Below are 144,179 nucleotides of genomic sequence, written 5' to 3'. Positions count from 1 at the left end.
AGAGATCTGTACCCTTTATTTACAATCCCATTTATGTGATTACCCCAATGAAGATCTTTCCTTACATTAACACCTAGATACTTACAATGATCCCCAAAAGGAACTTTCACCCCATCAACGCAGTAATTAAAACTGAGAGGACTTTTCCTATTTGTGAAACTCACAACCTGACTTTTAACCCCGTTTATCAACATACCATTGCCTGCTGTCCATCTCACAACATTTTCGAGGTCACGTTGCAGTTGCTCACAATCTTGTAACTTATTTATCACTCTATAGAGAATAACATCATCCACAAAAAGCCTTACCTCCGATTCCACTCCTTTACTCATATCATTTATATATATAAGAAAACATAAAGGTCCAATAATACTGCCTTGAGGAATTCCCCTCTTAATTATTTCAGGGTCAGATAAAGCTTCAACTACTCTAATTCTCCGAGATCTATTTTCTAGAAATATAGCAACCCATTCAGTCACTCTTTTGTCTAGTCCAATTGCACTCATTTTTGCCAGTATTCTCCCATGATCCATCCTGTCAAATGCTTTAGACAGGTCAATCGCGATACAGTCCATTTGACCTCCAGAATCCAAGATATCTGCTATATCGTGCTGGAATCCTACAAGTTGAGCTTCAGTGGAATAACCCTGCTTACTTTCCACGGTTCCGATCTTCTCACTAATAATATCCATGTACTTTGTCCAATTTCCTAGACCTGGAGTGTTTCTACCTTTATTGGTTTGCAGACAGAGTTCACTTTCTCTATCCTAGACCTAGATATACTTAATTCACTACAGATCAGATAGTGGTCGGTATCATCGAAAAATCTCCGAAAAACCCGTTCATTTCTAACAGATTTCCTGAAATCGAAGTCGGTTAAGATACAGTCCATTATGGATCTTGTACCCCTACCCTCCCATGTGTAGCAGTGGATAGCATTATGGTTGAAGAATAGATTCGTAACTGCTAAACCCATACTAGCACAGAGGTCCAGAAAAACGCTTCCAAGTCCCATTAGCTTCTATATCTTCCCCACATTTACCAATCACCCATTTGTATCTTTCAGTTCTACACTAGTGTCCAAATGTTAAGCATAATCGTTAAACGAGGCCATACCGCCTGATAGGAATGTCAGACGGATTGCTGAACAAACGGAAGTTGACTCACACACCATATGTCACACATCTTGTCCATAAACAGTGTCAGAATGGTTCTGTTAGCTAAGGTACACCTTTGACAATAACTAACAAAATTTGGCATGTCTTCCACAACACAATATGCTGTTAATAGGGTGTATGGTCACCCCTAACGGCCACACATGCTTTGCAGCGACGTGGCATGCTCTCTATCAGATGGTCGAAGAGTTCTTGTGGCAGTCGATCCCATTCCTCCGAAAGCGCAATGCAAAGGTCTTGGAGGGTCCTTGGTGGAGGGTGACGGGATGCAATTCGCCTCCCCAATGCATCCCAGGCATGTTCTATAGGATTCAGATCCACAGACCTCGCTGGCCAGTCTATGCTATGAATGTCTTCCCCAGCCATAAGTTCATCCACCAGAGCAGCGCAGTGCGGTTTGGCAGTATCGTCCGTTAAGAGGAAGTCTGGGCCAACCGCAGCTCTGAAGAGTCTAACATGTTGTTTCAGTACCTCATCCCTGTATCTCCGAGCGTTAAGAGTGTTCCTTGGACCACCCATGAAGATGTGCATGTCCATACGGCCATTCAATATTATGCCGCTGTACATCATGACGCCACCACCACTATACTGGTCCCGTTCTACGATGTTCCTATGGTTGTATCGGCTACCCGGTTCTCTCCAGATTAATGAGCGACGGGAATCGTTCTGAAAACTGAAGCAGGATTCATCTGTGAAGAGCACATCCCTCCACTCATTCATGGTCCAGTTTCGATGTAAACGGGCCCGTCTCTCTGCTGGAGTGAGCGGAACGCACACCGCTGGACGTCGGACCTGCTCTGAGCCTCCGGTACACAGTTTGCCGGGAAACGGCAACCCCTGAGACGGCAGCAAGCTCCACCGACAACTGTCTTGAAGGTGCACTCCGATTTCGTCGGGCAGTTAAGGCCAAATATCAGTCCTGCTGTTGGGTGGTTACCCTTGGTCCACCTCTTACTGGCGTACGACTAACATCTCCTGCGTCTATAAATCGTCCCCAAAGTCTGGAAATGACACTTTGTGGCACATTCAAGGATACGGCGACTTCGGTCTGTGTCTGGCCTGCTTCCAGGCGGCCGAGTATTCTACCCTGGAAAACGGGGTCCAAATGGCGTCGTTATGTCATTATGTTGTCACGTTCTCCACAAGGCTACACCCGCACAGTATAACAGGGCAAACACGGCTGAGGGAATGTGGGGGCGCAGGCACATGCTGTGTTTACCTTGTGGTTACGCCGCTAGACAATGCAGGGAGCACTTCTTTCCTATACGGAGTGAACAAGTAAGGTTGGTAGGTGCATATGTCGTGCGATTTGCGGTCTATTTCCTGTTGCCCTGCATACTCGTAACTTATCCTTAACTTTTGGACATTAGTGTTTTTCCAACTCTCACATTGAAATCGTCCATTACCACTATCCTATCCTTGCTCCATAAAATGTGTCAACTTCATCCTCGTCTGCACCGTACATGGTGAATACACTGAGACAATTCTGGTCCTAATTCCTCCAACTGCCCAATCTAGCCACGTCATTCGCTCATTTACGTGCCTAACAGAAACTATGTTGCGTGCAATAGTATTCCAAATGAACAGCCCTGCCCTTCCCTTTTTAGCACCCTTGAAGTACACTTTATAATCTTCTATCTCTCCCCCGTCATCTCCCCTTACCCGAATATCACTTATTCTAGCACAGTCAGATTCATCCTCTTTACTGGGTCAGCCAGTTCTACATTCTTTCTTCCTTCCATAAGCCTCATTAATATTGATAGCTCCTCATCGAATTCCATTTCGTTCACCAATTTGTTTACAAGAAATCCCTTGCCTGTCAAATGGAAGTAGGACTCCGTTACTCTAATAGGTCCAAGGGTTGCTTAAAATGTTCTGAGCTCGGTAGATTCGTTAAGTAGGATGTTCCCCTACTTACACACAGCCCAAGTGAGGATCTCTCCTCCAACGGGTTAGGGACCACTGGTGGATTGTATAGTCCTAGTCGTCTGTTCAAATGTAGGACCATGACTCAGAATATATCCGACGTGCCCACTCCCGTTCCGTACCAACTGGTTTCCCGTCTCTCAGGACCACTTACTAGGCCACTCAGCCGTTCCACACGGTTCACGAACTACTGTAGGACGTGACTACAGTAACCCACACCACGAACCACTGAGCGAACTGAATATATGAGATACCTTTCGAATTCATCACCCTTTCTTCTTCGAAATACACTGACGTGCCTCCATATACACTTCTTCAGGAGCATCACTTTGTTCAATATGTATCTAGCGAATGCAAATTATGAATCAACTCCAATTTTCCGATATCAGAGCGATTATCTCCCTGAGTTTCAATACTCAAACGGGAGGACAGGTTTACTATAACTCGAAAGCTGTATAATATCTAACCAACATGAATTATGAAGCCAGTTGTATAATATCTTTATGACTGAATGACTTCAATCGATCATTTAATTTCTTAACGAAAACAAAATAACTTTTAGAGTAATTTTGCTTTTAATAATAACATTTGCAGAAAGAATTACGTATAATTCAACTCACCTTTTAATCTACTCATGTCTGGCTCCATGGCTAAATGATTACCGTGCTGGCCTTTGGTCCAGGGGTTCCCGGGTTTGATTCCCGGAAGGGTCAGGTATTTTAACCATCATTGTTAATTTCCCTGGCACGGGGGCTGGGAGTATGTGTTTTCTTCATCATCATTTCATCCTCATCACGACGCGCAGGTCGCCTACGGGTGTCAAATCAAAGGACCTGCACCTGGCAAGCCGAACCCGTCCTGGGATCTCCCGGCACTAGAAGCCATACGCCATTTCATTTCATCTCATCACATGAGTCTTGAAAAGGCAATTTTAATATATTACTCGTTAGATCTTTTTGAATATTCTGAACTACTAAACTTCAAGCTTCCAGCACGTTTTTCGACTGGTCAAAATGCTCACAACATTTCCACCCAACTGAATCCTTCTTTACCGTAATGAGCGAGTTGGTCGTGCGGTTTGGGACACGCAGCTGTGAGGTTGCGTTCGGGAGATAGTGGGTTCGAACCGCACTGTCGCAACGCTGAAGATAGTTTTCTGTCGTTTCCCATTTTCATACCAGGCAAATGCTGAGGCTGTGTTCTAATTAAGGCCACGGCCATTTCCTTCCCACTTCTAGTCCTTTCCTACCTTATCGTCGCCATAGACCTATCTGTGTCTTTGCGATGTGAAGCAGATTGTAAAAAAATAGAATTCATCTTTGCCTTTTTTATTCTTACAACTTCGAATTAAATAATACAATCATGAAAATAATGAACAATAAGGGTGAAATATTTCAGTCTTGTCCATCCCCTGTTAGTACTTTGAACCAAGAACTAATATTCCCATAAATTCACACTGTGGCCTGATTGTCAATGTAAATGTCTTTGATTATTTACCCACCCGTGATCCTATATTCCTCGGCGTATCTACGTGTAACATCCTCACTCTTGATACTGTGCCATACGCCACCTTTCTGCCTGCGAGACATAAACATAACTGTCTACAGTATTCTCTGCGTAGAATTTACGCCGCGAGATGGAAATCTGGTCCTGACAGCCGCTCTGTGGTCTGAATGCGCACTGGTTCTCATTCAACTTACCCTCACACAATTGATCATACACTTTATTTTAAAATGCCTGCTATCATCCTGCCTGGCATATCGATCAATAAAATAACTCAGCACTTGTAGCAATCCTTCTTGTATCTTACCTGTAAATTGGTGCTAGTACTGGTTTCAAAAGTCATTTAAAGATCTCTTAATTAACAGGTGCTTGTATTCCATAAATGAACTATAAATCGAAATGCGTATTTTTCATGGGTATATAAATTAGGCATATAGGTTGACTTTGTCTGACAACTGTAAAGTTCTATAGACAATAAATAAAAACTGAAATTAAATTTAAAAAATTCGTCAAGTCTAAAGATGGCTCACTCATACCCCACGTTAATGCTGATAATCCATGAAGTTATTTAATCACTGCCTCCTCAATATATTTCACCATTTGAGGTCAAATCTATAGGCCTATAAAGTAACATGTCCTGATGGACTGACTGACCGACTGACCCATCATCGTCGAGCCAACTGCTGGACATTAAGAAATGAAACTTTTGGATACATTTATATAACGATCTAAGTGCTCATTAAGGGAGGATTTTTGGATATTCCGTTGCTAAGGGGGTGAAAAGGGGGTGAAAGTTTAAAATGAATGTAGTTATATCTCAAAATTTAACAGTTTAAAGGTGTGAAAATTTTGTATTTGGAATCTCTTTTACACATAAAGAAACACGTAGGCTATATTTTGGATTCGGAAAATCTCCTTAAGAGGGTGACAAAAGGTGAAAAATGGGATGAATACCTTTTATGAGGATACTTATATCTCAAAAACCGAAGATGTCACAGTCATGAAAACGGGTATTTGGAATCTCCTTTAAAAATAAAAAACACGTATTATTTTGCTTCTGGAAAATCTATTTAACGGAGATGAACAGAAGTGAAAAAGGAGCAAATTTCTAAAATGAGCATTTCTTCACTATATCTCATAAACTGAACATGTTACAGACGTGATAATAGGTATTTTGAATCTCTTCTAGAAATAAAGTAACATGTATTTCCTTGTTTTCAGAAAATCCAATTAAGGAGAGATAAATGAATTGAAAAATGAGTTGAATTCCCTGTATGAGAATACTTATGTCTTAAAAACGAAGGATGTTACGGACGTGAAAATTGGTATTTGGACTCTCCTTAACAATTAAAGAAACACATATTTTGCGGGGGGAGGGGGTTGCTCGACTTAAGGGGAGTGTAAAAGGAGTTGAATTCTTTTTATGAGGATACAGATAAGAAGTGGACTTAAAACAATACACCTCTACGGGGTTTTGACTGGGGAGTGAGTAGTGATGACAAAAATATGCATTTATATGAAACTGTTTGAATCACGAAGTTAAAATTCCAAATGTTATCCTAGGTGATAAATAACAGAAGGTTTGAAACAAATTTAACCACTCAGACAGTTAAATTGGGTTAGGATCCAAAACAAATATATACATTCCTACCCCCCAAATGGCTAAAAGTACGAAGGCTACATTCCAAATAGCGGTATATATTTTAAATCCTGGGTGTGAAGGAGGAAATATATTTTAACGTTCCACCCTAAAGTGTTAAATGGGGAGAGCTCCATAAACAAATTATTCATCCCGCCAAAACTGTTTGACGTACAAAGTTGTAATTTTACGAGAAGTTGTAATTTTACAAAATATTTCTCTCCTAAACGGTTTAGATGGTGGTTAACCCTCAAAAACACAATATCTATTCTTCCGAGACCGTTTCAGGCACGAACTTATTTTTTATGAAGGGTAATTTTCTATATCCTAGATGAAAATACATTTTAAAGAACATTCACTCCTCAAAAAGCACTTATTCCTCTATTTGTTCGACGTGCAAAATAAACAATTCACAAGCTCGTCGCTTTTACGTCCTAGAAGTTAAATAAGATAGGGTTTAAAACATTCAAATTTTCCCGTATGGGGTTCAGATGAGTGTTAGATCAGAGAGTGAATAATTATTTTCCCTAAACCATTTGACCTACGAACTGAGGGCGTATTTTACAGGCTCAGCTGACAATGGACTCTCCAAAATGTAAAACTTTCAGTTTAAAAGCATGGCGAACCACCTCTACCTTTCTAGTCTATATATATATATAGGGGTTATCTCCTCAAACGACATTATTCATCCATCCAAAACTGTTCGACGTACAAGTTTGTAATTTTACGAGAAGGTTCTTCATTTATATCCCAGATGTAAAATATCATATGCTTCATAATATTACTCCCCTAAGGGTTTTAAATGGTGGTTGACTCTCAGAAAACACAGTATCCATTCGTCCAAAACCATTTCAGGCATGATCTTAAAATTTTACATGAAGGGTGGTCTTCCATGTCCCAGATGTTAAAAAAATATTTTTAAAACATTCACCGCCTAAAACCATTCATTCCTCCATTACTGTTCGAAGTACAACATCTAAATTTCACAGGTTGATCGCTCTTACATCCTAGATGTTAAATAATATAGGGTTTAAAACATTCCAATTCTTCTGTACAGGGTTCCAATGCGTGTTAGATAAGAAAATTCATAATAATTCTCCCAAAACCGTTTGACGGACGAACTGAGGGTGTATCTTACAGGCTCAGTCGACAGTACACACTCCAAAATTTAAAGTTTTTGAAAAATAAATTTCAATTTAAAACCGTAGAGAAACACGGGTATCTTGCTAGTTTAATATAATCCCACTACCCTGTGACACTGTGCTTTATCTACCATCCTCTCTACTTTCCAGAGCATCATTTCACTGCCATCATTGTTATCTTTCCAATGAATCCTGTTGTCCGTAGCTTCAAAATCTCGACATTCTCATTGTATAGGCACAATTCAATTTCTATGATCTATACAGGCCGGTCGGAAACTACGTGAACCGAGTATATGAGGTTTGGTAGTATTGATAAGTAATTTTTAAAAAAATCATCGATATGTCGCGCCGTCGTCATTTTATCAGCTGCTGAAGTTAGCCAATCAGATCCCTTTGTGGGTAAATTCAAATGGGCTTTATGAGGCGGTGTGCTAAATCTACCAGTGGCTTAGTCGGGCGTGAGAGCCATGCCGAGGAATGAGCATCAAACACTAACACACCGTGGGTTTCAGCCAATACCGCCATAGCGTGCTTGCTATGAGGCCGAGCCTATCATCAGGGAGATCCTTGTTCAAGTTCCTCCCCAAGAGAGGTTTATCTCTCTTTTTTCGCCCTCTCAAGACGTTCATAAGCCACTAGCAGATTTAGCAACACTGCCCTTAAAGCCCATCTGAAGTCGCCCGCGAAGCGATCTGATTGGCTAACTTCAGCAGCTGATAAAAGGACAATGGCTCGAGATATCTCATTACTTTTTTGCAAATTATTTATCAGCATGACCAACACTGTAACGTACATATACCCGGTTCGCGTCGTTTTCGACCACCCTGTACAGTCAGATCGTAAAAATGGCTTTTCTAAACACAATAATGGTAAAACATAAAGAGTTAGTTGCTGAGGACAGCTGTACAGAGAGCGATTGAAAGCGATTTAACGAGGAAATTCGTTTAGTGTACTTCTGTAAGACAGCAGTGAATTAGGTTTAGTTTTGTAAACTTGCTATCATTACTAGGAACTGTCTGGTCGAGGTGGTAAAGCGTGTTTGGTCCACGAGGAAAGACGTGGGTTCGCTTCCCCGCCAAGAAGTCGAGTTTTTTTTCTAGTTGCTTTACATCGCACCGACACAGATAGGTCTTATGGCGACGATGGGATAGGAAAGAGCTAGGAGTGGGAAGGAAGCGGCAGTGGCCTTAACTAAGGTACAGCCCCAGCATTTGCCTGGTGTGAAAATGGAAAACTACGTTGATAAATTTAAGGAACGGTATTTCCTCTTCCTGAGGTGCACATGGTCTTGAGGTTCACTCAGCCTACACCATAAATGAATACTTGGTTAATTCCTGGTGGCAAAGGCGGCCGGACGCAGAGCTAACCACTCTACCCCATCCAGCGCCGAGGCAGGAGCGCAACGTTACGGCCTGGCAGGACGGCCCGGGCCTTTAAAGGTGCCACGCTGACTCCTCCATTAAAAGTATATATAAATATAATAATGTCACTCTGCACGGAAATTATCGGGGCGGTTTTGTAGAATCAGTCGGAAGAGGGGTGGTTTTCTTCCTCATGGTTTGAATGTAGAGTAGTTGCCACTTGGTTGCATCTAGGAGCAGTTTATTGTGTTGAGTGTAACACGCCACAGCTGTAAATAATGCTTGTCCTCGTCGTCATTAGCAACATTGCGACACGCTCCTTACAAACGATCTGCACCAAATTATTTCAAAATAGTTACAGCAATGAAAATTTATACCAAAGTATCATATTTTAGTTAGAAAATGAAACTATCTTGAAGTGTAATGCACCTGAGTAGCTTGACTATAATTTCCTTCTATTAAACTGTGGTGTGCTCAGGTGACGGTTACCCCCGAGGCAAGGAGAATGGTGGTATTAAGAAGGGGGATTTGGAGAGGATTAAAGGGTTGGATACCTAAAGGTAGTCAAAGTCTCCCCAATTCAATGCTAGGTGAAAGACTTCTGTGGAAAAAAGCCCAGAAGAAAGAGATAAAATATTACTTCAGAAATAATAAATAAAATTACACCTCATCGCAATCCTTTTCTTACTGTAGAAATTTTTCAGATCATTTAACTTTTGTCACACATGTATTCTAGAACAGTGTATAATGCCAAAGGAAAGAAAAGCAATTAAAGTAAAGTACGACAATCTAATTGGTGCACGGTTGGCAGCTCAGCTGCTTAACAGTTAAACACGGAGGGAGTCAAATAAAACCTATTTATAATCTTACAACGACGAATAATACCTTTGTTCATTTAACTCGAGAATACGTCTACCTGCTGTAATTAAATAAATTATTCATAGGTTTAACATTTTGTTTGAGGGGGCCCGAATTTGGCATGTTGGCCAATAAGTATAACATTCGTTACGGCCCTGCGCCGAGGTTACGGATAGTGGAAGCCTTCCATCCATCCCAAGGTCCCCATGGAGTGTATGGAGACGACTTCGCTTTGGTTTTGATATCATTACTACGTAAGGGACGCGAACTGTGAAGAATAACTAACTAAATACCTTCATTTGGTTATTTGAAATTTTCTAGATATTTCACACCATTATATAATGCCAGTCACATTTGTATTCTTGTTTCACGCCCAGCAGCAATATCAGTTTTCGCTCTTGTCTCCCTCATGCGAAAGTCATTGAGTTGTTGAAAGGAGAAAATGGCTGCTAGAACGAGATTTCCATGCTTCCGTCGTGTCTGCGGTTAGGTTCTGTTTCCATCATTGGCACAAAGAGTGGAATGTGGATCGCGCAAGTAGTCTGGCAACTCGCCTGAAAAGAACTTTTTCTCTCCTTTAATGGAGTTTATAGGACGCTTGTCCTAAAATCGTGAGAGTATACCCATTCCAATAATGTCTTCAAGAAAATATTACGTTTTATGATCGATATATTCTGCCAATGTGCATTGTGTATTTATGCCGAAGCAATGATCAGTTATAAAATCGTATCTATTAAGAGGAAATTTTCAAGCCGATGTACTGAAAACGATTGTGACTATAAGTTTCTTGTATGTAGATTTACAGCCACCAAGTATCTACTTCACATTTTCCTTAATCAGATTATTATTATTATCATTATGCTTATCATTATTATTATTATTATTATTATTATTATTATTATTATTATTATTATTATTATTAAATACAACGCCGTTGGGAAATATCTCGGTGGAAATGATCAGTAGTGTGATAATAATATAAAGTTAAAACATAATTACCCAACAACAACAACAATAATAGTACAACAAGCCATTCTATGGGAAGAAAATATTATAAAAATACTACTAGTGTAACGTTCTGTCCGGCCCCGCGGTGTAGGGGGCAACGCGTCTGCCTGTCACCCGGCGGCACCAGGTTCGATTCCCGGCCGGGTGAGGGGTTTTAATTGTAAATTATCAATATCCCTGGCCTGGGGACTGGGTGTTTGTGTCGTCCTTAACGTTCCTTTCCTCACATTCAACACTTTAAACTTCCGCCATTTACAAAAAAATATATATGTGCTGCACAGCCTATGCAGTATATGTGTGTATATTGTTCCTCTACTGTTTTCCACGCTGCACGCATACTTCGCGCTTTGTTTGTGACCACTAATACAAAACTCTCCGCACCTATTTCACTAATAAGAAGAAATATACTGCGCAGTTTCCCTTTCCTCGCCAGCTCTTACACTTTTATGGAATATGGCTGCGGTGTTGTCACGATTAAGTTCACGACATTATTCCCTGTTACATCGATCCGAAATCAGTGCAAGAGGAGTTGAACAATCCAACTTCTATGTGACAAATGCCTTCACATGATTATATTCGGCAGACAGCAAAGATGTGCTAAGCAGGTGGTGACTAGGAGGCCCCTACCCAGGCTGTATTTTCTGAAATGCTTCCCGTCAATATTTCGAATTCAGCATAGCAGCTGAAGCCCCAGCTTCGTCAATTTCACTATCAGTTGTTTAATGGATATCCTTATACCCGGATGAAGAGGGTTGTGGTGAATCTGTCGTATGTTGCTCACAGAGAGATGAACCAGAAAGTACGGGTGATAGAGCAGACGAAGACGCTGTCTTTGATACTTCAATATTCTGCAGCCCATTATTTTCTGATATATTTGTATTTATTCCTTTTGCTTGCGATGCATCATCCGAAGCTACCCGTTTGAAAGACTGACAGCAAAGATCACATCTGATAAGTTGTTCTTTTAATCGGTCTCTGTCTAGCCGTCAACTGTCTGAAATCGAATAGATGCCACACCTTTGTTGGAGGACTCATTCCACTGACTGCACTATTCGGTTTGGTTGCGTAAGATAGCTCAGTCTCGGTGTAACGTAAAGTGAGGCGTGTCAGCACTGTCTGGCTTTATATAGACTTGTGACCTTGTTTCTAGATGTTTCTGGATTCATTCCGTTCATTCCATTATGACAGCCCCTGATGCTTATGCAATACATGCAGTGGTAGAGTAGGTTGCGTGACAACAGGGATGAAAAGAACCATTCCTACAATTCTTACAGGGTTTTGAACGGTTTAAAACAACACGTTTATCAATTCGACAGTATTAAACCGTATTTTTGAATATCTGGAAACGGGATGTCTATTTCCACACAGGCACATGACCTACTTCGGAAATGAGTACCAGGTTAAATCGTGAGGGCAAAGATGGTCGGTATAGACTTTGTTTTCGTTTCGCTAGTGTTTCTTTTATATTTATTATCACCAATATTGCTTTTAAATTTGATTAATGATGCAATGTACTGTCAGGGGAAGGAGGATAGGACAAGCCCCTGCTTAAATAACAAAGAAATTCCTGGCCAAGTTTCCGCAGACGACACCCTTCTGCTCTCACAAACAACGATCGGTATGCTAAACAGTCTTAAAAACTGCCGAATATTGCAAAAAAATGGAATTTGAAAATAAATATGAAGAAAAAAGTAATGGTTTGTAAAAGAGGAGATAAGTGAATGAGAAACGAATGGCGCTGGTGGTTAGAAGGTGTGGAATTAGAAGTTGCTAATACATTAGAATATTTAGGAATTATAATAACATCGAATGGGATGTGGGAGGAACAAATGAGACATGCCAAAATGAAAGGATTGACCGCCTTATCAAGCACAAGAAAGATGCCAAATGTTGAATATAAGTTACACAAAAATATTCTAAATAACACTGTATGAAGCAGAAATATGGGGTATCGAAGTAGACAAAAAAGAATTAGTTATAATAAGTTATACATTCTGTAAAATAATATTGGGTCTACCAGAATACACAGCAAATAGTGAAACTAGAAGACTATGCGAAGATATTAGCATCCAAGCAGATATAATCAGAAAAGTAGTAAAATATTTAAGATTAAGAAGGGGAGGTGGGAGGGAAATATTGAACCTAGCATACCAACACCACATGAAACACCTAGATGATGATTATTGGGTGACGAAAGTGATGAGTATACTAGACAGAATAGGAATGGGAGCATATTGCGATAAAGAGATGCACAGTAAAGAGAAGAAGTTAATCAAAAAAGTAACGATCAGAGTGATGGACATAGAGAAACAGATGATTAGGGCAGAATGTGAGACTAAAAGAACATTATCAGAATTTTGTGACATTATTCAAAATATGTCAATAAGGGAAGGAAGACTTCCAAATTGAGAACTAAGAGGTGTGGTGGCTAACGGGTATGTATGTTGGGTATTCAGCCCGAAGGCTGGTTGGATTCTCAACAGGTTCACCATTAGCTGTCATAGATGGCCTAGGTGTCACTGAAGAGGCGTATTAGGGAAATGAGGAGTGAGGTAATTTCCCGTTGCTTTCCTCACTGAGCCAGAAGTTGCTCTTGCACATCAGTCTGCGAAGCCCACTGTATTGCATGCACCAACCGATCCTATGAGCAACATTTTCACACCATTCATAGCAGGGACTGGCTGCATAAGAAATGGCATTACTAGTGTCACTCATACCTCAGCCACTTTCATATTGTCAAAGCCAAGTATAAGACTGAGACAGGTCAATGAAAGTGACAATTTTATTCTAGCCCATGCCAGAAGACATAGTGCACTGTAAACACTACATCTTGCCAGCAAAAGCCCGGCTAACGGGTATATATATAAATAAGGGGCTGAGAGAAAAACATAATGAAAATCATTATTTACTGTGTGGAGAAATGATGGAAGAGGCCCATCTATTGAGAGTATGTAGGGAAACTTATGAACTTAGAATTAAATATTTTGGTGGTGAATAAAAATTAAAAAAAAGAAAGAGAGGGAATTCTATGCAATAACTAAATTCTTAAAAAGGGAATGGCTCACACCAGAACGAATAGCAAAGGTTTCTTTTTGAATTTTAAGAAGTGTGTGGGAGATGGAAATTAAAAGGGATTAGCACTAACTAAAAGTACAAACACTACTCGCGCCATTTAATAATAAAGGTAAGATACATGTTGTCTTAGACAATAAAACACTGTTAATACCTAGGACAAAAATAAATAGCTTTCATTTCTTTAAAATACAATTTAGAAATTAGGTGAAAATAGTAATTCGTCGTAAGTGTAATGTTTAAGGTAGTAGTAGATACATTTAAATATAATAAGCATGCATCAGAATAATGAATTGCGATAAATTATTACTCTCTCCGCAGTTCCAGGAGACACGGAACTAGGGGATGGGAGTATTCTGTTCTATTACTTTTACGATATGTCTTACGTAGCACCGACACAGGTGGGTCTTATGGCGACGAAGGGATAGGAAAGGGTTGGAAGTGGGAAGGAAGCGACCGTAGCCTTAATTGAGGAACAGACCCACCATTTTCCTGGTTTTAAAATGGAAACCACGGAAAACCATCTTCATGGCTGTCAACGGTGAGGTTCGAAAAGAACCCACTATCTCCCGAATGCAAGCTGATAGCTACGTGACTTAGAACCACGCGGCCACATGCTTGGTGGCCAGTGTTTTAATATCGCACTAACTCGGGTAGGTTTTCGACTAGGACAGGATAATAAAGGTCTGGGAATGTCTGGGGATTTTATCTGAATTAATGTGTAGGCTCAGCATATGATTGGTTTGAAAATGATAAACCACGACAAACCGCATTCAGGGTTAGCAATGATAGGGTTTGAACTCTCATCCACTGAATGCAAGCTTACAGTGCACCTTTCACCCTTCCTTCATGTCCTACACGTGGGAGTACATCTGCCTGGATTTGTACATATTCGCTACTACAGCAGAGTACCTCGAAATGTTTCTCATGACTCTCCCTCCGCAATGGCAATAGACATCTGATGGCCTTGGCGTACCAAACGACCGATCCTCAGCCGGAAAGCCTGCAGATTACGAGATGACGCATGGGCAGTGTGACGAATTTTCTCGACCGTTATTCCAGACCGAAGTCACCACATTTCCGTTACACAGCTTCTCAGTTGTAATCACGTACGCTGACAAGGGGAGTGTCTGACATGTGCCTCACCACAATTTTGATAACATTTTGCAGGGATGATCTATACTAAGAATAAAAAGGCATCTATTTCGGAGTTTTGCTAAACACTCTCTAATATTTAAAAAAATCGATGTCAAAATTGATGACGGAAAATCGTATTTTCAATCCTATACATCGAAAGATCGTCTATAACACGTTTTATGTATGGGGTCCAAAGTTAATAATATTACAGTGATTAACGTTTTTGTGTTTTCATGCCGTAGCAGAGCAAGTTCGGTTTATAGACCTACCAAACTGCTGGTTGTTTCTTTTCTTTCTTTGCATTCAAAAAATATTCCGTGTATCTGATAATATTCCGGTAATTAAAATAGTTTTATTTGCCTTTCTTCTAAGTAAAACATCGGGAGGTGTGATTAACAATCTTTATGTAATGTATGCCTCTTGTGGAACCCTTCATGAGGTGATTTTATCGAAACTATACAATCCATGTCTAGTGGATATTGATACATCAGAGGTACCGTATACCTGTATTCCATGAGGTTGAAGGTACTAAAACATATTTTTAGACGATCATTCGATGTATATCATTGAAAATATGATTTTCCTCAAATAATTCAAAAACTAGGGAGTGGCTATCAAAACGACGAAACATGTGTCTTTTTATTTTCAATATAGAACGCCCCAGCAAAGTTTTATAAAAATCTTTGAGGCACATGTCAGACCTTTCCCTAGTGAGTAGACATCGAACAAACCATCAGGTCCAGGTAAAAATCCCTGTCCTGGCCGGAAATCGAACACGGGGCCTCCGCGTTAAAGGAAGACCGCGGGGCCGGCTTGTAACTCCACAGTACGCTTCGTTTAAGTGCAACTCCTCTGACGTCTACTGGATTAGTAGGAGCACCGTCACTGAACGTCGTTCATGCTGTTCCATGGTCTCTGCACAATTCATGCTATCAACAAGAGGACGCACAACTCTAGGGAAGTAAGATTCACCAAGTTCCCTTCAACAAGATAAAATTAGGCTTTACCCTCCGTGAAAGGAAAAAACAGAACAAGCCTTTCGTAACATGTTCGGAGCAAATGGCGCTAGAAATGAATTCACAATATTCCACTCAAAGAATGGACTCTGCGCACGTGACCTATTCTTTTGATTCGTGACGCGCTTACTAACAAATAACTTGGCTTTATTTGTCACGAAGTGGCCGTTTTTTACATCGGGCCATATTTAATGGTGTGTACTGAACTTCATATCATGAGCTGCATAAAGTGTTACAGTTCATTACGGTGCCGCGATAACCAAGATACCAGCCTCTACTCCTGCATTTTTTTTACAAGCCGCAGAGAGAGAGGTCCTATGGCGACGATGGTACAGGAAGAGGCTAGAAGTGGAAATGAAGCGCCCTTGGCCTAAATAAAGTTACAGCCCCAGAATTTGCCTGGTGTGAAAATGGGGAAGCACGGAAAACCATTTCCAGTTCTGCCGACAGTCTGGTTTCAAACCCACTATCTCCAAAACCTGGATAGTAGTCGCACTTAAGCAACTGCAGCTATCGAGCTTGGTCCTACTTTTGCTCCATTATATGTAAGTGTCAGTTCAAACTACAGCGTATTCTTAACATGAAATGCGCTGCATTGCGTATGGTCAAAGGAGAATATAGGGGCCGATAACCTTCGATGTTAGGCCCCTTAAAACAACAAGCATCATCATCATCATCATCAAAGGAGAATATACTTGCTTGCTAAACATTCAGTTATACAGTTATTATTTAATTTCTGCTTTAAAGTTTGGAAAAGCATGCGTTAACTTCTGCCTTTCAGATTAACACACTAGGTGCCGCTAGTGTAGCAATAATTAACATGCCTTTGCTTCAAGTCTTTTCAAGCTAATTACGTGGTGTGAAGTGTACACCATAAATACACCTTAAACAGTGAAGGTAAAATAGGAACTAAAATGTGTTCATCTCAGAGCATTCATGAGCATGGAAATGCCCTAAAGCGTAAATGGAATAGTAACCTCGCAGGTAACTAAGCTCAGATTTGCGTGTATGCAAAACATTTAAAACTAACAATATTTTCACCTTCAGTTGATATCCTTATACAATATTTTCTCATGATTATGCATTATTTTTTATTGAAATTGTGCCGGGCGGTACACCTCCACGCCGCTAATTTAAAATTTGCGCCAGTTGAAACTCCTCTGCTGGAGGAAGTCTGAACTTTATATACGCTATTAATTCGCTACCTTCTCAGAAGATGTCACCACGTGGAAAATTTTGAGTTTTTGAACTGTGTCATTTTTGATGTGGTTTTGTTTTGCTTGAAGTAAGAAGTGTGAACTTTCTCTTCTAGAGGACACTACTGAAGATCAACAATAGTGCACCCTAGTGCGGAGTCAAAGAACTATTTTGTTGGAGAAATTTTTATTTCAAATGTTCGTTCTTTGCTAAATTTCTTTCAGTCATTGGTTAAGTTGGCAATATTAACCCCTTCTTTCCCCTTGTTTTAAATCTAGCCTATCCCGAATTTCTTAAATTAATTTTCCACCAATTATGTGTTTCTTCTTAGTATTGTGTAGGGGGTTTATGGATGAACCAATAAAATCCTCGTGGGAGGGTGTTCTCATTCCCCTAACGCCTAGAAACTTCCGCGAGAGTATATAAACTGCTGATTTTAGGGTCTCCGGGCCACTTCTGTTCCATCTTTCAGTGTATAAAGTACATAGCAGGAGGCGGGAAGCGCCTCTTTCCTCGGCAGCGGTCAACAACAAGGTAATGGCCGATTAATAACTTCTTTCTTTGCTAGATCAGCAGTTTAACTCTCGGGGCGGGTTCGAAGCATTCCACCATGTAACCTTTTCCTAAATGTAACTACTCTTTTCATATATTCTCTTTTAAAGCTACATACTGGGATAGAGAGTGCTAACCCTCTCGAGCTCCCACTCATATTGTTTTGAGGTGAACTTATTTTTCTCAACCTATTCTTCGTTAATGTAAAACAAATTATTCTCTTCTTAAGTCACCTCTTTACTATGGGATTAGCCCTTGTATTAACGGCCTAGTGCCAAGTAGGTCTTAATCAAAGTGTATTAGGAGTGCAAGTTCGCCTCCTCTCATTGTTATTTTAGAGGTCATTTAATTAACCTCCCTTTCATTTAATAGACCTCAGTAGATTGGGTATTTTACCCCTGTGTTTACGTCCGTTGAGGACAGCTTGAAGGTGGAGTTTGGTGTGGCCTGGGAGAGGCTTAAATTTGAGAGCGAGTGGCTCTTTTGAAAATTGAGTATTGTATGCCTCGTAGAGGCTTTTCAGTGTAATTTGGAGCAAGGGCTCCTAGGCATGAATGGGGTTTTCTGCCCCTCTGTTGAAACTTGTGTATGTGGGGTAAAACTGAGCAGATTGCCCTAGCATTGTGCAGTCAGGGCGCGAAGCCCAAATCCTGTAAATATTGTAACTACCCTTTGAACTTGCTACTTTGTACCTGCCATGCTTGTTATTTCTTTGTTTTGAAAAGAAAATATAACCTTGTTAAATTTTAAATTAATTTTACTCTTAGTAGCTTGAGACCTGTTCACCACCCCGCACCTTCTTTCACGCATAACTACCACAAAAACTCGGTAACAAGTGGTAGCAGAGCGTGGTTGAATGGGTCTCAATTTAGCCCCTTTTGACGGCTAAGCATTGTTTGTTCCGAACCCTAACCATTTTTTCAGTTGCTGGAAATTTTGAGTTTTTCAAAATTGTTCTGTCATCATGCCCGGCCCTCGCGATGTTCTCCATCTTAACTATTTGCGCAAGGAGGAGTTGATTTACGAATTGACTATTAGAAATGTGCAATCTGGAGGCACGGTTGCAGTAGACACAAATAAGCTTAGAGAGTCCCTTGATTTGCCCATTTCCATCCCCACACTGGGAGAGAAAGAAGTTGACGACTCTCTTTCCACGATCGTCGAGAATATTACTGGGCTAGCATCTGTAGTTAGTTTTTTTGATGAAAATGATCCTTCTCCTAATCAAATTAAGCGTGTGCAAGCCAGGCTATATCACTTTTCAAATAGAGTTAACGATCTGTTGTCTCTAAAACTGAATGACGTTCAGAGGAAGGAAGCTAGTACGCTCCTGGAAAATATTTCTGAATTATCTAGCAAAGTCACTCAATTGTTAACTGGGGAAGTTCCTCCCAAATCTGATCAACCCACCATAGTGAATGTAGGTAGTGAGGAAGAACCTCCTAAGGGAGAAGTAAATAGGAAAACCATAGCTGCCCAAACTATCTCTGCCCCATTGGACAACGAGTCTGAACGCCGTGCATCGTTGAGTAACATCCGTTCTGAATTAACTACCTTGCCATTGAAACCTTTACCTACTATGTCACCCGGGTTTAGCAGCTTGCCTCATCCATTGGCAATGTTGCTCAGAGGCATCTCTAAGTTTTCGGTTAATACCACCAGTGAAGTAATTTCATTTTTAAGATTTCTTGTTGAATTTCAAGATCATGCCCTTGTGTTTTCTCTTTCTCCATGTCAAATTTTGCAAATCATCTATCCTTATGCAATTGGTATTCTTTCTGACAAAATAGTAAGAGCCATAGCCGAACAGTCATCTATTGAAGATTTTCATGCACACTTGCTTGCAAATTTTATTCCCGCCCGCGCGAGGTCTTCTCTGATTCAGAAGTACTATTATCGTGTACAGCGATTGGATGAGAACTTGGCTGATTTCATACAAGACATTAAGTTTTATACTAGGGTGTTTGCCCTTCATTTTCCTGAAGATCAGATTGTACAGGCTATTGTAGAAGGCATTTCACCATCTTATAGGTCATACTTGTGTTTCGCGGCGTGCCCGCAAACTTTCTCTGAACTTGAAGCGTTGGCCGTCTCAGCGGAAGGAGTTAGGTACGCCGATTCTTTGCGTGTGGCAAAAGAACCCCCTCCTTCGTTTAGCAATACTCGGCCTCCACCTCGCCGACCAGTCACACCCCGTAAATGTTATGCTTGCGGGTCGCCTGACCATCTTCGCAATAAATGTCCATTGGTCAAAACTAGTAGGGCAAATAATGGAGCTGGTTCAGCACAAGGCTGTTTTAAATGTGGGGCCTTCTCACATATCGCCAAGAATTGCCCAAACTCGAATAGCACCCCCTCCTGCTCAACTTCTGGTGCAAATTCTACCTATGCCAATAATAAAAAGTGACTAGTGGCTTCGGCTGAGTCGACTAATCCATCTTCCCGAGACTCAGCCCCTGGTAAACAGGTTGTAAATTCAGGGAACGAGCAATTTTCAAATTTATCTTTTGAAGGTCCCAAAGAGTGTCTTAGGATTGCGGCGGATTTCCCCGCACCTGTTCCTTTTCTTAAGATTGAGTTAAATAACTAGCCTATAACAGCTCTCTTAGATTCAGGCAGTGTTTGTTCGATTATTTCGGCTGAATGGTATTCTAAATTGAAATCTGTTTGTAAACTACCTGACAATGTCTCATCTCTTGTTCAATATGTTTCGGCTAATTCATCCCCATTAGAAATTCTAGGTTCCTTATTGGTCAAAATTCGTATTTTTAAATTCACATGGAAAGTTAAATTGTTTGTGGCCAAGCTCTTGTCTTGCCCCATTATATTGGGAGCGGACTTTATTTCTCACACTGGTCTTGTGCTCGATCTTCAGAGTAGGTCTTGCACGTTCAAATTTGCCTCTAATTGTAATATTCCTCTATTAAAGTGTAATTCTGCATCATGTTCTTCTATTTCGCCTACCCAGGATGAGATGTTGTTAGACCTTAGACATCTACCTGAGGAGCAGGCTGATAGTATTCGTAAGCTGTGTCAGTCCTTCCCAGAGGTGTTCTCTGATACTCTTGGTGTTACTGACCTTATTGAATACAAAATTGAGGTCACTGATTCGATTCCTGTCCGTTTTCCACCGTATAGGCTATCTCCACCTAAAATGAAGGCTCTGAAAGAAATTATCGATCAGATGTTGAAGGATGGTATTATTAGGCCCTCTAAGTCGGCGTATTCTTCGCCTATTTTTCTAGTTCCGAAACCCCAAGGAGGCTTCAGGCCTGTCATTGATTATAGGGCTCTCAATCGGAAGGTGGTGTTACAATCTGTGCCCCTTCCCGACCTTCATTCTTGTTTTTCATGGTTTCGTAAGGCCAAGTTCTTTACTATCTTGGACTTGAATCAGGCCTACAATCAAATTCCACTTGCCGAAGAGTCTAAACACCTTACAGCGTTTGCCACGGACTGGAATTTATATGAATACAACCGCGTGCCTTTCGGGCTCCCCACGGGAGCCGCTGTACTCACTAGGCTGCTAGATAGGGTCTTCTCCGACATCAAATTTGAATACTTGTACCACTACTTGGATGATGTCGTCGTATTTTCAGAGACTTTTGAAGAGCATCTAGATCATCTGCGAGAAGTTCTCGATCGCCTTCGTAAGGCTGGGTTAACTGTTAAGTTGTCCAAGGTTGCCTTCGCTAAGCCCTCTATGTCTTTCCTAGGGCATATTGTGTCACCTGATGGTGTAGCCGTCGATCATTCTAGACCACAGGCCATCCGTGATTTTAAACCTCCCAAGGACATTAAAGGTATCGCCAGGTTCATTGGTATGGTGAATTTCTTCAGGAAGTTTATTCCTAACTTCGCTAATAGAGCGGCGCCCTTAAACCTTCTTCGTAGGAAAGGCATCAAATTTCAGTGGGGACCTTCTCAACAAGCCGCTTTCGAAGACCTTAAATTAGCTCTTTGTAATGCCCCTGTACTTGCTATGCCTGATTTCTCGAAGAAATTCATCGTCCAAACCGACGCGTCGTCGTCAGCAGTAGCGGCAGTCCTTCTTCAAGAGACTGAACTAGGGAGGCGACCCATCGCCTATGCATCTAGGACATTGTCGGCTCAAGAAGCCAAGTATTCCATATATGAGCTCGAAGGTTTGGCAGTCTTATTCGCCTTAGAGAAGTTCCGTCTCTATCTGGAACATGTTAAATTCGACCTGGAGACAGATAATCAAGCCTTAAGCTGGGTCTTAGGTAGGCCGCGTCGTACTGGTCGTATAGCCCGTTGGGCCATCCGTATTTCTGCCTTCCAATTCGATGTCAGGCATATCAGAGGTACCGAAAATGTTGTTGCTGATGGACTCAGTCGTATGTTTTCAAACGACGTTGAGAACCATGAACCGGTCGACCGTTCATCACCTCCCGAGTCCACACTATTTGATGTTAATGCCATCTTAACTGATGCCCCCATGCTCTTTAGGGATATCGAGAAATACCAACATGAAGATCCGACGCTGGCTCCGATAATGGAAACCCTTTCTTCTGGGGGACATGTTGTCCCTTATGTTCTGAGGAATGGTGTTTTATGTTGCCCTTCGAGGCATGACAAGATGATGAAGGTTGTCGTTCCAGCTGTTCTTGTGCCTATGATCTTCAAGTACTATCATGAGACCCCATTGGGGGGGCATCTTGGAATCTTTAAAACCCGTGAAAAGATTCGTGAAATGTTCATCTGGAAAGGTATGGACGGTGAAATCCGTGAACTAGTAAAGGCTTGTAAATCCTGTTTGATTAGTAAACCAACCATGTCCACCAAGGTAGGCCTTTTGTCTTGCCATCAAGCGTCGCGCCCCATGGAACGCCTGTACATTGATTATGTAGGACCCTTCCCCCAGTCAAAGGGTAATGCTAACAAGTTCATCTTTTTATGCGTAGATGGTTTTACCAGATTTTCTTGGTTATTCCGACTAAGCTGGCAACCGCTCAGTCCACAATTACTTGCCTAAATTCTATTTTTGCTTCTTTTGGTCCGTGCCAATATGTTGTGTCCGATAATGCTAAGGCGTTTACATCGAATCTTTTTCGTAAATTCTGTTTTGACTTATCCATCTCTCATGTAACTACTTCTGCTTATTACCCTCAACCATCTCTGGCTGAACGGGTTAATCGTAATCTCAGGTCCGCACTTATTGCCTATCATCTTAAAGATCATTCCAGGTGGGACACGTCCCTGCATTGGTTAGCTTTTGCTTTGAATTCGGCAGTTCATGAATCACATAAATTTACTCCAGCTTCTTTGATGTTCAAGTTCGTTCCCAACTCGCCGCTCTCTAACCTCTGGTCTCTGAGTGACATTCTACCCGAGACAATAGATCCGGATAATATTAAAGATCTTTGGAAGAAGGCTAAAGCCAATCTTAAGGTATCTCATGAAAAGGTTAGGGAAAGGTATGATCGTGGACGGAGACCCACCACTTTGAATGTAGGTGACCAGGTGATGGTCAAGAACTTTGTTCCCGCGGGCAAGCTTGCCCCCAGATTTCATGGGCCTTGTATCATTCTCGATTTTCTTACGCCAGTTACGTTGTTATTAAGCAATCCAGCCACCGAGAGGATATTTAGGGTTCACCTGTCACAGGTGAAACCGGTGTAATTTCTGTGTTAACTTGCTTCATATTATTGTGAAAGGGGATATGAAGGTTATATTTTTTTTGAGTTTTCAATTTCTAGGCATTCTGCCCCTTCTATAATATTTTGTTTTATATGTAAGCATTTGTGTGAAACCTCCCCCGATTTGTTAAACTGCCATCCTGTCCTTGCCTCGGCCATTACCACGCTCCCGTCTCCTGCTCCAATACACACTGTGGCTGGATTATATTAAATGCCATGGACATCTGCACGCCGCTGACCCCTCAACCTCTTCACCAAGATTGTGCCCTCAAAAAGATGATGGTCCAACACAATTCTGCCGCCTAGCTTTAATGTTTCAGTGCCTCCGCAGCTGCGCGGCGCCGTGTAGCAACTGGGGCAGAGGACGGGCCCCCTCTTCTCCAGCGAGTACGTCAGGTGCACGGCGAGCCGGAGCTGTCCTCCCGGCCGAGGCTGATGCGCGGCGCACGACCTGCTACTTGCCCGCAGCCTGTATATGTTCACCGCGCGCGCGGCGTGTTTCAACACCTCTGCTCCCCTCATAGTGCGGACGAGCGGTATCTCAGGGTACTTGAGGGGTCCGAGCGGCCTCCCTTTGGACGCAAGCTGCAACGGCCGGTCTGGCCATTCAACTTAATCAACATCAACTACATGGACAGTTACGATAAGCAATGACTACACTTAAGAATTCAACAGCAATATTTGGTGGCAATTGCAAAATTTTTCTTCACCTCTAAGTATTAAACGTTTATCTTCAGAAATTCAACTTCTACAAATATAAAGACTTTACTTCACCTGCAACAACAAAATTTTGAAACTGAATCAAACCAAATTAAGAAATCTTATAAATGCTTCTGCAATCAATCTTCATATCCACAGCATAACTTGGACCTTGTTTCAAACAGATTTCATGTGTCACCCCTGGAGGTACTTTTGGGGGGGGGGAGGTCTGTACCGGGCGGTACACCTCCACGCCGCTAATTTAAAATTTGCGCCAGTTGAAACTCCTCTGCTGGAGGAAGTCTGAACTTTATATACGCTATTAATTCGCTACCTTCTCAGAAGATGTCACCACGTGGAAAATTTTGAGTTTTTGAACTGTGTCATTTTTGATGTGGTTTTGTTTTGCTTGAGGTAAGAAGTGTGAACTTTCTCTTCTAGAGGACACTACTGAAGATCAACAATAGTGCACCCTAGTGCGGAGTCAAAGAACTATTTTGTTGGAGAAATTTTTATTTCAAATGTTCGTTCTTTGCTAAATTTCTTTCAGTCATTGGTTAAGTTGGCAATATTAACCCCTTCTTTCCCCTTGTTTTAAATCTAGCCTATCCCGAATTTCTTAAATTAATTTTCCACCAATTATGTGTTTCTTCTTAGTATTGTGTAGGGGGTTTATGGATGAACCAATAAAATCCTCGTGGGAGGGTGTTCTCATTCCCCTAACGCCTAGAAACTTCCGCGAGAGTATATAATCTGCTGATTTTAGGGTCTCCGGGCCACTTCTGTTCCATCTTTCAGTGTATAAAGTACATAGCAGGAGGCGGGAAGCGCCTCTTTCCTCGGCAGCGGTCAACAACAAGGTAATGGCCGATTAATAACTTCTTTCTTTGCTAGATCAGCAGTTTAACTCTCGGGGCGGGTTCGAAGCATTCCACCATGTAACCTTTTCCTAAATGTAACTACTCTTTTCATATATTCTCTTTTAAAGCTACATACTGGGATAGAGAGTGCTAACCCTCTCGGGCTCCCACTCATATTGTTTTGAGGTGAACTTATTTTTCTCAACCTATTCTTCGTTAATATAAAACAAATTATTCTCTTCTTAAGTCACCTCTTTACTATGGGATTAGCCCTTGTATTAACGGCCTAGTGCCAAGTAGGTCTTAATCAAAGTGTATTAGGAGTGCAAGTTCGCCTCCTCTCAAATTGTTATTTTAGAGGTTATTTAATTAACCTCACTTTCATTTAATAGACCTCAGTAGATTGGGTATTTTACCCCTGTGTTTACGTCCGTTGAGGACAGCTTGAAGGTGGAGTTTGGTGTGGCCTGGGAGAGGCTTACATTTGAGAGCGAGTGGCTCTTTTGAAAATTGAGTATTGTATGCCTCGTAGAGGCTTTTCAGTGTAATTTGGAGCAAGGGCTCCTAGGCATGAATGGGGTTTTCTGCCCCTCTGTTGAAACTTGTGTGTGTGGGGTAAAACTGAGCAGATTGCCCTAGCATTGTGCAGTCAGGGCGCGAAGCCCAAATCCTGTAAATATTGTAACTACCCTTTGAACTTGCTACTTTGTACCTGCCATGCTTGTTATTTCTTTGTTTTGAAAAGAAAATATAACCTTGTTAAATTTTAAATTAATTTTACTCTTAGTAGCTTGAGACCTGTTCACCACCCCGCACCTTCTTTCACGCATAACTACCACAAAAACTCGGTAACAGAAATAATGAAAATGAAAAACCACAGCCTGTTTCCAGTCATTCGACCGGGTCAGTAATAGATTGAATGAAGCACCATCTAGCGGCGAAGATAGGAATTGTGCCGGTTGCTGAAGCCTGTTGCACTCCTCTGGGGCAATTATTAATGAATGATAGATGAAATGAAATGATATTGGAGAGTGTTGCTGGAATAAAATATGACAGGGAAAACCGGAGTACTCGGAGGAAAACCTGCCCCGCCTCCGCTTTATCCAGCACAAATCTCACATGGAGTGACCGGGATTTGAACCACGGAACATAGCGGTGAGAGGCCGACATGCTGCCGCCTGAGCCACCAGAGGCTCTATTACGGAACTAATAATTGAATGGTTAATAAAATCACCTTGGGAGTGGCGACCCCATTGTAATAACAGCCTATATATATTTCATTCATCACATCCCTGACCCGGTCAATGACTGGAAAACAGGTTGTAGGTTTTCGTTTTTCAATAATTGAATGGGTGCTCGCAAAAAAGGGCTAACCAACAAATTTGGAAAAAATGAGTTATGTGCTGCCATCAATTGCGGAAGGTTCAAAGTATCTTCTGTGAGTTGGGCTAACATGAGGCAATCCTGTTTGATGAGATACAACGCTTTGAATTTTATGCCATTTAGGCCAGTTTTGTTATTGCAAAATCGGGTTAACAGACGTTTACGGAGGAGGCCGTAAAGATGGCGTTGCTGTATATGTAGGTTAGCAAACCTTATCCCCGTGTATACTAGAGGCTGTGGGTGTTTCTTGTGTTTTTGTGCCAGATGAATGAAAGGATTTAGTAAAAATAGCTAGAGTAAGAAAGCCATTTCAAGTAGTAAAAATGACAAGTGATAAGTTTGCCGTGCCCTTGGAAGGGCTCTGGCCTGCCCAGCGACCGCTACTCAGCCCGAAGGCCTGCAGATTACGACGGGTCGTGTGGTCAGCACGACGCATCCTCTCGGCCGTTATTCTGGGTTTTTGAGACCGGGGCCGCCATCTCACCGTCAGATAGCTCCTCAATGTTAATCACGTAGGCCGAGTGGACCTCGAATCAGCCCTCAGGTCGAGAGAAAAATCCCTGACCTGGCCGGAAATCGAACTCGGGGCCTCCGGGCGAGAGGCAGGCACGCTACCCCTACACCACGGGGGCCGGCATCTTTATGTCTAGTTTACTGTATAAAACACCTTTTTTGTATTGTATGATCATAAAATAAAGTTTGGTTACGAATCTAAGGTAAACTATTAACTATAGCTAGGTCAATGCAGAAATCAATTTTCTTCCATTTTTATATTCCTATTTTTCCAAGCACTTTTCATTTTAATACATTTCCAATATATGGTATTGATAATTTAAAGGTACTACATCAAGATAAAATAATGAAACAAATATTATTTTTATGGTATAATTTTTGTTTTTTGACATTTGCAAAAGTTGATTCATCTCTGTTCTGACAAAATGTTGGTTAGCCCGTTTTTGCGAGCACCCATTCAGTTTGTTCTTGTAAGAGTTAAACTATTTTTAGACATCTCATATATATCCCACCACAATTAGGCTGGAATTCTCCATTATATTCTGCCGACGTGAAGTTGAAATCAGTAGCATCTGTTGGTGTTCAAATGTAGCAGTTCCATATCGTTGTCCCAACCAATTTAATGAACTACTCTGGCATCAAATGCCGACACCCCAGCTGCTCTCAGTGTTGATTCTCCTATTAATTCGCTTTAGAGAGAAAATTTGCAGGATCTATTAAATACGATTCCCATGTTGAATGAGAACACCTTCGCTGCTATTGATCAAAATCCTATGAAAATTATTTACGTGAACTTCCTTCCCTACAAGAGGTTTAGGTATCCTTCGACAGACTGGTATTGCGCATTTCGGCAACTGGTCCGTGGTGTGAATAACTGTAGTCACGTCCTGGTTCGTGAACTATGGGCAACGGCTGAGTGCCCTAGTAAGAGGTACTGAAAGTCGGAATACCAGGTGCTATGGAATAGGAGTGGGCATCTTGGTCATATTCAGAGTCATGGCCCTCTTTGTGCTCAACTGGCAGGGACTATACACTCGACCGGTGGGCTCTGAAACATTAGAGGCTAGATTATCACTGGAACTACGTGTAGCATTCCGCCTTACAGAAGTTCACCTAGTATCCTCGGAATGTTTCAAGCAAGCCTCGGACCTATGGGAACAATGGAGTCCCACTTCCATTTGACAGGCGAGGGACTCCTTGGAAACAACTCGACGAACAAAATGGAATTTCATGGGGAGCAATCAATATTAATGGGGGTTATTGAAGAAAGAAAGTAGAACTGGCTGAGTAGGCAAATGAGATGCGTCGCGATGTGTTAGCAGTTAATAATATTCGGGTAAGGAAGCATAAATATGAACGATATTAAAAAGTGTCCTTAACAGGATTTAAAAAGGGTAGGGCAGAGTGTGAGTTGGGATTGTTAATTAGGAATACTATTGCATGGAATGCATTTCCTGTCAACGAATAAAATGTAAACTCCTGTCCTCATTCCGAGGTGGTGCAGCCCTCTTCAGGCACACTCCGAATGGAGGTGAGCCGAAAGAACTATTTTCATCTCATACCACCGCTCCTGCCATTATTAAATCTCTTGCAGTAACGGAAATCGAACGCGATCCTCCGAGGACGGCAGCTAATAACCCTAACCGTTACGCTACGAAGTTACACAATAAGCCAGTGATGTGGGTAGTTGTACAATTTGGAGGAATTAGAACTACAATTGTCTCAGTGCATTCACCATCTGAGGGTGCGGATGAGAGGAACTTTTAAGAAGCACCGACTGAAATCGTAGGCAGTGTCAACAGCAAGGATAAGATAGTTCTAATGGGCGATCCAATGCGATAGTTGTAAACAGACAAGGTGGGGGGGGGGGGGGGAGTAATGTGAGGAAGATATGGAAGCTAATAGGAATTGGAAGCATTTACTGGACTTCTGTGCTGGTATGCGTTTATCAGGAACATATACATTCTACATGCATAAGGCTGTTTACGGCTATAAATGGGAAGGCAGGATCAGCAGATCCATAAGAGACTATATTATAACCGACCTTGTATTCAGAAAATATGTTAGAAATGTGCTTGTATTTCTAGGATTCTTCGATGATATAAACCACTATCAGATCGGTACTGAACTAGGTATCTCTAGACCTAGGATAAAGAAAGTGAAACCTGTCTGCAGAAAAATAACCTTAGACAATTTCAAGGACGAAGAAATTAGACAGAAGTACATGGATATAATTAGTGAAAATTTCCAGTCAGTGGACAGTATGCAGGTTCAAGATATAGAAATGGAATAGTTTGTTTACAGGGATGTTGTAGTATAATCAGCAAAGGGTTCCCTTGGAACAACTGTGTTAAAAGATGGGGAAAAAGCGGACATCTTGATGGAATGATGAAGCAAGGTCAGCTTGTAAACGTAGAAAGAAAACGATTCAGGAATACCTCCAAACAAGGACTGATGCAAACAGGAAATAGACATAGATGAAAGAAATATAGCGAAACAAATAATTGTTGAATCTAAGAATAAATCAGGCAAGATTTCGCTAAAAACCTGGAAAGACTAGGTCAAACATCAGTGAAACTTTTCGGGACAATAATAAAGATAAACGAGGGGCAAAAATAAATGAATAGTGTTTTGGGTGAATCAAGTTAACTCGTAGTAGACCCTAGGGAATCACCGTACAGGTAGATGAAATACTTTCAAAATCATCTCACTTACCAGCCAAGTTGTCCACTGCCATCTTGAAAGGGAGGGTGTGATCAGAGAAAGTTGAATGAAAAATAGTGTGATTTCAGACCAAATAGGGGCTGTCAGGATCAGATTTTTAGCATGCGCCAGGTAATTGGAAAAATGCTACGAGAGGAAAAGACAGTTACATTAATATATCGTAGATCTGGAGAAGGCATATGGCAGGATACCGTGGGAAAAGATGTTCTCCGTAGTGCGGGACTATGGGATTAAGGTTAGATTATTAAAATCAGTCAAAGGCATTTATGTTGACAACTCGGCTGCAATGAGAATTGATGGTATGAAGATTTCTTTGTTCAAGGTAATTACAGGATATAATCTGTCACCTCTATTGTTCATAGTTTACATGGATCATCTGCTGAAAGGTTTTAAGTGGCAGGGAGGGATTCAGATATTTGAAAATGTTGTAAGCAGTCTGGCCTATGCTGACGACTTGGTCTTAATGACAGACTGTGCAGTAAGCCTGCAGCCTAATTCCCTGGACGTTAAAAATATGTGTAGTGAGTATGATATGGAAATTGGCCTTTCCTAAACCAAATTGATATCAGTAGGTAAGAAATCCAAGCGAATTGAATGTCGGATTAGGGATAGAAAGCTGGAAGAGGTAGATGATTTCAGGTATTTAGGATGTGTGTTCTCCCAGGATGGTAGTATAGTAAGTGAGACTGAATAAAGGTGCAGCAAAGGTAATGCAGTGAGGTCGCAGTTGCGATCAAAGTATTCAGTAAGAAGTAAGTCAGCTCATGGACGAAACTATCTCCACACCGATCTGTTTTCAGACCAACTTTGCTTTATGGGGATAAAAGCTCGGGGGGTTTAGGATATCTTATTCATAAGCTAGAATTTTTTTTTTTTTTACAATTGGCTCTAAGTCGCACCGACATAGATGGGTCTTATGGTGATGATGGGACCGGAAAGGGCTAGGAGTGGATAGGGAAGCGGTCGCACCGACACCGTCTTATGGCGACGATGGGACCGGAAAAGGCTAGGAGTGGGAAGGAAGCGGCCGTGGCCTTAATTAAAGTACAGCTCCCACTATCTCCCGGATGCAAGCTCACAGCTCCACGCCCCAAACCGTACGGCCAACTCACCCAGTAAGCTAGAAGGTACAGACATGAAAATAGCGAGAATGATTAGTGGTACAAACAGGAGGAAACAATGAGTGGAAGGTACTTGGAATGCGGAGATAAAGTCTAGGATAGGAATGAACTCGATAGACGAAACTGTAAGCATAAACCTGCTAATATGGCGGGGTCATGTGTGTAGGAGGAGAGTTTGGCAAGGAGAATAATGTTATGGAGGGTGAAACGAGTAGAGGGAGACCAAGACGACGATGGTTAGACTCAGTTTCTAACGATTTAAAGATAAGATATATAGATCCAAACGAGACCACAGAACTACGTAGTTACAAACAGAAAGTTCTGGCGGCGATTATTAAATTAACAGCTGGTTGCAGACTGAACGCTAAAAGTTATAACAGTCTATAATGAAGATGTATGTATGTTGAAATAAAATACTTATGTTGACGTCGTGAACAACCGATCTCGCGTTGAGGAAGACAAGTGAGGCATTTTCATGGGAATGGTAGTAAGTCATAAAATGCGAATTTTACAGGAGAAGAAAAATATTTTTCCAACATTCTGAAGCAGGTGTTACTGAAAATAAATAACGTAAAATCAAGGAGTAATCATTTTATCGCCGGCCCCGTGATGTAGGGGTAGCGTGTCTGCCTCTCGCCCGGAGGCCCCGGGTTTGATTCCCGGCCAGGTCAGGGGTGTTTCTCTCGACCTGAGGGCTGGTTTGAGTCCATTCAGCCTACGTGATTAGAATTGAGGAGCTATTTGACGGTAAGATGGCAGCCCCAGTCACGAAAGCCCAGAACATTCTTTTTTTGCTAGGGGCTTTACGTCGCACCGACACAGATAGGTCTTATGGCGACGATGGGATAGGAAAGGCCTAGGAGTTGGAAGGAAGGGGCCGTGGCCTTAATTAAGGTACAGCCCCAGCATTTGCCTGGTGTGAAAATGGGACACCACGGAAAACCATCTTCAGGGCTGCCGATAGTGGGATTCGAACCTACTATCTCCCGGATGCAAGCTCACAGCCTCTACGCGCACGGCCAACTCGCCCGGTGAAAGCCCAGAATAACGGCCGAGAGAAAGCGTCGTGCTGACCACACGACCCCTCGTAATCTGCAGGCCTTTGGGCTGAGCAGCGGTCACTGGGCAGACCAAGGCCCTTTCAAGGGCGTTAAGTGCCTTGGGGTTTGGTTTTTTAAATTATGTTATCAGTTTAACACACAAATGTATGCTAATTATGATTCAGACACAAATTGTGCGATAAAAATATGTTGTGAAAAATCACTATGTAATCAGTTTGTCAGCTGACGTGTACGTTTCAAGCGGAATTTTCACGATAAAACAAATGATATTTTACATCCAAGAAATCCAGCATAACCTATAAATCTTTTTTTCCGGTTCGCTGATTGTTGATGTCTTTCCAAGTAGTTGTAGGGTCTGCATGTTGTTGACCGTGTGATAGGACCGTCCTCTTTTGAGGTTATTGTTCCACGGCTCTAACTCGTTGAATGATTGCCTTTTCTTGACTAAGGGAAGTTCGATTCTTGAATCCTTATCCAGCTCGCAGTGCTAATATTAAGGCGTCGAGTATTTAAATCTCTCTTGCTTTCCATGGCGAAGTCACAAACATCTCCAAGCATCATCATGGTTACATGACCCTGATTATTTCCGCAACTTGTTCTGGAACTATTGTTGGCCAAACGTAACAAAGAACTTGTATGAAGGTAATATCAAGATGCTGGCAATAAAGACTTACTATTTTGAATGGAATAGATTTCGGAGGCATTCTGGTAACAGAAGTATCACTATGACGAACGATAGTAGCTATAAACAAGGTTTACACGCAGTTGACTTTCAACAAAAGGCAAAGGTTGTACCTAATTCCACCAGAGACACGGGCTGACTTACTACATTCTCCATGCCAGACCTCATGGACTTAACACCAGGTTCCGTCTTGCGCCAATCGTAGAAACTAATATACTGCACCAGTTGGCTTGCTACGTTTTCCATGCCATTGGCATGAGTGTTTACTACGATCTGCATGAAAAAACTAAATTTTGATTTTTCTTTTCTTATTACCTCTCACATGCCAATGCCTCCATTGTGGTAGTGAAATTACGTTTTAGGAATTGGAAAAGTTGGTAAATAAACTCTATTGTCATGAAGCTACCGGAATATATTAAATTAGGCCTTAAACCTTGAAATATTTTGTGGCTTCACAGAATAATGAGAGCAGAATGGAATGTTGCTAAGGTATTTTCTGATTGGACGAAATGAGTCAGTGTACCTTTCTATGAGCAAGGTGGCAGGAAGGACTGCTACAGCTATGGAGGTATTTCATTGATTAATATATGTACAATGCAAGGTGTTCACTGATATTTCGGAAGGGTGGGTGCGATCAGTGCTTGACAGTAAGTTGGATGAAAACTAGTGTAGTTTCAGACCACAGAGCGGCTGTCAGGAGCAGATTTTCAGTATGCGCCAGGTAACTGAAAATTTCTACGAGAGGAATAGACATTTATATTTATGATTCGTGGATCTATAGAAGACATATGTCAGCATCCGGAGGGAAAGATTTAGTCGTTTTGTGGCACTATGAAATTAAGGGTAGATTATTAAAAGCAATCAAAGGCATTTTTGTTGACAATTGGACTACAGTGAGAACTGATGGCAGAATGAATTCTACTTACAAGGTTAGATAATGCTGTAAGATTTCACCTTTCTTCTTCATAACTTACAAGGATAATAATCTGCTGAAATGTATAAAGTTACAGGGAGGGATTCAGTTAGGTAGAAATGTAATAATCAGCTTGGCCTATGCCTACGACGTAGTCTTAGTGGCAGTGTGGGCTGAATGACTGCAGTCTAATATTTTGGAACTTGAAAATAGGTACAATGAGTATGATATGAAGGTGGGTTCCAAGACTACATAATTGATGTAAATATGTAAGAAAGCTAATAGAACTGAAAGTTAGGGCGGAAATATACAACTGTAACATGTAGATTATTTCAAATATTTAGGATGCGTATTCTTCCAGGATGGTAGTATATTAAATGAGATTGAAACCAGGTGCAGCAAAGCCCATACAGGGAGTTCACAGTTGCGATTAAGAGTTTCGAAAAGAACTGCCATTCAATCAATTCAGGTTTAATTTGGTAAGTTGTTAATCATCCATCCTTTTTACTGAGTGCAGGAATACTTCCAAGTTAACCTGTTTATTATACAGTGAAATCACATATTATTTTGTGTTTGTACACTTCCCGTCACAGTAAATGAGCCTCTCCATGAAGTTATGGTTGCCCGTAATAAGTACAAGTTGTAGGATAGGACATGTAACATGACCTTTCCAAGTCACGTTCTACTTCATTGTCCTTATAGGTCCACAAGACACGGCTTGTTATGTCTCTCCACCTGGGACATAATATATCCGTCCTGTGGCCACATTAGTCGTAATGTAGTAACGTATACATTATACTTTTGTTTAGAGTTCATGTTAAAGTTTTGTGAAGTGTCTACGAACTTACACGCTCTGCCAGCGAAAGCGTTAATATACGTGCTAAATCGTGAGTTATACTTCTTGCCTCTGATGTCAAGAGTTCTAGTCTTGGTAGGGTAAAATATTTTATATATACTATACTGACTTATATGTTGAGTTAGGTAACACTTCGTTTTATCCTGCCATTATTAATAGTGAGTATGCTTATTTGTGGCTCTGGAAAGGGCCGTTGCGTGGTCCTCTGAGTGAGAGCACCTCGCATTGCCGTTGTGCACGACTTCTTCCCTGTATATGGCCATGTAATTCATTGGGGCAGAAGCATACATATTGTAGTCACTTGTCACCTCGTCCCTGGCCGACAACTTTCCAGACAGTGCGGTACATGCGATCGGGCCATGTCTCCACTATTACTCTCTCCATCTCAGCCCACACGTTCTCGAGGGGTTTATGTCTACCCCACAAAGAGGCCTGTCAAAAATCTCGACCTGACCTAGCCTTGCGAACAATTCCTGAACTAAGAGGGATGTGTGGATCGCAGACAGGTCCTGATAGAATTGTATAACATCGGTGGAATGAAGCCCCCGCACGGAAGGAACCATACTTTTCTCTCAAATGTACATAATTACATTGCTCGGCGGTGAGACGTTACTCGATTCTGTGCAACTTTCCTATCCCACGAAAACTCATCATACCCGAAAACGTAACAGATACACGGCCGATGCTCCGCCAAGTATTATGGATTGCGTCGAGTGCCTAGAGGGCGAAACACTCGTACCGAACTAGAAACTACAACATCATGGTTACTTATGACAATGCTCGCCACAGAACAGTCAGACCTAGGATTTCACAAGGCACTCTATTTTCCTGTCTAGAAGTGTACATTAATGGTTTTATTTTAATAGCAATGTTAATAATAATAATAATAATAATAATAATAATAATAATAATAATAATAATAATAATAATAATAATAATAATAATAATAATGAAAATGCACAGCCTGTTTCCAGTCATTCGACCGGGTCAGGAATGGAATGAATGAAGCCCCATCTAGGGTTGAGGATAGAAATTGTGCCGGCTGCCGAAGCCTGTTGCACTCCTCTGGGGGAATGGTTAATGACTGACGGATAAAATGATATTGGAGAGTGTTGCTGAAATGAAATATGACAGGTAAAACCGGAGTACACGGAGAAAAACCTGTTCCGCCTCCGATTGGTCCAGCACAAATCTCACAAGGAGTGACCGGGATTTGAACCACGGAACCCAGCGGTGAGAGGCCGGCGTGCTGCCGCCTGAGCCACGGAGGCTCCTCGTTGTTAATAATATTATTATTATTGTTATTACTTTTACCTGCCACTAACTACTTTCTGAAGGTTTTCGGGGACGTTGTGGTGCCGGAATTATTCCCGCAGCAGTTCTTTTACGTGCCAGTAAATCTGCCGACACGACGCTGACGTATTTCAGCACTTTTAAATACTACCGGACTGAGCCCGTATCGAACCTGCCAAGCTGGGGTCGGCTCTTCCGTCAGTACCACTCAACTCGGCACTAGCAACGTCTATTGTGGGGCGAAACTGGGATAAATACACTAAATTAAGGTAAAATTAGAAGCATGACGCATTTTGAGAATGATTATCAAAATAATATTTATTCACTTGAACAACTCTCATTTATTCTATATTTATGTAGTACTTAAATAATTATTATAATTTACTTTCCAATTAATTCACTTAATTGTAATTGCAATACTTCGGATAAATCCGTAGCAGCGCGAATTATTCCACAGCATGGTATGGCTAGTTCCGCAGTAGCCCGCGAATGTATTCAATACTACATGAGACTAGAAATAAATAACTTACGTGTACTTACATTGGAGAAACCTGTCTTCCGAACACAATAAACAGGACTGGTACTGAAATTACTGATACTATCACTAAATATCCTCTGCACAATTGACAGCCTTTATAATCAGAGTATAAGATAATGAGCAAATCAGACCTTCTCTTCAACCTGGGGTCAAGCCACACAGTAGAGATAAACTGAGGAGTTAGATGCAATAGCCGCGTACGTTATTGTACGAATACCGTTTCCGAATTTCCTGTTCATACTAACATAACCCACTCCAGGTCTCAGTTCGCTAGGATGCCGCTGCAGATCAGGGGCTCACTAAAACCGGCACCATCCGCTACGCTGTTACTGCAGAAGACATGCTTCACAAGCGGCGAGTTAAGTTGCCACCAGTTCCTTGGTTGGAGCGAGTGGAAGGGAGGAATTTGTGAACAGTAGCATTCATCTACAACCATTCAGTGCAGCAATGGCATCACAGTCTGCAAAAGACCGGGTATCAGCACTTCGACCTCTGTTTCTAAGAATGCCGTCGCCTCCTAAAGAAATTTGTGCGGCTTTATTACCATAATAATTATGTTTTGTCAGGGTCACAGTCCTACACTTCTAACTACACTTACGATCATAAAAACAAGAACATCTTGAAGGAATGGATATAGGAAGTTCATATTCACAGGACAAGTTCATTAACTTAGTATGTTTTGAAGAAATGATTAACATTTGAACTATATCGGCCCTCAGGTTCAAGTCCACATCTATATTTCGGCGCACCACCACAGACTGGTAAAATGTGCCTGCGGCTCTCGTTGTCGCTATAAACCGAAGGTAATGGATCAGTGTGACTTGACCAGACGTGCAGGACGCCTCGCAGACATGTGCAGAAACAGTACCGTCAAACAATGAGTTTGGCATGCGAGAACGTGATGCATCCCTCTCGGAAATTGCTGGGACGAAGTGTGTCGGCAGTGCAATGGCTGTGTACAGAATGGTTCACAGAAGGCCGCAGAACACGAGAGAGATGGGTCTGGTCGCACCGCCCAGACCACCCCCGAGAAGATCGACACCTCACCCGAATGGCATTGCAGAACAGATCTGCGTCCTCCTCGGCTCTGGCGCAACAGTGGAACAGTGTAACACATGGTACACTATCAGGAGTGACAGTCCGTCGCCGTTTATTACGGTCTATGTTACCGGCGCGTCGTCCACTTCTCCGCCTATCTTTGACTAATGTGCATAAACATGCTAGACTGCAGTGGTGTATGGAACGACGTCACTGGGGACGGGAAATGTAGCAGATAATGTTTTCGGACGAATCCAGATTCTGTTGGTTTGAAAATGATGGCCGCATTTTGGTTCGGAGCAATACTGGTATGTAAAAAAATCCAATAACCGGGCTTCATGCACTAACAGCGTGAAAAATAATAGTGTCTCTCTTATTAGCTAAGTGGTGAATTAATGTTTTTGAGAAATAAATTCCTGACCCCTTTAAATGTCTTAAAAAGATTCAGTTTGATTCCGAATGATACTGTTAATTTGGAACGTATATAAACTTCATGCCTCTGTTTCTCAAAATGACGTAAATCTACTTACGCTGCTATTGCATCCAACTCGTCAATTCCAGTCACTATAGAATTAGCCGTATTGCAGATTTATCTGATCCTCCACCGTGTAACATATTAATTGAGTGAATAAATTATGTTCTATTTTATTCTAGTTACTGGTTTAAACAGCGCTTCTTTGTATATGACTATGATTTTGTTTATTTCACACGTCCCTTCCCTGCAGAGTAACCATTTCCCTCCCGCAATGGGACGAGATTCCCATGAGGATTGGGCATCTCCAACTCCCTCTTTACTCTGATCTACTTTCTTTCTATATTAAAGTCTGTTGCAAGTTTGACTTGGGCGTTTTGATTACTATGCCGTTCCCCAGCTAACGAAATGTTCTTTATTTGTTCTCTTGTCTGCAATGGGATTTCCCCTCTCTCGTCTCCCGGACTCCAAGCGCTTTCAGTGAAGAATCACAGTCACACTGCTTTGCGTACCGAATTTCTTTTCGGAACTGATTTTCCAGTTGAACACTCACAATTACTTCAATCCTTTAATTTCATGCTTCCCTCTGTTCTCCGTCATTATTACTCATTTTGCTTGTTCCCCTAAATTAATACAATCATTTCCTGGAGGGAGCTCAGAATTGATCAATGGGGGTATGTAGTACATTGAGATATACCGTTAAATAGTTAAGAATATGAATTTTACATCTGAACCTAGTACACTAACTTTCTTTTTGAAACATATATTTAAAATATCAACTTATTTTCGGATCAATTATATTCCATTTTCTGAATAAACGAAACCTCTGACTCTACCTCTCTTAATTATGAGGTGTATTTACGTCGATTATAATAACAAATTACTCATTACTCAGTTTAGTTAAACTCTCAACGTTATGGCGCACTTAGCAAGAGTGTGAAACCTGTGTTTATTTAGCCAAAATATAGTCTAGATTCACTGATTTGAAGAATATCCCGATTACAACACTTTGATGACACATAGTGCATCGAAGTGTATTATAAGTAAACTTGTGTTCTCGTATTCCTCATGCTGGTGCAGCTTTGTTCACGAACACCTTCAAGGGAGGTGATATGCATACATCAACCCTTCCGCCAATCTTGAACATTCGGCAGTATCAGGAATCGAATGCCGGCAGAAACAGGTTCCAAGAAAGACATTCCAGGAATCATTATTGAATAAGGGGAGAGTGTATGTGAGGATGTTCAACAGGCAGAAGTATTCAGTCAGCAGTATGTAATGATTGTTGGTTACAAGAATAATGTGCAGATAGAGGAGGTGACTAATGCTATTAAAATTTACATCTGATAAAAATGACATTTACAATAAGATACTAAAATTGAAAACTAGAAAAGCGGCTGGAATTGATAAGATTTCTGGGGATACAATAAAGACAGTGTGTTGGGATACAGTACCATATCTGAAGTACTTATTTGATTATTGTTTGCATGAAGAAGCTATACCAAATGAATGGAGAATTACTATAGTAGCCCCCGTGTATAAAGGAAAGGGTGATAGACATCAAGATGAAAATAATAAATATTTCGTGTGGCTATTTCCAGGCGGGTGCAACCGTTATAAGGCAGACCCTCCGATGATGGTGGGCGGCATCTGCCATGTGTAGGTAACTGCGTGTTATCGTTGTGGAGGGTAGTGTTATGTGTTGTGTGTGAGTTGCAGGGATGTTGGGGACAGCACAAATACCCAGACCCCGAGCCAAAGCAATTAACCATTTAAGGTTAAAATATCGGACCCGGCCAGGAATCGAACTCGGGACCCTCTGGACCAAAGACCAGCAAGCTAACCATTTATCCATGGAGCCGGAAAACTGAAAATTATAGGCCAGTAAGTTTGACATGCATTGCATGTAAGATATGGGAAGGCATTCTTTCTGATTATATTAGACATGTTTGCGAAATTAATGACTGGCTCAATAGAAGGCAGTTCGGGTTTTGGAAATGTTATTCCACTGAAACTCTACTTGTAGGATTCCAGCAAGATATAGCAGACATCTTGGAATCAGGAGGTAAAATGGACTGTATCGCAATTGACCTGTCTAAAGCAATTGATAGGATGGATCATGGGAGACCACTGGCAAAAATGAGTGCATTGGACTAGACAAAAGAGTGACTGAATGGGTTGCTATATTTCTAGAAAATAGATCTCAGAAAATTAGAGTAGGCGAAGCTTTATCTGACCCTGTAATAATTAAGTGGGGAATTACACAGTGCAATAGTATAGGACCTTTATGTTTTTTATATATATAAATGATACTACGTATGAGTAAAGAAGTGGAATCAGAGCTTTTTGCAGATGATGTTATTCTGTATAGAGTAATAAATAAACTACAAGATTGTGATCAACTGCAAAATGACATCGATAATGTTGTGAGATGTACAGCAGGCAATGGTATGATGATAAAGAGGTTTAAAAGTCAGGTTGTGAGTTTCACAAATAGGAAAAGTCCTCTCACTTTTAACTTTTGCGTTGATGGGGTGTTAATATTAGGAAAGATCTTCATTGGGGTAATCGCATAAATGGGACTGTAAATAAAGGGTACAGATCTCTGCACATGGTTATGAGGATATTTAGGTGCTGTAGTAAGGATGTAAAGGTGAGGGCGTATGAGTCTCTGGTAAGACCCCAACTAGAGTATGGTTCCAGTGTATGGGACCCTCACCAGGATTACTTGATTCAAGAACTAGAATAAGTTCAAAGAAAAGCAACTCGATTTGTTCAGGGTGATTTCCGACAAAAGAGTAGCGTTACAAAAATGTTGCAAAGTTTGGGCTGGGAAGACTTGGGAGAAAAAAGACGAGCTGCTCGACTAAGTGGTATGTTCCGAGCTGTGAACGGAGAGATGTCGTGGAATGACATTATTAGACGAATAAGTTTGATTGATGTCTTTAAATGTGGGAAAGATCACAATATGAAGATTATTTTGGAATTCAAGAGGATAAATTGGAGCAAATATTAGTTTATAGGAAGGGGAGGTAGTGATTGGCATAACTTACCAAGGGATATGTTCAATAAATGTCCAATTTCTTTGAAATCATTTAAGAAAAGGCTAGGAAAACAACAGATAGGGAATCTGCCACCTGGGCGACTGTCCTAAAAGCCAGATCAGTAGTGTTTGATTTATTTCGGTTTCTTCTGCACGCACAGTACAAATCTATTGCACATCAATCCGTACAGGTTTACATGGCCCCATTGTCTAAAGCCTGCTGATCCAGCCACAAGAGTAAGATAATGTGAGTGGTATCTTGCATCATTGATAGATCGTTTATTCGATCCGCAGCTTGTATTATTTTCGGATGAGGCCTTGTTTCACCTTAATGGTCGTGTGAACAGTCATAATTCTCGCTGTTGGTGGGCAGAATATCGTAATGAATTTTCTGGAGTCCCTCATTATGATAGGAAGATTGGGGTTTGGTGTGCTGTTAGTGCAAGACGAATAATTGGGTCTATTTGTTTCGAGACGACAACAAATGACGAGAGATACCAAGATGAAACTTTGAAGCCACTCTTCCATCAGTTAACGGAAGAAGAAGAATCGTGTGGGCAACAAGAATCAGTCCCTGTTCATACAGCAGAATATTCCCTTCTTACAATCTCGGAAGTGTTTACAGACAGAGTGATCAGTGCTGGCCTATTTCCCCCTCGTTCTACAGATCTAACAGCGTGTGATTTTTACTTGTGGGGTAAACTGAATGAAAGAGTGTATCAAGCAAATCCTCACACAATGGAGAAACGGAAGGAAAACATAACGAATAAAATCAGAAACACTACAGTGGCAGAACTCACTCGCGTCAGTCAGAATGTGGTTACCAGATACAATCCCTGTATAACCCAGGAAGGACGACACTCCCAGCAACTTCTATAAGGTAAGATATCATATAAGATTGTGTACACGCGTGAAGCAGAGCGGCCGCGCGCGACGTATGTTGGCCCTCAGTTTATGTGAGAGACCCTGTATATGCATTGAATAGGACATGAACATCTGATTTATATCAGTATGACCACTTACGGAAAGGAAAACACTTTAGAGTGACTCCTTAGCTGAGGAAGTGTTTGTCTTACGAGGGAACACATACATGTGTTACACTCGAATTCGGTTGAAATTTGGTAGGGATATTCGTGGGAGGCAGTAGAATGCTAAGGTGAAAACTGCATGTGCCTAGCGCAAGTTTAAACGCCAAAATTGAACAAATAAATAGTCGTAAAATTAGAAGTGCCGCGGGAGTATCGGGGTTTGGCGGGGAGGTAGGGAGGAGCGAAGCAGCGGACGTCAACCAACCGGGCTGTGTCGAGCTGCGCCAGCAGCCAGGCAGCGTATAGCTAGCGTGTTCCCCTTAACTTCCCGATCAGATGTGCAAAACATAAATATGAAAACAGCACATTAAACATTTTTACAAAGGACGACATTTGAACACTTGTTTCATGTGCTGTTTTCATACTTACGTTTTGCACATCTGATCGGGAAGTTACGGGAAACGCGCTAACTATATGCTGCCTGCCTGCTAGCACAGCTCGTTACAGCCTGCTTGGTTCACGCCCGCTGCTTCGCTCCTCCCCACCTCTCTGCAACACCCCGATACTCCCGCGGCACTTCTAATTTCACGACTATTTATTTGTTCAATTTTGGCGTTTAAACGTGCGCTGGGCACTTGCAGATTTCACCTTAGCATTCTACTGCCTCTCACGAATATTCCTACCAAATTTCAACCGAATCCGAGTGTAACACATGTATGTGTTCCCTCGTTAGCTGTGACGAGGTAGGCTTGATTGCCTGCCTGGACTTTAAGAAATGTACACTTCTACCTGTGAGGTCACTTAGTAGATTCCCAGAAACGAAGGCCATCCTGCATAGAGCTAACCACTATGTCTCATTTGGTGCCGATATTTCGAATAATGGAAGCCCCGTATTTTTTACTTCTCCAGGGGTGTGTATTACCTGTAATCAATGTAGCGTTGTTTGGCTTTGCTAATGAGGGACTGATAGCGGTGTACAGTCCAAGATGACGGGGTTTCATTTATATGAATGAGGCTTTTGCTACAGCAGTCGTTAAAACATTCCATGTATCCTTCTTGTGGGCGTCACAGGACACTGGATTTGTACTAACATCGTAGAAATTTCACAAAGATCAACTTTTATCTGATTTAATTCCATCTACTGCACATTTATGTGCTGATGTACATTTCTACAACGAGCTAGAAAATCACTCGATGGCCCGTGTTGAAATTTTGGGATTAACCGACATCGCCCTCAGCAAAATGCATTGACGGTTTGCTTCGTTTCGTTCCGATCGTTATAAATTTCAGGTGCCAGAGTTCAAGGTTTGTTCAATGTACTGACAAAACTTTTTTTTTGCTAGGGGCTTTACGTCGCACCGACACAGATAGGTCTTATGGCGACGATGGGATAGGAAAGGCCTAGGAGTTGGAAGGAAGCGTCCGTGGCCTTAATTAAGGTACAGCCCCAGCATTTGCCTGGTGTGAAAATGGGAAACCACGGAAAACCATTTTCAGGGCTGCCGATAGTGGGATTCGAACCTACTATCTCCCGGATGCAAGCTCACAGCCGCGAGCCTCTACGCGCACGGCCAACTCGCCCGGTACAAAACATTTTTTTTATTTCGTGTGGCTATTTCTAGCCGAGTGCAGCCCTTGTAAGGCAGACCCTCCGATGAGGGTGGGCGGCATCTGCCATTTGTAGGTAACTGCGTGTTATTGTGGTGGAGGATAGTGTTATGTGTGGTGTGTGAGTTGCAGGGATGTTGGGGACAGCACAAACACCCAGCCCCCTGGCCATTGGAATTAACCAATTAAGGTTAAAATCCCCGACCCGACCGGGAATCGAACCCGGGACCCTCTGAACCGAAGGCCAGTACTCTGACCATTCAGCCAACGAGTCGGACTACAAAACATTTACTCCCTGGTATTGTGCTGGTGTCTTGGTCTCTAACATGGAGACCGTGGGCACATCATTGGCACATATAAGTATTTTAATACTGATCTGAATGATGAAGTATAGTTTGTAGTATCTCTTTTGAGTTTCGGCTCATTTAACTTAGAGGTTCTTATTTAATTAAATTTAATTGTTTTAATTAAGTTGTTTCGTTTTTTTTCAGTTCTGTCTTGAAACTACAAATGAGAAACTAATATTGGTTTTAAAGTTATTAGTTTCACGTCCAGCTAACTATCTTCATCGATTTCGAGGACACAAAAGTGTCGAAAATGTTCCATCAAAAGAGTTCTTCACGTTCCAGTAAATGTATCGAGATCTGTGTCGAGTATTAAGACCGAAGATTGGCGTGATTCTCAACAGCTCTCATAGATGGCATAGGCGTCATTTAAGAGATATACTAGGGAAATTAGTGAAATAATTTCCCTTTGTTTTCCTTCCCGTGCCAGAAATTGTTATTACATTTCAGTTTGCCAAACCCACTGCAATGCACGCACCAGCCGACCCTACGAGCAACAAGTGCACACTGCTGTGGCGGGCTGCATAAGGTATGTTATTACCAGCAAGGCTCAGACCTCAGTCACTTTCGTATTTTCAAAGCCAAGGATAAGACTGAGACAGGTCCTGAAAGAAACAAATTTTATCTAGCCTATACCTGCTTCACACGCCCAGTTTCCAAATTTTTGTTACTCTCCTTTTGAAAACGGTAACTTTCGTTTCGGAAATAGTTCATTAACTGTAGCAGAGAAATCACGTCAGGAATTTTATCCATCTTCTTCTTCTTCTTAATCTGTTTACCGTCCACGGTCGGTTTTTCCCTCGGACTCAGCGAGGGATCCTACCTCTACCGCCTCATGGGCAGTGTTCTGGAGCTTCAGACTTTGGGTTGGGGGATACAACTGGGGAAGATGACCAGTACCTCGCCCGGGCGGCCACACCTGCTATGCTGAACAGGGGCCTTGTGGGGGGATGGGAAGATTGGATGGGACAGGCAAGGAAGAGGGAAGGAAGCGGCCGTGGCCTTAAGTTAGGTACCATCCCAGCATTTGCCTGGAGGAGAAGTGGTAAACCACGGAAAACCACTTCTAGGATGGCTGAGGTGGGAATCGAACCCACCTCTACTCATTTGATCTCCCGAGGCTGAGTGGACCCGTTCCAGCCCTCGTACCACTTTTCAAATTTCGTGGCAGAGCCGGGAATCGAACCCGAACCTATGGGGGTGGCATCTAATCACACTAACCACTACACCACAGAGGCGGACAATTTTATCCATACCAAGTGAATTTTAGAGAATTTGAATAGATTTTATCAGTCCCTCCGTTATTGCATGAATTGCTGACACAAGCAGAGTCTGGAAACGCCAAGTTGTTATTCAATTTGCACATCATCATAGCCGAAGCCCTTTGTCGCGGCTTGTTCATTGCAGAAATTTATAGTGTTTGCATAAACAGTAAGTAGGATTGCGTGTCATCAGGGGCAATTTAGAAGTATAAATTCATGATTGTAACATCCCTAAACATGAATAATGTAACTTATTATTCTATTTGAAATGGCTTGCATAACCAGCGTCATTAATAAACAGACACCCCCTGAAATGAATATAGGCTGCTCACATAGGTCACATCTGCACGCCGTGAGCTTATACCGGGTAGTACACCCGCCCCATACAATATAGTTTTATGCAACCCGTCGCGTTTATTACATTTCTGAAATACATCGGTCCCTCTCCCTAAACCGGGTAATATAACGAAATATGCGGTTACGAATAAGAAGATAACAGGAGTCATGAGGGCCACAATTAAGTCATGAACCCGTAAAACGAGTACAGATAAGAGAAGCATGTGTGTGCACACACATACTAGGAAGAGGTATTGTAAAAGCTGGGAATTGCCCGCTACAAATCACGCCTCGCAATAGCTCGCTTGGTAAGGGCGCGGTCGGAGATGTGATAATGGACGTTCGCATCACACGCAAGCAACCGAAATTTTACCGCCAATTACCGAAGACTCGTTTATTTTACCCTGTAAAGGGCCGTTGTTATAGTGTCATAGTCCGACTCGTTGGTTGAACGGTGAGCGTCCTGGCCTACGGTTCAGAGGGTCCCGGGTTCGATTCCCGGCCGGGTCGGGGATTTAAAAATTAATTGGTTAATTCGAATGGCACGGGGGCTGGGTGTATGTGTTGTCTTCATCATCGTTTTCATCCTCATCATCACGCGCAGGTCACCTACTGGTGTCAAATAGAAAGACCTGCACCTGGCGAGCCGAACCCGTCCTGGAATACCCCGGCACTAAAAGCCATACGACATTTCATTTCATCGTGGCATAGGGCATGGATCTGAGACTGACGAGGATGAGGAGGTTATAGTGTGTGGCTAGGACACGAGGAATCAGTTAGCTACGTCAATCAATCACTCACTACTGATCTGCATTTAGGGCAGTCGCCCAGGTGGCAGATTCCCTATCTATTATTTTCCTAGCCTTTTCTTAAATGAAAGCAAAGAAATTGGAAATTTATTGAACATCTCCCTTGGTGAGTTATTCCAATCCCTAACTCCCCTACATATAAAAGAATATTTGCCCCAATTTTTTCCTCTTGAATTTCAGCTTTATCTTCATATTGTTTTATCTTCATACGTCGTAAGTATTTCAAGTTTCTTAGGACACAGGCAGGGCAAAGTGTGTCCATTAGATCGATAACAACGTGCAATTGCATGTAGGAGTGTAGCTTCGTGAACTCCCCTCTTTCGAGGCAAGTCACAGTACAACAAAAAGCTTATTGACTACCTCATGACATATTCCAAGACGAGTATGTGGAAGTGTTATTCATCAATGGAAAAGCTAGACAGAATGCAGGCATGACATTTCGGAGTGTGGAAAGACGTCTGCGAGCTACTGCGTCCCTGAGAAGGATATGGACTGCTCGAGACCATCCCGGGCTTCTACTCACGATCAACAGGTTGTCTTGGACAATATCCGGCATAAGCCTCACTGTAGCTCACGGGCCATTGCATAGGAGACGAACATTATACGTGCGTCTATTACGCGAAATTTGCATACCGAGCGGTTTCACCCGTACCATCTGCACTTACACCAGGAGCTCCGTGATCATGACTTCGAAGCCCGGGTGGTGTTGTGTCTATGGACCCTACGGCATACGGGCACTAGTCCTGCCTTTTATGCGAGAACCGCTTGCGACAGTAATTTAATTGATGTCATTACGGTTTGCTTTGTTTCGTTCCTATCAGTATAAATTTCAGGTGCCAGATTTCAAGGTTTGTACAGAATACTGACAAAAATTTACTCCACGGTATTGTGCTGGTGCGTTGGACTCTTACATGGAGACCGTAGGCACATCATTGACACATGTAAGTATTTTCATCCTGATCTAAATAATGGAATATAGTTTGTGATATCTGAAGCCATATCTTTTCAGTTCCGACTCATTCAATTTAGAGATACTTAATTCAACTTAATTGTTTTAATTAAGTTGTTTCATTTTCTGCTACCATATGTTTTCTTTCCCAGGTAGTTTATAAATTTATTTATTCAAAATTACTTTTATCAGACTGAAGAACTTAATAGTTATAAATGGTGGAATATGGTTCATTCGGTCTTGAAACTACAAATGAGAAACTAATATTGGTTTTAAAGTTATTAGTTTCACGTCCAGCTAACTATCTTCATCGATTTCGAGGACACAAAAGTGTCGAAAATGTTCCATCAAAAGAGTTCCTTACGTTCCTGTAAATGTATCTAGATCTGTGTCGAGTATTAAGACCGAAGGTTGGCGTGATTCTCAACAGCTCTCATAGATGGCCTAGGCGTCACTTAAGAGATATACTAGGGAAATTAGTGAAATAATTTCCCTTTGCTTTCCTCCCCGTGCCAGAAAGATCTCGGAGGTCCTATGAGCAAATGTGCTCCGAAACTGGATTTTAATTAATTTGTTTATTTTGTTTCCTTGGTTTCATAGTTCATTCTTTCTTAATCTGCTTATCCTCCATGGTTGGTTTTTCCTTCGGCTCAGTGAGGGATCCTACCTCTACTACCGCAAGGGCAGTGTCCTGGAGCATGAGACATTGGGTCGGGGAATACAACTGGGGAGGATGACCTGCACCTCGCCCAAGCGGCCTCACCTGCTGTGCTGTGCCTTGGTGGGGGATGGGAAGATTGAAAGGGATAGACAAGGAAGAGGAAAGGAATCGGCCGTGGCCTTATGTTTGGTACAATCCCGCCATTTGCCTGGAGGAGAAGTGGGAAACCACGGAAAAACACTTCCAGGATGGCTGAGGTGGGAATCGAACCCACCTCTACTCAGTTGACCTCCCGAGGCTGAGTGGACGCCATTCCAGCCCTCGTACCACATTTCAAATTTCGTGGCAGAGCCGAGAATCGAACCCGGGCCTCTGCTGGTGGCAGCTAATCACGCTAACCACTACACCACAGAGGCGGACTGTTTCATAATTACCATTACAAAAAATAGTTTAAAATCAGGGGCGTGACGTTAGGGCCTGCAGGGCTTGTAATGCAGGCGGGCCCGGGCCCTTAAGGGGCCCCACAGACTCCTCGCGACAAATAAAATTAATATACGGTGTGATTCAACAGCCCCTACCAATACAATATCGTTTGCTGCAGCCTAACTAACGTGCACATTGTTATAGGGGTGCTATTCCCCTGCAGAGGTACTGTATGGTACTAATGTTCAGTGAGCACATTTTGCACACGATTCTGAACCCTTGCTAAATGTTATATCATCCGTTCCTTGAAATCATGTAGCAACGTCCTTTTACCATATAACTAAGTTAATGTGTCGTGCCTCGTGACCGGGTGTAACGAAGAGGGGAATCAGTGCATAAAAGTAGGTAACAGTGCAGCAGATGGCGTATGTACTCTGCTCTCGTCGTACTACCCGCATGTTTGCAGCAGTGTAGCGTAGCGGATGGGGTTAAACCTTCACCTAGCAATCGATGCACTGTGCCAGCGACGGTTCGAATCCTGCATCGTTCAGGTAATTTTGCATCGGTATGATAGTTTTAAAACGTAAGCAAAGGCCCACGTTTGCCAATTCAAACAGTTGAATGACGCTGTTATTCATCTTGTGCCCTGCGCATACTCCGCTGGTTAAGGCCTGAATGTACTGTAATCTCTGCTGTCATTCGGCATGTTTTCCACAGAGGAATACGTTGACATGCTCCTCATTTATGGGGAAGCAAGATAAAACGCGTGCGAGGCACTACGTCTGTACCAGGAATGGTATCCCGACAGGCGACACCCGTCTCCTAGGACATTCCGCCGTGTTGAAAGACGCCTAAGGACAACAGGCGTGATTTCCAACCAGCCACCAGTCCGCGATAGGTCCGTTACATCGGGTGAAACAGAAGGGGCCGTTCCTAAGGCAGCTCTTAATAATCCACACATCAGTACAAGGGCGATTGCACGACAGGTGAACACCAGCCAGCCGTCCGTCTGGCGAATATTGCATGAACATAAACTTCACCCATACCATCTTGAGCTACACCAAGAGCTACATGGGTGGCATTTCAAAGCTCGAATGGATTTCTGTCGGTGGCTATTAGGCAGGCTGGACAATGATGCAGCATTCATATCGCATATCTTGTTCTCGGACGAATCGCGCTTCCAACAATAATGGGAACGTCAGTCGCCAGAACGTGCACTATTTGAGTCCGGTCAATCCTCACTAGGTGCGACAGGCGGCCCATCATGTACGATAGAGAGTGAACGTTTGGTGTGCAATCTTGGGGGATCGTCTGATTGGACCTTATTGCTTTGAGGGCCATTGGACGGTCCCACGCTACCTCCACATTCTGCGTCAGGAACTCCCACTGCTGCTGGAGATGTGCCCTTGCACGATCGTTTGACGATGTGGTTGCAATAGGATGGAGCTCCACCACATTCGACTTTGCCCCTTTGTAACCCTCCTTACGAGGTACTGCCAGGGAAATGGATAGGACGAGGAAGCCCTGTTTCTTGGCCCGCCAGGTCACTGGATTTGACGTCGTTAGACTTCTTCTTGTGGGGACATTTGAAGAACGTCGTTTACACTTAAGAGCCGGAAAACCGCGACCAGCTCCGGCAACTCATCACAGACGACTGCTGAGCAATTAAAACTGGAATGCTTCAGCGCGGAAGACGATCTATTGGACACCGTGTCCGAATGTGCATAAACCAAAACGGTCAACACATCGAGCATTTGCTGCGATAAAAAATCGTCAGGGCAGTTGTGCACCTATATTTTCCGGTCTGTATGTACCCGGTCTGCTAACTAACCGGCTCTCTTAGGGCCACAAACACATTCATTCACACACAATTTATATGAAAGCGGGTATTGAACTTACATTGCGTGCGGTATGGAATAAACAAGTATTTTAAAACTCTGTAATCTTCGCCCCGGACTCGAACCTCCCACCTAGCACACAAGCCCGCTCCGCCACGCCTTTACCAACTACACTACGGCCCCGTACCGCACACTGCCCAGCGTATAGCAAGTATTAGGTTTACTGCGGTCACGATATCAATTTAGTGTTTCGCCGGCGTGTCAGGTTCGTATGATCTAGAATGCACACGCATATCTTTCGACACACATTGGTTAGACAACAGTCTCTCTCATTCTCCTCAACCTGATGGTTGGTGGGTAGCATGACTGTCCTCGTCCAACGACCTTCTATCCTGAGCCAGGTGCTTGATTAGTTTATATGGACGTCGCCCTTCAATGCCATCGAGGAACCCTGCTCTTGGTCGTCCTCTTCTAGTCTTTCCTTCCAGTTTCCCTTCAAGCAGTGTGGTGCACCACGATGAATGCCGGAGTAAATGACCTATCCAACTACATCTTCTTTTCGCGATCATTTTCTCTAGACTGATGGTTTCTTCAGCTCTCTTGAGAACTTCTTCATTTGGTAGCCTGTGAGTGCAGGGAATTCGTAACATTCGACGCCAGCACCACATTTCAAATGCATTTATTCTTTTCTTATCAGCCTTTAATAGAGTCCAGGTTTCAGAGCCATAGGTCGCAATGCTCCAAATGAAGCTCTTAATGAAATGCTTTCTCACTGGTAGGGATATTGACTTGGAGGTCAATAGGCTTCCTTTTTTATTGAAAGCTTCTTTAGCCTGGGCTATTCGAGAACGGACGTCCTTTTCACACCTCCCATCAGATGTAATGATGCTTCCCAAATAACTGAACTGATTTACTTGAGTCAACTTTTCTCCTTCCAACCAAACATTAACAACCTGTTTGCCATCCGGAGTACATTTTATAATCTTGGTTTTTGTTTTGTTAACCTTCATATTACATTTTAGTTTTAGTAGATCATTCAGTTTCTTTAGTGAGGTCTCTATCTCTTTCTCAGTTTCAGCTATGAGGGCAATATCAACCGCGAAACGTATTGTTTGGTATAGTTGGCCATTTATTTTTATTCCATGGGTAGAGGTGGCTGAAAACTCTTTCATTACTTCTTCTAAATACACATTGAATAATAGAGGCGACAGACCACACCCTTGCCTTACTCCTTTTCTTATTTTCGCGTTCATTTGTTCCTTTCCTATAAGCGCTGTCTGGTTCATGTACAGCTGATAGATGATTTTCCGATCTCTGTAGTCCACTTTCAGACTTCTAAGGGCTTTAAACATAATATTCCAGTTTAGCAAACGCTTTCTCTATATCAATGAAAGCAATTAGGATGTTTTTTATTGATTCTTAGGGTTTGTTCAATAATTGTTCTAAGGCTCAGAATTGCTTCTCTTGTTCCTCTGTTTCTTCTTGCATGATTACTTTTTGGGATAGTTATCAATATAGTTTCTTCTAAACCCGAATTGATCTTCTGAGAGATTTTCTTCTATTATTTTCTCCATGCGATGGTAGACAATTCTTGTAATAATTTTGGAGGCATGTGTTACCAGACTTAACGTTCTATAATCTTGACATCGCTTTGCCTCCGGACTTCTGTAAAAGCTTTTTCGGTGTTACCTTTGGTTATATTTTCATCTATCTGTTTACATTGTGCTTCGATCCATTCTTCCTTTGCCTTTTTAGTTTCTCTAGGGATTTTATTTCGTATTTTCTTGTATTCATGATTTCCTTTCCTTTTGGCCATCTGGCGCGTGTTCATTAGTTCCAAAATGTAGGGTGTAACCCATGGCTTGTAGGTTTTCCTCTCTTCTTTTCCAAAACTATCTTCTGCTGCATAATTATTTGTTTCTTGATTTCTTCCCAGTTTTCTTGAGCACTACTTCCAGCCAGAACTTCAGTATTAATTTTGTTATTAGTTTCTTCTTTAAACATTTTGGTACCCTCGCTGTCTAGTGCTGACTAGTCGACACTGAAATACACGGCTACTGATGAACTAGGAGCTGCAAACCCGTGATAAATGAAATTCTTCTTCTTCTTCTTCTTCTTCTTCTTCCTCTTCACCTCATGTGACTTTTTTCCCGTTATCTGCGTCGGCAGTTATGTGGATTAAGCCTCTGGAGGTATTTTAAGGTGCTTAAATACGTCAGCCTCGTGTCGGTAGATTTACTTGCACGTCAAAGAGCTCCTGCGGCTCTAAATTTCGGCACTCGGCTTCTCTGAAAATGGTAAAAATATTAGTGGGACGTAAGGCCAATAACATTATTATTACTTGTACGTGTTTCTGTGGTGGTTGGCAGTGTAATATGTTACGTTTATATGTAAATGTAAATGAAGATAAGTTTCCAATTATGTCTCACGAGGGGACAGTCAAGAATGAGTAATCGTTTTGCGAATAAGACTCATCATAACTAATATAAGCTGTAAAAAGAGCCTACAAAAAGGTTAGTTGGTGAGCACAATATAAAGGATCTCCAGACCGAGCGAGTTAACTACTGAAGATATTTTCCGTGGTTTAACATAATCACACCAGGCAACGGCTGGGGCTGCAATTCAGTAAAGGTCACAGACACTTCCTTCCCAGTTCCAGAACTTCCTATGCCATCATAAAACAAATAGTTACAATCAGAGATAATCTTAATACTCAGAAGAAGATTGCCTTAAAGTGCATATTTCTTTTTATTTCGAAAATAATCCAAGAAAAAATCCATAATCCTACGGAATACTCCATGAATTCTCAACTACCGGGCGAGTTGGTCGTGCGGTTAGGAGCGCGCAGCTGTGAGCTCTCATCCGGGAGATAGTGGGTTCGAACCCTACTGTCGGCAGCCCTGAAGATGGTTTTCCGTGGTTTCCCATTTTCACACGAGGCAAATGCTGGGGCTGTAAATTAACTAAGGCCACGGCCGCTTCCTTCCCATTCCTAGGCCTTTCCTCTCCCATCGTCGCCATAAGACCTACCTGTGTCGGTGCGACGTAAAGCAACTAGCAAAAAAAAAGAATTCTCAAATATTTGCAGACTTTTCAGCAGGATTTCTGAACTAATGCCAGTTCTTTGAAATGTGGACATAGTGGGCAATATCTCTTCTCTCATCAACAACTTTCGCATTAATAAATACTTTTCAAGAATTTGTGTGCCATTTGCTGTATACTGTAATTTACTACTAATGTGCTATAATTTAATTAGAAATACAATACTTGTTCAGCAGCTGAGACTGTACAATGTTTGTGGTTCCCATTTGCGCCCAGTAGTCAGCTTCTTGTTTTATATTTTGTTACATCCTCTATCACACGTGACGAGTCCTACACTATAACGAAATTCATTTATTCGGACAATAGCTTGGTCAAAAAATTGATGGAGCCTGGCTGAATGACTCAATGGGTTGGGCGCCGGTTTTCTGAGCACAAGTTGGTGAATTCGATCGCGGCTCAGTGCGGTCGTTTTAAGGTGCTCAAATAATACATCCTTGAGTCGGTAGTTTTACCATCAAGTAAATTACTTCCTGAGGAACGAAATTCCTGCACGTTGGTAACTCAGAAAATCGTAAAAGTACACTGCTCCCCACTTATATTGCAACAGCATGAAAGACGCCTCCGATTGATTCCACACTGAGGAAATGCATGGAGCAGGTTAGGACAAAAATGTGATTGATTGTTCAGCTGTGTCGAACTGCACCTACGTCAAGTACGACATTGATAATCGGGATGTAACTGGAGGTCCAAGAGCCGCTGAGAGGTGGTAGCATTGTGTTTCCCCGCCGTACGTGTGAACAGCCAAATTAGCATGCCGTGACGAAGAACACGATAACCGCACGAACAGGCTTCCGCCTTTGACCGCAGGAGAATCGTGGCCTGTCTGAATTGTGGATTATCCTACCGCGAAATTGGTTCTTGCACTGGAAGAAATTCAACCACAGTGAAGCGGATATGAGATCAGTGGGTTGGATATTGAGGGGCTGAGCGACGTGGAAGAAGCCAACAGCCCCGTCCCACCAGCGAGCTTAAGGAGAGATATCTGATATATATATGAGGATTACGAGCCATTCAGCCACATTACACACCCTCGCTTATGATTGCAGGCACGTGCCACTCTAATCTGTGTCCTCACGCACGGTTCGTCACTGTCTTCAGCGGAGCATCTTGTCCAGGGGCCTGCGGCTACAATAGTATCGGGCCTAGAGGAACAAATAGTATGCCTTCGTCTTCTAATACAAATCCCCTTCTACTTGCAGCACCACTATGATCATATCCATTTCTGGCGGCAGCATAATGCATGCACGTCCGAGTCCGAATCCTTCATTATGTATCGCCATACCGGCCAGACATTTGGAGTTTTGGAACGGATTGAGACCGGATGCTAGTGCCGCTCGTACCTAATCCACATCGCTTGTACACTGACCAGCAACCGTCACATCCTGGAGGTGTTTGCTATTTGCTTTACGTCGCACCAACACAGATACGTCTCATGGGGACGATGGGAGAGGAAAGGGCTAGGAATGGGAAGGAAGCGGCCGTGGCCTTAATTAAGGTACAGCCCCAGCATTTGCCTGGTGTGAAAATGGGAAACCACGAAAAACCATCTTCAGGGCTGCCGACAGTGGGATTCGAACCCTCTATCTCACGGATGCAAGCTAACAGCTACGCTCTCCTAACAGCACGGCCAACTCGCCCGGTGGAGGTGTTTGAGCCTCATGATAACTCCTATTTTTAGGGCCAGTTTGGGGCCCTTTAGCAGCAGAACAATGCGCGACCGTATGTGGCACATATAATCCGAATATCCTGGATTACCATGATGCCTTTGGTCTGCGCGTTCACTGGATCTCACACCGATCGAAAGCGTATGATCCATGCTCGGACATCGACTGACCTGCCACAGGACACCACCAGCCACAATGGATGAAATTTTTGCACGCTTCGAAGGAGCGTGGGTTGAGATACTCCAGATGGGCATCCTAAGTCTCTTCCACCCAATGCCTCGTCGTGTGGCAGTGGTTATTGTCACCTGTGTTGGGGTTCAGGCTACTAATTTCCTCATATTCTGTGCAGTGTACTGAGCTAACGGAGTAATTATATCACCTGTGTATTATGGGCATTCTGCCGTATAATTCTGGTTGTGATGGCCCACGTCTTTCTTGGTGTTGCAGTTTTAAATGATCAGTAGTATAGTAGAGTATGCAGTGTGAATCTCCTAAAAATTGCACCCCCAAATATTTCTGAAAAGGAGGGTGCTATTAGAATGCTGTTTTCACAGAAATTAAGTGTAAAGACGGGCTCATAATCGTAGCCCATTCCCAGATTTTATAATGATTATACTGGGTATTGATTTTAGAAAGTTACATTTCCTAAATGGAACAATGCCTTCTGACATTTCCAATTGTGGTTGTCTTTCAGGATTCTAATACAAGTAGTTGAGAGCTATCGCAGTTTGAAAATTGTAAACACCGTCAGTTGTCTGCTTCATGAACCAGCACTAACTTAACAAAGTAAGTAAATAAACAAATTCTTTGGATACTGCAGAGGAAATAATTGGTTTTCAAAGTTTGAGTTCAAAAGCTTCCATCTCGCAACTTGCCATGTGAAGGCTAATTCACACGTTCTACAATGTTATTAATTTCAGCGCAGGCAACAGTAATTCGTCGTTTGATACCATCAGGTGTAGTCGATTTGTTCTGTCCTTGTCAATGTCTTTTAGATCTCCCCAGAGAAAAATCTAAATCGCTCAAATTTGGTGAACGGCCGGCCAAGGTATAGGTCCACTTGGTCCAGTCCAACGATTTGGAAACAATCGGAGAAGACACTGCGCCTTGGACAGCCATCATGCTGAAAATACATGTTTCTAATAGTCCGCAGTTGAATGTCTTCTAACATCTGTGGATGTTGGTCTGTTAGGGGTTGAGATACTATTGTCAGTTGTAATCGAGCAAGTGAAGCGGAAGGTGGTTTAGTAAGCAAGTGCACACATGGCGATCCCTAATCAACAATACCGCGTGGCGATAGGTACTGGCGAAGCGAACTTACTAGGCATGCCACTGAATGCAGTGCCGGTCATCAGGCGGGGCTTACCACAATACTGATTGCACTTTCGTTAGTGGCGGCTCTACTGGTCATCGAAGGTGTGGAAACGAACCCTGGACCCGGTCTTACTGATTTAATTGTATGGGAAGAAATTGAAAAGATAAAGAGAATTATCGAGGAGGCATACCAGGTGGAGTAGACCAAGAAAATTCTACGGGAGGAAGCCAAAAAATTAAGAGAATTAAAGGATTGCGTTAAGAATGAAATAAGGAACGTAACGGAGACAGTGGATCAGAACAACAACCAAAAATAGAAAGCTTGAAAGACATGATGAAGCAAATGCAAGCAGTGATTAAAAATCTGAGATGGCAAGAGAGAAAGCACGAACAGGAAACACGAAATAAAAACATCTTTATGTACGGGTTACCGGAGGAAGCCAAAGAAATCTAGTAGCTAAAGTACTCTATCTAATAAAGGGAAGTCTGAAGATCAGCAGCAGGGAAACAGATATAGACGAGGTTCAGCAAGTGCCCAAGAAAAGTGGTAAGCGTCCTGTGACAGTGAGGCTTGCTTCAACCATAACGGAGAAAAATATCTTGGATAGTACGCGGCACTTGAAAGGTGGGAAAATATGGATATACTATAACAGGAAATGGAGAGAGAAATATTTAGGAACCAAAAACTGCGTCGATTCCGTATGGGTCAAGCTAGGCGTTATGGTTTCATCAGCTACATAAAAATAATTCAGTTAGTGGTGGGGCGATGGGAAGTCCAGTCGTACATGGTCAATGAATCAGCTAAAGGAGATGGGCAACAACACCGAGAGGACGATGGCCGAGAAAGAGTGAGAATGTAGGGGACGGCTGAGCTCAGCGAGTATGGCAGCTGGACGGACGATGAACGAGGAAGTGAAACAAACTACTGACTCGTTGGGCATCAACAGGGAGATTAGCCATGTTGACCTTCATCAGGAGAAGAGGACAGACACTGGAAGAAAGGAATTATCAACCAAACGTAGACGGGTGAGTTTGAAGGACTTCTGGTCAAATAAAGGTAATTCAAATGAGGAAGTTTGGGACAGGGAAAGTGTACTAGAGGAGAGTTCGAATGAACTAGGAGTAACCATCTTTACGAGGAGTAAAATGCTGGGGAGGAATAAGTAACTGGAGATGAAAATAGGGTGTGTTAATATTGAAGGTTTTATGACTAAATTAGGGAATGAATCATTTAGAGCAGGGCCTCTCAGGGTGCATGCGCGTGGTGCATGCACTGTGCACGGTGCAAGAGACGACTTGGCTTGGTTGACCAGAGTGCAGATCCCCCACTCCTCGATTTGGAGCAATAGCGCTGTCTCTCTCTTTCCTCACGCCTGTCTCGCTCGCTCCGCCTGTCTCCCTCTCCCCCACTTGCGCCGTAGTGCTCCAAATCCGGGCTGAGTTGAGCCGAGTATAGCCGAGTAGAGCCGAGCATAGCCGAGTAGTCCAGAGACGAAGCGTTGATCCGAGCCATACCGAGCGGCACCGAGCGGCACCGATGCACAGTGCACGGAGCTCTTGCGCCTCGCTCTGCACGTGTGAGATTTTGGGCGTTTGAGAGGCCCTGATTTAGAGAGTTGATGGGTAGTTTAGAAGTACTTGCTTGTGTAGAAAGCTGGATTGCTCCGGGAAGTAAAATAGAAGTAGAATAATTTCGAGTTTATTCCAAGGAAAACCAAAGAGGACTTAAAGAGGTAGATATCGTGGCGGAATAATTGTTATGGTGAGGGAGGAGGTAAACGATAAAATCGAACGCATTAAATCGGAAATAGAGGATCTAATTTTGTTAAAACAAAATGTTATGAAGAAAGCGAGCGAGATCTCTGAATTGGTTTCGTTTACAACCAACCTGAAGCCGCTCCATTCGCGAAAAAAACTTTTTTGATGAGTTAGCACCGGAAATTAATAGGGTACGAACTATTTTGAGGACGTAGGCATTGCACTGATGGGGGAATCAATGTCAGGGTTGCGGATCATAGGCCGTTGTATGAAAAAAGATGCAGAGGAAATATTATATTCAAGAGAAATTCAGTCAAGATAAGGGATTTAATAAAGATGAAAAAATATTAGATGTGTGTAGTATTAAAAAACTATACATTTTAAATGGGTGGCGGTGTGGTGATGAAACGGCGAACCTGACATATAACAGAGACAGGGGATAGTGTGGGTGGTATGGTAGTATGGTGCTATTATGTTCAAGGAATGCGTTACATATGTTTAAGAGTATAAAGGTCCAGGACTGGAGAGAGTCACACCATTTACCGATCATTATCAGAATAGAATATAGAGAGAGTAATGCTTTAACGAAATGCACGAGGAATTTTAAAGAAAGATCAATTGCAAAATTCAGATGTAAAGAGGGACTATGTAAAGAGTATATTAATTAATATGAAAGTAAAACCGGTAAAATACTGAAAACTGGAGTAGACATACTGATTGAGAATAATCAGACGGGTAAGGCAGCAAAATTATTATAACACACTATTAAGATGGCGGGAGAAGAGAGGCGAGTAAAGGAGGTGAAGAGGAAAATGGGCAAGGAGCGGTGCAATGATGACTGTAGACATAAAATGTCCGAAGTAATGAAACCACTAAAGGTGTACAAGAAACAGGGGGAGGGGGGAGACAATAAGAGAATGGAATTCTGCACTAAGAGAAAAGAATATAGTGAATTGTCGTATATAGCTATATTTTAATGGCAGAGACAAACGGTTGCTGAGATGAATAGAAATTCTAAATAAAATGAAAGTAGGAAAGTGCTCGGCATACTGAAATAAGTCATGCTGACTGGGTGGAGTATAAGTGCATTGTCAGGAGATGAAGACAGGTGGAGACTGGAAATAGAAGGCAGTGGACTATCAGGAGGATTGGGCTGTACTGTGCCTTCATTAGAAAAGAAAATATCAATAGAAGTAAGAGAGGCCTTAGTAAAAGCTAATCATGGGAAAGAAGGAGCTATTTCTTGGGTATCAAACGAATTTTGGAAGCAAGTGGCAAAAAACAGGCAAATTCTAGAAAGCATTGTTAAATTATTTAACAAAATATTTAAAGGGGGAGAATTTCCGAAATCTTTGCAAGAGGGAGTGATTTGTCCAATGTATAAGAAGAAGGAAGGGAAATCAAACCCAAATTATTAGAAATTTCGATGGAATGAATGATGTTCTGGAGCAACGTAACCAGGTCAATTGATTGAAACTCTCGTTGGGATTTTGCGTTTCCCATGTACACATTTCTTCGAAAGGTCTGGATGTGTCAAGAACTGAAAAGTTGGCTTTACAAAATCTAAAACTGCTTCTGGCAGTCTCTTGTGGTGAAAATGTGACCCATCAGCCTGTACCTACTTATAGCCACACCGTGAAATATCACAGATAAAACGCTGAGAGATATCATCAGTTGACAGCTCTAGAAAATATGTGACCCTCACAGCATGCTGCATTTTATTTATATCCCCAGTGTTATTTCTTATAGCACCCCCATAGTAGATCTTAATTTTATGTATTTCTTTGGCAATTAGTCTGCCTTGACCCCCTATAGGTTTGCTATTTGCAAGTCTTGTCTTACCCATTTCCTTTTTTCAATTTTATGAGTCTGCCACCATTCACTTCTGTATGTGCCTTACACATTCAAGTTTTTAATACTGCAGCTTGGGCCATAGGGATAGCTGTATAGAACACTTTTAAATGCACTAGAATCCCCATCCCCAAGATATTCCATGAACCTTACACCATATATACTTTCAAAACGATGAAATCGATGTCTTAATTCTAAAACCTCGTATGTCCAAATGCTCTTCCTATGCCTTAAGACTGGTCACGCCTCCCAGCCTCATATTTATATACAGTCCAACGGAATAATTTTCGTTGTGTTCATTTTCCTGTGCTAATGTGTAAAGGAAAATTAGACCTTACCGTACCGTATTGTAGGGATGTTGTTTGAAAGCGAAATTGTATATTAAGGTTAAATTTCCTTTACACGCACCCATAAGAAAATGAGCACATCGAAAAATTTTTCTGATGGGCTGCATATTCACATGTGGCTGGGAGGCGTGACCGGTCTTAAGGAATATAATAGATAGGAAGAGCACGGGGACATACGAGGTTTTAGAAGTAAGCCGTCGATATGTTTCCTATGAGGTATTGTCTGGTAAAAGAACTTCACTGATATTTTTGAAGATGCACTACTATCTAAAATTTGTGGGATGACTTTCACTATATTTACACGTTGCATTATATTCTCTTTCATTCTCTTTAACACTCTAACAGTAATTCTTCACATTTTAATGAAGAAAAACCAATAAAATACACACGACTACAACTAGAAAAAATATTCGGCATTTCTCACAAGCAAACAATTTGTTCTAAGCACATGGTACCCATGGTTTGTTTACATTGAAAGGGAACCGGAAGTGCAACCACATTGTCCATAGCCTCCTCAACGATAATGTCGAATATTTTCAATAAATGACTGTCAGAAACTTGTGAAAATTTGAATTTATAATTCCACCTTCACAATACTGTAATTGTCTTGGTTCCGGGGTTAACCGTTTAGCAGAAAGAGGTTAATGAAGGTGCCGGGGTGAATGGGTCTATCTACGACATCAAAATTGAGTTAAAACTTTAAAAGTTTATATTTCTTTTCCGAAAACAAACTTAACCATATTTTCACTGAGTGAACATAACAACATGCCAGGTACAAATAGCAATCTTGAAACAAGACTAGGAAAATCCAAGATTAGTGATTTTTTTACAGATTTTACAAATGGAAGTGGTATTATTTAGTTAAGGGCAGAAATCCCCTAATAACTTTAATACGTTAGAGAAACGAAAGGTTGCGAAAACGTAGCCACCTCAAACCAAGATGAAGGGGAGCTCGAGAGGGTAACTCACTCTCTATCTACGATTTACATTAGAACATTTTATGAAGTTTTTACATTAGCCGAAAGAAAATTTACATTTTAGAAAAGTTTGTTACATAACTAAAGATTCGGACCTTCCCCTCGGAATAATTTGCGGAGGTAGCAAGAAAGAATGAAGTTATGTGGCCATTACCTTGTAGATGTCCTAGCTGCCAACGAAAGAGGCCGCCCTCCTCCTGCTTTAACACACACCCTCAGAAAGACGACGGTCAATTGACAAGGAAACGTGAAAAGCCGCAGATTATAAACCCTCAGGGAAGGTTCGAGATCATTCAAGATTAATCAGGACACACCCTCTTACTTTTTATTGCCCGATTCAAAGTGAACAAGAAATGCGGGATTGGTTGAAAATTCATTACAAAAATTAGTGATTGGCTAGATTCAGAACTGTCGGAAAGAAAAGGAAGTATTGCCAACCCAAAAATAAATGAACATAGATCAGTTATTGAAAACCTAGGACCATGAAGCTTCTTTAAATTATAAGTTCTTTCACCTTGCACCAGGGTGCATGATTATAGTTTTTAGTAGTGTCATCTGTAGAAAAATGTCCACACTTCTTGGTGTATATCAAAACAAAACAAGGAGAAATTCAGTCAGTTTAGGAAACTTCACAACAAAACAATTACTTAATTTTTCAGTGGTGACATCTGATTAAAGTTCCAACTTGTTGTGTTATCAGTTTCACTGTTTGAGCAATAGAGGCGGTGATTTAGGCGCTAGTTTTGAATGCGCGGCGTTGAGGTGTACCTCCCGGTACAGTATTTATTAAAAAGACTACATTAAATTATATTTGTGAAACATGTTTCTTCCTCTTATGGGACATCTTCAATCACAAATACAAAACATTAAAAATAAGGCGAGGGCACGTTGAAATAAGTGAATAAAAAGTCTTTGTATCCTGTGACGCGGCATGATGGCGTCTTGTCAATCTTGAATGTTAAAATGGTGCGGCGTGAACATGATATGAAGCATGAAGTCCAATTAAAATCACAGAATAATTGTTGTTCCAAACAACGAATTTTCAATTATAAAACAACGTGAGTGGCTGTGCGAATAAAAATATGTATATTGTACATAAAACAGTGTGGTGGTAATGCCACATTAAAATAGCTTTCTTGATTAAGAGGTGGAATTATACTGATGATACTGATACTGATGATGTAAGTTGCCCGTCCTACGTCGAACACTCCACCTCAAGTGCTAAAGCTAACGTTAGCTTTAGTTCAACTTACATCATCAGTATAACTCCACCTCTTAATCAAGAAAGCTATTTTAATGTGGCATTACCACCACATTGTTTTATGTGCAATATGCATATAATTTTATTCGCACAGCCGCTCACGTTGTTTTATTATTGAAAATTCGTTGTTTGGAACAACAATTTAATCTGTGATTTTAATTGGACTTCATGCTTCATATCATGTTCACGCCGCACCATCTTTACATTGAAGATTGACAAGACGCCATCACGCCGCGTCACAGGATACAAAGACTTTTTATTCACTTATTTCAACGTGTCCTCGCCTTATTTTTAATGTTTTGTATTTGTAACTGAAGATGTCCCATAAGAGGACGAAACATGCTTCACGAGTATAATATAATGTAGTCTTTTTAATAAAGACAATTACAGTATTGTAAAGGTGGAATTATAAATTCAAAATTTCACAAGTTGATACTTTGAAAATACGGGCTCTAATATGAATTTTATAACGTGCAATGACTGTCAGAGTAACAAGATTTTCGCATATTTATGCCAAGCTGTACTGGTGACAGCAAAATAGGGAGCGTGGCACCATATTATTGTTTTTCATGTTCCATGCACTTAGAACTGGAATAAAGAAATGAACTTTGTAATTATAAAGTTAAAACTACATACTATTTTAGAGACAAAGGAAAATGGTCATTTTTTTACATTTCACCTACATCCTCCATGGATTCTGATGTTCCACCTGATGAAGGCAATGGGAACTATTTATGGACCAATAGTGCATGTTTCGCAATTGTAAATGTTGCTTTATCATTAAACAACGTTGCATGATATATCTGATGCATTTTGTCATAATGCCCATGTACAAAAGTTAACACGATTCCCAAAATCATTTCCATGTAGCTCCTGATGGAATGATTCGTGATACGGGTGGAACTTATCACGGTGGAGAACTTTCCTGACTCATGCCATTTCCTCGTGCGATTGCACAGGAACTAACGTGCGGATCTACAGCAAACGCAGCTAGAAGATTGATTTCATCCGCTTCTTCAGCCAATCTGTTACGCTTTTTAGGTGGATCGCTTCCACTTTCACATAAATGGTTGAAGAGTTCCACAAATAATAGTTGAGATGGATGACATCTATTGGGTTACCGTTCCGCGTAGAGAGCACAAGAACGGACAGCACTTTTCCTAGTTTCTGCATACCATTAATATGTGTCCTTTTTCAGCGTTGATAAATACCATCTTCCACAATGTCCTACTTCGCAAACTAGCACAAAATAACTGACAAGGAAGTCGCAATGCAATCAGTGCATTGTAAAGGAACAAAAATAAGAGTATCACAGCCTCGCAACTAAGAAATGAATGGAGCGGACAACCGTCAGTATTTCATATGTTATAAACTTATAAAATAATATATTTTTCTTTTTCCTTATTTTGTAACACAGCGGTTTATCTTTCCCTTTTTTGATTTTCTTTTCCCAGATACCTTTTCTGGATTTAAACACATGATCTATATCGACACTTCATACAACTACAGGGCCACTGGAGTCATTGATTTAATGATGGATATCCCCCTCTGTCAATTTCTAAATTATACTATTCATTGTCACTAAAAGTTTTATAATAATCAAGGACAAGATTTATTCCACAACGCATCACACTTTTCGTCAAGGACTCATCTTTTTTTTTTTAGTTTTCCCTTTTAGATGTGTAGGTCTTCAATATTTTTATTGTATCAATGTGACCATATTGGCTGAAGATGACCCAAAGGGTTGAAACTAGCACCGTGAAAATAATCTTTAATGAAAATATACCACATTTTTATAAAATTCAGTTGTATATGGCATTAATATTAATGTATTGAATAGGTGGAACCTATTTTACCTTGTTCCATGTAACTATCAGTATTAACAATTTTCAAACCACGATAGCTCGTAAACTACTTTTAATAGAATCCTCAAGAAACGCCATTGACATTCTAATTTACTCTAAATTTATTTTGTGAATGTCAATGGTCATTGTTCCATTGGAAAAAAGCAAATTTTTAAAATAATACCGGTACACATTCTAATTAATATAAAATTCTACATATGAGTTAAAATAATGAGCCCTTGGTTAGAGAAAATTGCACATCAAAAGCACTTTCCATTTCAGAAATGCTTGAGGTATTTTTAATGTGGTTCACCTTGTATATCACGTTATTCATTTCGTCTCGTTAACTCTCCTGATGAGCTTGACGTTAGGAATGGCATCCGGTCGAAAAAACTGGCTACGAATGTTCGTCTAACTTCGTTAGCAACCCCATAGAGACAGAACAAGGGTTGGACACATACACAGTATAGTTAGTGGGACGTAACAAATAATATTAATTTATCTATATACATTAAATAACATATCCTGACTGACTGACTGACCGACTGACTGACGCTAAGGGGGGATCTTTGGATATTCCGTCGCTAAGGGGGTGAAAAGAGGGGTGAATTTTTAAAATAAGAGTATCGATATCTCAAATTTTTTCAATTTTACAGATGTAAAACTTGGTTTTTGAATCTCCTTTAAAAATAAGGAATAACGTATTTTTTGTTTTCAGAAAATCCAAACAGGAGGGGTGAAAAAGAGTGAAAAATGGGTTGAATGCCTTTAATAATGATATTTATATCTCAGAAACTGAAGATATTACAGACCTGAAAATTGGTATTTGGGATCTCCTTAAAAATAAAGAAAAAAGTATTTTCTTGTTTTTGGAAAATCTTATTAATATGATTGTGAAAAGGGGGTGAAATTTTAAAATGAGTGTATCTATATCTCAAAACTTCAAAAGTTTACAGATTTAAAAATTGGTATTTAGAATCTCTTTTAAATATATAGAAACTCTGTTTATTTTCGGAAAAAAGCAAAAGGGGGTGGAAAGGGGTGAAAAATGGGTTGAATGCGTTTATTTTTATTTTTTTTGCTAGGGGCTTTACGTCGCGCCGACACAGATAGGTCTTATGGCGACGATGGGATAGGAAAGGCCTAGGAGTTGGAAGGAAGCGGCCGTGGCCTTAATTAAGGTACAGCCCCAGCATTTGCCTGGTGTGAAAATGGGAAACCACGGAAAACCATTTTCAGGGCTGCCGATAGTGGGATTCGAACCTACTATCTCCCGGATGCAAGCTCACAGCCGCGCGCCTCTACGCGCACGGCCAACTCGCCCGGTGAATGCGTTTAATGAGAATACATATGTCTCAGAAACTGAAGATATTACAGATCTGAAAATTGGCATTGGGATCTCCTTTAAAAATAAAGGTACACGAAATTTTTATTTTTTGGAAAATTCAATTAATGGGGGAGTGTGAAAGTGGGGGGGTGAATTTTTAAAAATGAGTGTATCTATAACTCAAAACTTTTAAAGTTTACAGATGTAAAAATTGGTATTTAGAATCTGCTTTAAGAATGAAGAAACACATTTTTTGTTTTCGGAAAATCCCAACAGGAAGGGAGGAAAAGGGTGAAAAGTGGGTTGAATGCCTTCAATGAGGTTACTTATTTCTCAGAAACTGAAGATATTACAAACCTAAAAATTGGTATTTGGGACCTCCTTTAAAAATAAGGAAACATGTATCTTTTTTGTTTTTGGAAAATCCAGTTAATGGGGGTTCAACAGGAGTGACAAATTGGGTTGAATTTTTAGAAATAAAGTATATCTCAGAAACGTAAAATGTTACAGACGTAAAAATTGGTATTTGGAATCTCCAGTAAAAGTAAAGAAACATAGATGATTTGTTTTTGGAAACTCCAATTAAGGGGAAATATAAAAGGGGTGAAATTTAAAATTAGCATTTCTACAGCATATCTCAAAAACTTAACATGTTACCGAAGTGAAAAATAGTATTTTTATCTCTACTAAAAATAAACATGTATTTTTTGTTTTCTGAGAAAACACTTGGGTGGAGGGGTAAAACTGATTGAAAATGGGGTTGGATTCTTTTAATTAGGATACTGATATCTTAAAAACTGAAGATGTTACAGACGTAAAATTTGGTATTTGGAATCTCCTTTAAAGATAAATCAATACGTATATTTTGTTTTCGGAAATCCACTTAAAAGGGGGAGGGGGAAATTGGAAAACTAGTTGGATTATTTGTATATAGATACTATTATCTCAAAAACGAAAGATTTTGTAGACGTGAAAATTGGTATTGGGAATCTGCTTTAAAAGTAAAGAAACACGTCTTCTCAGAAAATCGAATTGGAGCGGAGGTGGAAGAATTGAAAAATTAACTGAATTTATTGTATGAAGATACTTACATCTAATAAAGAATAAAGTTGTTCCAGACGTGAAAATTGGTATTTGGATTTTCTTTAAAAACAAAGAAAAATGCGTTTTAGTGGGGAAATCATCTAGGGGCGGGGTGAAAAGGAGTTGAATTTCTCTTACGAGGACACATATCTCAAAATCTGAAGATGTTAGAGTCGTGATAATTGGTATTTTCCTTTACTATTAAAGAAACAAGTATTCTTTTGTAGGAAAATTAACTTAAGACGGGGGGGGAGTGTGAAAGGAAGTGAAGAAAAAGTGAAATCTTTTTATGGGGATACTTATATCTCAGAACTGAAGGTGACAGACGTGAACATTGGTATTTAGAATCTCCTTTAAACATAAAGAAACACGCCTTCTTTCTTTTTCGGAGAGGGGGAATCAACCTAACGGCGGTAGGGTGAAAAAGGAGTTGAAACCAATTGATTTTACTGTTTATAATGTATTTATTCTGATCATAAACTGATCATTTCTAATCTTTCCTGGGTTCGTTTTCAAGAGCCATCTTTTCCTTTGGAGAACATAAAGTTGGATTACAGTAGATTCTCCAGGCATATAAATAAAAATTTAAACACATTTAAACGATAGGCATGATATTGACCGTGCAATTGTTCACATCTATAATAAGGTCAATAATGCACGGAAGTATATCATTCGTATCGCAAGAAATCCCGCGCACTTGCCTACACGCGACAATGGTAATGGTCACATTGTCAGCAATGATAATGGATTTACCGCCAAGTAGCGGACTTGCATCTTGCTGTGGGTTCCAGAACATCAACAATACTACTACTACTACTACTACTAATAATAATAATAATAATAATAATAATAATAATAATAATAATAATAATAATAATAATAACCTAAATTATACTAATACCACCCACCTTAAAATATTAATAATAATAATAATAATAATAATAATAATAATAATAATAATGTTCTGGACCGTCGTCAAAATGTGTGGACCGAGCTGAAAACGTGTCCTTGCCGAGTAACGACTACGACTGACGTCCGGCCACGGGTTCAGTACCGCCAAGGCACCCAAGACAACACCAATCTTCTCAATGATGTGATCCATATTAAAAATGCTTATAGGAAAAGATGGCAAAGATTTAGGGACCCAACTGACCGGGTGGAATACCTGGCCCGGGAAGTACGAAATCGCTTGCTGGAAAGAAAGATTGAAAAATGGGAGGAACTTTGGCGGATTCTCTCAGAAAACGAGTCAGATCGCCAATTTCGGCGGAGTATATAAGACGTTAAGCATTCAATTATAAATCTATATATATAAAGTAACTTGTCCTGACTGACTGACTGACTGACTGACTGACTGACTGACTGACTGACTGACTGACTGACTGACTGACTGACTGACTGACTGACAGATTCATCATCGCCGAGCCAAAACTACTGGACGTAAAGAAATGAAATGTTTGGGGATAGATTCATATTAAGATGTAGGTGCTCGCTAAGAGGGGATTTTTGGATATTCCGTCGATAAGGGGGTGGAAAGGGGATTGAAATTTTAAAATGAGTGTATCTATATCTCAAAACTTTAAAACTTTACACATGTAAAAATTCGTATTTAGAAACTTCTTAAAAAATAAGGAAACACGTATTTTTTTGTTTTCAGAAAATCCCAATAGGAGGGGTGAGAAAGGGTGAAAAATGGGTTGAATGCCATTAATCAGGATACCGGTACTTATATCTCAGAAACTGAAGATATTACAGACCTGAAAATTGGTACTTTTGATCTGTTTTAAAAATAAAGAAACACGTATTTTTTTGTTTTTGGAAAATCCAATTAATGGGAGGGTGAAAAGGGGGGTGAATTTTTAAAATGAGTGCATCTACATCTCAAAACTTTTAAAGTTTACACATGTAAAAACTGGTATTTGGGATCTTCATTAAAAATAAAGAAACACGTATTTTTGTGTTTTCGGAAAATCCCAATAAGAGGGGCTAAAAGCGGTGAAAATGGGTTGAATGCCTTTAAAGAGGACACTAATATCTCAGAAACTGAAGATATTACAGATCTGAAAATTGGAGTTTGGGATCTTCTTTAAAAATAAAGAAACACGTATTTGTTGCTTTTGGAAAATCCAATTAAGGGGGGGGGGGTTGAAAAGGGGGTGAATTTTTAAAATGAGTGTGTCTACATCTTAAAACTTTAAACGTTTACAGATGTAAAAATTGGTATTTAGGATCTCCTTTAAAAGCAAAGGAACACGTATGTTTTTGCTTTCGGAAAATCCCAATGGGAAGGGTGGAAAAGGGTGAGAAAGGGGTTGAATGCCTTGAATGAGGCTACTTATACTTCAGAACCTGAAGATATTACAGACCTGAAAATTGGTATTTGGGATCTACTTTAAACATGAAGAAACAGGTATTTTTTCGTTTTTGTAAAATCCAAATAATGGGGGGTGAAAAGGGGGGTGAATTTTTGAAATGAGTGTGTCTACATCTTAAAACTTTAAACGTTTACAGATGTAAAAATTGGTATTTAGGATCTCCTTTAAAAGTAAAGGAACACGTATTTTTTTTTTTGTTTTCTCTAAATCCCAATAGCAGGGGTGTAAAAGAGTGAATAATGGGTTGAATGCCTTTAATGAGGATACATATATCTCAGAAACTGAAGATATTACATAACTGAAAATTTGTATATGGGATCTCCTTTAAAAATAAAGAAACACGTATTTTTTGTTTTTGGAAAATCCAATTAATGGCGGTTAAACAGCAGTGACAAATGGGGTAAATTTTTCGAAAGACTATATCTACAGAATATCTGAAAAACGTAAAATGTTACAGACGTAAAAAGTGGGTATTTGGAATTTCCTGTAGATGTAAAGACACATAGGTGATCTGTTTTTGGAAACTCCACTTAAGGGAAAATAAAAAGGGGTGAAATTTTAAAATGAGAATTTCTACAGTATATCTAAAAAACGTAACATGTTACAGAAATGAAAAATTGTATTTTTTTCTCTATTAAAAGTAAAGAAAGTAAAGTAAGTTTTCGGAAATACCACTTGTGTGCAGTGGGGGTAAAAGTGACAGAAATGATGTTTATTTCTTTTAATTAGGCTACTGATAGCTCAAAAATGAAGATGTTAAAGACGTGAAATTTGATATTTGGAATCTACTTTAAAAGTAAAGAAACACGTATTCTCGGAAAATCCAATGAAGTGGGGGGGGGGGGTGTGAAGGAATTGAACAATTAATTGACTTAATTGTACCATATTAGAATACATACATCTAAGAAAAACTAATGTTGTTACGGATGTGAAAATTGGTACTGGATTTCCTTTATAAACAAAGAAAAACGCGTTTTGGGGGGAAAACATTTTGCGGGGCGGGAGTGAAAAGGAGTTGAATTCCTTTCATGAGGACACCTAAATCAAAAACTGAAGAAGTTAAAGTCGTGGTAACTGGTATTTATATGATCCTTTACTATTAAAGAAACAAGTACTTTTTGCCGGAACGTTCACTAAGGAGGGAGGGAGGAGTGTGAAAGGAAGTGAAAAAAAGTTAATTATTTTTATGGGGAGACTTATATTTCAAAACTGAAGGTAATAGACGTCAACATTGGTGTTTGGAATCTCCTTTAAACATAAAGAAACACTCCTTATTTTAATTTTTTTTGGGGGGGGGGGTGTTAATAAACTTAACGGCGGTGGGGTGTAAAAGGAGGTGAGACCAATTGATTTTACTGTTCATAATGTACTTATAAGGAGACTCCGTTGCTCATGCGGCAGCGCGCCGGCCTCTTACAACTGGGTTCCGTGGTTCAAATCCCGGTCACTCCATGTGATATTCGTGCTGGACAAAACGGAGGCGGGACAGGTCTATCTCCGGATACTCCGGTTTTCCCTGCCATCATTCATTCCAGCAACACTGTCCAATATTTCATTTCATTTGTCATTCATCGATCATTGCTCAAGAGGAGTGCTTCGGCAGCCTGCACAGTTCCTATTATCGCCGCTAGATGGGGCTTTATTCATTCCATTCCTGACCCTGTCGAATGACTGGAAACCGGCTGTAGATTTTCGATGTTCTTATTCTGATCATAAACCGATCATTTTTAATCTTTCCTGGGTTCGTTTTCAACAGCCATCTTTTCCTTCGGAGAACGTTCTTAGATTACAGTACATTCTCCTGGCATATAAATGAAAATGTAAACACATTTGAAATAAACGATAGGAATGGGATTGACCGTCAAATTGTTCACCTCTATAATAAGGTCAATAATGCACGGAAGTACAGTATGTCATTCGTATCGCCAGAAATCCCGCACACTTGCCTACGCGCGACAATGGCGCTGGTCACATTGTCAGCAATGACAATGGCAGCAGATATAATTTACGGCCAAGTAACGAACTTGCATCTTGCTGTTGCTGTGGGGTCCAGAACATCTAATAATAATAATAATAATAATAATAATAATAATAATAATAATAATAATAATAATAATAATAATAATAATAATAATAATATGGACCGTCGTCAAATGTGCGGACGCGCTGGAAACGGGTCCTGGACGGGTAAAGGCTAAGAATGCAGTCCGCCGCGCGTTCAGTACCACCAAGTCACCCAAGACGACACCAGGCCCGATCTCCTGAAGGATTTCATCCATATTAAAAATGCTTATAGGAAAAGATGGCAAAGATTTAGGGACCCAACTGACCGGGTGGAATACCTTAACTTAGCCCGGGAAGTACGAAATCGATTGCTTGAAAGAAAGATTGAAAGATGGGAGGAAACTTGCCGTAATCTATTAGAACACCAGTCAGATCGCGAATTTTTGCGGATTCTCGCAGAAAACGAGACAGATCACGAATTTCGGCGGATTATATATCTAAAACAATAAGCATTCAATTATAAATTTCAGTATAATACCGTAGCGAAGCACGGGTATCTTGCTAGTTTCATTATAATACCGTAGCGAAGCACGGGTATCTTGCTAGTTATATAATATTTGCTTGTTAGTGGATAAGAGCTTCTAAAATATTGGTGATGTTGATTTAATATGTTTTTCTTATACGAACCGTAGTGTTTTAATAACACATTCTGGCTCGAATCAAACCAAGGCACCTCCATTCTTCGACTTGTCCAGAATGTATGGTTCAAGGATTTCCATGGGGATGACAGATATCCCTATAACAACATAACCTACTTATGTGCTCTCTAAGGATCCAGGTTGCCTATAATGTGATGACGTGGCGATCAACAAACCATTTTATACATCAAACGTGCAGTTACTTGTCTCACTAAAACTACGTGATGAGAATTGAAGATGACATCTGAACCACTTAATATGAAACTAGAATTTTGATACTATTGATAGCAGCCATTACATGATAGGGAAAATAGTGATAGCTATCAAACCTTTCACATAAATATTACCACGAACATTATTTTGAACATTTTTGTAACTTAAATTTTAATTATAATTTGGAACATTTCTCCTTATTATGTATAAGTTCTTATGGGGTATTTCACTATGCAATTAACACAGAGCAGCGCCATCCCATATTAAGTCACTGGAAGTAGCAGTGCGTGCTCTACAGATCCCACTTATTCATTCCCGCTGCCTTATCGATTCAGTTGTTCTGCAGACTGGAATAGCACCATCCACATGGCTTTGCTTAATGAAATTTAAATCAGTCCTTCTAACAAGAGAACGGTACGAGTATGTTCACGCAGCCACATGGAACCACTCGGGAGAGTGTATTAAGGATAACATATTAATAATAACGATGATAATTGTTATTTTAAAAGGCGTAACACCAAGATTCGTTGGCTCATATTGTTACTACTATCCGGCCCCTAAGCTGAACTAGTCAACGCGATGCCCTTCAGTTGAAAGGACTGTGAGTTTGATCCCCGTCTATGCCAGTGATTATAATTGCGTATGATTACTTCTCCTGACTTGGGGACTGGATAGGTATGTTTATTTTAATAAACGTGCCTTGACCGAGCAGATGGCTGTGTGGTTTGGGTCACGCAGCCATCAACTTCCATTCGAGAGATAGTGGTTCGAACCCCACTGTTGGCAGCCCGGAATATGGTTTTCCATTTTCACGCCATGCAAATGCTGGGGTTGTACCTTAATTAAGGCCAGGGTCGCTTTCTTCCCACTCCCAGCTCTCTCGTGTCCCATCTTTGCCATAAGACCTATCTGTATCGATGCGACGTAAAGCAGACTGTAAAACGAAAAAACAAAAAAATATTGATTTGCATACAAAACACCACAATATCGGCCCACAGAAACAAGTAATAGTGAATACATTTCTCCACCCATAGGGCGGTAAAATTGAGTTAATACACATATATTTCCGACCCAAAGAAATAAGGAAGAAGGACAGGAAGGAGAATAGGATAAGAGTAAGAAGAAGAAGAAGAAGAAGAAGAAAGGAAATGTATTATTATTATTATTATTATTATTATTATTATTATTATTATTATTATTATTATTATTATTATTATTATCCCTGGTTTTCCGTGGCTCACAGAGGAATAAGAAGAGCCTGGATTGAATGGCTGGACAAGAAATTCACTAGAGCAGAATTTAATATAACGAATTTGGAAAACTGATATCATTCCTTTTCTAAAATTGAGAGATATAGAATCTGAATGAATACCAAACAATATCATTGATCTCGTCATCTCTAAGAATATCGGGGACTTAGAAGTCCGAACATAAGGTACAAAACACTCAATAAATACAAGATAGTTCATTTTACATAGAGAAGACCATAATGGCTCCAGAAAGTTACAATACTTTGCACCTACCAGTTACATTACAGAGGAGTCTGAACTCCAAGATACCTTAGTCTATCCTCGCGGAGGCACTCAGTTTTTGATGCGCTGCAATTACACTGGGCAACCCATTGGGTGACCCCACTTTAAAAGTGTTCATCAATTGCTCCACAATAACTATAACTTCAAGCACTGCTCCTAAAGGGAACCAAAACGCAGAAATGGTTCAAGAATAAACAGGGTCATAAATGCCCATACTACGTGGCATTAACAGTAAAATGAAAATGGTTGCTCATTATTGGCCATAAACAAAAGGCAAGGAGACGACACACCTGCACTCCTTATAGAAACTGCTAAAAACCTTAAGTGGGCTTATGGCCCAATGACACAGAGGCTAATCCTATACTACCAAGTGTGACTAAAGGAGAAACATTTAACGACGAGATGAGATTTACAAAATTTTTAGGTTGAAAAGTTTAGTGATCCAGTGCAAGGTTGAATGGGAAACAGCAGAGGGCCATCACTCTTGTACCCTTACATTACATATTTCCCAGCAGGGAATAGACATAGGGTCCTCAGACTTCGCCGATAATCCTACATTGAAACCACCAGTTTACAAAATCATATTAAAAGAAGAACGGTTGAAACCTTCCCCTCAAACTACCTGAAGGTGCTATCACATGTCTAGGTAAATTCTGCCATTACGTTGTGTCGCTGGATCTTCCCCAAGAAGGCCTCGCCTCAGCTTCCTGGGCTCGTGGCCAGTCGCACTCCCACACGATGGAGCAATTCAGACAAGGCTGCCCTAAAGTGCCCTGCTTTTATAGTTCCATAAGAGGAAGCTCCCAGAACATTTTGCTGATAGGCTGGATTCCTGTACACACCCCTGGTTTTGATAAGCTAGAGAACCTATGTACAAGCCTCTGGTAGGTAGATTAAAATAGAGGAGGAACCAGCAGAAGTGATGACAACTTCTGTACATTGAAAAAAAAATCCTCAGAAAATGTTTACCAAAACCTAAAATGAAATTTCTTAAGGTCTCTGTTAGATTTTATTCCTTGAGAGTGCACTAGTAATCGATGGTAGAGCCATCTGACGGAAGAAGATGAAATTTATTGGAGATTTGCAAGAACAATTCAGTTGATATAGATGGCCGTAGATAAGGCGCGCAGTTTAAATACCTGGGAAGGTGAACCCCTGGTACAATTATAGTTATTAATATTATTACCAAACCTCTATGCGCATGATCTTGTAAATATTAATAATCTCCTTGGATTATTTCTTTGCTGGCCTTCTTATTCGTTTCGGTGTCATTTCTTGTCTGTTGGCGTGATGTGACTTAAACTTTATCCTTTGTGTCTTTGGAGAGACGTGAAAATTATGCGGAATCAGCAGAGGGGAGGAAGGAGAAGGGCGTAATGGCCGTGTGATATTTTTACTTATATCTCACCAAGGTGGCCAAAATTCGAACCCAGGCCAATGCATTTGGAAATTTTGAAACGAAAAATTTGCCTTCCTGTGGTTCGACTTCCATGTAAAACTGGAGATCCCGTGGCTATGAGCACAATAGTCACATAAAACTAAAATCTAACTTGTTGTTCAGGAGGAGGGACCGTTTTGGGATACAAATATCGTACATGTGATAACACATATGATAGTAAATTACAATATTTCTATTTATAAAGCGCCCGACTGAGTGGCTCAGACGGTTTAGGCGCTGGCCGTTGGGCCCCAGCTTGGCAGGTTCGATCCCGACTCAGTACGGTGGTATTTGATGGTGCTTAAATACGTCAGCCTCGTGTCGGTAGATTTATGGCACGTAAAAGAACTCCTGAGGGACTAAATCCCAGCACTTCGGCGTTTCAGAAAACCATCGAAAAGTAGTTAGTGGGACGAAGAAACATTATTATTCATTTATAAAGTACATCTAAGATGAAGATTGTCGATTCTAAGAGTGATGGTAGCAAAAATATTTTCCACAAAGTCCACATAAAAAGAAAAGCTACATTCCTGTAACGATTGTGAAAACCGGGTTACTGACAACGAACTTCCTGACCATTATTTTCCTTAAGGCTGGTCACGCCTCTCAGCCACGTACGGATATGCAGTCCATCAGAACAATTTTCCTTGTGTTCATATTCCTATGCGGAGGTGTACAGGAAAATGAACCTTACATGCATTATACTGTAGGAGGGAATCATGGATACATTTCTGGAGAAAGTCTATGCTACAAGGTACGTATGGTCCATTTTCCTGTACACATAAGCATACGAAAATGAACACAAGGACAATTGTTCTGATGGACTGCATATCCGTACGTGGCTGAGAGGCGTGACCAGTCTTAAGGAAAATAATGGTCAGGAAGTGCATTGTCAGTTACCCGGTTTTTCACAATCGTTACAGATGTAATGCACTGATCGTCTTGGCATTATGCGGATAGTACAGCATTTCAGAACGAAATGAGATGGCGGGGTGGTAGATAAATAAATACACGACTGATGGCGTTACTGCAAGTAATTATCTCTAATAATCGTTTACACAGAGTCACACAATCTCTCTCTGTGGTTTCACTGTTCAGTCACACTAGTATTCCAGTCTAATGCTTACGGTTACCTTACACATACACTCGCACTGTACATAAATCGCATGTACCTTAGTGTAGTTCATGAATAAATTCGCTGAACAAATTTAGCCACTGCACAGTCCACAGTTTATGCACCCGAAACACAGTCAAATAAGAATGTTCCAGGTACAGAGTTCGTACTGACACGCAGCACTCACTCCTCAGCGCTCTCTTCACAGAAATGAACCGTCATGATCGCTGCACAGCTAGCTCTCATACGTTGACTGGCTGAACTCACACTTCTACTAAAATATTTTCATTGCATCCCTGAGGGGACGTCGGGCCTCCTAGACGGTGATGTTCGGAGAAGGTGAGGGGTTTGGCGGCCGTGGCTTATACTAGGAATTGGCACACAATTCGCCTTAGTGCAGGAGAATGGAAAACCGTGGAAAACCACTCTCAGGACAGACGACGGAAGGGACCAGTCCTTCTCCGTCTCCCGAGTGCAGAGCTTCAGCTACCCCTTCTCTGCTCGGTTGCTCGGTCGCAGTGCAGAGCTGTCGGATCACGGATAAGCCGTGGCCACCTGTTGGTCGACTACCACTTTGCAACCACCGAGCTGAGCTCACACTGCACCGCCGATGCACGATCGGCATACCTTTTATGGGGGGCCAGCCCTTCCATATAATTCGGACCAGCAGAAGCCTCTGGAAATCTCTGGAGATGAAGAGCTCTGGTGTTTGTCATTATTGTTGTTTCTCGTATCGCTGGAAGCAGGTACTGATGATGGTGGTGCAGTAGATGGGCTGGCCAATGAGCACCTGACCCGTCTCTGACTGGTCACCTGCAGAGGCGAGAGGGTAGGGGCCGTAACTCGGTGACGTTGCCCACCATTGGAGCCAGGCTGTCTTACTCCTGCCAAGCCTGATAGCAAAATGATGGACGGATCCCGCCACATTACTGATTTCGATTTGTCGTGGGTGTCATTGTAAATATTCAGACATGAAGAAAGCATTTTTGATATTCATCCCTTCTTTCGGCTCTCGTGGTTTTTCCTTCTAGCGCTCAAAAGTTGCAATTTTGTACATAGGGATATGATTACGATGTATATTGGCCTTCTTTTTGTCTTCCTTTGTTTCTTAATCCGTTTATCCTCCATGATTGTTTTCCCTCGGACTCAGCACCTCTACCGCATCAAGGGAAGTGTCCTGGAGTGTGAGACTTTGGGTCGGGGGATATAACTGGGCAGGTGGACCAGTACCTCGCCCAGGCAGCCTCATCTGCTATGCTGAACAGTGGCCTTGTGTGGAGGATGGGAAGATTAGAAGGGATAGACAAGGAAGAGAAAAGGAAGTGGCCGTGGCCTTAAGTTAGGTACCATCCCGGCATTTGCCTGGAGGATAAGTGTTACACCATGGAAAATCACTTCAAAGATGCCTAAGGTGGGAATCGAACAAGCCTCTAGTCAGTTGAACACCCGAGGCTGAGTGGACCCCGTTCCAGCCCTCGTACAACGTTTCAAATTACGTGGCAGAGAAGGGAATCGAACCCGGGCCTCAGGGGCTGGCAGCTAATTACGCTTACCACTACACCACAGAGGCGGACTTGTAATTTGCCTTGCTTGGCAATTAGAAATCCTATTTCGGGCGGTTCCATTGTTAAACGAGTTCCCAGTGCCGAGTGTATCCTGTCTCAAGTCCCGAAACCACTGTCAACCCGGGCGAAATATGTGGCAAGGTACAATACAAAACTTCAGGGCCAGACAGCACAGGGGGACGATTACCTAGATGTTATGTCCCTTTAAACGACAAACATCATCATGATCACCAGACATTCGTTAATGAAAATAGAAAAATAATCTCCGAATAGGCTAATGAATACCCTGGATCAGTGAAAAGTACATATCCGGCCATTTTTGGCACCAAAAATTAACATGGTACCCATCCCTGTATCACACTGAGTGAACGTGAAGTAGAAGCTTCGTTTCTAAATGTCTTGACCTCTTGGCGGGGAATTGAACACCCTTATTATGCATATTATTCCCAAAAGAGTTCTTCATAAACTGGTTTAAACTCGGTTTGCCAGCGAAATTAATGCGACGGTTTTACTCGGCCGAACATTTCACATAGGACCGGCCATTCCCTTACGAATACGGTCATCGCGTAGTATACCGAGGGCTTTCTTTTAAAACTTCGTGTCCCTATGCTCTTCCTACTCATTATATTATTTAAGACTGGTCACGCCTCCCAGCCATATATTTACAGTATATGGAGTCCGTCAGAATAATTTTCCTTGTGTTCATTTTCCTACGCTTATGTGTAAAGGAAAGCCGGCCCCGTGGTGTAGGGGTAGCATGCCTGCCTCTTACATGGAGGCCCCGGGTTCGATTCCCGGCCAGGTCAAGGATTTTTACCTGGACATGAGGGCTGGTTCGAGGTCCACTCAGCCTACGTGATTAGAACTGAGGAGCTGTCTGACGATGAGATGGCGGCCCCGGTCTAGAAAGCCAAGAATAACGGCCGAGAGGATTCGTCGTGCTGACCACACGACACCTCGTAATCTGCAGGCCTTCGGGCTGAGTAGCGGTCGCTTGGTAGGCCAAGGCTCTGCAAGGGCTGTAGTATCATGGGATTTGGTTTTGTTTTTTCATGTGTAAAGGAAAATGGACCTTACAGTACCGTATTTTAGGTATGTTGTTTGCACGCCGAATTTACGCACTCCTACTCTATAATGTATTTAAGGTTCATTTTCCTTTACACAGCAGCATAGGAAAATCAACACAACAAACATTATTCTGATGGACTGCATATAAATGTGTGCTTAGAAGGCGTGATGATTCTTAAGGAATATAATGAGTAGGAAGAGCTTTAGGACATACGAGGTTTTAGAAGAAAGTATCGATATGAGTTGTCTTCTATTGCAGTCATAAATTGCGGCAGTGATGTATTTCTTATTTCATCCGCATGAACCTTGATATGCCCACTGACTGTTGTGAGACGGGCTGAGTGGCTCAGATGGTTGAGGCGCTGGCTTTCTGACCCTAACTTGGCAGGTTCGATCCTGGCTCAGTCCGGTGGTATTTCAAGGTGCTCAGATACGTCAGCCTCGTGTCGGTAGATTTACTGGCACGCGAAAGAACTCCTGCGTAACTATATTCCGGCACCTCGGCGTCTCCGAAAACTGTAAAAGACTAGTTAGTGGGACGTAAAGCAAGTAACATTATTATTATTATTGACTGTTGTGAAATATGCCATTACGTCTACAGTATAGTGTTTATGTTTCCATATTATACTCCAACGTAAATCAATTCCTGCCGTAATTCCTCAAAACCACCACCCGGAACAATACCAAACGATCTGAAATATTTTGCACATATATCGACATATTAATTTGTAATGATTTGCTTTAGATCAGGGGTTGATTTAGCCTCACGAGCTTAATAAACGTGTTTATTTGAGCGAGTGGTTCCTGAAGTAAAAGTTAACAGTGCGGTGCCCTGCAGAATTGTTATCTTCATTCTCTACTAAGTGAAACCTGCCCTACTATTTATTGATTAAACCATCTCGTTTAATTAATCCACACACTTTCTTACCCAACTTGGCTCTAACAACATTACTGCTTCTCGTTTCGTTCTTGCAGTGTATATACACTGTTTATTACTTCAGAAAAAAAAAGAGTTTGCTGTTCACCCTTATATACTGTATACTTAAACACCCACTCCTCGCCACCCGGTGCTCCTACATACCGTACGACTATGTTTTTGTTGAGGTCGTTGTCGCTGTTGGTGGTGGTGGTGGTGGTACGATTATGCATAAAAGTAGGGGAATTGCCTGAAGAGTTAAATTTGACAGAGGCAGAAAGACCAGAGCATAAACACTATCGGTCTTATCTTTCATACTCGGTTGTAGTACACAGCACTGCTTCACAGAAACTTTTAGCGGTTGGCCACATACTTGAGCGTCAGGATATTTCATTTCATCTACGGTTTTCACACTCGGCCATTCAGGATCCTAATAGCCAAACTAGACCATTCCGCAGTGGCAAATCATATGAATCCGCAATAAAATGCTGAATATTTGTTTGGAGGTCAATGACGTTAAACGAATCGTGACGTGATTCGATATCTACAAATAATCATAGTGGAAGAAGAAAAACCACCACCAAGTTGTGGGAAGAGTCAAGTCTGCTACTGGAAAGGTCAATCAATCTAACAGTCGGTATCTGAATCCCTACCTAATCATAGTGAAGTCTATTTGATACGCACCAGGTCTCGTCCACGTATAGAGCCATCGTTTCTAGTGTTTGAACCAAGTACACTGACTGACAGAGCAAATGCAACACCAAGAAGGAGTGGTCAGAACTTTATGCCAATTGCAGGGTAGACTGACGTCACTGAGGTATGCTCATGATGTGAAATGCGCCGCTGTGCTGCGCACGTAGCGAACGATAAATGGGACACGGCGTTGGCGAATGGCTCACTTCGTACCGTGATTTCTCAGCCGATAGTCATTGTAGAACGTGTTGTCGTGTGCCACAGGACACGTGTATAGCTAAGAATGCCAGGCCGCCGTCAACGGAGGCATTTCCAGCAGACAGACGACTTTACGAGGGGTATGGTGATCGGGCTGAGAAGGGCAGGTTGGTCGCTTCGTCAAATCGCAGCCGATACCCATAGGGATGTGTCCACGGTGCAGCGCCTGTGGCGAAGATGGTTGGCGCAGGGATATGTGGCACGTGCGAGGGGTCCAGGCGCAGCCCGAGTGACGTCAGCACGCGAGGATCGGCGCATCCACCGCCAAGCGGTGGTAGCCCCGCACGCCACGTCAACCGCCATTCTTCAGCATGTGCAAGACACCCTGGCTGTTCCAATATCGACCAGAACAATTTCCCGTCGATTGGTTGAAGGAGGCCTGCACTCCCGGCGTCCTCTCAGAAGACTACCATTGACTCCACAGCATAGACGTGCACGCCTGGCATGGTGCCGGGCTAGAGCGACTTGGATGAGGGAATGGCGGAACGGCGGAACGTCGTGTTCTCCGATGAGTCACGCTTCTGTTCTGTCAGTGATAGTCACCGCAGACGAGTGTGGCGTCGGCGTGGAGAAAGGTCAAATCCGGCAGTAACTGTGGAGCGCCCTACCGCTAGACAACGCGGCATCATGGTTTGGGGCGCTTTTGCGTATGATTCCACGTCACCTCTAGTGCGTATTCAAGGCACGTTAAATGCCCACCGCTACGTGCAGCATGTGCTGCGGCCGGTGGCACTCCCGTACCTTCAGGGGCTGCCCAATGCTCTGTTTCAGCAGGATAATGCCCGCCCACACACTGCTCGCATCTCCCAACAGGCTCTACGAGGTGTACAGATGCTTCCGTGGCCAGCGTACTCTCCGGATCTCTCACCAATCAAACACGTGTGGGATCTCATTGGACGCCGTTTGTAAACTCTGCCCCAGCCTCGTACGGACAACCAACTGTGGCAAATGGTTGACAGAGAATGGAGAACCATCCCTCAGGACACCATCCGCACTCTTATTGACTCTGTACCTCGACGTGTTTCTGCGTGCATCGCCGCTCGCGGTGGTCCTACATCCTACTGAGTCGATGCCGTGCGCATTGTGTAACCTGCATATCGGTTTGAAATAAACATCAATTATTCGTCCGTGCCGTCTCTGTTTTTTCCCCAACTTTCATCCCTTTCGAACCACTCCTTCTTGGTGTTGCATTTGCTCTGTCAGTCAGTGTATTAGAAAGGACGAAATTGCTCTCAATGTAGAATTCAACCAGCCGAATTCATGTTTCATTCCTTCGTCCCAGTCCGAATTCTCCTATGGCATTACCTTCCCTTCTTTGGCCCACCACTGTCTTCCAGTCTCCCATCACAATTAATTTGATTCTCGATTCCTTTTACATACTGTATTAAATATTCCATCTTTTCATTTATTCTTTCGAATTTTTCATCATCTACTGAACTAGTAGCTAGGCTTATAGACTTGCACAACAATAATTCGTTCACTACGCTGGTCGCAGTAGCTTACCCGCTGCCCTGCTTTTTCATTCATTATTAAACAAACTCCTGCATTTCCCACGTTTCATTTTGTGTTGATAATTCTGTAGTGGCCTGACCAAAAATCCTGCTCTTTCAGCAAACGTATTTCATTCATTCTAACTAGCCTACATCTAAATTTAGCCTATCCATTTCCCTTTTCAGATTCTCTTACCTACCGCAATGATTCAAACTTCTAACATTCCATGCTCCGACTCACAGAATGTCAGCATTTATAATCCTAATTAATAATAATTGCCATTTGGCATATAACAGTGCCTGAACTCGAGATACCGGTATCTGTTAATGTATTATTATTATTATTATTATTATTATTATTATTATTATTATTATTATTATTATTATTATTATTATTATTATTGTACCGGGAGGTACACCTCAACGCCGCGCATTCAAAACTAGCGCCTAAATGAACTCCTCTAATGGTGAAACAGTGAAGCTGAAACTACACCAACGTGGAACTTTAATCAGAAGATGTCACCACTAAAATATTGAGTAATTTTGTTATTTTAAACTTTCTTACGCTGACTGAATTTCTCCTAGTTTTGTTTCCTATACATCAAGAAGTTTGGACATTTCCCCACAGAGGACACCACTAAAAACTATGATCATGCACCCTGGTGCGAAGTGAAAGAACTTATAATTTAAAGAAGTTTTGTATTTCTAGATTTTGGTAACTGATTGATGTTCATTTATTTTTGGGTTGGCAGTTTTTCCTTTTTATTTCCGCCGGTTTTTAATCTAGACAATAACTAATTTCTGTAATAAATTTTCCACCTATCACAGGCTTCTTGTTCGGTTCTGAGTTTTACTTTTGAAATCTACCAATAAAATTGAGAGGGTGTGGCTTGTTTAGTCTTGAATGATCTCGAACCTTCCCTCAGGGTTTATAAACTGCGGCTTTTCACGTTTCTTGGCCAATTGATCGTCATCTTAGTGAGTGTATGTGCTAAAGCAGGAGGCGGGCGGCCTCTTTCACCGGTCAACAGAACTTCTACAAGGTAATGGCCACATAACTTCCTTCCTTCTTGCCACCTCCGCAGTTTAGCCTGAGGGAAAAGTCCGACTCTTTAGTTATCTAACAACCTTTTCTAAAATGTAACTCTCTTTCGGCTAATGTAAATCCTTCATAAAATCTTTAACTATAAATCGGGGATAGAGAGTGATGTACCCTCTCAAGCTCCCCTTCATCTTGGTTTGGGGTGACGACGTTTTCCCCTAACTGTTTTTCCTACTGTAATGTGTTAAAATAATTTATATACGAGTCACCGCAGTAGTTTGGGAATAGCCCCTGTTTCATCGGCCTAGAGCCCCTTAGGTTGTTTTAGTGTTCATATCTAGGAGTGCAAGTATACGCCTCCATTCAGTTTGTGTTTCGGGCCATTTACTTAACCTGTTCTTTTCCGCAAAGGCCCTATAGGTTGGGTACAAGATACCCGTCTTTCAAATTGTAAGTTGGGCCATGGAAGGCCAGAGAATGTATGATTTTTGATGTTGCCTCGAGGAGGCTGAAAGAAAACGGAGAGCCTGTTAGCTCTTTTTCAAGTCTTGTAATTGTAAAGAGAGCCTCTGGAAGGCCAGATTTTTGTATTTTGGAGAGCAAGTGCTCTTGAATTAGGGGATTTCTGCCCTTGAATAATTTGTGCTGTTTTGTAAATTTGAGCTAGGAGCTCAGGAAATATAAAGCGAGGGTCTTGAAGCCCAGGATTTGTTAAGACCACTAATCCTGTCTTTTCCGAGACTTGTTTTATGATTATCACTGTACCTGATGTTTCATTATTATGATGAAAAATTGTTAAGTTTGAAGTTCTGAAAATATAACCTTCAGTTTAAGTTTTAAATTAAATTCTTGGCATTGTAGTTAGACCCACTCACCCCCGCCACCTTCTTTCACCTCTGCGTTCCACAGATACCGTGGAAAAATTATTATTATTATTATTATTATTATTATTATTATTATTATTATTATTATTATTATTAATTCCCCTTTGCTGTTCGTAGTTTACATGGATCATCTGCTGAAAGGTATAAAGTGGCAGGAAGGGATTCAGTTAGGTGGAAATATAGTAAGAAGTATGGCCTATGCTGACGACTTGGTCTTAATGGCAGATTGTGCCGAAAGCCTGCAGTCTAATATCTCGGAACTTGAAAATATGTGCGATGAGCATGGTATGAAAATTAGCTTTTCGATGACTAAATTGATGTTAGTACGCACGATATTCAGCAGAATTGAATGTCAGGTTGTTGATACAAAGCTGGAACAGCTAGATAATTTTAAGTATTTATGTTGTGTGTTTTCCCAGGAGGGTAATATAGTAAGTGAGATTGAATCAAGGTGTAGTAAAGCTAATGCAGTGAGCTCGCAATTGCAATCAAGAGTATTCTGTAAGAAGGAAGTCAGCTCCCAGACAAATCTATATTTATATCGGTATGTTTTCAGACCAACTTTGTTCTACGGGAGCGAAAGCTGGATGGACTCGGGATATCTTATTCATAATTTGGAAGTAACACGCATGAAAGTATCGTGAGTGATTACTGCTACAAACAGTTGGGATCAATAGCAGGAGGGTACTCGGAACGATAATATAAAGGCTAAATTAGGAAAGAACTCGATGGATGAAGCTGTACGCATAAACCGGCTTCGGTGGTAGGCATGTGAGATGAATGGAGGAGGATAGGTTACCTAGGCGAATAATGAACTCTGGTATCGAGGGTAAGAGCAGTAGAGAGGGATCAAGACGACGATGGTTAGATTCAATTTCTAACGAGTTAAAGGTAAGAGATATAGAACCAAATGAGGCACGGCACTAGTTGCAAACAGAGGATTGTAGCAACGTTTAATAAATTCACAGAGGCTTGCAGACTGAACGCTGAAAGGCATAACGGTCTATAATGATACTGTATTATGTAATTATTATTATTATTATTATTATTATTATTATTATTATTATTATTATTATTATTATTATTATTATTATTGTCGTGTGGCCTCACCTACCGAGTTGCAGATCTTCTGAAGTGCTGCCATCTAGTTGGCCTATCGACCAATTTCGACATTCCGACTGTGTTGTCGTCTAGCAACTGAAGAGAAATACTACTTCACTATAGATATTTAACATAGTGATAGTGATAACAAACACTGGTTACCGGACCCGTGATCGAGCCCAGGAGCTTTGGTTCATGAGTCGGACACTCCGCTTCTGGTCCATCGGGGTAACAGCTGTGAAAAGTAGGTGATTAGGCGCCCATTTCCTTTTTTTTAAAAAACGATTGGTTTTACGTCGCATTCAAGAAATTGGCTCTAGATTATATAATAATGTTATAAATTAGTGATCACACCATTACCACTAACATAAAGGATGAAAGTATTTCTATAGGAAATTCTAATTTTAGTGTACAGTATGTTCATCCTTTTTAGTCTAACAAAGTTTCGGGTTCACCCTCAAGTCGGGTAAATACGATCGCGTGTCGGGGGATTTCGATTATCGAAATTTAAAAAAGGAAAGGCACACAAAAATGTAACTTACCGTATTCTAACACAATTCAACATTTTTCTCAATGTAATAAATAATTACATGTAAGAATATCGCTATGTAGGCAATCAATTAGGTCTACATGTGCGTTCTTATATTGGTTTTAATAATCTCTTTAACCATTTGAACGGGTTTTGTTGACGCTGGTATATCTGAATTTGGCCCGCAAGAGGCTTACAAAATAAACACTGAAAATGGGCCTTTCTTATTATCTTTGATAGATGAGTACTTTTCAAGTTAGTCAAATTATATGGTGCATTTATTTTCTACCTGCGACCAGCCCGTTGAAGACAACTGGAAGGAATTTACAACGTCGTGTCACTAGAACGAAATAGTTATAGGGGAAGGTCGGGAGGTATCGGACAGTTTAACTTTTTTGCCATAAATTTTTTATTGAATAGGAAATAAAACATGTAATTCATTTTATATGCATCTATAGTGTAAGAGAAGGCCTAATGGCCTTAACTACGCCAATAAAGACATTTATCTATCTAATATATTTAATCATAATGAAACACACGGACAATATTAACAAAGTACGAGATCATTACAAACTCGCATGTTTGAAAACTGGAGTGTGGTATCGGACAGTCAATCGTTCGAACAAAAAGATATTTTTCACATTCATAATACAAACAATTTAACGTTTAGGCATTCTGCAAATGTCACACTTGTAAAATAATGATTCTCCTTCAAGATCTGCACAGTTTTCATGAGCCCAACCTCTACAAACACTACACTGAATCCAATCTTCATTGAAGCTCTCTCCACAAATTATGCAGTCAGTTTTTCCATAATTTCCTGCATTGTCTTCAGTAAATGCAAGGGTTCTTTTCGCAGTTTTCCAGTATTTCTTGGTGACCTTTCCCTTTCTCTTCTCTTGTTCAGACAAACAAGCTCGTTTCTCCTCCAGTTGGTCTGCTCACGACGCCGTTTCCTTGCATCTAATTTCTCCTTTTCAGTACTGGGAAGGGGTGAGATTTTCTCCAGTAGCACCTGGGATGTAGAAGGCCTGCTGTTGATCCCTTCAAATTTAAGTGGTGGGGATGGCTGTGCAACTGGTGATGCTACTCGTCTTGAGGTTGATGGGAAATCTTGATTTGAGGGTACAAGTGAAGTTTGAGGCAGAATAGAAGAAGGTTCTTCAATAGAAGCCAGTGGAGGTTCAGAGAAGGATGATTGAAAATCCAGGTCCATGAAAATATTACGGTTGAAGGGGTAGATTCCTGTACAGGCAAAAGCAGACTGAGCAAACTCCATTCGGCACACTAAGGTCAACGCAAAATTTACAAGTCCAGCAATATCCCTAAGACCTATTTTAATTTTGGGATACTTTCTCATGCATAAGGAGCATGCCTCGTTGTAGGCATTTTTGAAGGGCTTCATCACCACCCTGTCAAGTGGCTGCAGTTTATGTGTCGTGTGGGGCGGTAGGCTCAGCATATGGACATGATTCTTCTTTGCATACATAATAACATCCAAATCCTTATGGCTAGCATGCCCATCTACAATCAATAGAACAGGATATTTTTCTGAAGGATTTGTCCTCTCAACCAAAGTCTGCATCCATTTCAGGAAGCCTTCTTTGGTAATCCACCCGCTTGGCTGTCCATCAAAAGTGCTACCTACTGGCGCATCTTTCTTCAAATCATTGTCTACTCTTACCCTTGGGAAGACAAATAGTGGAGGAATGAACTGATCTCCAGAGGCACTGATTGAAAGTAAAACAGTGACGTTCTTCCCCCTTTCTCCAGACGTAAGTCTTCCTACCTGTTTCTTTCCCCTCACTGCCAAACTTTTAATTGGTTTGTATGCACACAAGACACTCCAGTCTCATCAGCGTTGAAGATTCTTGATGGAATAAAGAAATATTTTGTCATAAGATCATTTAATTTATCAAAACATTTGTCCACTTGCTCCTTGTTGAAGCTTACTGCTCGCTGCAAGCTGGTAGACTCAGCCGTTCTCAAACTGAGGTCCTGGGGCGTCTTCATAAAATCATATTAAAAGTCCTTTCCTGCCATCATTTTAGTTTTATTAAACCTATGTTCAACTCTCAGTTCCTCAGCAAATTGATACACAAGTTTTAAAAATTCAGTTTTGATGAGTGGCATGAGTTGGCTGTCCAGGGTTTTTATATGCATGTACAGGTCATTCTCTTCTTCATCTGAGAACGTTCTCTGATACGTCCCACTGTTCCCCGTACACACTCTGATAGGAATCTCTTTACCAGCACCAAGAGCTTTAATTCTATCACCTAACGTGCTTTTTGGAACAGAAAAACGTTGACTGGCCACCCTAATGCTCATTTTATTGTCCCTGACACAATTCACGGCTAATATCATATTGTCTTCTTCCCATTGTCCTCGTACCTTGCCCATGTTTACCTAAAACAAAGTATAGTACCATCAGTAAACCGGACGGAACTGCAGCCTATGATGTCCGATACCGCCCGAATGACTCCCTTAAAAAACAACAGGAACTGAACGAGAACGTTCGAAAAGAAACTGATTCTAAAAGCACGATATTACAGAGTAAGGAATACTGCTTCTGCTAATGTACTTAAAATTCAATACAATAGGCGTACACACGCAAGATAATACAGTCGAAGATGGCCCATTCCCATGGTATGAATTACAAACTTAAAAACGATGTAACGAGTACGATGTATCACGTGCTACAATGAAATGTCCTTATAATGCAGTCTGAAAAATTACTTGTTGCAGCATTTGACGTACAGCTGTCCTTTCTTACCTTATGAAGCTGCACGGTTCAATAAGGCTTGTCAGACTTCATCTACGTTGTCTTTCAATAGATTAATATGCAGGTTGGAAGTAATTAAATTGCCAGCAGATGGCACTTAATGAACAACACAATGAAGACTGCAAAAGCTGGCATAACCCGTAACGTTGTATTAGAATTGTGTCATTGCATACTTACGACAAGATGGTGAGAACCGGATACATTTCTGTTAAATCTGTGGCAGTAACATTCCTTCACAGTCAATCGAAATCTTCAACAGATCATATTTATGACGTGGTCTATTTAATCGAGGCCATAAAGGCAAGTATGGATCACCCATGAATACAAGGATTTGGTTGAAGAAATTTGTTTAGAGCAGTGATGTCTCCTTCTGGGGAACTACAGTATATGACCAAGGATATTAATCAGTATACAATATAAGTGTTTTTTCCGACTGATTGGCTGAATGGTCAGTGTTGAGGCCTTCGGTTCAGAGGGTCCCGTGTTCGATTCGCGGCCGGGTCGTGGATTTTAATCGCGTCTTATTAATTCTTCTGGCCCGGGGACTGGGTGTTTGTGTTTGTCCCAACACTTTCCCCTTCATATTCAGACAACATATTCAGACTACACTACCAACCACCACAGAAACACGCAATAGTGATTACATCCGTCCATATAGAGTTGGCGTCAGAAAGGGCATCCGCCGTAAAACAGGGCCAAATCTACATGTGCGTCAGTTCACACCAGCGACCCCACATGTGTGGGGAAAGCGGTTGAGAAAGAAGAAACTAGGTGCAATGTAAGTGTTTATCAGAAGAATTCAGAGGGTGCGGGGAGGGAAAGAGGACATGTGTGAAACTTACGTATCTTAATTTGGTTCTCAAGTTACGAATAGTGGAAGCCTTCACCTTCCTGTCTTCCACGAGATTTCATATCTTGCATGGACATGGATCGCATGGTCACGTGTTTTTCCCTCATACCGGGTGGTTCATCAGTCCCTCATTTCTTTAGGAGGAAGGTAGTTTACAGGGTTCACATAACTTTTAACCATTACGGCGCACGTGGCTTGTATTTCAATTTCACCGTACTTTCTACATAAATTAGCAACAATTCAATGTACTCTTCATAAGAGTACATCATGAGGAAAGGATAAAGTGCTGTGATGTGACCTGGTAGGTTTAGATTATTAACTGTGTACGTTGGATTCGGTAGACTGTGGATTCGAATCCCATGCTGGCCGTCCTGAAAACGGTATTCCTCGGTTTCCCATTTTCACCAACAGACGAATGCCGGGACAGTACCTTAGTAAAAGATCAAGACCCGTTTCTTTCCAAAACCTCCTCCACCCATCCTTAGGGGAAAGACGCCTAATCACAGCGCACCCCTTAAAACTTCTTCTTTTTCTTCTCTTCCTTATCTGTTTACCCTCCAGGGTCGGTTTTTTCCTCGGACTCAGAGAGGGATGCCACCTCTACCGCCTCAAGGGCAGTGTCCTAGAGCTTCAGACTCTGGGTCGGTATACAACTGGGGAGGATGACCAGTACCTCGCCCAGGCGGCCTCACCTGCTATGCTGAACAGGGGCCTTGCGGGAGCATGAGAAGATTGGAAGGGATAGACAAGAAAGTGGGAAGGAAGCGGCCGTTGCCTGATGTTAGGTACCATACCGGCATTTGCCTGGAGGAGAAGTGGTAAACCACGGAAAACAACTTCCGGGATGGCTGAGGTGGGAATCGAATCCACCTCTACTCAGTTGACCTCCTGAAGCTGAGTGGACCCCGTTCCAGCCCTCGTACCAGTTTTCAAATTTCGTGGCAGAGCCGGGAATCGAAACCCGGCCTCTGGGTGTGGCAGCTAATCACAATAACCATTACACCACAGAGGCACCCCTTAAAACCATTAGCAAAAAAGTATTGATTATTATTGTATCCCCGCTAAAATTGAGCACCTCTGTCGTTCAAAAAATTTGCGTCATGCTGGATCCGAACCACTACGTCGCCGATACTCACACATCTTCTGCTCCGGCCCTTACCCGATTCATACACCAAGTCTACATACATAACGCATACTGGAGGTTCTCACGGCCGTTTCACCTCGGAAGTTAATATCCGTGTCAAAGTCTTGTTCTTCTTTTATATCTGTTTACCCTCCAGGGTCGGTTTTTCCCTCGGACTCAGCGAGGGATCCCACCTCTACCGCCTCAAGGGCAGTGTCATAGAGCTTCAAACCCTGGGTCGGGGATACAACTGGAGAGGATGACCAGTACCTCTCCCAGCCGGCCTCACCTGCTATGCTGAACAGGGGCCTTGCGGGGGGAGGGGGCGGAGATTGGAAGGGATAGACAAGGAAGAGGGAAGGAAGCGGCCGAGGCCTTAAGTTAGTTACCATCCCATAATTTGCCTAGAGGAGAAGTGGGAATCAATGGAAAGCCACTTCCAGAATGGCTGAGGTGGGAATCGAACCCACCTCTGCTCAGTTGCCTCCCGAGGCTGAGTGGACCCCGCTCCAGCCCTCGTACCACTTTTCAAATTTCATGGTGGAGCCGGGAATCGAACCCGGACCTCCGGGGCTAACCACTACGCCACAGAGGCGGACAATATCCGTATCAAAGCCTTCAATGAAGATTTACAGTGTTCCTTTAACTTCATTACGTTACGGAGCACGTGGCATAACCTATTCATTTGATCATATTACGGTTACCTGTGTTTAGAGGCATGAATTTTTCGCATTAACGACAAACGCGACATAAAATATTTTGAAGCGATTTTTCGATATCTTTAAGAATCATATGTTTCTGGTTAAGAAAATATGGATTGTATATTCGCGAATTAAAGCGATAAGGCCATTTAAAAGCGAAATTAAATTATTTCGCGATAAGCGCGATATTACAGGGAAATCTGAAGTGAATAACGAACTTGACATTTTGTTCCAAGATTATGTATGAAAAGAAAAAGAAGAGCGAACAAAGATTCATCAACAGGAAAGATATATGTTATCATTAATGTTCTGGCAAATCTCTTTAAGACATGGCATCAAAGAAAAAGGTTGGCTCCAGGTTTCTTGCCAAATGAAATGTTTGGAATTTTGTTCTTGTGGTGGCTGGTGATCGCACCCCAGCCTGTCTCCTCACGGCATTGTGCAATCCTGGACTCCCTAATGACGTCTACAAGCAGCACAATTGACTGATGTATTTCGGCTTCGTGGTCAGGTAAAATTAAGAAAGTGATCACAGACAGTAGCGAAGATGGGTCTCTCGACAAGTGTTACGGTGCACAACAGAGCTAAACAGTTTGCGAGTGAAGGTTTATACGTTTCGGAAAGCAATATTTTAATGTGTAAATTTTGTAATGTTCGTATCGAGTGGGAAAATTGTTTTAAAAATAAGGAACATTCAGAACGTAAATTTAGCACTCCAACAGTGAAACGGCAGGCAACAATAGAACTCTCATTAGATATGCAAAAGGAAGCTAAGAGTGAAAAAATAGAATTTATTCACGAAACAACAGCGATGCTACTCAAAGCCAACATCCCGCTGGAAGAGGTAGACGACCCTGCAGTCCAGAAATTGCTTCAAGAGTATGTACCAGGTATGCACAGTCTATCAATTAAACCTCCACAATCAACGATCAGTGATAGTAAGACTAGGTTTTCTGAGACCTCTTTCCGATAATGATTTTTCTTTTTTCTATTGGTTAGGATCTGGAGACCTTCCCGCAGCCAACCAACTAAGAAAACAATACGTCCCCGTTGCTCGAAGTACTAGCAAGCATCAAACAGTATTTGGAAGGGAAAACGGACTTGGCTCTTATCTGCGACGAAACTACCGACTCCTCAGGCCGCTGTGTATTCGCAATCTTGATCAAAACTCCAGATCCAGTATCTGAACAGGAAATATTTTTGTTAGAATGTGCGTTTCTAGATGCTGTGAACAGCAGAACGTGTCCTCAAGCAATCCTGCATGCTTTGCATAATTTTGAAATTAACCATGAGAATGTAAAGTATGTGATAACTGATTCCGACCCGTATATGTTAAAATGTTGTGAACTGCTTAAGGGAATTATGGGAGAACATTTAATTCACATCACTTGCTGGGCTCATAAGTTCAGTTTGTTCGGTGATGTCCTGCAAAATAATTTGAAAGAACTTAATGCCACTGTGTCAAAAACAAAGAACTGTTTTCATATGTCAAGGAAAATCAAACACATGTTTCGTTCATACCTAGACAAAAACTTCCCAGATATGTCAATTTCATTGTATCCCGGGCCTGTGTTGAGTAGATGGGGAAGTTGGCTTAAAGCTGCCTCTTACATACATGCAAATGTAGATATCCTCCACTCATTTGTCAAACAGTTGTCACTGAAACCTGTACCAGTGGTAAACTGGTTGGCAGAAGTGGAAGATGCCAGATTTTGCAACCTGATAAAATCCCAAGCAGTATTTGTTTGTGAAAATTGCAAATTTATTGCAGACGTTGTTTTGGAATTAGAAGAGTCCAATTATCCATATTCTCACTTTCTTGTTTCGAAAATAACAGAGCTGAAAGATAGAATGAATGTAATTGCTTCTGGCCATGTTGGTGAACTAGTTAGTAAGATTAATTAAGGGTTTAGTGAATCGTTAAAAAGTGAAGCGACTCTTCTCTTCCAAAATGTTAGTGTCTTTGTTGTGAAGAAAATTGAAAAGCACATGTGCCCAAGTGATGCTAACATTTTATTTGGACTTTTGGATGATTTGTTTCATCCAACTAATGTAATTCAATCAAACTATACAAATGTTTCGTCACTGAGTGGAATATTACAAAAAAATGTCTAGCTTTAAAATGTTGAAGCAGTCTGATATCATTGCTGGGTACCTTGCTTTTAAAGATATTCTGCAAAAACAAATTGAAGAAAATCCCGGTCTACAATTTGAAATAATTCAGTCACTGCTAGCATTAAAATGAATGCACCTGAAATTTGAAAATTCTGTTTTAGGGTCTATTTGGGTTCCCTGTTCATCCGTTGATGCAGAGCGAATTTTTCTGAAGTAAAATTTGATTGTCAATGACCAGAGACGACTAATGAAAGAGAGGTCCATTGTAACATGTGCTATCTTATCTTTTCACAAAGTAAGGAATGGGTAGGATGGCCCAATGATTCTGTAATGTAAGTGCTATGTAATCATAATCAGGAATAAAATGAAATAATATTGGATGATTATTAGTAATTTATACATCTTCCATTCATATAAACAGTTCAGAACCACAATAATGAAATCTTTAATAATTAATTTTATAATTTCATTAAAGCGAAATTAAAGCGATACGGCAATATCTATTTCGCGAAATAACGCGAAAATTCGTGTCCTTCTTGCGAAATCGTTCAAAAATTAATGCGAAAAAATCATGCCTCTACCTGTGTTACTTCTTTCTTTCATTCTTTCTTTCTTTCTTTCTTTTTTTCTTAATCTGTTTACCCTCAAGGTTTGGCTTTTCCTTCGGACTCAGCGAGGGATCCCACCCCTACCGCTACAAGGGCAGTGTCCTGCAGCGTGAGACTTTTAGTCGGGGGATACAACTAGGGAGAATGACCAGTACCTCTCCCATATGGTCTCACCTGCTATGCTGAACAGGGGCCTCGTCGAGACATGGGGAGATTGGAATGCATAGACAAGGGAGAAGGAAGGAAATGGCCGTGGCCTTATGTTAGGGACCATCCCGGCATTTTCCTGGAGAATAATTGGGAAACCACGGAAAACCACTTCGAAGATGGCTAAGGATGGAATCGAACATCTCTCTACTCAGTTGACCTCCAGAGGGTGGGTGGACTTTGTACCAGCCCTCGTACCACTTTTAAAATTTGGTGGCAGAGTCGGGAATCGAACCCGGGCCTCCGTGAGTGGCAGCTAATCACGCTAACCACTACACCATAGAGGCAGAAAACAAACAAGTACATCGCAACTGGAAAATATTCCGGCGGCAATGCTCACTTAGAGTAGTGTGATAATAAATTTAAAATAAATTACCCAAAAACATCAACAACCACTACAACAATAAGGGTACTGAAGCATTTCCATGGAAAGAAAATATTACAAGTACTAATTTAACATTCTAAATCCGGCATCAACATATGCAAATTCACACACAGGTATTTCCAGAGCTCAACAATACGGCTTACAATAGTATAGGTTGAGCTTACTACTAGCTTAACCCTAATGAGATAAGAAATTATAAGGCACTGTGGCACTGTCATGTGAATGGGGACAGTCTGAGGCGTCGCGGTTCACACAACTGGTACGGTCCTCCCTTAAGATATCGTAAAATTTAGGAAAGAAACTTCCACGCCTGCAGGAGCAGATAGCCGTTGGACTCACTCAGCCTGTATAGAATCATTCCTGTTAATTTCTCGGATATAGTTTCAGTCGGTCAGCACGTTAACTACAATGTCTGACTTCGGACAATAAACTTGTCAGCTGAAACGCGAAAAGTAAACTAAAATAAAACGAACACTCCCGTACGAGATACCATCACTATCATCATCATCATCATCATCTGTTTACCCTCCAGGTTCGGCTTTTCCCTCGGACTCAGCGAGGGATCCGACTTCTACCGCCTCAAGGGCAGTGTCCTGGAGTTTCAGTCTCTTGGTCAGGGATAAACTGGGGAGAATGACCAGTACCTCGCCCAGGCGGCCTCACCTGCTATGCTGAACAGGGTCCTTGTGGAGGGATGGGAAGATTGGAAGGGATAGGCAAGGAAGAGGGAAGAAAGCGGCCATGGCCCTAAGTTAGGTACCATCCCGGCATTCGCCTGGAGGAGAAGTGGAAAACCACGGAAAACCACTTCCAGGATGGCTGAGGTGGGAATCGAACCCACCTCTACTCAGTTGACCTCCCGAGGCTGAGTGGACCCCGTTCCAGCCTTCGTACCACTTTTCAAATTTCGTGGCAGAGCCGGGAATCGAACCCGGACCTCCAGGGGTGGCAGCTAATCACACTAAACACTACACCACAGAGGCGGTCACGAGATACCAACACGAGTTATCATTGCTAACCAGTACCTAAACTGAAATAATTTATGAAATAACTTCGAATTTCATATTCAATGAAGGAAATAACTGACACATTTATTTCGTTAAGAGAACGTAGGCCCCAGGTTATAAACGCTTAACTTGACTTTCCTCTTAAACTAACTCTAACTGCTATTATTTACAAATTGTTTAGAGATAGATTCTGGGAGCTAGACCTTCCTTTTGTGTGATCATTTGTTGATTTTCTAATGGTTGAAACTGAGTGGTTAACACTACGTTAACCGAACAAGGAATATTCATGAAGTACCTGAAAAACTGTATAAAGATGGAAGATTCAACTGTAAATAGTGATGGTTGTACTTATGTTAGCCTTCATGAATTATTTTGATGTCAGCCTCTGTGGTGTAGTGGTTTGTGTGGTTAGCTGCTACCCCTGAAGGCCCGGGTTCGATTCCCGACTCTGCCACGAAATTTGAAAAGTGGTACGAGGGCTAGAACAGGGTCCACTCAGCCTCAGGAGGTCAACTGAGTAGAGGTGAGTTCGACTCCCACCTCAGCCATCCTGGAAGTGGTTTTCCGTGGTTTCCCACTTCTCCTCCAGGAAAATGCGGGATGGTACCTAACTTAAGGCCACGGCCGCTTCCTTCTCTCCTCCTTGTCTATGCCTTCCAAACTTACCATCCCCCCCAAGGCCCCTGTTCGCCATAGCAGGTGAGACCGCCTGGGCGAGGTACTGGTCATCCTCCCCAGGTGTATTCCCCGACCTAGGACCTAGGGAAAATTTTCATTCCCCTCTCCGAAGGGGAGGGGCGGGCCACCTAGAAGGTAACGCCTTCTCCGACCCAGAGTCCGAAGCTCCAGGACACTGCCCTTGAGGCGGTAGAGGTGGGATCCCTCGCATAGTCTGAGGCAAAAACCTACCCAGGAGGGTAAATAGATAATGAAAAAGAAGAATTTTGACAAAGAAATATTTTGTGTGTAAGTAAATTCACTGAATTAATTATTCACTTGTGCCGCTGGGAGCTGAGCAACTCGATTCTTCAGATTTTCTGATGACATTGTCAGGAGCGTCAACGCATCACACACAGCTGTAAATGTAGCTTTCTTCCAGGCGTGCTTAATCATGTTATTCAAGACTGGATATTGGAGTTCAACGGGTGTACCCAGAGGTGGGGATTGGGGGCATAAATCCCCCCCCCCCCACACACACACACACACACACACACATAAGGTTTGAAGGTAAGAACTTGTGATTAATTGTGTGTCCGCCTCTGTGGTGTAGTGCTTAGTGTGATTAGCTGTCACCCCCGAAAACCCAGGTTCGATTCCCGGCTCTGCCACGAAATTTGAAAAGTGGTACGAGGGCTGGAACGGGGTCCACTCAGCCTCGGGAGGTCAACTGAGTAGAGGTGGGTTCGATTTCACCTCAGCCATCCTGGAAGTGGTTTTCCATGGTTTCCCAATTCTCCTCCAGGCAAATACCGGGATGATGCCTAACTTAAGGCCACGGCCGCTTCCTTCCCTCTTCCTTGTCTATACCTTCCAAACTTCTCAACCCCTCTCAAGGCCCCTGTTCAGCATAGCAGGTGAGGCCGCCTGGGCGAGGTATTAGTCATCCTCCCCAGTTGTATCTCCGACCCAGAGTCTGAAGCTCCAGGACACTGCCCTTGAGGCGGTAGAGGTGGGAACCCTCGCTGAGTCCGAGGGAAAACTGACCCTGGAGGGTAACCAGATAAAGAAGATTAATTGTGTAAAGCTCATTGCTTTTCTTTTAATTTTAACTACGTATTTGCCAACAATGTGTTGATTCCTTCATCTTCTTCTTTTTTATCTGTTTATGTTTTTGTTCTAAAAGCAATCACCCTGAACCAACAGACTTCATTTCTGCACTTAACATTTTGCGACAGTGCTAGATTCCCAACAATACTACGAGTACTCAAACTGTTTGCTGTCTTACTAGTAACCACTGCCACACCATAATGCATTTACATCCCTGAAATGCACAAGAGTATTCTTCAACTATTACGAGATAAATGCCTCTCTTAGCACAAATTTTAAGAGTTGAAGACATTGCTCTGTAACCGGCGCGTGCCCATAGGGGGAAAGATGCGACGCGAACTAACCTATTGCCATAATCTAAGAAAATAATTCTATATTTTCTGCTCGCAGTAACGATATTTCACATACTTTCATTTCATTATCACCACTGGTCTTATTGCGTAGGATGGTACATTTTTTGTTTCAATCTGTGAAATGTTATGTTTTCTAAGAAATTAAATACCAAGCTCGACAGCTGCAGTCGTTTAAATGCGGCCAGTATCCAGTAATCGGGAGAGAGTGGGTTCGAGCCCAAATGTCGGCAGCCCTGAAGATGGTTTTCCGTGGTTTCCCACTTTCACACCAGTCAAATGCCGGGGCTGTACCTTAATTAAGGCTTCCTTCCACTTCCTAGGCCTTTCCTCTCCCATCGTCGCCATAAGACATATCTCTGTCGGTGCGACGTAAAACAAAATAGCAAAAAAAAGAGAAATTAAATGTAATTTATTTACTCGGAGTTGTTATTATTAGTTTTGCTTTTTGAAATATTTGTATTCCTCTCCTACACCACTCCACTATGGCTACTCAGTTTCTTTGCCACATACCTCGCACAATTTGTGTTCATGCACCTCCCTAAAAATGTGGAGATTGTCAAAGTTACCCCTGCCTTGTGTTACTATATTAGACCTACGTTGTGTTGGTACGTGACATGGTTTATCAGTGATTCTGGAACTTTATTACATTTCCTTCAGCCGGTGTATCCACCCATTTTTGTGCCCTCCTTCCCATTGAAGAGTATAGATCCCCGCGACTTACGTTTATATCAGTTCCATAGCTGTGTTCTGAATTAGTCCATAAACTGTGATTGCTAGTCATTCTTGCCATTTTATTTCACAATTAAACGACTTTCCTCAAGGTTGACAAATTCATTGTATGGAGTGTTCCATCCACGAGTGCAAGAAGTGAAAGCACTGAACCCAGTGAAAGGAAATACAAATTATTCCAGCGGGAGTATAGTGACAATTATTCATTTTACGGTTTCTTCTGGCTTGGTGGTACAACATGCCCAACTTCCCAGTGTGCCGTGTGTAGTAAAAACCTCAGTAATACTGTTATGATTTTTCAATATATTTAAAATACAGTTGCCAACAAAACCACCAGCCCATGATGTAGGTTTGGCATTTCTTCCTCTTAATAGGGGACCTCGGGTACGATTTCTGGCCAGTTCAAGGATTTCATTTCTGGGATGGGGTCTGGAACTGGGTTCACTCAAAAGCTGCTAATGAAATTTCAAAATTTCTCCCTCTTCTGACACAGTATTCGCAGAGTTACTGGCGTGTCTTTTTACATCAAAGACTTTTTAAAGGACAAAATCATCGATAGTCTTAAATTCGCACTTCAGATCGGCAAGTCCACTATCGTTAGCGGACACGCAAAACATCTTCCCGACATTCGGTATATCGATGAAAATGTAATTCCTACTAGTTTTGTTCCTTGCTGAGAACAATCTGAGCGAGATACTGGTGAAGATATATTTCGTTGGACTAATGAAGATGTGCTTTCCGACTCATTGCCTGAATGGACAGCGTTGAGGCCTTCGGTTCAGAGAGTCCCTGGTTCAATTTCCGGCCGGTTCGGGAATTTTAATCGTGTGTGATTAATTCTTCTGGCTCAGGGACGGGGTATTTGTGTTTGCCCCAACACTCTTCTATTTATATTCAGACAACACACCACACTACAGACCATGACAGGAACACGAAATACTGATGACATCCCTCCATATAGCGTTGGAGTAGGAAGGGTATCCGAGCTTAAAACAGGGCCAAATCCACATGTGCTAAACAGCTCGTACATGTAGGATGGTACGGGTTTGGGAAAAGTGGTAGAAGAAGAAAAAGAAGAATGAGCATGTGCTCTCATTTTAAATTACAAGGTAAGGAATGTGCTAGTGTTCCTAGAAATGGAGCCATTTTTGAGTCAGGCCGAGTGAAATGGTTTGTAGCTAGACTACACGAAACAGATCATAACACACGATGTGATCATTATCTCATTCACCCCGAAGCCATTATTGTCATGATTTTGTCAACTCCTCTGAGAGCTGTGCTGGATTTAGCAGATTTAGCAAAACCTCACCGCAAAGCCCATCTGAAAACATTTGATTGTCTATCAATCAATCGATACTGATCTGCAGTTAGGGCAGTCGCCCAGGTGGCAGATTACCTATCTGTTGTCTTCCTAGCCTTTTCTTAAATGATTTCAAAGAAATTGGAAATTTATTGAACATCTCCCTTGGTAAGTTTTTCCAATCCCTAACTCCCCTTCCTATAAATGAATATTTGCCCCAATTTGTCCTCTTGAATTCGAAATTTATCTTCATATTGTGATATTTCCTTCTTTTAAACCGAGCTCGATAGCTACAGTCGCTTAAGTGCGGCCAGTATACAGTATTCGGGAGATAGTAGGTTCGAACCCCACTGTCGGCAGCCCTGAAAATGGTTTTCGGTGGTTTCCTATTTTCACACCAGGCAAATGCTGGGGCTGTACCTTAATTAAGGCCACGGCCGCTTCATTTCCACTCTTAGCCCTTCCCTGTCCCATCGTCGCCATTAAGACCTATCTGTGTCGGTGTGACGTAAAGCAACTAGCCTACTTTTAAAGACGTCACTCAAACTTATTCGTCTACTAATGTCATTCCACGCCATCTCTCCGCTGACAGCTCCGAACATACCACTTAGGCGAGCAGCTCGTCTTCTTTCTCTCAGTTCTTCCCAGCATAAACTTTGCAACATTGTTGTAACGCTACTCTTTTGTTGGAAATCATTCAGAACAAATCGAGCTGCTTTTCTTTGGATTTTTTTCAGTTCTTGAATGAAGTAATCCTGGTGAGGGTCCCATACACTGGAACCATACTCTAGTTGGGGTCTTACCACAGACTTATATGCCCTCTCCTTTACATCCTTACTACAACCCCTAAACACCCTCATAACCATGTGCAGAGATCTGTACCCTTTATTTACAATCCCATTTATGCGATTACCCCAATGAAGATCTTTCCTCATATTAACACCTAAGTACTTACAATGATCCCCAAAAGGAACTTTCACCCCATCAACGCAGTAATTAAAACTGAGAGGACTTTTCCTATTTGTGGAACTCACAACTTTTAACCCCGTTTATCAATATACCATTGCCTGCTGTCCATCTCACAACATTATCGAGGTCACGTTGCAGTTGCTCATAATCTTGTAACTTATTTATTACTCTATACAGAATAACATCATCCGCAAAAAGCCTTACCTCTGATTCCACTTGTTTACTCATATCATTTATATATATATAAGAAAATATAAAGGTCCAATAATACTGCCTTGAGGAATTCCCCTCTTAATTATTACAAGTTCAGATTGAGCTTCGCCAACTCTAATTCTCTGAGATCTATTTTCTAGAAATATAGCAACCCATTCAGTCACTCTTTTGTTTAGTCCAATTGTACTCGTTTTTGCCTGTAGTCTCCCATGATCCCCCCTATCATATGCTTTAGACAGGTCAATCACGATACAGTCCATTTCAGTCTAATTTCAGCAGGTGATTAAATTACAATGGCGCGAGATATCGACGTATTTTTTTCAAACTACTCATCAGCATGATCAACGCTCTAATTTACCCGGTTTATGTTGTTTGCAACCACCCTGTATACAGAAGTACGGTAGTAATCACGAAGAAAAGTGTTAACGTAACGATTTGGACTTAAGAAGGAAGTACACGTATTTTTAACTACTGGCGATCGTGGGTACGCTGATTTGTGTTGATTAATGAGTATCTAAATTGGAATATATTTCCTACAGGCCTCCTTAATTAAGCTGAAAAAATCCTAGGTAGGGCCAGCAATGTTCTCATTATTTTGTAAAAGATTTAAGGATTTGTAAATAAACTGGACTTGGGGATACAGAGAACTGAAGATGCATGTTTCTGATATTTTCGATGGCATGGCGATAATAAAGTGGCCTTGAACTTAACTAAAGAAAATTTAGAAATCTTGCTGCAGAAATGGAAGAATTATTTTGAAAACTGTGCTCAAGATTTCGAAGTAGGGTTTGTAATCCTTTCGTTGTGGTTACAAAACCTCTTCCGATTAATTTACAAGAGGAATCATATATTTAAAAGGAGAAAGAACATTGAAGTTAGAATATGTTATTGCCATTTACAACTACTTATTTGTGTGAACTGGTCTTACCGATGTTGATTGAAATCGAAAATGAAGAAGCTAAAATCCATTGATGAAGAAATGAGGCTTGCACAGTCAAAGATTCTGCCATGGATCAGTCGCCTCTGAGCAGCTAATCAGGCGGAAGTATTGAACCGAAAGTGTGAATAGAGTTCATAGTTTATTAGTAACAGAAAAATGTGTTTTCGTATTGCGGTCTCTATAGTGAATGAAAATCCTCTTTCTGTTTAACAATGATGACAATACATTTTTTGGCCGTGCTGAACAAGTCAGACAGTAGAGGGGTTGCCCTTCTGAGCCTAAGTTGGTGTGTTCGGTCCAGACTCACTCCGGTGTTATTTGAGGGTACTCAAATACGCCTTCCTCGCGTTGGTAGATTTACCGTGACGTACAAGAACTCCTCTGGGACGAAATTCTGGCATCTCAGTGTTTCCGAAAAAAGTATATGGGACACACAATCTGTAACATTCTATGATGGAGTATATGTTTATATTTCTATTATTATTGCCCGGCTCCATGGCTAAATTGTTAGCTTGCTGGCCTATGGTCACAGGGGTCCCGGGTTCGATTCCCCGCAGCGTCGGGAATTTTAGCCATAATTGGTTAATTTCGCTGGCACGGGGGCTGGGTGTATGTGTCGTCTTCATCATCATTTCATCCTCATCACGACGCGCAGGTCACCTACGGGTGTCAATTCAAAAGACCTGCACCTGGCGAGCCGAACTTGTCCTCGGACACTCCCGGCACTAAAACGCATACGCCATTTTATTTCATTTACTATTATTATTAGTAGTAGTAATATAAAACTATATTACATATTCATATTAACAGTGTCGTGCCATATGATTAACGTTTTGGTGGCCCGTACTCAGTCCATAGTGTGTCGTGAGCAGAAAAAAATGTATCGGAACGTAGGTTTCTGAGATAGACAAGCCTAAAACTGTAAACTTCAGACGAATATTTCTACGACATGAACAAAGACAAATAGAGTGCATATTAATACTAACGTGGTATATAGATACGCCTATCCTTTACTAGGTATGAGTCCAAACTTTGCCCGCATTTATGGCATTGGTGCTGCGTAGCGCTAGATCAAGATAGCCTTAATACATTGACATAACGAGACAGCTTATCAGGTGCATTGTTATCTAATGTTAACCACGGTCAAAATGATTGTGATGATGATGATGATGTTATGCTTACAAGAGAAAAATATATGACTTCATCCGTCATATGAAACTTATTAGCAAATTGTTTAAACGTGCCTGAAAAAATTAGACCTTAGGATGCAGCATGTCACACCGTATGATTCTGATGCTTAAAAATGAGGGCACATTAATTTGAAAATTCTTTGTTCTAGAATGTAATTTTCAGTAATATTTGACATTAATCTAAGATTTTAACATTCTGAATGATGAATAAATTTCATGAATATACATACTCTTCTAAAAGTTCGTTTGTTAATTACGACTGAACATCGTCTACTAAATATGTTAAATAAAAGAATTGATTGTTCGATTAAGACCAGAAGGATAGCGTGAGGTTTAATCCACTGTTTCATAACCTAGTTATAGTGATATTTTGCATATCTGCACGAGGAAAATGACAGAGTACTAAGGGAAAGGATGTTAGCCATTTTGAGGGAATATGGGATCGAGGGTAGGTTAAAGCAGAAAATCAATTACATTTATGTTGACCATCAGGCTGCAGTAAGAACTGATGACAGAATGAGTTCTTGATTTAGTTACCAGGGGCGAACCCAGTAAGCGGTTTTAGAGGAAACTTCGACCGTCAAGTCCTAGCGCATACAAAAATTTGGCATTAGGAGGGGTTGCGGGGCAATACCATCCAAAACAAATAATTAACCGTACACTTTTAGGGCGTTTGAATGCACCTCCAGACGCCTGAAATTAAATCAATTAGACAGTCAATATGCTTTATTTAAAAATTTCAAGTCAAATTTCAAGTAAAAGAATAATGAAAACAATAATCAAATGGCCATAGGCACCAGGTGCCGGTATATTGAGGTGACTTGCCTGCATCTCAATGTCGACGTTTCCTTTTACTCTGCCACATCGCAATAATTATACGAAATCCTATTTATTTATTTATTTATTTATTTATTTATTTATTTATTTATTTATTTATTTATTTATTTATTTATTTATTTATTTATTTATTTATGACTTTCTGTACATGGCGGGGCTCAGGCTATGAAGCCTGCTATTATGCCAAACCATAATATTTCATTACAAACTTGCTATTTTTGATAATAATATTACATTAACCAACATAACAAATTAGCTCTTTTTAATTCGGGAAAAATAAATCTCTATTCCAATTTTAATAAACCCTGATACACAAGGTACAATATCAATTGACTTTTCTAAAAATTTATTATATTATTATATTATAATTATACACCTGCATAAACATAATAAACTGAGCATTACCACTAATTAAAATTAAAAGAAAATTTAGTATAATATAAATTAAACATAAAATGCAATTTAACTGAAATTTAAATTATGATAAAAACAATTTTACAATGATTAAACGAATGTTCAGTATTTATTATTATTAAACTACATCTCGAAATATTTAAACTATGATGTTACTAACATCACATTTACTTATTATTTATTTAATAATGTAACATTTGAGGTTGCTTCTTAGAGTAAGAATCTCAATATAGGTAAAATTTCCAGCATATTCTTATGAATTGATTTAATTTCGGTAGAATATGACTGAGATTTTAATGTCCTACCAGAGATCTTTAACATGGCGATATCGTACGACATGGAGTGCCGAGGATTTTCGTTTGTAGCCTTCTAAATTCGACTGCCTCTGTCAGTTTTGAACCCGTGGTCTTAGGATCCAGTGGCGGACACTCTTCATTAATCTAAGGAAGTACAGGGTCAGGTGAGGAGGTCTCAACTAACATCGAGGAAGAGGAACGTGCTGACTACGGCACCAAGGCAATAATAAATGAATAAATGGAGCATGAGTGACCGCTTGGCCCAATTCCCTTTTTTAGGGGCTGCCTGGCCAAGGCGGCAAAGGCGTGCTACCTTCGCCTGGAAGGGCGTGGGTTCACTTCCACGCAAGAAATCGAAGAATCTAAGAAACGAGATTTTCACTTACGGAGATGCACATGGCCCTGAGGTTCACTCAGCCTACACCAAAAATGATTACCAGGTTAATTCCTGGGGCAAGAGTGGTCGGGCGTAGAGCTAACCACTCTACCCCACCAAGTGCCGTGGTTACGGGTAGTAGAAGCCTTCACTTTGCACTCCTCCAAGGACCTTGCTTGCTTTGCTTTCACCAGGATGAAAGGGACATGGGGAAGCCGGAGATCCCGGTGAAAGCCTGTCCGACCTCCGCTTAATCCAGCACAAATTTTACATGCAGTCGCCAGGTTTGAGCCAAGGACCAGTGGTAAAGGCTTATGTCTAACCGTTTTGGGCACGAAGGGGTCACCAGAGTGTAATGGAAATAAATAGTGATATATATAAAAAATCAAATAACACCTCACAATTGAATTAATTATCACCATAAAGGCAACAGAAAGCCTAGTTTGGTCTTCCTCAGTACCACTAAGCGGAAATGCTACTGTTAGTGAGTCTTACAATTTAAACGTATGATGAAAACAAAATGTTATATTTGAAGGTTAATAGGAAATTTCTTTGAATTTGATAACCAACGAAAATGTTTCAGATCCTTTCAAAACGTTTAAACAATTTGTTGACAGCAGCCTTAAAACTTTCGCATTTGCAGAAAACAGATATCGTATTTGAACCATAATCTATACTAAATCGTTAACCGTATTAGTAATTAATTTAGCATCTCGAGCATTGGAGAATAAGAAGTAAATATTTGTAATGAAAACAAATAACAAAAGCAAGCGAGCTTGCAGCGTTACGTGATTTCAACTCTTCTGATCACAAGTCACGGGTTGAATAGTTTTGCGTGGAATTCGAACCAAAAAGACGTGAATGTCCATTTCGACATTCATATAACTTACTCCTGCTTTCGGACTTCGTCGGCACAGTTATAATGGTTTTCCAAGGATTCCCATTTTCGCTCCACGTATCTTAATTAAGGCCAAGGTCTCTTCCTTCCCAGTACTGGACCTCCCTTTTCACATCGTCGATGAAAACCGCAGATATTAGTGCGACTTTAAACACGTATCAAAAGCAATCTCGCACGCATTGCGATCCATGGTCACTTCGGTAAGAAGCCAGCACACTATCAATAAGCTGTCACGCCCTAGAAACCAGAAATACCGAACGGTCGTCGCAGGATATCTAACCATGTAGGGGGCACCGTATGTAGCCTCTCTTAATTATGTGGCGTTTTGAAAATCTGTATAGGGATTCAGAGGGTCTCACAACAGGTTTGTTCTAAAACTCAAGTCTATTCTAGATCATAAAATTAAATTGACACAGGTTTGGGCACTAACTGACTGCCTTGTGGTGTAGTAGTTAACGTTTGGGGCTTGAGTCCCCGTCAATCGCAGTTCTTGCTATATTTCATACCGATCTGGCATCGCCGGTGTAAAAACACCCCCATTGTAGGCCATGTGCTTGTAACCTCCTCCAATAGATAGGCTACTAGAAAAATACGATTTCTTCAAGTAACCTTTTAGTGTATAAGGTATATGTTTATTCTTATGCAAAACCCAGAGTAAACAGAAAAATGACAATCAAAAGTTAAATTTCTAGAAAATATAACCCAGAGAATTAGAGTAGTTGAAGCATAATCTGATCCTGTAATCGTTAAAAAGGGAATTCCTTAAGGCAGTATTATTGCACGTTTATGTTTTCTTATAAATATAAATTACATTAGTAAAGAACTGTAATCATTGATAAGGCATTTTTGCGGATAATGTTATACTGCATAGAGTAATACATAAGTGGCAAGATTGTAAGAAACTGCAAAAATACTTCGACAATATTGTGAGATGGGCAGGAGGCAATGGTATGATGATAAATGGGGTTAAGAGATAGGTTGTGAGTTTCACTAATAGTGAATGTCCTCTCAGTTTTAATTACTACGTTAATTCGGTGAAAGTTCCTTATGGAGATCACTCTAAGTAACTAAGTGCTAATATGAGGAAAGATCTTCACTGGGGTAATCACATAAACGGGATTGAAAATTGCGCATGGTTATGAGGGTATTTAGGGGTTTTGTAAGTGTGTAAAGGAGAGGGAAAATACCGGGCGAGTTGGCCGTGCGCGTAGAGGCGCACGACTGTGAGCTTGCACCGGGAGATCGTGGGTTCGAATCCCACTGTCGGCAGCCCTGAAGATGGTTTTCCGTGGTTTCCCATTTTCACACCAGGCGAATGCTGGGGCTGTACCTTAATTAAGGCCACGGCCGCTTCCTTCCCATTCCTAGGCCTTTCCTATCCCATCGTCGCCATAAGACCTATCTGAGTCGGTGCGACCTAAAGCCCGTAGCAAAAAAATAAGGAGGGGGAAAATAAGTCTCTGATGAGACCCCAATTAAAGTATGGTTCCAGTGTATGGGACCCTCACCAGGATTACTTGATTCGAGAATAAGGAAAAATCACAATATTAAGATAAAGTTGGAATTCAAGAGGACGAATTGGGGAAAAAGTATTCGTTTATAGGAAGAGGCGTTAGGGACTGGAATGATTCTTTGCTAGTGGCTTTACGTCGCACGGACACAGATAGGTCTTATGGCGATGATGGGATAGGGAAAGCCTAGGAGTTGGAAGGAAGCGGCCGTGGCCTTAATTAAAGTACAGCCCCAGCATTTACCTGGTGTGAAAATGTGGAACCACGGTAAACCATCTTCAGGGCTGCCGACAGTGGGATTCGAACCCACTATCTCCCGGATGCAAGCTCACAGCCGCGCGCCCCTCACCGCTCGGCCAACTCGCCCGGTTGGAATGATTTACCAAGGGAGATGTTCAACAATTTTCCAAATTATTTGCATTTCCAAAACTAACGGGATCCAATCTAAGGGGATTGAATGTCAGGTAGTGAATACAAAACTATAACAGGTGTTCCAAAGCAGCAGAACTTAGCTGTAGTAATTCCATATACTGCAAAATAAAAATGAGCTCTTAGAAAAATTTATCCGTTCATCGCTTATACTCAAACTGATTTTGGTGAATAGTAGTGAACGCTGGGTGAATTCAGGATATTTTATTCGTATGCTGGAACTAACAATCGTAAAAGTAGCTAGAGTGAATACTGGTATAAGCAGGTGGGAATAATTGCAGGAGTGTACACGAAGTGAAAAGACAAAGACTAAGTTAGTAATAAACTCGATGTATGATGCTGTCCGTATAAACTTTCTTCGATGGTCATATCATGTGAGGTGAATGGAAGAAAATGAGTCATCGAGATGAACAATGTACTGGGCCGTGAAGGATAAGGGAAGCAGAGGACGTGATGGTACTTTGTAGTGATAATAGTAAAACTGAAATTTTAATGAATTTAGGAAAGAGGTGTGAAAGTGAATTACTTTTACATGCGTGGTTGGAAATGCGTGTTTTAGGAAGTACATAATCCATTCACGGAGAATTACATCCCGAACACGGAAAGTCTTAAAGAATGATATAATGCGTATAATAAAGTATACATGTATACAGGATGGTCGGAAACAACATGAACCGGATATATGAGCCTGAGTGTGTTCGTCATACAGATAAATAATTTTAACAAATGTATTTTGCGGCATTGTCATTTTATCAGCTGCTGAAGTTAGTCAATAAGCTCGTTTCGCAGGCGACGTCAGATGGGCTTTGCGAGGCGGTGTTGCTAAATCTGCGTATGGATTATGACTACCTTTAGAACGCCATCGAAAAATAAACTTTTCCAGGGGACGGACTTGAACAAAGACCTCCCTGCTGATAGGCTCAGCCTATAGCAAGCACGCTACGGTGGCATTCGCTGAAACCCACAGCGTATTACTGTTGGAAGCTCATGTCTCGACATGGCTCTCAAGCCCGACTAAGCCACATGCAGATTTAGCAACACCGCCTTCGTAAAGCCCATTTGAATTCGTCCGCGAAGCGATCTGGTTTGCTAAATTAAGCACTTGATAAAATGACCACGGCGTGAGATATCGACGTATTTTAAAAAAAATTATACATGACCAACGTTTTAACGCTCATATATATATATATATACTCGGTTCACTTTGTTTCCAACCACACTGCATAAGTACAGTATATCGATGGCTTCTTTTAAAAACCTCGTATGTCCCAATGCTCCTCCTGCCAATTATATTCCTCAAGACCGTTCATGCCTCCCAGCCACATATTTATATGCAGTCCATCAGAATAATTCTCGTTGTGTTCATTTTCCATTGCTAATATGTAAAGGACAATGGACCTTAAATGCACTATACTGTAGTCGACACGCAAACAACGTCCCTTCAATACGATATTATGGTAAGGTCCATTTTCACTAGCATAGGAAAATTAACACAACGAAAATTATTCTGATGGACTGCATATAAATGTGTGGCTGGGAGGCGTGACCAGTTCTAAGGAATACAACGGGCATTAAGAGCATTGGGACATGCGAGGTTTTAAAACAAAGCCATCGAGGTATGTAACGGTACACTTCCCATGCGGTTACTGATAACATGTGGCTTCATACAGAAAACCAACTTCAATTAGAGTCTTTCATTAGTTTTACTTCGACGATCTGTTCGAGATTCTGTTATGTAAGCAGAAATTATGCTATAGACCTAATGAAGTAGGTATTACAGGTTCGTACGTATAGTAGATGAAAAACAACAAATTTACTAACATTTACAGAAATTAAAAAGTCAGTATTGATAAAGCGCGATGATTGACCTTGAAAATACCACCTCAAACTAAGAGACGTAGCGAGGGTCAACTAAAGTATTTTTTCCGTACATCATACTTACGTACAGATCGTTCTACTTGAGGTCTTTGAATGCAGGGATCGTTACGAGAAATATAGTTGCTCGAGTTCTGCTTAGCTGGACGTATACTTTGAGGTAGCTGCATCAAGGGTGGCAGCCTGCAGCGCTTGAATAAGTTATCTCCAGGCGATACCGTTACGCGGAGTACCAAGACTGTCTGGGCTTCTCGCTTCTCAGACAACTTCTGTCTCACTATGCTTATTAAGGACAGTGGGAGGAAGAGTAGATTTTAAAAACTAGATGAATATATACTCACATCTGCGATCTGAATTCATGTTTCCATTTCTCGTGGTAATTCTGATTTTGGTGAAAAGGAATAAAAGGTGGTTTGACTTAGGATATCGTATTCATTAGCTGGAATTAACTGACGTGAATGATTACTGGTGCAAACAGAGTGGGAACATTGTCAGGAGGGTACTCGTAGCTTGTAGATAAAGACTAAAATAATAATTAATTCGATGAATCGCTCACTGATAAGCACAAATTGATAGGTACGGATTCACCTGGACAAAAATTAATTAAGCAATTTGACCAATACCGACAATTTGATGTCAATGACAGATTGTGCAGCAAACATACATGTGATATCTCTGAGATTGTAATGAAGTGCAGAGATCATGATATGAAAATCAGCAGTTTCGAGACAAAAGTGATGCCAGGTAGGAACAAACTAAGGGGATTGAATGTCGGTGAATAAGAAGCTCGAATAGGTGTACCCAGGAAGCAAAGCTTACAAAGCAGGCAATTAAACTGTTAACGTCAAATATTGAGAAGTAATTAGGAACGATACAGTACTTTCTAGATACGAATTCCTACTCAAATGTTATCCGTGCTGACCATCCATAATTATAGATGGTTGGCTAGTTGTACTTCCTCTTAAAACAATAATCTTACCGGGCGAGTTGGCCGTGCGCGTAGAAGCGCGCGGCTGTGAGCTTGCATCCGGGAGATAGTAGGTTCGAATCCCACTATCGGCAGCCCTGAATATGGTTTTCCGTGGTTTCCCATTTTCACACCAGGCAAATGCTGGGGCTGTACCTTAATTAAGGCCACGGCCGCTTCCTTCCAACTCCTAGGCCTTTCCTATTCCATCGTTGCCATAAGACCTATCTGTGTCGGTGCTACGTAAAGCCCCTAGCAAAAAAACAATAATCACTACCATCATCCATATTTAAAGAGCTTGTAATAGGGATGTTTTACAGTTACGTATAGTGGTCACTTAACGAAAATCAGAAGAACAGCAATTCAGTGAAAAATATTGGTTTCGGAATCAAAGTAAAACATTTCCGAGAATGAGCACTACCAAGATGTTGAAGTTTGAAAATTCTAATGAATGTTTCTGCTTTGACTGAGGCGTTCTGTCTTCTTATCCCTAATTTAGGAGTAAATTCAACGAATCATTCTCTGAGAGACACAAATTGATGGGTAGGAACTCACTTGGATGAAAATGAATTAAGCACTTTAACCTATGACGACAATTTGATATTAATGTCAGATTTTGCCGCAAACTTACATGTAATATATATGAAAATGGAATAAAATTCAGAGATCATGATATAAAAATTAGTAGGTCCAAGACAAAAGTGATGTCAGCTGGGAAGAAACTTTTGGGAAAGAAAGACTTCACGCATTGTACGTCAATGCAGATGAACACTTTGATATAGGGACGTTATTCCCGGATAAGGTAACAGAAATCAAATGAAATCTTCTTCTTCCTCGTCTTCTTTTTTTCTAGTTATTATTATTATTTAAATATCGATGGCTTTATTTCAAAACCTTGTATTGTACCCGCTCAAAACCTGAGTCCCAACCAGCATTTATCTCAGGGAGTGTTACGGTCCGAATCCATCGCAACTAATACTCAATAAAAAAAATATTTTGAGATATAAGATCTCAAACTAAATGTAAGGGCGCCATCCAATCAGTACTACAGGGTTGAACGGGACACTCTAATCTTTAACTTTAAGGCTCATCATAAAACACACAAATTATATATATTTAGATCAAAGGGAAATCATGAAGGCTCCGTCCTAGGAATGGGGACGGATATTTAAACGGTCACCAAGGGTTTACTATTCTACAAGAACAAGAACCTGGAACTGTTTCCTTGCAAATGCTAAAGGAGCATTTATTTAAGTAAACAAATGAAATTTTACACACAATTAAAATCTGTTGACCCTTGATTTGCCGGTAATTTGGCAAATTATTCCTGAAAAATGATTACATAATATTTGTCACTTTTGACCACCCTTCCATTTGGGTGGTGGAACCGTTGATATCTGAAGGTATCAGATTTTCCTTCGTTAACACCATGACCATATTTGATCATGGACCAAATACCTGTTGGCTAAGTAGGCGCGATCACATGGACCATGTTATCGCCTCCACTTTGATTGAGATGAGACCAACCCGGGAAACTACAAACTCTCCCCAGGTTCCTAACCAAGATATGCTAATCGTTAGTTGAAGGAATACGACAAAGGGACTCTAACCTAATGGTCCAGATGTAGGGATTTGCCTTCATTTTACACATATTAACTTAAATTATTTACAACCAATTGACATTATTACATTAATTCGCCAGCTGACTTCCCTAGTATCATCCATCATCAGCATCCGAAATAATAAGAAAAATAAATAAAATAAAATAAATATTTTATTATTATTATTATTATTATTATTATTATTATTATTATCATTATGTTTCGTGGAGATCATGATTATCGTAACCCGTAATCATCCTCGGAATAATATTTCAACTTCTCGCGATTTTATTTTATTTTCATCTGAAATAAATAAAAGTACCTTCGTTGATTATTCTTCTTCTCCTTCTTCAAATATTCTCATTTTTATTATTATTAGTTAAAAATCTCAAATTTTTCATTTCAACTCCCAACATCATTATTATGTCCAAAATTAAAAAAAGTAAATTCTTCTTCTTCCAAAAAAAGTATTTTTTATATATTTTATTATTATTATTAATTTGAAAAAATTAATTTCGCCTGTTACACGGTAGTCCACTCTCAATACGTTTAACGCATAACCCCTTTTACAATTCCGATTTATTTTGGCACTAATCAATCCAGATATGATTTACTTGGAATATTATTATTATTATTACTTCTTTCGAGAATCTTTATTTTTATTCCCCATCTTTATAATTTAGTCACATACGTTCTCTCCCAAACAGCAATCGCCAAGATCCGAATTCACATCGGTCGGGACATAATAGTTTTCGAACCCGCAACCTTATTTTCGTACTGTCGTCAATTCATGGAGACCATATGCTCCTAAGACAATTCTCAAATCCCATAACACCTCGCAGTTGGGCAAATACCTCCAATCTCTGCAAGTGTTAAATTATTCCTTCCCTTTCCATTTTGAAGTCCATTTATCCATTGGAACTCTTCAAAACATTTTCACAAATTAACCCTCGGTGTGTGGACTCTATTCTGCCACTCAATACACCGGTATATAAATACAACCTCTATGTGGGCCTTAAGATCCATCTATTTCTTCATCAACATCAGTACAATTCACTTTCATTTCGGGCCGGATTTCTGTCCCACAAAACTCCAAATCTCAACTTTTGGCTCAAATCCCTCTTGATCTCAAACATAGCGCGACCATATTATAAAAGTGCCTATCTCGTTTCTACCAAATTTATGATTATTATGGAGTCCAAAAACGTTAAATCAAAAATTGGTGTTAAAACCGGATTCACTGCATAAATTATAATTATTCACGGCACATGTGATCTCCACATTTAAATTACTTTAATTTGCAATCATACTATCCAACTAGGCCCGTGCCTTTATTCTCAAAGATTATTATTAAACACGCCTTTACACATTACCAAATTCTAATGTATTACTTCGACACTTGTACATATTATTATTATTTTGTCCACTGGCGAACTTCGCGATATTTACAAACAAATCAATGGACTTCATTCCGTCCCATAACAATTTAAATCACTTGGCAATCCTACCTCTGGATTATCTTAACAACATGCCTTAAGATCTATAAAAATTCCGATAACGGAAAAAACACTTTGGAAGCACTCCGAAATGAATATTTACATTATCTTTACGTGAAACGTGCTCCATATTATATCAAACAACTCAAGCACTTGAATGAACAACTCAACCCTACTATACTCTATTTAATAATCAACTTATGATGAGTGCTTGGTCTAATCTACATATTAATTTGTCCCTTTGTTTATCTATCTTTGAACTTATACGAGCCGTAACGGCTCGTTTCACAATCAAGTTACCATGATAAAATAATATGATTTCCTCCCCCTAACGATAGCAATCTATAAATACATTAAAAGGTACTCAACTCTGCCATTGTAGTCTGCTAAAACCGGACGAGAAGCCATAGCCCCTCCGGTTTTTAGCAATGCATTCCACTGGTATTCATGCCAGCTTGAAGAATTAATCCTTGACCCTTTTCAACTTTACACATTTTGAATAAAAACAAATAAATTAGCTGTTGCACTTTGGAATAATTTCCACCCTAAATTCGATTCACAAATTTTACACTCTCGGCCTTGTATCTAGCCCACTTAATGTAGATTTACATTCTTCATTCCTTTCCCGGACACTAGGAACATGGGATACATCGGGTTTCCCTTTACAACGGCCCGTACGCGCACTTGAATTTCCCGTCTCACGTTCATGTAGCTGACCAGGTATCAGTTTAGAATCGACGGTTTACTAGGTGACATAAACACTCGTGACCGTTCTCATGTAACGCACTTCCTAATCTGTTGGTAGAATCTCACACTCCGTAAGTTAGGCTTTACTGAGTCCTGTCTATTTGAAACACTTCATACTAGTAGACTGCTCAAGACCGTAATATGAGCTACATCACGTCATGAATCACTGTACTATGTAACAATATAATACTTCGAACTCTACTTTGAGTAAGTACACACTCACACCCCTGGCGTAGTCACGGCTCGAACGCTTTGTCAAAAGTAGTTACGCACCACTGGCGTGGTGACCGCCCGAACACAATATCAGAAGTACTTGCGCGTCCTAGTATACGACCTCATATTTATACTTGTATCCCCTCTCTTCCGAGTTCAACGGAGGTCATCTTGGGATGCACAGTCCCGATATCTTCATACGACAGTTTGCGGTTTGGCCCGTGGCTTTAATATATGATCCAATGATGTAATTATGTTCTCAAATGCTCTATACCAATTCTCAACTATTATCGTTCGCTGGTAATGGATATATTCGCGAATTTAGCTGCCGTATCCCGGCTCGGGGTTTCGCGCTCTATTGTGGCGTCCTTTGCCTTCAGCCAATCAACGAATAGCGTCCATGAATTCTCAGAATTACACCATGCAATCTCCCGCAATTATTAACTTTATATGAGTTTTATGGTATAGTAAGGCTCCTAAATTCCACTTTATTCTGAATCGATATTTCACTTCTTTCTATCAGTTTAATCCACGGAGTTAGCCTCGCTAGTGCTTCTTACAATACGAAGTTGTCGCCTTGCTTTGGTCAAGTGAATTTTTCCATTGGTCCACCTTAACCACGTGACCGGGAAGGCTCATATTTTTTTCTTCCTGTGCCAACCCCGTTTTCCACTCCCGCTAGTTACATGGAGATACCTCGCCATCATTTCTCAGAAATTTGCACCCGGCTCCCTGCGCTGTTGCTACTACCAAGACTGCCCGGGGCTATGAAAACTTTGGCAACAAGTTACCCTCTCTCTTTCCTTCGTTGTCCCAAGTTCTGAGAAACCTAATTCTGTCCCTCATTGTGTTTGTTAATCTCACTGGAGACAACATTCTGTGGTATGGTGAAACCTGCCATCTCGGCCTGGCCTGTTCTTACTGTATGTACAGTAAGATACTATTTATTCTGAACATGAAATATATATTCCTCAATAATTCATCATAATTACAATTGCATGACGCTTATCACACCCCCACCAGGGTGCAGTATGTTCCAAGGTTCTCCCTACACGTTAGATGCCTTAAGACTGGTCACGCCTCCCAGACACATATTTATAATTTTCGTAAAGGAAAATGAACCTTAAATACATTATACTGCAGGAGTGTGTAAATTCGCCAAGCAAACAACGTCGCTACAATACGGTATAGTAAGGTCCATTTTCCTTTAAACATTAGCATAGGAAAATGAACACAACGAAAATTATTCTGATCGTCTGCATATAAATATGTGGCTGGGAGACGTGACCAGTCTTAAGGAATATAATGTGTCGGAAGAGCATTGGGAGATACGAGGTTTAAAATGAAAGCCATCGATATGACAGTAGGTCTGTATGTTGTCGGATTTAGACGTGAAGAAGTCACCTAAATACTTCACAATGTCTGACTTTTGGAAGGAAAATAATGTGCTGTAAATCAAGGAAAACAATATCTTGGTTGTATGTAACAGATAATATCGTGACCATAACCACGTGAAATTCAAGCCCCAAGGAATTGACTTTTCACTTCAAAAACTTTACGTGCATTGTACCATATTGAAACCGCGGTCACCTTGGTAAGAGGACAGTGACTACGCCGCTCGGTTATCACGCCTCCTCTACAGTAAATGCTCACACAGTATGCCCTCTTAATTTTCCTTACGTTCGTGATAAATTACAGTTCCAATACTGATGTATGTCGCTTTACAAAATCCTGCAAAGAGAATTTCAATCAACGCGTTTTTAGTTGCAAAGATAATACCGAACATACTCACTTACGTTCACAATATTACTCCTTATTGATTACAGAATTTGATAATCCACACATGTTTTAACAACATGACAATCTCGCTCATCGGACCCTCATCGATCCGAAATTCCTGTTTACTTGGATTGCTACTACTTTCAACGCAAAAGCTATTTGTGATTCTGCTGATGAAGTGCTTCTGAAGTCGCAGACCCTTTCGAGTTTCACATTATTTTGCAAACATTTCTGGTTGCTCGAATGGAGATGATAGCGACGTTAATGCCTTGTTGACAAATGACAGCGGTGCTGGCTATACTCGTAGCATGATCCAGGATGAAGAAATTATTGTCGCTTGTTCTTCGGGTAATGACGACGGTGTTGGTGAATTGGAAAACGAAAATGACGCTAAAGCGGAAGAGGTAATGACCCGTGTGAAGGCAACAGTACGCTAGGAAAAACTAATGATTTGCCCAGAACATAAGCCTGAAACAACACCAGCCAAAATGGTGTTAGTGAAATCCCTACGTGATCGTCCTGCACTCAAACACCATACAAATTTGAAACAAGGGACACTTACACGCCGCTTGAGTTTAAGGGCCCAAAATATGTTGTTTTATTTCTCGTTTGTGTCAAAATAGAGGATAGTTTATTTCCAGATTAGCCCCATTTTCGTTAATCCAGATCACTTTCCGTCCCACTAAGTCTGGATGAACGAGGTTAATGTGTAATCCTCCTTTAATATAATGTGATGGTTTCCACCATGTTATTAGAAGATCTCGCGAGGAGCAAGTTAACCTGGCCCCTGCCGCGAGTGATGTTACCGAAATAGGCTCCTGCCCACACGGGACCCCGCAACCAGTCAGGAACGAGCCAGGCGCGCAAGACCTGGCCTTCTGCCACCACCCTGTCATCGCCCTGTTCTCTCACTGGAGACGTCCTGGCGGTGTGAGAAAGAACCAGAAAGTGAATCCAGATCTTCCGGGTTCGAGTGGACTTCAGGGGCTTCTCTTTTCACAAAGTATCTGGAAGGGCTGGCCTCCCTCTTTAGGGCAGGCCGTACGAGCTTCAGTGGTTCCATTTGAGTTGAGAAGTCAGTAAATATGTCAGCCTTTGTCAGTGTTCTGTCCGTGAAGTGAGTATTCGTTCTGCTCCGTCTGTCGTCGAGGAGTAGTCTCTCGCATCCAGCTGTTATGAGTGAACGTGTACGTCTCTGGAGTAGCGCGAGAGAAGTCAGCAAAGGACAGTTACCGAAGTGTATTGTGAGTGTACGGAGAGTTTATGACAGACAAGATTTGGATATGGTATTGTGCGTGGGCTGTTAACGTAGACTGTTTGGAAGCTTCCCAATTCACAATTGTGATTGGAACGCTTACCACATAGGGAAATACCTGCAACTCCCTTAGCATTAATTGTTATTATGGCAGAAATTACGTGAATATACCTGGCTAAGGTAGATGGTACGTTGGTCTTGCCACTAGAATTCAAATCTGAAAATGGAATAGAGAAATAATTATTTATTGACACTGTGATAACGTACAGTAGAGGGATATTAACTGTGAAACTGCAGCACAGTATAAGTGACAGTAGCGTGACAGTGTGTAAATTGGCTATAGTAATAATGTTATTTGCTTTACGTACCACTAACAAATTTTACGGTTTTCGAAGACGCCGAGGTGCCGAAATTTAGTCCCACATGATTTATTTTACGTGCCAATAAATCTACCGGAACGAGGCTGACGTATTTGAGCACCTTAAAATACCGCCGGAATGGCCGAAAGTCGAACCTGCTAAGTTATGATCAGAAGGCCAGTGCCTCAACCGTCTGAGCCACTGAACCCGGTGGTGTAAATTGATTTTTTTGAGTATATAAACAAGAGAGTGACCAACTAGTGTGACTGAATTTTGAGGGCAGAAAGAGTGAGAACTGATGTAATTTTGTGTGCTGTGTAGTGAAATTTTTAATTTTTATTTTTACAAGTTGCTTTACGTCGCACCGATACAGATAGGTTTTATGGTGAAGATGGGACAGAAAGGGCTAGGAGTGGGAAGAAAGCGTCCGTGGTCTTAATGAAGTTACAGCCCCAGAATTTGACTGGAGTGAAAATGGGAAACCACGGGAAATCATCTTCAGGTCTACCGACAGTTGGGTTCGAACCCACTGTCCCCGAATACCGGACACTGTCAGCACTTACACGGCTGCAGCTATCGAGCTCGGGCTATTTAGTGTAAGTTGTGATCCTGGTGTGTCAGTGTAGTGTATAAAAATTTGGTAGTAATAATAAATCGTTGTCTTAGAATTTTGACTCTACCAGTGTTGTGTGTTTATTTACCTATCTGTCCTCATGTTACAACTGGAGTCGGAAATTTGTATCTCAATCACTGCTGATATGCTATGTTACAAGACGGAAGTTAATACTCCATAAAAGCCTAATTCTAATCTGTTGTCCGGCTCCATGGCTAAATGGTTAGGGTACTGGCCTTTGGTCACAGGGGTCCCTGGTTCGATTCCCCGCAGGGTCGGGAATTTTAACCATAATTGGTTAATTTCGCTGGCACGGGCTGGGTGTATGTGTCGTCTTCAAAATCATTCCATCCTCATCACGACATGCAGGTCACCTACGTGCGTCAAATCAAAAGACCTGCATCTGGAGAGCCGAACTTGTCCTCGGACACTCCCGCCACTAAAAGCAATACGCCACTTCATTTCTAATTTGTTGCTCTAAGGGGCCTAATCAGCCACCATATTTTACTTTGTGTATAAATCCTATTATTTGCTCCATCGGTATGGAAGTTCACAATAACAGTACCAATTATAATTAAAATGATAAATTCCTGCTTTACGATTTCCTCAGACTACATAAACTATTCGAACAAATAGGCCTATACATCTCCCTAATTTGCATAGTTTGAGCAGTTGTAAAAATGTATGCCCGAAACGTAAAATATTCGTCATAAACGAGAATTTCCTACCTGTGCAATTTCCTCAAGTATACTAGTTAATTATAATGTAAATAATTTACTTATCCATAATAATGTAATTTGTAATACACTGACTGACAGAGCAAATGCAACACCAAGAAGGAGTGGTCAGAACTTTATGCCAATTGCAGGGTAGACTGACGTCACTGAGGTATGCTCATGATGTGAAATGCGCCGCTGTGCTGCGCACGTAGCGAACGATAAATGGGACACGGCGTTGGCGAATGGCCCACTTCGTACCGTGATTTCTCAGCCGACAGTCATTGTAGAACGTGTTGTCCTGTGCCACAGGACACGTGTATAGCTAAGAATGCCAGGCCGCCGTCAACGGAGGCATTTCCAGCAGACAGACGACTTTAAGAGGGGTATGGTGATCGGGCTGAAAAGGGCAGGTTGGTCGCTTCGTCAAATCGCAGCCGATACCCATAGGGATGTGTCCACGGTGCAGCGCTTGTGGCGAAGATGGTTGGCGCAGGGACATGTGGCACATGCGAGGGGTCCAGGCGCAGCCCGAGTGACGTCAGCACGCGAGGATCGGCGCATCCGCCGCCAAGCGGTGGCAGCCCCGCACGCCACGTCAACCGCCATTCTTCAGCATGTGCAAGACACCCTGGCTGTTCCAATATCGACCAGAACAATTTCCCGTCGATTGGTTGAAGGAGGCCTGCACTCCCGGCGTCCGCTCAGAAGACTACCATTGACTCCACAGCATAGACGTGCACGCCTGGCATGGTGCCGGGCTAGAGCGACTTGGATGAGGGAATGGCGGAACGTCGTGTTCTCCGATGAGTCACGCTTCTGTTCTGTCAGTGATAGTCACCGCAGTCGAGTGTGGCGTCGGCGTGGAGAAAGGTCAAATCCGGCAGTAACTGTGGAGCGCCCTACCGTTAGACAACGCGGCATCATGGTTTGGGGCGCTATTGCGTATGATTCCACGTCACCTCTAGTGCGTATTCAAGGCACGTTAAATGCCCACCGCTACGTGTAGCATGTGCTGCGGCCGGTGGCACTCCCGTACCTTCAGGGGCTGCCCAATGCTCTGTTTCAGCAGGATAATGCCCGCCCACACACTGCTCGCATCTCCCAACAGGCTCTACGAGGTGTACAGATGCTTTCGTGGCCAGCGTACTCTCCGGATCTCTCACCAATCGAACACGTGTGGGATCTCATTGGACGCCGTTTGCAAACTCTGCCCCAGCCTCGTACGGACGACCAACTGTGGCTAATGGTTGACAGAGAATGGAGAACCATCCCTCAGGACACCATCCGCACTCTTATTGACTCTGTACCTCGACGTGTTTCTGCCTGCATCGCCGCTCGCGGTGGTCCTACATCCTACTGAGTCGATGCCGTGCGCATTGTGTAACCTGCATATCGGTTTGAAATAAACATCAATTATTCGTCCGTGCCGTCTCTGTTTTTTCCCCAACTTTCATCTCTTTCGAACCACTCCTTCTTGGTGTTGCATTTGCTCTGTCAGTCAGTGTATTACTTTTGTTTTCAGTAAGGAGCGTAACTTCCTTATCCCACCACAGTTGGAATGTACGTCTGAGGCGCTGAAAGCTACTCAGCTACTGTTATTGGATAATATTAACAGTGAATTGCGTGGAGAACAACTGTCGTTACTAATTCCTACAGTTTGTTGAAATATAATTTAACAACTTGCTTCTGCAAAGTAATCAATGTTGTACTACCATTAATTACAATTTAACTACCGTAAAGGGAAGATGATTCAGGTTGGTCAGTTTGGCTGTTAATTAAAATGGCAGAAGGGATGGAAGTGTCAACGACACGCACATTGCGAAGTGATTAGGAAACATACAGCACTTTTAAGAAATTCCTAATCAATCCCTCTATACCATGCATCAAAAAAGAGCTTGTAATACGAATATTTTACAGTTATGTATAATAGTCACGTTTCGAATTTCATTAGAGGTAATTCAATTAGCGTCCGTGGCCTTAATGAAGTTACAGCCCTAGCATTTGCCTGGAGTGAAAATGGGAAACCACGGAAAATCATCTTCAGGTCTACTGACAGTTGGGTTCGGACCCACTGTCTCCAAAATACTGGACACTGGCAGCACTTACACGGCTGCAGCTATCGTGCACGGGCTGTGATCCTGGGGTGTCAGTGTAGTGTATAAAAATTTGGTAGTAATAATAAATCTTTGTCTTAGAATTTTGACTTTACCAGTATTGTGTGTTTATTTGCCTATCTGTCCTCATGCTACAACTGGAGTCGGAAGTACTGATATGTTACAAGACGAAAGTTAATACTGCATAAAAACCAAATTCTAATTTGTTGTCCGGCTCCATCTGCATTAGGGCAGTCGCCCAGGTGGCAGATTCCCTATCTCTTGTTTTCCTAGCCTCTTCTTAAATGATTGCACAGAAATTGGAAATTTATTGAACATCTCCCTTGGTACGTTATTCCAAACCCTAACCCCCTTCCTACAAACAAATATTTGCCCCAATTTGTCCTCTTGAATTCCAACTTGATCTTCAAATTGTGATCTTTCCTACTTTTAAAGACACCACTTAAATTGGATTTTTTCCAGTTCTTGAATCAAGTATTCCTGGTGAGAGTCCCATAACTGAAACCATACTCTAGTTGGGGGTCTTACCAGAGATTTATATGCCCTCTCCTTCACATCAACAACCCCTAAATACCCTCAAAACCATGGGCAGAGATCTGTACCCTTTATTTACTTATGTGATTACCCCAATGAAGATATTATTTTCCTTATATTAACACCTAGGTACTTACCATGATGTTCGCCCGGAAGTCGGTGGGTTCGAATCCCCGTCAGGAAGTCGTAAAAATTTAAGAAATGAGATTTCCACTTCCGGAGGTGCATATGACGCTGAGGTTCACTCAGCCTACACCAAAAATGAGTACCAGGTTAATTACTGGGGGCAAAGGCGGCCGGGCGTAGAGCTAACCACTCTACCCCATCAAGTGCCGAGGTTACGGTTAGTGGAAGCCTTTACATTCCACCCCTCCAAGGGCCTTCATGGCCTGTACGGAGATGACTTTGCTTTTTTGCTTACTTATAATGATCCCCAAAAGCAACTTCCACCCCATCAACGCAGTAATTAAAAATGAGAGGACTTTTTCTATTTGTGAATCTCACAACCTGACTTTTAACCCCGTTTATCATCATACCATTGCCTACTGTCCATCTCACAACATTATCGAGGTCATTCTGCAGTTGCTCACATTTTTGTAACTTATTTATTACTCTGTACAGAATAACATCATCTGTGAAAAGCCTTATCTCTGATTCCACTTCTTGACACATATCATTGACATATATAAGAAAACATAAATGTCCAATAATACTGCACCGAGCTCGATAGCTGCAGTCGCTTAAGTGCGGCCATTATCCAGTATTCGGGAGATAGTAGGTTCGAACCCCACTGTCGGCAGCCCTGAAAATGGTTTTCCGTGGTTTCCCATTTTCACACCAGGCAAATGCTGGGGCTGTACCTTAATTAAGGCCACGGCCGCTTCCTTCCCACTCCCAGCTCTTCCCTGTCCTATCGTCGCCATAAGACCTATCTGTGCCGGAGCGACGTAAAGCAACTAGCGATAATACTGCCTTGAGGAATTCCCCTTTAATTATTACAGGGTCAGATAAAGCTTCGCCTACCCTAATTCTCTGAGTTCTATTTTCTAGAAACATAGCCACCCATTCGGTCACTCTTTTGTCAAGTACAATTGCACTCCTTTTTGCCAGATAGGTGAATCGCGATAAAGTCCAATTGACCTCCTGAATCCAGGATATCTGCTATACCTTGCTGGAATCCTACAAGTTGAGTTTCAGTGGAATAACCTTTCCTAAGCAAAAACTGCCTTCTTTCAAACCAGTTATTAATTTCGCAAACATGTCTAATATATTCAGAAATAATGCCTTCCCAAACCTTACATGCAACGCATGTCAAACTTACTGGCCTGTAATTTTCAGCTTTATGTCTATCACCCTTTCCTTTATACACAGGGGCTACTATGGCAACTAGAGATGAAAGCTACATTGTATATTATGACAGTGAAGAGTATTTATTTGCAAATCAATGTTAAACATTTTTCGCGAATGAGCACTACGAATATCTTGAATGTTGAAAATTTTAATCTATGTTTCTGTTCTGACTGACACTCGTTCTGTCTCCTTATTTCTAATTTACACTCATATTCACGAAAGGAAACTTCACACATTGTACTTCAGTGTAGATGTACATTTTGATATTGGAACGTCAATCCTCATGCAAGATAACAGAAGCCCGGTAAAGAAAGGTCAGGAAGAAATCATGAATGAGTGTTCCTCTGCTATCATACGAAGACATGAGCTTTGGGTTTGTACGAAAATTAAGGCAAGTAGCAGTAAAGTTCACAAAAAAATTAAATACAGAAGATCAGTGTAAACAATCTGAGGGGAAGCAATAGATAATATTATGTATGTAACTAATTATTCAGTTGTGTTTCTTTCCAATCGCTACTCCTTTTACCTCTTCTCTTTCATCATCGCTACCGCGTACTTCTCCATATCTATTTCATTTCTTCTTTCGTCTAATTTTTCATTAACTGCATCAGGCTGTTCTTGGACAAATCTCCCATCCTGTCTTCAAATTACAGTACCATCACTAAAGAGTAATGGGTTCAACCTTGTACGACTATGAAATGATTATACTGAGATCTCAATAGTGAATTGGATACAAATTTAAAAATGTCAAAATAATCAGTAAGTGTGAAAAGTGTCCAAAATCTTAACTTCACTGCCAATAAAGGCAATACCAATATATTTGTTTAAATTTGTAGACCAAAACGTCCAGCACTGCAAGTTGACAAGCCAGAGAAAATAATAATATACAGTTAAAATCACTGGCCTGATCGGAAATCGAACCTGGGACCCCCTGAACCGAAGGCCACTAAATTTACCACTAAGCAAAGGACCAAAGGTACATGTACAGCATATAACGATTTAAATGATTTATGTATGATCAACTTTTGTCGACTGAAGTTGTTCTTTGTTTAGTGTCAATAAATATTTCTATATTTCATTTTCAGATTTGAAGCCCAGTGGCTAAACCAACGTACCATCTACCTTAGCCAGGTATATTCACGAAATTTCTGTCATAATAACAATTGATGCTACGAGAGTGGCAGGTATTTCCCTATATGGTAAGCGTTCCAATCACAATTGCGAATTGGGAAGCTGAGGCTCTTAGGGACGTGATAGCTGAATGACATTGCCACTGAACTTTCATCGGAAGGCCGTGTTTCGAATCTCAGCCAAAAAATTTTGGGATTTTAAAAATGGAAATTTGCGTTTCTCTCTTTCGGATTCCACGTAAAATCGGAGGTCCCATGGCTATGGTCTTGATTTCAACAGTCACGTAAAATCTGCAGATAACTCTTGAGAAATAGCTTTTAGTGCTGTGAGTCTCCGAGGACATCTTCTGCTCACCAGGTCCAGGTCTTTTTGATGTGACTCCCGTAGGCAACCTGGTCATCGTGATGAGGATGAAATGATGATGAAGCCAACACAGACAACCAGCCTCTATGCCAGCGGAATTAACGAACGATGGTTAAAATTCCCGACCCTGCCGGGAATCCAGCCCGGGGTCTCTGTGACCAAACGTCAGCACGCTAACCGTTTATCCATGGAGCCCGACAACTCTTGAGACGAGAAAAGGGATCACATCCGTCGAAATAACGAAGAAGATCTCGGTTCGAAGGTCTGAGACGTTCACCTTATTCTTGTACAGACGCGTCCCTGTGATGAAATTCTAAAATTTAAGAATATTTTCAATAGATGTTGATTCTCACCATCCAGCGTGCAACTAGCAGGCTCCTGGACTTTAACCCCTCATGTACACATTTTCATTTTGGATTCAAAAAAGGAATTTTCTCAATTTTTTTGTTAATTAAAAGCTTACAAAATATACCGGTGGTGATTTTCTAAAAAATATACGGGTCCATTGAAAACAACACATTTCTAATTCAGAATATTTTACTAACGCATGCAGTTCACTACTGTACATGCGGTAAGCATGTGTGACAGATGTGGAACGACAGCGGTTCGAGAGACCTCTACAGTGTTTCCAACGTCCTTCTCTAAGATATCGGTTGAAATACACTGACTGACAGAGCAAATGCAACACCAAGAAGGAGTGGTTCGAAAGGGATGAAAGTTGGGGAAAAAACAGAGACGGCACGGACGAATAATTGATGTTTATTTCAAACCGATATGCAGGTTACACAATGCGCACGGCATCGACTCAGTAGGATGTAGGACCACCGCGAGCGGCGATGCACGCAGAAACACGTCAAGGTACAGAGTCAATAAGAGTGCGGATGGTGTCCTGAGGGATGGTTCTCCATTCTCTGTCAACCATTTGCCACAGTTGGTCGTCCGTACGAGCCTGGGGCAGAGTTTGCAAACGGCGTCCAATGAGATCCCACACGTGTTCGATTGGTGAGAGATCCGGAGAGTACGCTGGCCACGGAAGCATCTGTACACCTCGTAGAGCCTGTTGGGAGATGCGAGCAGTGTGTGGGCGGGCATTATCCTGCTGAAACAGAGCATTGGGCAGCCCCTGAAGGTACGGGAGTGCCACCGGCCGCAGCACATGCTGCACGTAGCGGTGGGCATTTAAAGTGCCTTGCATACGCACTAGAGGTGACGTGGAATCATACGCAATAGCGCCCCAAACCATGATGCCGCGTTGTCTAGCGGTAGGGCGCTCCACAGTTACTGCCGGATTTGACCTTTCTCCACGCCGACGCCACACTCGTCTGCGGTGACTATCACTGACAGAACAGAAGCGTGACTCATCGGAGAACACGACGTTCCGCCATTCCCTCATCCAAGTCGCTCTAGCCCGGCACCATGCCAGGCGTGCACGTCTATGCTGTGGAGTCAATGGTAGTCTTCTGAGCGGACGCCGGGAGTGCAGGCCTCCTTCAACCAATCGACGGGAAATTGTTCTGGTCGATATTGGAACAGCCAGGGTGTCTTGCACATGCTGAAGAATGGCGGTTGACGTGGCGTGCGGGGCTGCCACCGCTTGGCGGCGGATGCGCCGATCCTCGCGTGCTGACGTCACTCGGGCTGCGCCTGGACCCCTCGCACGTGCCACATGTCCCTGCGCCAACCATCTTCGCCACAGGCGCTGCACCGTGGGCACATCCCTATGGGTATCGGCTGCGATTTGACGAAGCGACCAACCTGCCCTTCTTAGCCCGATCACCATACCCCTCGTAAAGTCGTCTGTCTGCTGGAAATGCCTCCGTTGATGGCGGCCTGGCATTCTTAGCTATACACGTGTCCTGTGGCACACGACAACACGTTCTACAATGACTGTCGGCTGAGAAATCACGGTACGAAGTGGGCCATTCGCCAACGCCGTGTCCCATTTATCGTTCGCTACGTGCGCAGCACAGCGGCGCATTTCACATCATGAGCATACCTCAGTGACGTCAGTCTACCCTGCAATTGGCATAAAGTTCTGACCACTCCTTCTTGGTGTTGCATTTGCTCGGTCAGTCAGTGTAGTTACGCACTTCACGTAAGGTCTAATGTGAAGCGTGTAGTCACCATTTTGCATGTATTCTTAAAGGAAGTGCCAAAGGGCACATTGTATAGAACAGATATTAGGAACCTCTCATGAGATTTGCGTGCACGAGAGAAAGGCTTAAGGCCATTCATGTGTTACTTTTCTGAAAGCACTACCTTAATGTCACCAAGTCACACTTCGATAATTCAATTTATCCAAGACAAGGTTTAAGTTTCAGCTATGTATTACATTAATCAATAAACCGGTTAGGATAAATTGAAGTTCATTGTTGACGAAGAGTTAATTAAATGGGGAGATGAATTATGTTCATCGACCAGAATATTTCCGAGTCCTTCCATACGAACAGAAGCAGATTGCGATCAGGGTATGTGGTATTGGGGTCAACAAGGGAGGATCCCAAGTGTTACCACGCAATTTTAATTCCTGTACAGTACGGTGGGTGGCCTGTATCGATATACATATACTACAAAATTTATAACTGCAGTGGGCACACAGTGTACATAAAACGATACAATAGTGGAGGGTCTTCATATTGCCAAACTCAGTGACGCAGCCGGTTAGACATTGTTCGTCTCTTCCCAAGGTAATGGCTTCGATCCCCAATGAGGTAGATGATATTTAAGGGAGTCGGAATACGACGACTCCTTGACTCTGTCTTCCAGCTCGTAAAAAGTTCGTGCGAGGTAAACCCTCGACACGTTTGGGTTTCTTAAATTCCATAGCAAATAAAGGGATGATAAGAAAAAGAGGATTAGTAGTTTAATACGTCTTCGTACCGTATTGTAGGGATGTTGTTTGCATGGCTAATTTACGCCTTCCTACACTATAATGTATTTACGGATCATTTTCCTTTACACATTAGCATAGGAAAATGTACGCAACGAAAATTATTCTGATGGAGCATATACTGTAAATATGTGGCTAGAAAGCGTAACCAGCTTTAAGAAATACAGTATAATGGGTAAGAAGAGCATTGGGACATACGAGGTTAAAAAAAAAGCCATCGATATTCATTCGGCTCCTTGACAGGATTGCCAGCGTACTGGCCTGAGGTTCAATACCCGGCCGAGTCGGGGATATTTATAGCGTCTGATTATTCCTTCTGGATCAGAGACTGGGGGTTTGTGTTTGAACTAACACTCTCCTCTTCACATTCAGGCAACACACCACTACCAACCACCACAATAGTGAATTTAGAGTAGACGTCAGGAAGGGCATCCGACCGTCAAACAGGGCCAAATCCACATGTCCAACACAATTCGCACCCGCAACCCCATAGGTGTGGGAAAGCTGTTAGAAGAACGAGATATATACAGACACTAATTTAAACATGGATAAACTTTAGCATAAAACACAATGCTACGGGACAAATAAATGATAATTCCGAAGTTAGTAAAATAAAAGTGTTCTCCTTAACAAAGATTATCTCAAAGAGAGTTTTATATGATATGAATAAATACTGACTAATAATAGTTGCGATATTCCACCACTCATTGAATTAGGTTATTAATAATAAAAATAAAAATAACAGTGTTATTGATTTTACATCCCACTAACTACTTTTGCGGTTTTTGGGAACGCCGAGGTGCCGGAATTGTAACCCGCAGTAATGCCTGTAAATCTACCGACACGAGGCTGACGTATCTAAGCACCTTCTGAGCAGGGAAAGAACCCTCCTATTTGGGCCCAGAAGGCCAGCGCTCTACCATCTGAATTACTCAGACACTTTATTCATACATCTTCTAGGATCATCTAGGTCGAGTTAGCCTTCCTTCGAAATGAGATGCCGTTGAGACCAAATATATTGATTACCACATCGCTCTGCATATGAATTATTATTTTTTTACAATCGGCTTTACGTCGCACCGACACTGATAGGTCTTATAGCGACGATGGGACAGGAAAGGGCTAGGAATATAAAGGAAGCGCTCGTGGCCTTAATTAAGGTACCTGGTGTAAAATGGAAAACCACGGAAAACTATCTTCACGGCTGCCGACAGTGGGATTCGAACCCACTGCCTCCCGAATAGTGGATATTGGCCGCAGGGGAATAATTCTAATATCATTGATATGTTAAATGATGTGAGCGTGAAAGGTAAAATTTATGGTTGCCCCTAAAAAAGGGGCTGATTAAAACAGTCTCAACAAAAGTGGACGTAAACGGTCTGAAGATATTCTGCAGTTTACTTTTACCAAGAGCACTTCTTCGTCCGTAGTGGCTGTTGAGAGGCTGTAGCCATGTGATGGCGGGCAATCCATCTTCTTGTGAGCTCGTAGCGTTCTAGCATCACCCCAAAGAGAGCATTGCGCTCTGCATTGTTGACGCACTTACGGGTCCTACTGTAGCGCGCACGGCAGTACGCTTGCACGCCTGCACGCCAGCAAGCACGCCCGCGTCACGCCCGGGACATCGGCTGGGCCCCGACGCCAGCTTCCAGCTTTCTACACGGCAATCGATGCAGCCCCGTGTTCCAGCCGCACAGGATGCTGCTAAAACATACAACCATCACGCTCCACGCAAGGTCACGTCATACTTGAAGCATTCCTGTACGTCATTCGTTACACAAAACCTTCTTCACTTCCAATGTGTCGCCACCAACTGCTCTGGAGCACCCTGTTGACAAATACTCAACATCACTAAGTTACATCATTGGACCTCATTCTGCGGTGTTTGGCTGTGGGAAAAGTGGGGACGTTTACAAGGGGGGAGCAGAATGAGATTTATTCCACTACCAGTTCTAGGGTTTACTAATGGTAATGATTAGGAGGATTAATGGGAAAACAGATTTTTCAACTGATAAATAAAAGTGAGGAAGCGTCAGCAAGTTTAAGAAGTAACGTAATAATAATATTAATAATAATAATAATAATAATAATAATAATAATAATAATAATAATAATAATAATAATAATAATAATAATAATAATCATAGTAATAATAATAATAATAATAATCCCTGAAGGTAGTTTTCCTAGGTTTCCCATTTTCACACCAGGAAAATGCTGGGCCTGTAGCTTAATTAAATTCACAGCCGCTTCCTTTCCGCTCCTATCGCATCGTCGCCATAAGACCTATATTTATCAGCGCAACGTAAAGCGGGTTGTAAATAATAATAATAATAATAATAATAATAATAATAATAATAATAATAATAATAATAATAATGCTTTTTTCACAGCAATGCGGTCGCGGGTGTGAATTGTGTCGCACATGTGGATTTGGCCCCATTTTAGGTACGGATGCACTTCCTGATGCCAACCCTGTGTGGAGGAATGTTGTTTGGTATGTTGTCTGAATATGAAGAGGGGTGTGTTGGGACAAACTTAAACACCTAGTCCCCGAGCCAGAAGAAATAATCAGACGCGATTAAACTACCCGAGATTGCCGGGATTCGAACCCAGGACCCTCTGAACCGAAGACCTGAACGATGACAATTCAGCCAAGGAGTCGCATAATAATAATAATAATAATAATAATAATAATAATAATAATAATAATAATAATAATAATAATAATAATAATAATTGTTTTACGTACCGGTAGGTACTTTTGTAGCTTCGGAGATGCCGAGGTGCTGGAAAAAAATTTCTCGCAGAATTATTACGTACCACTAAATCTGGCCTCGTGGGAGCCAGGCTGACTTAAGACAGAACCCGCCAACCAGAGGCTCATAAAGCCAGCACTACTGCCTGAGCCACTCTGCTTGGTAATAATAATGTTGTTGAGTCATCAGTCCATAAACTGATTTGATGCAACCCTCAATGCCACCCTATCCAGTGATAACGTTTTAATTTCATTACATCCTGCATCTACTCTAGTCTGCTTGTCATACTCACACCTCGGTCTACCGCTTACACTTCCCTCCAAAACCAAATGAACAAGTCCTGGGTTGTCTTAAGATGTGTCCTATCATTCTATCCCTTATTCTGGTCAAATTTAGCTAAATCGATCTCTTCTCACTTATTCGATTCAGTATCTCTTCATTCGTGATTCAATCTACCCATCTGATCTTCAGCATTATTCTGTAATGCCACATTTCAAAAGCTTCTATCCTCTTTCTTTCTGAGCTAGTTATTGTCCGTGTTTCACTTCCATACAATGCCACGCTCCAGACGAAAGTCTTCAAAAACATCTTTTTAATCCCTATTTCAACGTCCGAAGTGGACAAATTATTTTCTTAAGAAAGGCCTCCCTTGCTGTATTTTGTGTCCACCTTACTTCTGCCTTCCTTAGTTATTTTACTACCCAAGTAACAATATTCATCTACTTCCTTTCTGACTTAATTTCCTAATCTAATATGTCCTGCATCACCTAACTTCGTTAGTCTGCATTCCATTACTTTTGTCCTGTATTTATTTATTTTCAACATGTACTTATCCCCCAAGACTGTCTCCACTGCCAACAATACCAGCGGCAAATGTCACTGTTTTGATTTCCTCTCCTTGGATTGTGTTTCTCCTTCCAAATTCCTTTTTGAATTACTTTACTCCCTGTTCTATGTAGGCAAAGAAAGAGAGGTAGAGCGGGAGAGGCAGGCGGGGGCGGGGGGAGGGGGACGAGAGCATAGTGTGCATCCTTGACTCACTCGTTTATGGAATACTGTTTCGTTTTCAAAGTCCTCGATTCTTATCACCGCGGACTGATTTTTGTACAGATTGTAGATAATAATAATAATAATAATAATAATAATAATAATAATAATAATAATAATAATAATAATAATAATAATAATAATAATAATAATAATAATACCGAGCTCGATAGCTGCAGTCGCTTAAGTGCGGCCAGTATGCAGTATTCGGGAGATAGTAGGTTCGAACCCCACTGTCGGCAGCCCTGAAAATGGTTTTCCGTGGTTTCCCATTTACACATCAGGCAAATGCTGGGGCTGTACCTTAATTAAGGCCACGGCCGCTTCCTTCCCATTACTAGCCCTTCCCTGTCCCATCGTCGCCATAAGACCTATCTGTGTCAGTGCGACGTAAAGCAACTAGCAATAATAATAATAATAATAATAATAATAATAATAATAATAATAATAATAATAATAATAATAATAATAATAATCTACACAGATTCATCACTAGCGAGGTATAGTGTTTACAGTGCACTGTACTATTGGGGCCAACGGCCGTAGCCATGCTGAAACACCGGATCCCGTGAGATCTCCGAAGTTAAGCAACATTGGGCGTGGTCAAGATATGGATGGGTTGCGACGCGCTGTTGGTGGGGGGTAAGGGAATGGAGGAGCGGAAAAGAACTGGCCACCCTACCGTACGTAAACTCCGGCTCATGCACACCTCTCCGGAGGTTCGGACTTGCCTTCGGGCAGAATACACCCTTACGTTACCTTACGTTACCTTACGCACTATTGTGTATTGGCTCGCTCGAGTTCATTCCATCTAATCCCCGCGATGAACTGTGTGAAAGTGTCCCTCCTAGGGCTCATTGGTTTGTACATTTCACTCGGCATCACAAATTCATATGTAACGTGAATTTCTGGCTCTTTGCGCGGCAGATCCAAGTACACCATTCCATTGACGCCTGGGATATTTTGATGAAGGCTGGTGGATCATTTGGGCATCCCTTGGCCTTCGATCTGAGGACTCAACATATAATAATAATAATAACAGGCAAACCCGTGGTGCACACAAGCCGTTAACGTACTTGGCCGGCCAAGGTGACTGCTACGCAATCAGACGGCATGCAGATATTATAGTAAAGCCTAGTTACTCTGACAACATTCTCAGCCTATTGCTTGGCTCCCGCGACCGTATCCACTGCCTCTCGTATTAGGCGCACTTCAGTAGTTTCACGAACGCTCGATTCAAAATTAAAGTCCCCAAACCGTCCGTAAATCGAACCAGGGGACTCCGGATAAGAGACAGTCTCTTGGTTCTCATATCATTGGGCTGGATTCAACATATAATAATAATAATAATAATAATAATAATAATAATAATAATAATAATAATAATAATAATAATAATAATAATAATTGTACCGGGCGGTACACCTCCACGCCGCTTATTTAAAATTTGCGCCAATTGAAACTCCTCTGCTGGAGGAAGTCTGAACTTTATCTACGGAATTAATTTTTAAGTTTCTCAGAAGATGTCACTACTGGGAAATTTTGTAGTTTCTGAACTGGGTCGTTTTCGACGCATTTTTGTTTCCCTATTGTAAGAAGTGTGAACTTTCTCTTCTAGAGGACACTACTGAAGATCAACAATAGTGCACCCTAGTGCGAAGTGAAAGAACTGTTTTTTGGAGAAAATTTTTATTTCAAAAGTTTGTTTCTTGTTAAATTTCTTTCTGTTATTGTTTAGGTTGGCTGTATACCCCTTTCTTTCCCCTTGTTTTGTATTTAGCCAATCCCGAATTTTTAGAATTAATTTCTAACCAATCAGGTGTATCTTCCCCAAAGGGGATATGTTGCTGTACCCTAGCCAATAAAGTGATTGTGGGCGGGTGTTTTCTTACCTGAAACGCCTCGAACTTTCCGCGAGAGTATATAAACTGCTGATTTTAGGGTCTCTGTGCCACTTCAGTAACATCTTTCTGTGTGTAAAATACGTAGCAGGGGGCGGGAAGCGCCTCTTCCTTCAGGCAGCAGTTCAACAACAAGGTAATGGCCGATTAATAACTTCTTTTCTTGCTAGCTCAGCAGTTTCACTCTCGGGGCGGGTCCGAAGCGTTTCCACCATGTAACTTTCCCTAAAATGTAAAGACACCTTGTATTTATTCTATCTTTTAAGCTACATATTGGGATAGAGAGTGCTTAACCCTCTCGAGCTCCCACTCATATTGTTTTGAGGTGAACTTATTTTTCATAACCGATTCTTCCTTAACGTAATGTAAATTGTTTCCTTCCTAAGTCACCTCTTTAGTATGGGATTAGCCCTTGCATTAGCGGCCTAGAGCCAGGTTAGGTTTTTAACAAAAGGTATTAGGAGTGCGGATCGCCTCCTCTCAAATTGTTATTTTAGAGGTCATGTAATTAATCTTTTTCTCACTTAATAGACCTCAGTAGGTTGGGTATTTTACCCCTGTGTCTATGTCCTGAAAAGACAACTTGAAGGTGGAGTTTGGTGTGGCCTTTGAGAGGCTTAAAGTTTGAGAGCGAGTGGCTCTTTCTTGAAAATTGAGTGTGGTATGCCTCGAGGAGGCTTTTCTGTGTAATTTGGAGCAAGGGCTCCTGAGCATGAATGGGGTTTTCTGCCCCTCTGGTAAAACTTATTTTGGAGTAAGGTTGGGCTGATTGCCCAAGAATTGTGAAGTCGGGGCGCGAAGCCCAAATCCGGTAAATATTGTAACTATACTTTTGTTGCCTTGCTACTCTGTACCTGCCTTGCTTGTTATGTCTTAATTTTGAAAAGAAAATATAACCTTGTTAGATTTTACATTAACTTTAATTTCGTAGTTTGAGACCCGTTCAAGCCCGCACCTTCTTTCACCTCTAACTACCACGGAAAACTCCGTAACAAGTGGTAGCAGAGCGTGGTTGAATGGGTCTCAATTTAGCCCCTTTTGACGCCTAAACATTGTTTTGTTCCGAACTCTAACAATTTTCTCAGTTGCTGGAATTTTCTGATTTTTTCAAAATTGTTCTGTCATCATGCCCGGCCCTCGCGATGTTCTCCATCTTAACTCTTTGCGCAAGGAGGAGTTAATCTATGAATTAACTATTAGAAATGTGCAATCTGGAGGCACGGTTGCGGTAGACACAAACAAGCTTAGAGAGTCCCTTGATTTGCCCATTTCCATCCCCACTTTGGGAGAGAAAGAAATTGACGACTCTCTTTCCACGATCACCGAGAATACTACTGGGCTAGCATCTGTAGTTAGTTTTTTTTTGACGAAAATGATCCTTCTCCTAATCAAATTAAGCGTGTGCAAGCCAGGCTATATCATTTTTCAAATAGAGTTAACGATCTGTTGTCTCTGAAGTTGAATGACGTTCAGAGGAAGGAAGCTAGTATGTTGCTTGAAAATATTTCTGAATTATCCAGTAAGGTTACCCAATTGTTAACCGGGGAAGTTCCTCCCAAAATCGATCAACCCACCACGATGAATGCAGGTAGCGAGGAAGAGCCTCCTAAGGGAGAAGTCAATAGGATAACCGTTGCTGCTCAAACTATCTCTGCCCCATTGGACAACGAGTCTGAACGCCGTAACTCATTGAATAATGTAAGTTCTGAATTAACTTCTTTGCCACTTAAACCTTTACCGACTATGTCACCTGGGTTCAGCAGTTTGCCTCATCCATTGGCAATGTTGCTCAGAGGTATCTCGAAGTTTTCTGTCAACACCACCAGTGAAGTTATTTCTTTCTTAAGGTTTTTAGTTGAATTTCAGGATCATGCCCTTGTTTTTTTCTCTTTTTCCATGTCAAATTTTGCAAATCATCTATCCTTATGCAATTGGTATTCTCTCTGACAAAATAGTAAGAGCCATAGCTGAACAGTCATCTATTGAAGATTTTCATGCACACTTGCTTGCAAATTTTATTCCTGCCCGCGCGAGGTCATCTCTGATTCAGAAGTACTATTATCGAGTACAGAGATTGGACGAAAAGCTTGCGGATTTCATACAAGACATTAAGTTTTATACTAGGGTGTTTGCTCTTCATTTTCCTGAAGATCAGATTGTACAGGCTATTGTAGAAGGAATTTCACCATCCTATAGGTCATATTTGTGTTTCGCGGCGTGCCCGCAAACATTCTCTGAACTTGAAGCATTGGCCGTCTCAGCGGAAGGAGTTAGATACGCCGATTCCTTGCGTGTCGCGAAAGAACCCCCGCCTTCTTTTAGTAATACTCGGCCTCCACCTCGCCGATCAGTCACACCTCGTAAATGTTATGCTTGCGGGTCGCCTGACCATCTTCGGAACAAGTGTCCGTTGATCAAATCTAGTAGGGCAAATAATGGAGCTGGCTCATCACAAGGCTGTTTTAAATGTGGGGCTTTCTCACATATCGCCAAGAATTGCCCAAATTCAAATAGCACCCCCTCCTGCTCAACTTCTGGTGCAAATTCCACCAATGCCAATAATAAAATGTGACTAGGGGCTTCGGCTGAGTCGACTTATCCCCCTTACCGAGGCTCAGCCCCTGGTAAACTGGTCGAAAATTCAGGGAACGTTCAATCTGCAAATCCATCTTTTGAATGCCCCAAAGAGTGTCTTAGGATCGCGGCGGATTCCCCCGCACCTGTTCCATTTCTTAAGATTGAGTTAAATAACGAGCCTATAACAGCTCTATTAGATTCAGGCAGTGTTTGTTCAATTATTTCGGACCAATGGTATTCAAAATTAAAATCTGTTTGTAAACTACCTGACTATGGCTCATCTCCTGTTCAATATGTTTCGGCTAATTCATCTCCATTAGAAATTCTAGGTTCTTTACAGGTCAAAATTCGTATTTTTAAATTTACATGGAAAATCAAATTGTTTGTGGCCAAGCACTTGTCTTGCCCCATTATATTGGGAGCTGACTTCATTTCTCACACTGGTCTTGTGCTCGATCTTCAGAGTAAGTCGTGCACATTCAAATTTGCTTCCAATTGTAAAATCCCCTTGTTAAAATGTAGTTCTGCATCATGTTCATCTATTTCGCCTACCCAGGATGAGATGTTGTTAGACCTTAGACATCTACCTGAGGAGCAGGCTGATAGTATTCGTAAGTTGTGTCAGTCGTTTCCAGAGGTGTTCTCTGATACTCTTGGTGTTACTGACCTTATTGAATACAAAATTGAGGTCACGGATTCGATTCCTGTCCGTTTTCCACCTTATAGGCTATCTCCACCAAAAATGAAGGCTCTGAAAGAAATCATCGATCAGATGTTGAAGGATGGTATTATTAGGCCCGCGAAGTCGGCGTATTCTTCGCCTATTTTTCTAGTCCCGAAACCCCAAGGTGGCTTCAGGCCTGTGATTGATTATAGGGCTCTCAATCGGAAGGTGGTGTTACAATCTGTGCCCCTTCCTGACCTTCATTCTTGTTTTTCATGGTTTCGTAAGGCCAAGTTCTTTACTATCTTGGACCTGAATCAAGCCTACAATCAAATTCCCCTTGCGGAAGAGTCTAAACATCTTACAGCGTTTGCCACGGACTGGAATTTATACGAATACAACCGCGTGCCTTTCGGGCTCCCCACGGGAGCAGCTGTACTCACTAGGCTGCTAGATAGGGTCTTCTCCGACATCAAATTTGAGTACTTGTATCACTACTTGGATGATGTCGTCGTATTTTCGGAGACCTTTGAAGAACATCTAGATCATCTGCGAGAAGTTCTCAATCGCCTTCGTAAGGCTGGGTTAACTGTTAAGTTGTCCAAGGTCGCCTTCGCTAAGCCCTCCATGTCATTCCTAGGGCATATTGTGTCACCTGATGGTGTTGCTGTCGATCATTCTAGAACACAGGCCATCCGTGATTTTAAACCTCCCAAGGACATCAAAGGTATCGCCAGGTTCATTGGTATGGTGAATTTCTTCAGGAAGTTCATTCCTAACTTCGCTAATAGAGCGGCGCCCTTGAACCTTCTTCGTAGGAAAGGCATCAAATTCGAGTGGGGACCTTCTCAACAAGCCGCTTTTGAAGATCTTAAATTAGCTCTCTGTAATGCCCCTGTCCTTGCTATGTCTGATTTCTCAAAGAAATTCATCATCCAAACCGACGCGTCGTCGTCAGCAGTAGCTGCAGTCCTTCTTCAAGAGACTGAACTAGGGAGGCGACCCATCGCCTATGCATCTAGGACCTTGTCGGCTCAAGAAGCCAAGTATTCCATCTATGAGCTCGAAGGTTTGGCAGTCTTATTTGCCTTAGAAAAGTTCCGTCTCTATCTGGAACATGTCAAATTCGACCTGGAGACAGATAATCAAGCCTTAAGCTGGGTCTTAGGTAGGCCGCGTCGTACTGGTCGTATAGCCCGTTGGGCCATCCGTATTTCTGCCTTCCAATTCGATGTCAGGCATATCCGAAGTACCGAAAATGTTGTCGCTGATGGACTCAGCCGTATGTTTTCCAACGACGTCGAGACCCATGAACCGGTCGACAGTTCATCACCTCCCGAGTCCATACTATCTGATGTTAATGCCATCTTAACAGATGCTCCCATGCTCTTTAGGGATATCGAGAAATACCAACGTGAAGATCCGACGCTGGCTCCGATAATGGAAACCCTTTCTTCTGGGGATCATGTCGTCCCTTATGTTCTGAGGAATGGTGTTTTTTGTTGCCCATCAAGGCATGATAAGATGATGAAGGTTCTCATTCCAGCGGTTCTTGTACCTATGATCTTCAAGTATTATCATGAAACCCCATTAGGAGGGCGTCTAGGCATCTTTAAAACTCGTGAGAAGATTCGTGAAATGTTCATCTGGAAAGGTATGGACGGTGACATCCGTGAACTAGTAAAGGCTTGTAAATCCTGTTTGCTTAGTAAACCAACCATGTCCACAAAGGTAGGCCTTTTGTCTTCTCATCAAGCGTCGCGCCCCATGGAACGCCTGTATATTGATTATGTAGGACCCTTCCCCCAGTCAAAGGGAAATGCCAACAAGTTCATCTTTGTATGCGTAGATGGTTTTACAAGATTTTCCTGGTTATTTCCGACTAAGCTGGCTACCGCTCAGTCCACCATTACTTGCCTAAATTCTATTTTTGCTTCTTTTGGTCCGTGCCAATATATTGTGTCTGATAATGCTAAGGCGTTTACATCAAATCTTTTTCGTAAATTCTGTTTTGACTTGTCCATCTCTCATGTAACTACTTCTGCTTATTACCCTCAACCATCTCTGGCTGAACGGGTTAATCGTAATCTCAGGTCCGCGCTTATTGCCTATCATCACGAAGATCATTCCAGGTGGGACACGTCCCTGCATTGGTTAGCTTTTGCTTTGAATTCGGCGGTTCATGAATCTCACAAGTTTACTCCAGCTTCTTTGATGTTTAAGTTCGTTCCCAACACGCCGCTCTCTAACCTCTGGTCTCTGAGTGACATTCTACCTGAGACAATAGACCCAGACAACATTAAAGATCTTTGGAAGAAGGCTAAAGACAATCTTAAAGTCTCTCATGAAAAGGTTAGGGAAAGGTATGATCGTGGACGGAGACCCACCCATTTGAAGGTAGGTGACCAGGTGATGGTCAAGAACTTTGTTCCCGCGGGCAAGCTTGCCCCCAGATTTCATGGGCCGTGTATCATTCTCGATTTCCTTACACCGGTTACGTTGTTATTAAGTAATCCAGCCACCGAGAGGATATTTAGGGTTCACCTGTCACAGGTGAAACCAGTGTAAATTTTGTGTTAACTTGCTTCATATAATTTGAAAGGAATACGAAGGTTATATTTTTTTTTGAAGGTTTTCACTTTTAAGGCTTTCTGCCCCTTCTATAATATTTTGTTTTATATGTAAGCATTTTTGTAAAACCTTCCCCGATCCGTTAAACTGCCATCCTGTCGTTGCCACGGCCATTACCACGCTCCGGTCTCCTGCCCCACTACACACAGTGGCTTGTACGTGAAATGAATTTCTCCACGCCGCTGGCCCCTCAACCTCACCACAATGAATGTACCCTATTATCATTCTGGTCCAACAAAAATTCTGCCGTTGAGCTTTAATGTTTCAGTGCCCCCGCAGCAGCGCGGCGCCGTACCGCTCCTGAGGCAGGGTACGGGCCCGCCGTTCCCCAGTGAGGCCAACCTGTGTACGGCGAGCCGGAGTCCTCCTCCCGGCCAAGGCTGATGTGCGGCGCACAACCAGTAACTGGCCCGCAGCCTGTATATGTTCGCCGCGGGCGCGGCGTGCTTCAACACCACTACTCCTCTCATAGTGCGGGCGAGCGGTATCTCAGGGTACTTGAGGGGTCCGAGCGGCCTCCTCTGGACACAAACTGCAGCGGCCGGTCTGGCCATCCAATTTAATCAACTACATGGACATTTACTATCAGCAATTACTACACTTGGGAATTCTACTGCAATATTTGGTGGACTTAGAAAATGTTTCCTCACTTTCAAGTATTAAAAGTTTTTTTTCTGAATTCAATTCCTACAAACATAAAGACATTACTTCAACTGTTACTACAAGTATTTTGAAACTGGATCAAACCAAATTTAGAAAATTTTTATAAATGCTTCTGCAATTAATCTCCATATCAACATCATAACTTGGACCTCATTTTCAAACAAAAGTTTATGTTCTTCTGTGTTACCCCTTGGAGGAACTTTTGGGGGGGGGGGAGGTCTGTACCGGGCGGTACACCTCCACGCCGCTTATTTAAAATTTGCGCCAATTGAAACTCCTCTGCTGGAGGAAGTCTGAACTTTATCTACGGAATTAATTTTCAAGTTTCTCAGAAGATGTCACTACTGGGAAATTTTGTAGTTTCTGAACTGGGTCGTTTTCGACGCATTTTTGTTTCCCTATTGTAAGAAGTGTGAACTTTCTCTTCTAGAGGACACTACTGAAGATCAACAATAGTGCACCCTATTGCGAAGTGAAAGAACTGTTTTTTGGAGAAAATTTTTATTTCAAAAGTTTGTTTCTTGTTAAATTTCTTTCTGTTATTGTTTAGGTTGGCTGTATACCCCTTTCTTTCCCCTTGTTTTGTATTTAGCCAATCCCGAAATTTTAGAATTAATTTCTAACCAATCAGGTGTATCTTCCCCAAAGGGGATATGTTGCTGTACCCTAGCCAATAAAGTGATTGTGGGCGGGTGTTTTCTTACCTGAAACGCCTCGAACTTTCCGCGAGAGTATATAAACTGCTGATTTTAGGGTCTCTGTGCCACTTCAGTAACATCTTTCTGTGTGTAAAATACGTAGCAGGGGGCGGGAAGCGCCTCTTCCTTCAGGCAGCAGTTCAACAACAAGGTAATGGCCGATTAATAACTTCTTTTCTTGCTAGCTCAGCAGTTTCACTCTCGGGGCGGGTCCGAAGCGTTTCCACCATGTAACTTTCCCTAAAATGTAAAGACACCTTGTATTTATTCTATCTTTTAAGCTACATATTGGGATAGAGAGTGCTTAACCCTCTCGAGCTCCCACTCATATTGTTTTGAGGTGAACTTATTTTTCATAACCGATTCTTCCTTAACGTAATGTAAATTGTTTCCTTCCTAAGTCACCTCTTTAGTATGGGATTAGCCCTTGCATTAGCGGCCTAGAGCCAGGTTAGGTTTTTAACAAAAGGTATTAGGAGTGCGGATCGCCTCCTCTCAAATTGTTATTTTAGAGGTCATGTAATTAATCTTTTTCTCACTTAATAGACCTCAGTAGGTTGGGTATTTTACCCCTGTGTCTATGTCCTGAAAAGACAACTTGAAGGTGGAGTTTGGTGTGGCCTTTGAGAGGCTTAAAGTTTGAGAGCGAGTGGCTCTTTCTTGAAAATTGAGTGTGGTATGCCTCGAGGAGGCTTTTCTGTGTAATTTGGAGCAAGGGCTCCTGAGCATGAATGGGGTTTTCTGCCCCTCTGGTAAAACTTATTTTGGAGTAAGGTTGGGCTGATTGCCCAAGAATTGTGAAGTCGGGGCGCGAAGCCCAAATCCGGTAAATATTGTAACTATACTTTTGTTGCCTTGCTACTCTGTACCTGCCTTGCTTGTTATGTCTTAATTTTGAAAAGAAAATATAACCTTGTTAGATTTTACATTAACTTTAATTTCGTAGTTTGAGACCCGTTCAAGCCCGCACCTTCTTTCACCTCTAACTACCACGGAAAACTCCGTAACAATAATAATAATAATAATAATAATAATAATAATAATAATAATAATAATAATAATAATAATAGTTCAGAGGAACCCGGGTTCGACTCTCGGCCAATTCAGGAGTTTTAATCGCATGAGACTTATTCCTCTGGCTCGAGGACTGGGGTTAGTGTTTGTCCCAACACTTTCCTTTTCATATTCAATGAACACAGTAAACTACCAACCTCCACAGAAACACGCAATACTGATTACATCCCTCCGTACTGTAAATTTGGCGTCCGTCAGGTAGGACATCCGGCCGTAAAACAGGATCAAATCCATATGTGCGACACAGTTCGCACCGGCGAACTCACAGGTGTGGGAAAAAGCGGTATAAATAATAATAATAGTAATAATAATAATAATAGTAATAATAATAATAATAATAATAATAATAATAATAATAATAATAATAATAATAATAATAATAATAATAATAATGGATCTGCATTTAGGGCTGTCGCCCAGATGGCAGATTCCTTATTAACAGATTCCTTACACCGGTTACGTTGTTATTAAGTAATCCAGCCACCGAGAGGATATTTAGGGTTCACCTGTCACAGGTGAAACCAGTGTAAATTTTGTGTTAACTTGCTTCATATAATTTGAAAGGAATACGAAGGTTATATTTTTTTTTGAAGGTTTTCACTTTTAAGGCTTTCTGCCCCTTCTATAATATTTTGTTTTATATGTAAGCATTTTTGTAAAACCTTCCCCGACTACACCGGACAAGTGCCCTTAATTAATTAATGTATAATCTACTGATTACTACTTGTCAGCCTCTGTGATGTAGTGGTTAGCGTGATTAGCTGCCACCCCCGGAGGCCCGGCTTCGATTCCCGGCTCTGCCACGAAATTTGAAAAAGTGGTACGAGGGCTGGAAAAGGATCCACTCAGCCTCGGGAGGTCAACTGAGTAGAAGTGGGTTCGATTCCCATCTCAGCCATCCTGGAATTGGTTTTCCGTGGTTTCCCATTTTCCTCCAGGCAAATGCCGGGATGGTACCTAACTTAAGGCCACGGCTGCTTCCTTCCCTCTTCCTTGCCGGTCCCTTTCAATCTTTTCATCCCTCCATAAGGCCCCTATTCAGCATAGTAGGTGAGGCCACAGCATAGTAGGTGAGGCCGCCTGGGCGAGGTACTGGTCTTCCTTCCCAGTTGTATCCCCCGACCTAAAGTCTCGCGCTCCAGGACACTGCCCTTGAGGCGGTAGAGGTGGGATACCTCGCTGAGTGCAAGGGATAAACCTACCCTGGAGGGTAAACGGATTAAGAAAGAAAGAAGTACTATTTTTAAAAATAAATTTCGTATCCTGAATTGCAAATAAAATTTCAATCAGGCGGTACGCTAATTATGATACCTAACTGCCTTGGGTGTGTACTTAAATTAATAACAATGAACATAGCGGACAAATAAAACACATAATGGAAACGTGAACTAACACAAGCTTTCATTTAGGTAATTAACAAAACAAAGCATTTAGTGATGAATACCTATAAGATAATTGTGTATTGTATGCATTGTATAAAATGCACTACAAGGGCGTGTGCCCTGGGGTGCTTACCTAGCCAACTGGCCTCCGGTCTGAGTGTTCAAGTTTCGAGTCCCGACGATTTTGAGTAAAATTTTATTAATGACCAGGAAGGGATTCCGGCTTTAAACAACCTGACCACTGTTGAAATGTGCCTGAATAATATACCGAAGTCACAAAATATATGTGTTTAATTCAGATTAACTGAGCAGAAGATTTCCAATAATAATAATAATAATAATAATAATAATAATAATAATAATAATAATAATAATAATAATAATAATAATAATAATAATAATAATAATAATAATAATAATAATAATAATAACTTGTAAAAAATAAAATAAAAGAGTTATAAAATGAATTGATAGGTATGAGGCTTGACAATTCAGAACCGTACAGATTAAAGTTACCACCTTTAGCTACACATGACTCTCACATCATTGAACACGCTTCAAAGGATCGTTAAGGGGTTTAATTATGTACAAAGCCCGGGGCAACCAATCCTATAAAGTTAACGTATACATCCTCGTTATTTCGATGCCCTTAACTGTTGTAACGTGTGTAGGTGGACCAGAATCTCAATTATGAGTGAAAGTCAAGTCCTCATATGAAAATGTGGAGTGCTCATATGAGTGAGTTATCGATGTTATCGTTGCTGTATGGATACCGATTTTTAACATAGACCATGATAATAGCATATTACTTACCTTTGGAATTTCAAACTCAGGTTGAAATCTCGCCCACGAATTAAATACATTTTTAAAAACTGTCCGCTTCTGTGGTGTAGTGGTTAGTGTGATTAGCTTCCACCCCTTGAGGCCGGGGTTCGGTTCCAGGATCTGCCACGAAATTCGAAAAGTGGTACGAAGGCTGGAACGGGGTCCACTCAGCCTCGTGAGGTCAACTGAGTAGAGGAGGATTCGATTCCCACCTCAACCATCCCCGAAGTGGTTTTCCCTGGTTTCCCTCTTCTTCTCCAAGCAAGTGACGGGATGGTACCTAACTTAAAGCCAGGCCCGCTTCCTTCCCTCTTCCTTGTCTATTCCTTCCGATCTCCCCATCCCCTCACAAGGCCCTTGTTCAGTACTGCAGTTGAGGCCGCCTGGGCGAGGTACTGATCCTCCTTCCTAGTTGTACCCCTTACCCACTGTCTCACGTCTCAGGACACTGCCCTTGAGGCGATAGAGGTGGGCTCCGTCGCTGAGCCCCAGGAAAAAACCGAACTTGGAGGGTAAACGGACTAAGAAAGAAAGACTTCTTTTAACTTCGAAGTTTTATGCAGTTCCTCTTAGTCACTACTGGGCTCGCTGAAGACATTCCTATGTTAAGCAACATTAGAAGTGGTTAACATTTGGATGGATAACCACGAGCTGTTCCCCAGAGGAAGATCGGAAGAGATCTGACAACCCCACAACAAATAAACACTTTCTCAGGATGCCTGATTATTACTCCTTGACCTTGCTAGGTCACAAAGGTGCTTATTCAGGTGAATATTCCACCCTATATCCCTCAGGGGTTAATTA

This window comes from Anabrus simplex, chromosome 2 (genome assembly GCF_040414725.1).
Source record: "Anabrus simplex isolate iqAnaSimp1 chromosome 2, ASM4041472v1, whole genome shotgun sequence".
Classification (NCBI taxonomy): Eukaryota; Metazoa; Arthropoda; class Insecta; order Orthoptera; family Tettigoniidae; genus Anabrus; species Anabrus simplex.
The sequence above is the reverse complement of the archived record's forward strand: the minus strand, read 5'-3'. Positions refer to the sequence as shown.